General features: G+C 38.7%; 1 protein-coding gene across 6 annotated transcripts; it reads right to left on the bottom strand.

Moving 5' to 3' along the window:
- Positions 1 to 36,673: 36,673 nt before the first annotated feature.
- Positions 36,674 to 142,355, bottom strand: DRC8 (dynein regulatory complex subunit 8). 6 transcript variants are annotated; one of them, XM_078156273.1, is made up of 9 exons: positions 142,266 to 142,355; positions 130,828 to 130,952; positions 102,032 to 102,116; positions 72,915 to 72,987; positions 66,859 to 66,888; positions 49,300 to 49,379; positions 40,297 to 40,339; positions 40,132 to 40,198; positions 36,674 to 37,453 (listed from the first exon to the last, which is right to left on the bottom strand). In XM_078156273.1, the coding sequence occupies exons 3-9, from the start codon at positions 102,112 to 102,114 to the stop codon at positions 37,338 to 37,340; spliced, it is 492 nt and encodes a 163-aa protein (XP_078012399.1). In that variant the 5' UTR covers positions 102,115 to 102,116; positions 130,828 to 130,952; positions 142,266 to 142,355; the 3' UTR covers positions 36,674 to 37,337. The 6 variants fall into 6 exon arrangements, with proteins under 6 accessions (XP_078012399.1, XP_020837763.1, XP_078012400.1 ...); XM_020982104.2 differs by lacking the exon at positions 130,828 to 130,952 and having other exon boundaries at positions 36,674 to 36,811; positions 37,335 to 37,453; positions 142,266 to 142,348; XM_078156274.1 differs by lacking the exon at positions 142,266 to 142,355 and adding an exon at positions 141,088 to 141,195.
- Between the last annotated feature and the right edge of the window lie 1,824 nt (positions 142,356 to 144,179).

Raw genomic sequence — 144,179 nt, 5'->3', positions numbered from 1 at the left:
CCTAGAATGTTCCCTTCCCCCCTTGCTTATGAGTCTACCCACTGTCATCTGGGAGAGATGCCTCCATGATTCACTTCCCCCAATCCCTTTGGAGGAACTGGCCCAGTAACAGTCCTCCTTCTCCCACTCAGTATTTAAATGATAATTTCAATAATTTTTATCAATAGCATCACTTTTAATGTAGTTTTGAAACTACAACAAATCCCTTCTCTATTTCATTCAAGAAACAGGAAACCTGCTCAAGAGTGACTCAATTTATGCTCAAATTATCCACCAACTTAACAACAAGGAATGGAGGAAAACAGACTGTTGGAAAAAGATCAATGGCAAACTAGTCAGTTTTCATTATGGTTCATACATGGAATTTCTACATGAAGGCATCTGGGAATAGTCTTTCGAGATTTTTTCAGCAGGAGAACATTATCATGCATACCAATGAATGCTTGTTAAGAGAGATCAAGGAAGGAAGTTGTGAAGCTCTTACACCCCCTTGTTTGATGTCCTCTTAATGTATCTCTCCCTTTTCACTGTCACACTGAAGAAACTGAAAGTTAAACAGAGCAAAATCAACTTTGTCCTTATATTTCCAGTCTAAACATACTGAGTCATGCTAAAATGTATACATGATTGGTACTAATGAGATTGACCTCATGGCTTTCATGTATTTCTAGTGTTCAGACCCATCGTGCTTGTATACGGAAGAGAAGTTGTGTATTTGGAGTTATTTGATTGGGGTTGGGGTACAGAGGTGGGGAAAGAAGGATGGTGAGAATATTTGAACATTTTGGCCTCCGTTCTCTTCTGTAGAGTGGAAACTTCCATTCCATCTCTCCCAGGGACCAGATGCTACACCAACACTTCTCATGAGCACTAAATATTCTGCATTTGTATCTTCATCTCTGCCATCTACCTAAGTGCTTAATACAGTGCTGGGCAAAAAATACACCTAATAAATAAATGTTTAACAAATAGAATTGAATTGAATATTGAAAAATAGGTAGATAAGAAATGAATGCAAGCCATCTTTCCATGTTGATATATCAAGCATTTATGTGTATGTATAACATGTGGAGCTATAAATGTGAAATTTTTGCATGCTAGACAAGTGACACAGAAGCTACCCTCACATGAGAACAGAGGGCCAAGACACTGACTCATGGCAGGGAGATAGATGCCCTAGGACATTGGTGGGGCAGGAGGAGAGAAGCATGGGAGGAATTCACCCACCCATGGCAAGTGACAGTACTATTAGTACCTGCTAATTTAGCGCCCTAGGTCAAAGCTCTAATCACCCCACCATAGTTGCCTCTCTCACAACCTATGACCAATAGGTTGAGTTTACTGGAGATTACTAATAATTGGGAGTAATTTTCTGATGAGTACTCAATAGCTTCTTTCAAATTCCATGTGTGTAGAAGCCTAATGAAATCACAAAAGTAGCATTTAATAGCCTTCTGTTCTACTTTCCCTACTGACCCATGATGACTATAACTTTTAAGGGAAAAAGTAATCTTCTCACCTTAAGTAATAGTATTAGAGAAAGAAGGAAGAATAAATGAGCATATATTTTATTTAAGGAATGGGGAATTGAGCCATGCTTGTTTAGTTTCTGAGTAATCTGAAAGGGTAACTTTATAAGGAATCTATTACATTAATCCTGATGATTCACATAAAAAAGCAACAGTTCCTCCATCTTCTGAACTAGTTGAAGTTGAAAGAAAGCTGTAGGTGATTTAAAGTTGAGTGTATTTGCAAGACTGCTGAAAAGCCCTTTGAATCTCTAAGAAAAGGAGTTGGCTTTCTCCCAAATATCAAAGTCTACGAGGGCACTAATACTTTATCTGGATAACTGCTCACCAGCTCCTAGAGCCTATACAGAGATCATATCCCTCAAGCCCTGAGGTTGCATCTCCAGCAGTGGGTTAGAGTTACCACTAGAATTAATACAGGACCTCTTAGTATCAGAAGAGAAAGAAAGAGTCAGTATCCTAGGAGGTAAAAGGAAAAGAGGATAGATAAAGGAGCAGTCAGCACTGCTGAGAAAGAGTCAAATTATGGAGCTATTGTGAAAGTAAAGAGAGTGGCTAAAAATCCCAATCTAAACGTAGTTCAGTGATAAAAGGGGACCATCTCTGAAATTTAATGCGACATCAAAAAGTGACATCAGCAGAAAGCCTGGGAATGAAAATCATGGTGATGAGACACCACTCCCAAACCTACCAAATTCCATGACTCATTCTCTGAAGCCAGGTCAGCACTGTGCTCCTGATCCTCTCAATGATTCCTCTTCCTACAAACCTTTGGGAACAGGTCCACCTGCTCTTTGGATTCTCCATTCTCCCCTCCTCAGCACTCATGCACACCATTTCTTCATGTGCTTGGAAACCTAATGGTATCATAAAAGTAGCATTTCAATGGCACTCCATCCTTCTGTCTATTGCTTAAAGACACCATTACTTTTCATGCAGTTCCCATCATGCAATTAATTTCTGCAGCAGCAGGACAGCCTGCATGTACTTGCAAACAATCAATTTTTTGCTTCATCTACTTTATAGATGGTTCGCAAAAAAAGGAAGAGGATCTCTTTTTAAAGGACTTGTAAACTTTCTTTGTGTAATGGAAAACTTTGATCTTTACAATATTTCTGGGGTAGGTAGGCAGAAAGGCAAAGAGGCTCTGGGTGTGGGGCTGTCTTCTGTGGTTCACATTTGGTTCATGGCACAAGACATGCCAAAGTGAACTTGGTGGTCTCAGCTCAGTGCACATGAGTACTTGACAAACACCAGAGAATGCAGGGAAAGAAAGAAGGGGGAGAAGGCTGTCCCCCTGCTGCCCTTTTTATTGTCCCTGCTACTATTTTTCATTATTCTCTATTGCCAAAAAGTAAATTATCAAGTTAATTTTTAGCAGCAAAGAATGTATTTTTTAAAGTCTGTTGCCCTCCTAGGATACATTTATTAGAAGATTTAGAGTTCTGATTATGGGACCAGTTGTTTATAAGCTAGCAGACGCATTTCATTTTTGTAAGAGAGGAAAAAGGAAATGGAAATGGAAAGAAAAGGAAAAACCAAATGTATCTACTTTTCCATTCATTTTGTGGGTTTGGCAGAGCTAACTCCCCACTAATAAGAAGGGAAACTAAAGAAAAAACTGACATTTACATAACGCTTTAAAGATTGCAAAATCCCTTTACTACTGTTGTCTCATGTTCAGTCCTTCCCTAGAAATAAAGCAAACAACTTTGGCTTTCCTAGTCTAGCACCAGCAGGACCAAAGCCGGCAGGTTCTCCAAGAGTGAATGATTCACCATGAGTCTACATTATTCAGCGTTCTTGTGGCTAGCTGGCAGGTACCCCTGCATATGATGGCTGGGACAAAAGTGCACCGAATTGTAAGTATTCTGAAAAGCCACAGTCTTGGAAAATAATGTATGTATCTTTTGGAGCAGTTTTTAAAGGTGTTTTCCATGAGAGGATAGACAGGGGAGAAGCAGTAGATGCTGAAGACACTGAAGTCATGCTTTTGATTCTGTCTTATTGAATAGACACTTTTTAGGTCTCCATTATTACTGGTTGGGGGCTCCACAGGTTATAGATCATACTGCAATCACGCTAATAATTCAGTGCCAGACTTGGAGAAGTAGTAGGCGAGTCATTCCATTTCCCAGGGCCTCCATTTCCTCATTTGTTGGACTTTGAAGTTCCTCCCAGCTCTAGATTGATGATCCTACAATAATTATGACCTTATATACAGAATAATGCTTTATATAAGTCAAGTCTGAGCCTAGTCATATTTTCATTCATGTGTATATACATATATGTATGTATATGTGCACATACTTGTGTATATATGTATAGTATGAAAGTACATGTTTACCTATAACATAGAAGTATACATATTGTATGTAAGCACATATATACACATAGTATAAAAGCTAAAGTCTAAACTGTGGTCTATTTCAATATTAACTGTTGATCTCAATGTTGGTACCACACAAAGATGTCCAATACGAATTAGACCAGTGAACAACGGGAGCTTTATTTCCTTATGGTTATAATTGGTCCAGTTCCCTCTTCAGTTCCTGATAAATGACTGTTGTAATTCCTTTTCTCTTTACTCTATCCTCCAATCAGTAGGCAAGTCTCTAGCTACAGCTTGACCTTCTGCTACATCCCAGCATGACCCCCATCTCTTCTCTGGAATCAGAGGATTGAGAGTAAGTTCAGCTGGTACAAGTCAAAGAGACAGCTTTAGCCCAGAATTAGATCAGGAGTACAGCTACAGCATCATCCAGGCTCATTCCCTCATTCTGATGGATGCTGTGTCTATAGCCTGCAGTAGCCCAGGAAGCCCCAGCCAGTATCAAATAACTCCCCAGAATGGATGTCAATGGATGACCATTGCACATGCCTGGTTAACCTGTTTTATGTCCCTTGTCACCATTAATCTCTTTGGCATTAGGCTGCCTACTCCGTCACATTGTTGCCTCCTTGTATCTTTGAATCTTAAGACACCTCGACACTTAACAACAGCTTTGTTAGAATTATAATCATAATGGAGGACCCAAAAGGCACCTTAAGAGATCACCTGATCCAACTCCCTCATTTCTATAGAGGAGGAGTTTTAATTCCAGGGAAGTGATATGACTTGCCCAAAGTCATATGGTGAATCAGTAACATAACCATGATTGGAGCTCAGAATAACATCTTGCATGTGCTTAAGAATACAGCATTTTCATTGTGTCCAGGTTATGGTTGGCTTTGCCTCATTCCAAGGTAATTTCAAGATCAACCAGCTAGTATTAACAAGATCCAGTTTTGAATTTTGGGCCATATTTACCATAGTATTTAGCACAGAGATACAAATACAGGGTTCATTACATATTGTCGGTTGCCTAAATTCAAAATGTAATTTTTTTCAAGCTGAGACATAACAGAAAAAAAACCTGTTAATTTGAATTGTTCTTGTGCACTTTATCACATTTGTATTTTATTGACTAAAGTGCTTAGTTCAGGGGAGACTAATGACTTCAAAATAAGACTAACATTACTATTAATTATCTTTTTGGTCTCACGTATTTTAAAACAATCATCTTTATCCTTTTCTATCCTGCAGTGTTTAAAACATGTGTTTTAAGTGTGTGACAGCTTGGCTAAATCAAGTCAAGTCCAAACTCTTCCCTGACACCACATGTAAGAAAGGTGGATTAGCTGTGGCAAAAATAGCAATGAAACCACTAATACAAACACTGTAAATCATCAGAAAATAAAAAGGCTTTGAAAAATACACAAAGCACCGATTAGTAATAGCTTTGCAAAGTGAATTTCAAAATGACTTGAGAATGTTTGCATTTAGAAGATAAAGCTGCCTCCCTTCCCAGCACAAAACCCATCCCCTTGGCTAGCCTCCCCAGCAGTATGCCTTATTATACATCCTTATTATGTCCAGTCTTCCAAATAAAAATCTTTAAAGACAATTCATCATTGTTATTTGCACCAGCTAGCAAGCCTATTGACAAACATACTGGTTTTTCCTTCATAGCATCCTCTTGAATCCCCCTCTTCCTGCCCATCTGTGATTTGTGTAGATGCTGGTCATATTTGTCTTCTGGATGTTCACAATACCCTCCCTACCAGAGAGGTAGCTTGGTGTTCTTGAAATCAGGAAGACCTGGATTTGAGTCCTGCCTTGGACACATATTAGCTAAATGACCATCTGCAGGTAATTTAGCTTCTTAATTTTATAAACAAGTCTCTAAATAGGAAAGAAAGTATCAATAAATGAACTTATGGGTTCAGTTTTTATCTTAAGTAGCAGCTTATTAAAATTAATTTAACACAACAGTGGGTTAAGAGTTCCACATTAAATCCCTTCTCTGAGGATGTCCATCAATTGAAGAATGGCTGAACAAGCTGTGGTATGTGATTGTGATGGAATACTATTGTGCAATCAGGAATGATGAGCAGGATGGTTTCAGAAAAACCTGGGAAGACTTAAATGAACTGATGCGAAATGAAGTGAGCAGAATAAGGACAACATTGTACACAGTAACAGCAATATTGTCTAATGATTAACTGTGAATGACTTATCTATTCTCAGCAATACAATGATCCAAGACAATTCCGAAAAACTTAAGAAAAGTACTACCCACCTCCAGAGAAAAAACTGATGGAGTCTGAACATAGATCAAAGCATACGTTTAAAAATTTCTTTATTTTTCTTGTTTGTTTGTTTTGTATTTTCTTTTGCAACGTGGTTAATATGGAAATATGTTTTGTATGATTTTACACATATAATCTATACTAAATTGCTTGCTTCTTCAAGTGGGGGTAATAAGGGTAGAGGAAGGGAGGGAGAGGGAGGATTTGGAACTCAAATTTTTAAAAAGTGAATGTTTAAAAAATTTACACATAATTGAGGAAAAAAATTTAATAATAATTTTTAATTCCCCCCTCTGTTCATCAGTATTTCCTTCTGTGATTTCATCTCTCAAACATGCCAAGCCAAACCATACTTATCCAACTGATATTTCCTACTACCCCCCAACATTAACCAATGTGACCTGCGATGGTCTCCTCATTGTCCTATCACACCATGTTCATTCTTACAAGGGTACCTATACTTATGGCATTTTCCCTATATATAATACTTTGCACCTTCTCTTTACCTGTCTAAACTTGTCAGTCAGTCATTAACATTTATTAAGCACCTACTTTGGGCCAGACACTGTGCTGAGTGCTGGGGATACAAATATGAAATAGAAGGACAGTTCCTGCCCTCAAGGAGCTTACAGTCTAACAGGGGAAGACAACACACAAAGGAAGACAAAAAACTTGCTCATGGAGAGGTCCAAAGGAATACAGTCAAGTGGGAAAAGAAGAGGTGGCTGACTGGGTCCCCTCCTTGAATGGAGGAATACTATTCATCCTTGAAAAGCCTTTTAAGATGGTGGGCTGTTGTTGTTCAGTCACTTTCAATCATGTCCAACTCTTCATAACCCCATTTGAGATTTTCTTGGCAAAGATACTGGAGTGGTTTGCCATTTCCTTCTCCAGCTCATTTTACAGATTAGGAAACTGAGGCAAACAGGGTTAAGTGGCTTGTTTAGGGTCACACAGCTAGATGGTGGACTAACCTTTTTTAAGTAAGACCCAAGTTAGATAGACAAGTCAAATCAAGTGAAGGAAATCAAAAGGCAATGTTGAAAAGTGGCTGAAAATTGCATTTCTTCAGAAGCCATAGACATGGGTACAGTTATTTACTGTAGTAGGTCATGGCAGGAATCTGCTCATTCCAATCAATGCACACGGACAACTAGGGAGGAAAAACAGGAAAAGCTGAGAACAAGGTAGGAAAGCCCTCTATAAAAAACCAAGCAGTTTGCTACCAGAGTTCACATCAAAACCCATGGAGAATATATCAGATGCAGCAAATAAGATAGGCAAAAGGAGTAGTTCAGGAACATACAGAAATTACCCTATTTTCATTAATCTTCCATCTCCAGGTAACAACTAAATTATGTATAAAATACAAGTTCCTCTCCTTGCTAAGTGAGATAAGAAAAACTCAGGAATCCCTCTCTACTCTCCAGTTTATGGATAATTATGTCCCTTGAAAGAATGAAAGAAGTACAGCAATGACAGTCTGTCAATTAAGCATTTATTAAACATCTACCATGTGTCAGGGATTGTGCTAAACCCTGCAAATACAAAGAAAGGCAAAAAACAGTCCCTCCTCTCAAGGAGATCACTGTCGAGAGGGAGGACAACATGCCAAAAACTATACACAAACAAGATATATACAGAATAAAATGGTGGGGAAGGTGCGATAGCCTCAGACAGAAGGATCTAAGATTAAGGAGGATTTTAAAAAGCTTCTTGTAGAAGGTGGGTCTTTAGCTGAGACTTGAAGGAATGCAGGGAAGCCAGAAGATGGAGACAGACATGATGAAGGAAAGCATTCCAAGCATGGGAGACAGCCAGGGAAAATGCCCAGAGTCAGAAGAATGAGGGTTGTGTGTGAGGAAGAGAAGGAAGACAGTGTGACTAGATCACAGGGTATATAAAAGGGAGTAAAGCATAAGAAAACTGGAAAGGTAGGGGAAGACCAGATTATGAAGGGCTTTAAAAGCCAAAGCGGATTTTATGCTTGATCCTTAGAGGAAAATTGCCCTTCCACCCATACAGGTTAAGTTAATTTTCCTTAAAAAAAAAGCTGTCATTCCTCAAGACTTGGTTGGCTCAGACTGTTGATGTCATTTCTTCATCTCCTGAAACAAAGCAGCCACGAAGATCTAGGGTATAGGAAGGGGTTTTGGAAGTTGTTTTCCCAGCTGAATCATCCCAAGGTACCCTTGTTGAATATTCTTCTACTGATGTGACTCCCGCTCTTGTTAACTTTTGAATGACTTATGAGTGTCTCATTTTGTTCCAGTATCAAAGCCAAACTAATGGCGTACTGGCTTCAGTTAGGCCATGCCCAGAACAGGGTGACTTTGCTCGGTTGGATTCATTGCCAAGCTTTATCTAGACTGAACGGACCCCCACTACTTTCTGCTTTGTGAGATGATAATGACATAAGTTTGTAATTATCGATCATACTTCTACATAAAATTTTATAGATAAGTTTATATTTTAATACATTGTTGAAGGAAGGAGGGAAGAAGAAAAGGAAGAAAGGAGAGGGGGAAGGAAAGGAGAGTAGGGAAGGAGGGAAGGAAGGAAAAAGGGAGGGGAAGAGAGTAAGGAAGGAGGGAGAGAGGGAAGGAAAGAGGGAAGGAGGGAAGAAGAAAAGGATGGAGGGAGGGAAAGAAGAAAGGAAAGAAGGAAGGAAACAAGAATTTTTTAGATGTCTGCTATGTGCCAGGCACTGTGCCAAGTGCTTTACAATTATTATTTCTTTTGATCCTCACAAGAACCGTGAGGTAGGCACTATTTATTATTATCCTATTGTTACAGTAAAGGAAACGGAGGCAAACAGAGTTTAATTGACTTGCCCAAGGGTTAAGTGACAGCTAGTAAATGTCTGAGGTCATATCTGAACTCAGGTGTTCTTGACTACAAGCCCAGTGCTCTGTGCACTATGGCACCACCCAGTCGTCTAGATTGCCTCGCCACTTCTCTGGTCTATCAAGTTAGTCAAATGTTTCTGATTAAGAAACTTATTGTGGGCTCTTTCAATCTCCTTACTTTTAGCGATTAATTTACATTACTTTAACTTCTTGAAATCGTTATAGTTGGTGCCAGTGTCATTTCTGTTCCCCATTTCACATTTTCCATATGCCATGGCTTTTCCTCATTATTCTTCTTTCTTCTTGAGCATCTTATGATCAGTATATGAATACTGATCTTAGCTAACAAGTAGAGATAGTCAGGACAGCTAGGTAGCACAGTGAATAGAGCACTGGCCCTGGAGTCAGGAGGACCTGAGTTCAAATCCGGCCTCAGACACATAACACACACTAGCTGTGTGACCCTGGGCAAGACACTTACCCCCATTGCCTAGCCAAAAAAAAAAAACCAAAAAAAACCCCAAAACAAGTTGATAGTCTAGCTGTACACAAAGAGCAGAGCTAGGGGCAGAGCCAAGATGGCGGAGTGAAAGCAGTGACTTGTTTGAGCTCTCCCCTAAACCCCTCCAAATGCTCATAAAAAATGGCTCTAAACAAATTCTGAAGCAGCAGAACCCACAAAAAGACAGAGTGAAACAAATTTCCAGCCCAAGACAACCCGGATGATTGATCAGAAAGGTGTATCGCGCCGGGCTGGGAGCACAGCGCAACGAGGGCATGCAGGCCACAGCAAACCTGAAGCAGGCCTCAGAGGACTGAATAGCGGGCAGCTGTGGGGCTTTCCAGACTCCTCAATCCATGAATGCCAAAGACAACTTAGAAAGTCAGTGGGAAAAGTCTGTTTCGGTTGGTGCTGAGACAGGAAGGTGGGGTTTGAGCTCCATTCCCTAAGAGCGTGCCCTGGGGGGGGGCAGCTGCTTCTTGAGCTTCCGGCCCACAGACTGAGGGGGAATCCAGTGGCTGATCAGAAAAGGATTGCAGGGATCTCTTTGCCAGTGCTGAGGCAGGAATCTATTGTTTTGCCCATATTTGGATCTGGGTCACTGCTCTGGGCGGCAGTGCTGGGTGAGGTGAGGAGGAGCGCTGGCATGGTGGAGCTTGTAGTGGCTGTGGAGAGGAACCCCTCCTCACAGTTCAGCGAAGAAAGGAATACTTGTGGTCACAGGCCAGGAAAGGAGTAAACACCTCGCCCCTTACCATACCACCTTGGAAGAACTAAAAATTTACAGGTCCCTACAAGTATCTCTGAAAACAGCTACACAAACCCCTGAAGCTTGGGACAGTACACTCTCCACATTGGAAGCAGACTCTTACCTTAACAAAGAGTTTAAAACTCAAGTAATTGGCTGGGATCATGAGCAAGCAGCGCAAAAAGAGTCAGACTATATTATCTTACTTTGGTGAAAAGAAGATCAAAATATACAACCAGAAGAAGACAACAAAGTCAAAGCTCCTACATCCAAAGCCTCCAAGAAAAATATGAATCAGTCCCAGGCCTTGGAAGAGCTCAAAAGGGATTTTGAGAAGCAAGTAAGGGAAGTAGAGGAAAAACTGGGAAGAGAAATGAGAGTGATGCAAGAAAATCATGAAAAACAAGTCAACAGCTTGCTAAAGGAGACCCAAAAAATACTGAAGAAAATAACACCTTAAAAAACAGCCTAACCCAAATGGCAAAAGAGGTCCAAAAAGCCAATGAGGAGAAAAATGCCCTAAAAAGAAAAATTGGCCAAATGGAAAAGGAAGTCCAAAAGATTACTGAAGAAAATACTTCCTTAAAAATTAGAATAGAGCAATTGGAAGACAGTGACTTTATGAGAAATCAAGACACTGTAAAACAAATCCAAAAGAATGAAAAATTAGAAAACAATGTGAAATATCTCATTGGAAAAACAACTGACCTGGAAAATAGATCCAGGAGAGAGAATTTAAAAATTATTGGACTATCTGAAAGCCATGATCAAAAAAAGAGCCTAGACATCATCTTTCAAGAAATTATCAAGGAAAACTGCCCTGAATATTAGAACCAGAGGGCAAAAGAAATTGAAAGAATCCACAGATCTCCTCCTGAAAGAGATCCCCAAAGGAAAACTCCTAGGAATATTGTAGCCAAATTCCAGAGTTCCCAGGTCAAGGAGAAAATATTACAAGCTGCCAGAAGGAAACAATTCAAGTACTGTGGAAACACAATCAGGATAACACAAGATTTAGCAGCTTCTACATTAAAGGACTGCAGGGCATGGAATATAATATTCCAGAGGGCAAAGGAGATAGGATTACAACCAAGAATCACCTACCCAGCAAAACTGAGTATAATCCTTCAGGGGAAAAAATGGTCATTCAGTGAAATAGAGGACTTTCAAGCATTCCTGATGAAAAGACCAGAGCTAAACAGAAAATTTGACTTTCAAATACAGGACTCAGTGGAACATGAAGAGGTAAACAGGAAAGAGAAATCATAAGAGACTTATTAAGATTGAACTGTTTACATTCCTGCATGGAAAGATGATATTTGTAACTCATGAGAACTTTGTCAGTATTAGGGTAGTTGAAGGAAAAAAATTGTATGTATGTATATATAGATAGATAGAGGGCACAGGGTGAGTTGAAGATTAAGGGGTCATATCTGGAGAATAAAATTAAGGGATGAGAGAGGATGATACTCGGAGAAGAAAGGAGAGGTAGAATGGGGTAAATTATCTCACAAAAAAAAACAGAAAAGAAAAGTCTCTCACAGTGGAGGGGAAACAGGGGAAGGTGAGAGGGAATGAGGAATCTTATTCTCATAGGATTTGGCTTAAGGAGAGAACAACATACACACTCAATTGGGTATGGAAATCTGTCTTACCCTACAGGAAAATAGGGGGAGAAGGGGACAAGAGAGCAGGGGGGTGATAGAGAGGAGGGCAGATTGGGAAAGAGGGTAATCAGAAGCAAATACTTCTGAGGAGGGACAGGGTCAAAAGAAAGAATAGAATAAATGGGAGGGCAGGATAGGATTAAGGGAAATAGAGTTAGTTTTTCACAACATGTCTACTAAGGAAGTGTTTTGCATAACTGCACATGTACAACCTATATTGAGTTGCTTGCCTTTTCAATGAGGGTGGGTGGGGAGGGAGGAAGGGAGAAAATTTGGAACTCAAAGTTTTAAAAACACATGTTTTAAAAAAAATGTTTTCACATGCAACTGGGAAATAAGAAATACAGGAAATGGGGTACAGAAGTCTATCCTGCTCTACAAGAAAATGGAAGGGGATAAGAGAAGGGAGGAGGGAGAGATAGAAGAGAAGGCAGACCAGGGGAAGGTATTCAGAATGCATGCCATCTTGGGGTGGGGGGAGGGGTGAGAAATTTGGAACTCAAAAACTCGTGGAAGTGAATATTGAAAACTAAAAATAAATAAATTTATATTAAAAAAACAAACAAACAAAAAAGAGCGGAGCTAGTGATAACTCTCACGACCATAAAAAGCTGAGTTTTTCCTGTCTACTAAAATGCAATCAATTTCATTATTAATGATATTACTTGTTTCTTGCCATGTTCAGCATCAACCAATTTTTTTAAGAAAAAATATATTTGTGATATAGAAGGTTGAGGCTTCTGTGTAATCAACAAGTCTTGGCCTCTCATTTCTTTTTCTCGAACCATACTTTTCCATACATTTCTTTATATCCTATCTTTTCCCATTTTTAAATGATGTCACCAAGTATCAGAGTATACCTTATTTGATATGGAAAGTCTTAACAAGTTATCACATTTCTCCACCACTTCATTCTCAGCAACAGGTGGTGGTATATAAACTGCAATTATTTTCATGATAGTCTTTTTGCAAATATTTATCACTGGTATGGCCAAACGTCATACGAAATCATATTTTTTGTAGCTTTCGAGCATATGATAAAACCCACTCTACCAACTTCTTTCTTTGCCTTTCTGGGTAGGTACTTGTGATTCATCTTTCCCTTTAGCTGCAAATTCCTTCTTTCTTCTGCTTTTATTTATGGCAAGAATATAAAGATTGATATGATTTAGCTCCTTTAGCAATGTTTCCATTCATTGGTACTCTATACATGAGATCCTTGTCCACTGACCCAAAGGTCAATGGAAAGAAAAATAATGGGTGCAAGTAGGTCTCCTCCTCTCCTCTGACATAGTACAGACGTTCATTGCCTCACTCTTGGACTGGTACAGTAGACTACTGGTAGGTCACCCAGCTATTGGTCTCCCTACACAAATCTCTCCTCATTCCACTTTATCCTCCACTCAGTTGTCAAATTGATCCTCCTAAAGCATAGGTCTGACTGTATTCTCCCCTTATGCAACAGACTTTAGGGTTTCCCTATCACCTTTAGGATCAAAAATAAAATCCTTTGTTTGCATTGAAAACCATTCATAACCTGGCTCCTCCTACCTTCCAAGCTTCTTTTACCTTACTCCCCCTCAAGTACTCAGTACACTGGCCTCTTCACTGTTTCTAACACAAGATACTCCAACTCCCAACTTGAGACCTTTTCACTGGCTGTCCCCCAAGCCTGGAATTCTCTCCCTCTTCATCTCTGCCTCCTGGTTCCCCTGGCTTTCTTCAGGTCCCAGCTAAAATCCCATCTTCTGCATGAAGCTTTCCTGATCCTCCTTAATTCTAATGCTTTTCCTCTACTGATTATCTCTAACTTACCCTCTGTATTTCTTGTTTGTACCTGGCTGTTTGCATGTCGTCTCTCCATTCAACTGTGAGCTGAGAGCAGCTTTTGTTTCATTTTGGGGCTGTTTGTTTGCTTTTCTTTGTATCTCTAGCACTTTGCACCTTGCCTGGTGCTTAATAAATGCTTGTAGACTGACTGAAGCAGCAGCATTTTTGTGATAATCAATGTGCAAGAAATAGTATAAGAAAAATCATTCAGGAAATGTGTTACCAGAATGATAGGAGAGAATCCAGTCATGTAGGGAGAATGAAATAGATGGGCAGTTCAAATGCTACACTAATATTCACAAAATGTGAAAAGACCTAGGAGCAAGTCACCCAGCTCAGTGGATATACCTTCTAAGAACATCTATGGGAGAACATGGCTGAGGACAGAATGAGAAGCTATATAAGGGTTGCAATATGTACTGACAGAGAGAATTCTTCTCTCCCTCCACACCATCACTGAGCTCATAGACCCACTGAAGAATGGTCGAAGTGCTGCTTAGTTATTTAACAAACATGCCTTATCAACAGTGAGTCAACAAAAGCATAGTCAAGTTGCTGTGGGTTAAGATCCTGGGGAGAGATAGGTTAACCCCCCTCCAGCCCCACCACATTAGCTGGGGCTATACTTGTTAATCATCTTCCCTTTTAGCTGCAAATTCCTTCTTTCTTCTGTTAGCTGCTGTGAGCAAAGAAGACATGGAACAGACCTGGGGCATCTTGGATTAACTTTGCTCCAAGGTGGGTTGATCTGGGACCCAGCTGTAGGCCATTTTGGGCAAGGAGGATAGAAAGTCATGGATATACAGTTGATAGATGGATAGATGGTACATATTATATTTTTAGATATTTAATGTATTATATATAACATTATATATCTACATACGTCAAGTTATAAATAAAGATATAAAGTTAGCTCTAAGACTGGCGACAGGCTATCAAGACCCCCAGAGAACCTCCTTGCTCATTGCTTTTCATCTCTTTTCCAGTGGCTTTTTCTTCCTTTTTTCTTTTAACCACCTTGGGAGTGATTTTAGCTGGGAACATATGAACATGTTCTTATTATGTGGATTGTTTATTTGAACTCTTAGGCTCTGAGTAATCCATTATACCAGGTGAGGAACTGTGCTCCAGGACACACCTAACAGAATTTGAAATGCTGAGTGCTAAAACTATGATTCCACAGCCAATCATTCAAAAGTCAAGTGGATCCACAGGAGAAAGAAAAAAGTCAGAGCATAATTAGAAGTATGAAAATACAAAGGATGAGAATCCCAATAAGGTAGAAGGAGAGAGAAGGAGAGATGTGTAGTTTTGGGATGCTTATGGATAAAATGCAAAATAACGTCAGGAGCAAGCCCCAGAGCCTTGCTTTCACCCTTATGGTGTTAAACTAGCTTGGCAGACATATGACAATTAGTTATACGATGTATTGTGAGAGAGTGGAAAGGAGAAGGCACCACATGGCTACAGGGGTCCCTGATGCTCCGAACATCTTGTGCTGGCTCCTAGAAGCAAGGCAGACACATGGAAAGCCAGGCAGAAATCAAGACCACATCATGTTGTTGCTGTTGCTATTGGTGTTTAGTTGTGCCCAACTCTTCATGACCCCATTTGGTGTTTTCTTGGCAAAGCTACTGGAAAGGTTTGCCATTTTCTTCTCTAGCTCATTTTACAGATGAGGAACTGAGGTAAACAGGGTTAAGTGACTTGACCAGGTCACAGAGCTAGTAAGCATCTGAGCCTGAGGCCAGGTTTCAAGTCATGAAGGTAAGTATTTCTGATTCCAGGCCTGGTACCCTATACACTGTGCCACCTAGCTGCCCAAGACTCCTCTAAAAAGTAGCAGAGGAAATCTTCCCCAATAATCCATACTTCTGGTTGTCTAACTTGAGTTTAGGTTAGCACATTATTAGATGGTCATCCTTGGCTTTGTGGCCTCTCTAGTACTAACAGCCATTAAAAAGCAGACAGTCAGAAAATGATACATCCCTCTGAAATCCACATATTATGAAGCTTCCAATTTTTTGAACTTTTTTATTGGCAATTCCAAATATCTTAGTAAAAATTCCCTATGCCACAGTTTTTGGTAACTCAGTTTTCCAAGAGACACAGAAGGAAGCAACACCTTTGTTTTTTCTGGAACTGCAATTGCAGAGTCTCCTTTGCTCTCACAAAAACATTGATGAAATCCTATCCTCTAAGTATCAGGTGGCAATGAGGAGGAGGAGGAGGAGGAGGAGGAGGAAGACTTCACATTGATTGACTAACATTATCAACTTGTTTTACTCTCATTAAAAAATGCCAGTGAAATCCCATCCTGTAAGCATCAGGTGGGAATGGTGAGGAGGATGGAAGTCTTCAAGGATAATTGAGAGGAAAGTTAGGAAAGTGCTGGGGGGTGAGGGAGCAGGGCCTTTAAGGCCCTTTTAAACTGTGAGGTGACTTTTGACAGAGGTCAATCAAAGATATTGCCAAACCTGAAAAGTCTGCGAGCAGAACAGAAGGAAGGCAAGTCAGAACAGGCAAAAAAGGACATCTTTGAAAGTTACATGTTCAATGTGTTACATACCTAAAAGGATAAGCAAGCTGTGCTCAATGGAGACTAACAATTTCAAGTATAATCCTTTTTTGTCTCTTCTGCTGTATTCAGAAATGCTCATTTTATTTGGTTTTTTTTTGTTTAGATTTTTTTCAACTTAATTTTTTTAAAGTCTAGGAATAATCAATCAATCAAAAACCTTTTCTTAATTGCCTACTATGTGCCAGGCATTGCGCTAAGTGCTGGGTAATTTAAGGGAGAAAAAAAAATGAGGACTACAATCTGAGGAATCTGACAGCTTAGAGCTAATAATGTGCATTATATGAGAAAAAATTATTTATGTGAATTTTTTTTAAATATAAAAAGACCAGGAACTCTTTTCATCATAGGACTTCACCAGCAGTGGTGGTAGGATGTCAGTAAAATTCTCAGGTTATCTCAGGTTGGAGCCCCTACATTGTGATCCCAGCCCACCCCAAAGCTGTGAGCACAAAAGACGTCTTGTATTATTTCCCTTTCTGAGTTGTGTTTATTAGAAAACATGTTCAGTGCCTAAGAAATCCATTGGAAAGCAGATGGCCATTTGGCCCATCAACCCAACTTTGGTTGTTACCCTTATTTGCATGTTGACTTCCCCAGTTCCTATTTCCCTGCTTAGATACTTGTGGTATTTTCCTCTAAAATGCACTCTGCTACAGTGGTTCATTCTTGCTAATAACTCCCTTCGAATGATGATTGCTAAGAATTAACATCTTTCTCTTAAATTCAATCCTGACCCATTAGGACCATGCCTCTGTTGGCTTTGTTCCAATGCAGTGGAAAGGGACAGAACCAATGATCTGTGAGGTTCAGATCTACTTCCCCTAGAGCTCAGAGCATAGCAGCCCCTTCCTAACATGCCATTCCACAAACCAGATTTTCCCAATACTGAGAGTTAGTAGTTTGCTTTCCGCTTCTCCTCCAGAAAGTTGTGGTATCATTTCCCCTTGAGTGTTTGGGTTTGCATGAGGGAAAACCTGAGTCTCCATAGTTTTTAATTCCCCCCACAAAATACCCCACATTTTCAGGGGTTTTTAAAAAAATATACCAATCCATGGCACATAATCTCATTTTTCTTTATTTCTTTTAATTCACAAATATTCTTGTTGATGCTTTATGGTTGTGAATCTTGGAAGAAGGATGAGGACAGGTCAAGGGGAAGGGAATAAGCAATTATATAGTGCCTACTACGTGCCAGGCACTGTGCTAAGTGCTTTACAAATGTTACCTCATTTGCTCACATTGATGACCATGATATGGGAAGAATCAAAGTTGTGAATGACCCTAAAGGCAATGGAGAGATACAAGGTGGACCTAAATAGACTGCAGCATATTTCAAATGATGACCTATGAACATAAATGGCATAAAGAAGATTATAAAAGAAAAAAATGATTGGAAAAGGAAATGGAGGTCACATATAGAGGGATGACAGATAGGAAGGTCAAGCATCGCACTTGTACTCAAGAAAAGTGAAAAAAATCTAAAAGAGAGCCTCCAGCTCATTGGCTGAATCCTCTTTGAAAGAATCTCTGATAGAACATAGATAAGAATTACCAAAAAAAAAAAAGAGAGAGAGAGAGAGAGAGAGAAAGTCTGGATGGGTTGAAATTTGCATCAATGGAAGAAACACCCACAGTGCAATCATAGACTCAGTGACGTTATCAAAAAGAATTGGAAATCGTCTACATCTGTTCTCTCCTCAAGACAACTTTTCTACAAGGGACATGTGGAAATTCACTGAAGTTCTTTGGTGAATTGTTCTTCGGGGCTTCACAAGTTATTTCCTTTTCTCTTGGAATCAAAAGATTCCAAGTGAACTCAACATTAACTTCAAATATTGTGTTTTCATTGCTAATTTGTTCTTAGTATTGGTTGGTGGCAGAGATCATATCTGTACTTCTTTGTCTTCTTCAAGAGCAGCTAAGTGATGCAGTGGATAGAGCACCAGGCCTGAAGTCAGTAAGACTCATCTTCCTGAGTTCAAATCTGGCCTCAGACACTTAGTAGTCATGTGACCCCGGGCAAGTCACTTAACCCTGTTTACCTCAGTTACCTCATTTGCAAAAATTAGCTAGAGAAGGAAATGGCAATCCACTCTAGGATCTTTGCCAAGAAAACCCCAAAGAGTTGGACATGACTGAAAAATGACTGAACAAAAGCCCAGGAGACTGTAACCTTTTTTGAGTCATGGACTCCTTTGACAGTGTCTGAGGAAACCCTTGGACCCCTCAGAAATGTTTTTATATGCATAGAATAAAATGCATAGGATTACAAAGGAAAGCAATTATTTTGAAATACAGTTACCAAATTAAAAGAAAAAAAAGACATGGTCACAAATCTCATGTTAAGAATCTAGCCTAGGGGCAGCTAGATGATGCAGTGGATAGAGCACCAGCCCTGGAGTCAGGAGGACCTGAATTCAAATCCAGCCTCAGACACATAACACTTACTAGCTGTGTGACCCTGGGCAAGTCACTTAGCCCCACTGCCTAGCCAAAAAAAAGAAAAAAAAAAGAATCTAAGTTAACCTTCTCTTTTTACACATGAGGAAACTTACAGAGAGGTGAGGCGATCTGCCCAAGTCACATGAATAGCAGAGCTAGAATTTGGACCTAAGTCCCGTAGCACCGGATTCAGGGCTCTTTTCACCATACTATATGTGATTCTAACATAACAACAGCTTAAATCTACCTAGGGTTCTTATTCTGGGAAAGACTACATGGTATAAAGCTCCACAAGTTTCAACTTTATCCCTCTTGTAGAAAATGGGGTTGTGGGTGGATCACATCAGAAGCCTCTTGAGCTAAAGGAGCTCCCAGTTCAGTGCATGGTCCTTGACCCCTGGAGGGGAGCTACAAGGTTAAAAAGAAGTCCTTCTAAAGGAACCTTCACTTTTTCAGGGAAGATCACAAGGGCTCCATGATACGTCAGGGAAGTGGGGTCCCCAGAATCACACTTAAGTTTCCTCTAGACCCCTGCAGGTCCCAGGGACTCTACTTTTGGAGTGTAGAGGATTCCTAAGCCTCCATTCATTGTTGTTGTTCATCCTTTGTTTTTAAAGAGGACCAATGACATCATGATGTTGGGCCTGGGTACAGTGTGTTTGGCTGTGGCTGAACAGTCCAATACGAGTTTGGAAGGCTCTGCCACAGGTCAGGCACGAGTAGTCTATTAGAACATCTGAGATGGAGATGTCTCTGGATTCTCATAGCTCATGTTTCCTGTGATTCTACTTTGCTATAGAGTACAGCACCTTTTTTGATGCGGCATGCCATGCTGGGCAATCCTGTGCCAGCATCTCCCATGTCTCACAATCAATACTAAAGTTCTTCAGAGAGACCTTGAGAGTGTCCTTGTACTGCTTCTTCTGACCATCATGCGCACACTTACCTTGCGCAAGTATGCATACGGCATTCAGATGACTTGGCCAACCCATCGGAGTTGTGCTTTCTGCAGGAGAGTTTGAATGTAGCACCAAGGTCAGCTACCGCACTGACAGTAAACTATTTAACTTGAAAAGGCTACAGGCCAACCCCAAAAGAGAGAAAGAGTTGGTGTGCGACTTTCTGTCTGCAGATGACTGTGAACTCAAGGCGCCTCTGAGGCTGAGATGCAACACAGCATGGAGCAATTCTCCACCACATGTGTTAATTTTGGCCTAACAATCAATACCAAGAAAACAGCAGTGCTCCTCTAGCCAGCACTGCACCATCCATACATGGAACCACTGGTCACAGTAAATAGAGAAATTTTGGATCCTGTGGATAAGTTCACTTACCTTGGCAGGATGCTTTCCAGAGATAACCACATAGATGGTAAGGTTGATGCACACATTGCCAGAGCTAGCTTGGCTTTTGGGAGACTCCAAAAGAAAGTGTGGGAGAGAAGAGGTATTAGGTTGCCTACTAAACAGAGCCATTGTGCTGACTTCACTGCTGTATGCCTGTGAAACCTGGACAGTCTATCAGGACCATGCCAGAAAACTGAACCACTTCCATTTGAATCATCTTGGGAAAATTCTGAAGATCACCCGGCAAGATAAGATACTGGACACTGAGGTCTACTCTTGAGCTGAACTACCAAACTCTATCCACTAACATAGCATGAAAGGCCATTATACAACTGAGATCATACCTATGGATTATAGACAGGTATAACAAGGGAAATGTCTCCATGTTCCCACTCCAACCCTGCTCTTGAATTAGACAACTTGACACATTTCTATTGAGAAACTTATTCTGAATACTAAATTTAATGAGTTCTATAAATCCTACCATTACCTTCAGAATACATTAACTAGGTCCCAACCTCTAAACCCTTGCTCACTATCACTAGCATATATATAGTTCTAGTGCTCTATGAATTATATACAATATTATTTGTTCACTCCCTCCTCTTCTTAAAAGGATAGCGCTTGTTTCAAATCTCCATCTTAGAGATTTTTATAAAAAACATTTTCCTCAAGAGACTCTGAGTTCTCTCTTTATATGGTGAGCTGAATATTTCACATTGTTGCAGAGGTCAAAAATGTCTGAGAGCAACTATACTCCTGGAATATGGAATGAGGAAGTGGCGAGGGGGAGGGGGGGAGTTGATAATTAACAGCACCATCACCTGCTCAATCTTCTGGGCTCCTTCCAGCATCCCAAAGCCTAGTCTGACTCTTCTGTGACCTCCCATATGCCTTGATCTCCTATTCCTAGGCAGAAGAGCAATCTCTTTGCCAGACTGCTCTATCAAAGGAGACTGGGAAGACCAAATGAAAGTAGCTTCCTGAAAACCTAGAGAGAAGAGAGTATTAAGGAGAAGAGAGTGATCAACAATATCAAAGGCTGTAGAGAGGTCAGGAAGGATGAGGGTTGAGAAAAGGTGATTAGACTTGCAATTAAAAGATTGTTAGTAACACTGGAGAGAGTGGTGTTGGTCAAATAATGAGATCCAAAGCCAGACTGTTAAAGAAGAGATCAGAAGGAAAGGAAATGTAGGCACCTGTTGTGGACACATCAGAGATGAGACAATAACTAGCATGGATGGATGGATCAAATGAGTAATTTTTGAGAATGAGGAGCCATGGGTATGTTTGTAAGGGAAACAGCCAGTAGACAGGGAGTGATTGAAGATGAGTGAGAGTAGAGATGATAGAGGGAGCGATCTGCTGGAGAACACGGGATGGAATGAAATCACTTGTACATGTAGAGTGGTTCGCCTTGGCAAAGAGAAGGGCCATCTCATCATATGAGACAGGGTGAAGAAGGAGATAAGTACAGAAGGCACACGGGTGATGTGAGATAAGGAGGATGATGGGAAAAGAAGGCACTCTTGGTAAACGGCCTCAATTTTTTTCAGTAAAATTGTCAGTTGAGAAGGTGGATGGGTGGCATAGAAGATTTAAGGAGGGATGAAAAGGTTTGAAAGAGCCACTGTGGTGAGTGGAATAGTGAATTAATTAAAGAGGTATGAAAGGGTTGCCTTGGAGCAGTGAGGGCCCAGCTGAGGTTACGCAATATGAATCTGTAGTGGAAGCCTTCATTGTTAGAATACATGTGGAGAATGGGCCCATGACCCCTAACTCCTGCCAAGACCACTTAAATGCCAACCCAATTGCCACTAATGGGCTAGGCAAACCAGTGTAAATGAAGCAGCAAGGCATTCTATGGGACAGAAAGGAGGTGGCATGTGCCAAGTGGGTCAAATCACTAAAATCACCTCAACTACACCACCACCACCACCACCACCACACCACACCACCACCACCCAAGACCTCAATGGAGATAGCCTAGGACCCAGAATCCAAGAGCCCCGGGAATGGCAGCACACATACACCTTAGACCTTGTGCATTGCTTCCAAACCAGCCACCCAAAGTCATCACCAAAGACAGCACTACCCCTTTGAAAAAGTGGCCCTCTAGATTTCAGAAAAAACTGGAAAGACTTTATATGAACTGATGCAAAGTTAAGTGAGCAGAATCAGGACAGCATTGTACAGAGTTAACAGTAATACTGTATAATGACCAACTGTGAATGACTTAACTATTCTCAGCAATACAATGAGCCAAGACAATTCTAAAAGACTTATGATGAAAAAATGCTATCCACTTCTACAGAAAGAACTGATGGAGTCTGAAACCAGATCAAAGCATACCATCTTTCACTTTCTGTATTTTTTTTTATTTGTTTCTTTTTTCCTTTGGGTCTGTGTCTTCTTTCACAACGTGACTAATATGGTAACATGTTTCACACGATTGAACATGTATAACCTATATCAAATTGCCTATTATCTCAGAGATGGGGGGAGGTGAGTAAGAGAGAAAATTTGGAGCTCATTTTTTAAATGAATGTTAAAAAGTGTCTTTACATGTAACTGGGGGAAAATTTAAATATTTTTAAAGGAAAAAAAGTGGCCCTCCAACCCACCAACACTAGCCACTGACCACCTGCCACTGATAGGCAGAAAAGCCCAAGAGCCTCAGGAAGAGCATTACCCCCTAAACCACCAGGCCTAATTTCACCTTAGGCCCTGCTGCTATTATCCAGAAAAGCATCCCTTGTGGAGATAGGAACTGGCATCGCAGCCCCCATCTCCTCAACAACCACAGCTAGAAATGAAAGTTCTCAACACCAAAGTCCTTGGCACTGTCAAATGGTATGCATGTGTATGTATATATAATATATAATAAGTATATATGTGTATATGTATATATGGAGGTATAATTTACATGTGAACTATTTTATGTGTTTTATATATACATACGTGTGTATGTGTGTGTGTATAATATGCAGCTAATGGCACAATGGACACTGGGGCCTGCAGTCAAATCCAAATACTTTGCTAGCTGTGTGACATTGTACAAGTCACTTAACCTCTGTTTGCCTCAATTTCTTCTTTGGGAAGATGGGATAATAATAGCACCTGCCATCCAGTGAGGATCAAATAAGATAATATTTATAAATTGCTCAGCACAGTGCCCAGCACATAGTAGATGCTGTATAAATGCTAGTTATTATTATTATTAGATATGGTTTTGTCAATAGAAAAATATGCATTAGAAGCTACTTTGCTGCTACAACCTAAAGACCCCTGGGCCTTTTCATCCCACTGGCAGATGATACCACCTATGTATGTTGTCTCTCCCTATTAGAATGTAAGCTCCCTGAGGACAGAAACTGTCTTTGCTTTTCTATTTGTATTCCCAGAGCTTAGCACATAGCAGCGAAGCACATATGTCCTTCCCACATAATAAGTGCTTAAAAAATGATTTTTCACATGCATATTTGACACTTGATACCAGCATTGAGCACTGTCTTCATACTGCCCTCTAGACAGCAAGGGAATGACAGGTATAGTTCTATCCTATTTTACAGGGGTTGGCACACTTTGAGCTTAAGGGCTTGCCCACAATCACCCAGAGTGGGACAGAGGCAAAGCCAGCATCAGAACTCAAGATATGATTCCCAGGTCTATTTCTGGGACACTGAGTCATGTTTCCCTAGTCCAAAAGGTTAATAACTGAGAATGGACTGGATTTATTTACCAAGTGGCACAGGAGAGCTGCTGTGTCTGGCATGTTCACTTAGTATGGTGTCCTTAGCTAAAGGATAAGATGTCTTTGTGTAAATAGGGCTTAACACACTGCCAGAAAGGACAGAACCACTGTAATCTGAATTGAGGACAAAACAGGTCAGTGCAAGAAGTAAATAAAATATGTAAGTGAAATCACATTCAAATATTTTTAAAGTGTTACACAGACATGGAGATTGCCTACAACAGAGAGGAAAAGAGAAATTTTTTGTCTCAATTTAGAATCACATTTTTCTGTAGCTTTAGAAATGATAGAGGTGCCCGTTTGGCCAAATGAGAGTGAAAATCAGCAATTTGAGGTTCTCGTGAGACAGTACACTGAGTGCAAGATCTGAAGTCAGAGAACCTGGGTTCCAATACTGGTTCTGTTACTGACCATCAGTAGGACTTTGGGCAAGTCACTTTATCTCTCTTTGCCTCAGTTTCCTCAGGCATAATAAGATGACCTCTAAGGCCCATTACAAGTCAAAATCTATTACACCTTGGGATGAACTCACCCATAAAATGGAATTGGATAGCAGAATGGATTAAAAAACAGAATCCTATAATATGTTGTTTACAAGAAACACATTTGAAGCAGAGACATACACACAGGGTTAAAGGTAAAGGGCTAGAGCAGAATCTATTATGCTTCACTTGAAGCAAAGACAGCAGGGGTAGCAATCATGATCTCAGACAAAGCAAAAGCAAAAAATAGATCTAATTAAAAGAGATAAAGAAGGAAACTATATCTTGCTGAAAGGTACCATAGACAATGAAGTCATATCAACACTAAACACATATGTACTAAATTGTATAGCATCTAAATTCTTGATGAACAGGTTGAATGAGTTACAGGAGGAAATAGATAATAAAACTTTACTAGTGGGGGACCTCAACATTCTCCTCCAGAGTTAGATAAATCTAACCAAAAAACAAACAAGAAAGAAGGTAAGGAGGTGAATAAAATTCTGGAAAAGTTAAATATGGTAGATCTCTGGAGAAAACTGAATGGAAATAGAAAGAAAATACCTTTTTCTCAGCAGCACCTACACAAACCCGGACCATGTATTAGGACATAAACACCTCACAACCAAATGCAGAAAAGCAGAAACAGTAAATGCATCCTTTTCAGATCATAATTCAATAAAAATTACATTCAATAATGGACAATGGAAAGGAAGATTAAAAATTAATTGAAAATTAAATAATCTAATCCTAAAAAACAAGTGGGTCAAAGAACAAATCAGAGAAACAATCAATAATTTCATTAAAGAAAATGACGAGACAACATACCAAAACTTACATGATATAGCAAAGTGGTACTTAAGGGAAAATTTATATCTCTAATTGCTTATAGCAATAAAACAGAGAAAAAGCAGATCGATGAATTGGGCAACTAAAAAAAAATAGAAAAAGAACAAATTAAAAATCCCCAATTAAACACCAAATTGGAAATTCTAAAAATCAAAAGAGAGATTAATAAAATTGAGAGAAAATCATTGAACTAATAAAACTAGACACTGGTTTTATGAAGAAACCAATAAAATAGATAAATCACTGATTGATTTTATTTAAAAAATGAAAGAAAAAAACCAAATTAATAGTGTCAAGGACCAAATGGATTCACAAGTGAATTCTACCAAACATTTAAAGAACAATTAATCCCAATACTATATAAACTATTTGAGAAAATAGGCAAATCAAGAGTCATACCAAATTCCTTTTACTACACAAATATGGTGCTGATAACCAAAACAGGAAGAGCCAAAACAGAGAAAGAAAATTATAGATCAATTTCTCTAATGAATATTGATGGGAAAATGTTAAATAAAATACTAGCAAAGAGATTACAGTAACATATCACAAGCACCATATACTATGACCAGATGGGATTTACACCAGGAATGCAGGACTGGTTCAATATTAGGAAAACTATCAGCACAACTGTCCATAACAAAATATAAGAAAACCAAGAGAAATCATGTGATTATCTCAATAGATGCAGAAAAAGCCTTTGACAAAATACAGCACCCATTCCTATTAAAAACACTAAAGAATATAGGAATAAATGGAGCTTACCTTAAAATGATAAGTAACATTTATCTAAAACCATTAGTAAGCTCTCTTTAATGTGGAGAAGCTAGAAGCATTCCCAATACAATCAGAGATTAAGCCCCTATTCTTTAATATTGTACTAAAAATATTAGTTATCACAATAAGAGAAAAAAAGAAATTAAAGGAATTAGAATAGGCAATGAGAAAACAGAACTATCACTCTTTGCAGATGATATGGTGTTATACTTAGAAAATCCTATAGAATCAACCAAAAAAAACTATTTGAAATTATTAACAATTTTAGCAAAGTTGCAGGATACAAAATAAGCCCACATAAGTCATCAGCATCCCATATATTACCACCAAAATCCAACAGCAAGAGATAGAAAAAGAAATTCCATTTAAAATAACTTTAACAATATGAAATACTTGGGAGTCCACCTGCCAAGACAAACCCAGGAACTACATGAACACAACTATAAAATACTTTACACAAATAAAGTCAGATCTAAACAACCGGAGAAATGTTAATTGCTCATGGGCTGGCCAACCCAGTATAATAAAATTGGCAATTCTACCTAAAATAATCTATTTATTCAGTGCCATACCAATCAAGCTATCAAAAATTATTTTTTAGAGCTAGAAAAAATAGTACCAAATTCATCTAGGAGAAAAAAAGCTCAAGGATATCAAAGGAATCGATGAAAAAAAAATGCGAAAGAAGGTGATCTAGCCATACCAGATCTCAAAGTATTATAAAACAGTAGTTATCAAAACAATCTGGTACTGGCTAAGCTTAGAGTGGTGGATCAGTGGAATAGATTAGATACATTATAGTAAATGACCATACTATATGATAAACCCAAAGATCCAAGCTTTTGGAACAAAAACTCATTATTTGACAAAAACTGCTGGGAAAACTACAAAACAGTATAAAAGAAACTAGGTATAGACCAACATCTCACACCATATGCTAAGATAAGTCAAAATGAGTACATGATTTACACATAAAGGGTGATACTATAAGCAAATTAAGAGACCATGGAATACTTTATCTGTTAGATTTATGGATAAGGACAACAAAAAAGATATAGAGAGCATTATAGAATGTAAAATAGATAATTTTGATTGCATAAAGTTAAAAAGGTTTAGTACAAACAAAACCAATGCCACCAAAATTATAAGGAAAGCAGAAAACTGAGGGAGGGGAGTTTACAACAAGTATCTCTAACAAAGGCCTTATTTCTCAATATAGAGAACTGAATAAAATTGATAAAAATTCAAGTCATTCTCCAATGATAAATGGTCAAAGGATATAAACATGTAGTTTTCAGACAAAGAAAACAAAGCTATCTCTAATCATATGAAAAAAATGCTCTAAATCACTATTGATCAGAGAAATGCAAATTAAAACAACTGTGAGGTATCACCTCACACTTATAAGAGTGGCGAATGTGACAAAAGAGGAAAACGTTGGATGTTGGAGGGCAGGAGGGAAAACTGGGACACTAATGCACTACTGGTGGAGTTGTGAACTGATCCAACCATTCTATTTTTTTATTTTTTATTATTATTATTATTTTTTAGGCAATTGGGGTTAAGTGACTTGCCCAGCGTCACACAGTTAGTAAGTGTCAAGTGTTTGGTCTGAGGCCGGATTTGAACTCAGGTGCTCCTGGCTTCAGGGCCAGTGCTCTGTACACTGCGCCACCTAGCTGCCCCTGATCCAACCATTCTAGAGAGCAATTTGGAACTATGCCCAAAGGGCTATAAAACTGTGCATACCCTTTGGTCCAGAAATACCACTGCTAGGTCTGCGTCCCAAAGACATCCACAAAAAGGGAAAGGGACGTATTGGTACAAAAATATTTATAGCAGCTCTTTTTGTGGTGGCTAGAAAGTGGAAATCAAAGGGATGCCCTTCAATTAGGGAAAGCTAAACAAGCTGTCATACATGATTATAAAAGAATATCATTGTGCTATAAGAAATAACAAGCATGATTTCAAAAAAATGACAAGAATAATTTCAGAGAAAACAGGAAAGACTTACATGCACTAATGCATAGTGACGGAGAACCAGGAGAACATTGTATACAGTAATAGCAATATTATTTGATAAGAAACTGTGAGGGGCAGCTAGGTGGCGCAGTGGATAGAGCACCGGCCCTGAAGTCAGGAGGATCTGAGGTCAAATCCGGCCTCAGACCAAACACTTGACACTTCCTAGCTGTGTGACCCTGGGCAAGTCACTTAACCCCAACTGCCTAAAAAAAAAGGCAAAAAAAAAAAAAAGAAACTGTGAATGACTTAGCTATTCTCAGCAATACAATGATCCAAGACAGTCCCAAAGATAATGAAGCATGCTGTCTGCTTCCAGAAAAAGAACTGATATTGACTGAACACAGATTGAAGCATGCTATTTTTCACTTTTCTTCCTTTTTTCTTTCAAGTCTTCTTGTACAAAATAACCAACATGGAAATGTTACATAATTGTACACGTATAACTTTTATCTGATTGCTTACCATCTAAGAAAGGAAGAAAGAGAGAGAGGGATAGAATTTGGAACTCAAAACATTAAATAAAAATGTTTTTAAAAATGTAAATCTATTACACTTATTCCATAACTAACCTCAAGAGCCAGTATTTCCTTGAGACGAAGTTTAGTGGTGTCACTTGGGTGGGGACCTTCAAAGATAATCTAGAAGCTAGGACTTGTGGGTATCCAATCATCCCAGGAGTGTTTCTGCTAACAGTTCTTTCTGAGAACATCTGATGCTGTCCCTGGAGAAGTTATGAGAAGGTGTTGGGTGGTTCACTTTTCTATTGGTATGTGACCTCATGGTTGCCAAAAGCTTGGGGTTAATTCACCAGACCTAAATTCTTTGGCACATACCAGGGTTATGGGCTTATAGGAAATCATTTGGGTTTTTGTCTGTGTCTTCCAAACAAGTCTGTACCTGAGTTTATGCATTAATATACACATTAGCACTTTGCTGAGTGATATGCCCTACAGCGTACTTCTACCTTAAAGTGTATTTCATGCCTGCTACCCATCTTCCCTCAGTGATCTTGGAGACCACGGCAGCCTGTCTGTTAGTGCTCTGAGGGCCACCACACCCCCCTGTCTTACACCTCTCCACCTTGGCCTGAAGGCATGTGGCTCACTACAAATTAATCTCTGGGTGGTGATCAAAGCCATGCATGGTTAAACCAGCAGCTCATCATCTCTTCCACTGGGATTTTACCCTTGCATAGCTGTGTGCTATGGCACAACTAGGGAGATCAGCAGAGAGAGAAATGCATAGATATATGTATACACACACACACACACATATACACATATACATATACATATACACACGTGTATATGTATACACATACATGCACACATACATACAAATGTGTATGTGTATATACATGCATGTATATACACATATATACACACACATACATTTCTGTGCTTATTGTATATTGCTCCTTCTATGTATGTAAATATCTTACCATCATTTTTAGTCATTCTCAGAGTCATCCAATTAATTAGAGTAGAATGAGTTCCTCCAATGACTGGATGTATGTGTATATGCGAATATACATTGTTGTCACTGTTCTTGTTGCTTGGTCATTTGGTTGTGTCTGACTCTTCATGACCCCACAGATGATAGCATGCCAATATACTGTCCATGGCGCTTCCTTGGCAAAGGTACCAGAGTGGGTTGCCATTTCTTTCTCTAGTACAAATATATATACGTACATATATGCGTTAAATAAAACACATTTATTTATTTATATGTAGCATATTTACTGTGTGCCAAACACTGTGCTGAATGCTTTATAACCATTATCTCATTTGATCTTCACGACAGCCCTGGGAGGTAGGTGCTATTATGATCCCCATTTTGCAGATGAGGAAACTGAGGCAAACAAAAGTTAAGTGACTTGCCCAGGATTAGACAGCTAGTAAGTGTTCTGAGGCTGGATTTGAGCTCAGATCTTCCACATTCTATCTGATGAAACACCTAGCTAGCTGCTCTGAAGGAATCCTAGTGGATGATCTGAAGGAGAGAAAAGAAAAGAATAAAGTGTTTGAATGAAGTCAATGAAGTAAAAATTCAAAGGATGTAGCATTGTTGTGAAATGATGACAGGTATTCAGTAATTAGTGAAATTTGGGGCTGACTGAGGGTCTCTGAGGGTCTAAGGGAGCAGAGTCACAAATACTGTCAGGTTCTGCAAATAGCCACTGTAGACATAAGCCTACAGATGGGCTTTATAAGTACAAACAAGCAAATAATTATCAGTAGAATAACTTTCAAATATGAAGAGTTCCTCCTCCTCAACTTCTATGTAGCTTTTGACATTGTGAAGCAACCACTCATTACACATACTCTTTCCTTTCTTGGCTTCAAAGACACTGCTCTCTCTCCTCATTCTCTTCTCAGCTATCTGACCACTCCTTGGTCTCTCTTGGCATCATGGTACAGTGGGCATTTGTGGGAAGAGTAGGCACAGAGTACAATGATAGTAAGGAACACACGTGCTGAACATTCACACCTCTGTGCAAGGAAGTCCTTTCTCTTCTATGGAGTCCTCATAAAGTATGAAGCATTTTTGCTTGGCAGATTGCTCAGCCAAGCTCCTCACATCTGTTCCACACGACCCTTAATGGACAGAACTATCTCTCTCTTTAGTTCATACCAGCTCTCTTTTCTGCTGCCAGAAGTCCTCCTTGAAGATGTTTCTGGCCTCGAGTGATTGTTTCTCTTATCCACGATTCTCAGGAGTATATTTGGAGTGTATGTCTCTGTTCCCTCAACTATACCTTAAACACTACTGAAATGACACTCCAAGACCTGGATGAGATGTCTCTTTATAGGTGAGTAGCTCCACCCTTAGACATGGCAGATGATAGAGGAGGAGAGTGGAACGATGATATTCTGCGCTCCTGGTTCCTGCCTCCCTTGCTTCTAACTGACTAAACTGTGTTTTTTAAAGATCACCTGGGGGCAGGCTCAATCATCATTCATTCATACCTCATAAAAAGACTACCTTATATGACTTAAATTTTTTTCAGTGAAACTTCTTTAGTCCCTTTTCTGTGATTAGGTCCTGGACTTTCAAAGACCAACTCCTCTACAACCAGATTATTCCCAAATCTATATATTTAGCCTTAATCTCTCTCCTAAATTCCAGCCCCACATCAACTACATGGCAGACATGTCCTAGGTATTGCATAGGCATCTTAAATTTAACGTGTCCAAAACACAACTGCTTATCTTTGCCCTACATCCTGCAAAAAAACAAATCCAAACCAAACCACAACCCTTCCTCCAAATTTCCCCATTTTCACTGACAGAAACGCCATCCTCCTCGGCACCCAGGTTTGCAACTTTAGAGCATCATCCCTTTTTCTTCCCCTTAATATAAGATCAGTTGCCTCGTATTGTTGCAGCTTCCACAACATCACCAACATACAATCCTTTCTCTCCACTGGTACAGTCCACATGTTAATTCAACTACTAATCAGTCTTGTCTGGATTATTATCACAGACTACTAATTACTCTCCCTGCTTTTACCATTTCCCCCCTTGGATCCATCCTTCACAGAGCTGCCAAAATAATCTTCCTAAGGCACAGGTTTGAGCTTATTTTTCTTCTACTGACAGTATTATTGTACTGGTGGATCAGGAGAATGCTATAGATGTCATTTACCCATATTTTAGCAAAGCAGCTGACAAAGTCTTTCATGCTAGTTATCCTTTAAAATTAAAAATAAAGACGGAGAGATGTGGGCTAGGCAATAATTCAGTTATTTGGATTCAGATTGATTGGCCAGATGCAAAAAGGAGTCATTAATGGCTCAATGTCAACTTGAAAAGAGGTGCGTAGGGGAGTGTCCCAAAGACCAGGCTTGGCCCTAAGCCATTTTGCATTTTCATCAATGTCTCAGAAAAAAGCAGAGATGTCATGCTTAGCTAATCTGCAAATGACACAAAGCTAGGAAGAATCACTAATATGTCAAGAGCCAAAATGTTCAAGCTGAAACGTCAGGAGTCACTATCCCAAAAGATCTTGACAGTCTAAGGTATGGAGTAGAATCAAGTAAGATGAAATTGAGCAAAAGCAAAGCATTATGCTTGGGTTTAAACAAAATCAGCTTCACAAGTACATGATATGGGAGGCTTGACTTTACTCATCTGAACAAAAACTTGGGGGTTTTCATGGACGGAGAAAGCTCAATACGAGTCAACAACGGTAATGTGGTGAGGCAGCCAGGTGGCATAATGAATAGAGCACTGGTCCTGGAGTCAGGAGGACCTGAGTTCAAATATAACCTCAGACATTTGACACTTACTAGCTGTGTGACCCTAGGCAAGTCACTTAACCCCACTGCCTAGCTGAAACAAAAACAAACAAACAAAAAATGTAATATGATAGCCAAAAGAACTAATATACTCTTAGGCTACAATAAGGGGGGAGGGAGGAAAAGTCAAACTTTTATTAAGCACCTACTATGTGCTAGGCAGCTAAGTGGCCAAGCGGATAAGAGTACTGGGCTCGCAGTCAGAAAGACTCATCTTCCTGAGTTCTAATCTGGCCTTAGATATTCACTTAGTTGCACAACCTTGGGCAAGTCACTTCACCCTGTTTGCCTCAGTTTCCTCAACTGCAAAATAAGCTGGAGAAGGAAATGGCAAACCACTGCAGTATCTTTGCCAAGAAAACCCCAAATGCAATGATGAAGACACTGACACAACTGAACAACAACAAACAACAACAAAAATGTGGTAGGTACTCTGCCAAGAACTTCATAAACACTGATCTTCGCAACAGTTGAGACACAATACACACACAAATGAGCTTAATACAAAGAAATTCGAGGAGGAAACCCTACCTGGCCAAGGTGAGGGAATCAGAGAACGTCAAAGAGGCAGCTCCACCTCATTTGATCCTCACAACCACCCTGGGAGGTAGATCTCCATTTTGTAGTTGAGAAAACTGAGTCAGGCAGAGATTCAGTGACTTGCCTGGGGTCCCACAACCAGTAAGTGTCTGAGGTTGGATTCGAACTCAGGTCTTCCTGACTCCTGGGCCAGTGCTCTATCCACCGCACTACAACAGTGTCTAGGAGTGAGGCAATTGTCATCCTACTGTCCTCTGTCCTCAGTCAGGCTGTATGTAGAACACTATGTTTGGGTTTGGACGCTGAAATTTAATTGGGACATTAAGAAGCAGGACAGAGTCCAGAGAAGGATAAGCAAAATGATTAAATGCCTCAAAGTCAAGCCATATGAGAATGAGTCAAAAGAACTAGAGATGTTTAGAGTGAAGACGAGAAGGCTGAAAGAACATGTTGTTTAGGGAGAACTTGGTAGTCGTCTCCAGGTATTTAAATGGCAAACCATGTGGAAAGGGGCATTAGACTATGAGCTCCTTCAGAGCAGGGACTCTCTTTCGCATACATTTCCCTAGTGTTTAGTACACTGCCTGGCACATAGTAGGGGCTTAATAATGACTGACTTCATAAGATCATTTATTTAGAGGAACAAGGGGGTCTTAGAGATCACTGGGTACAATCAGCTCATTTTATAGATAAGGACACTGAAACCCCCCAAAATTGTAATTTGCCTAAAGCCGTATAGATAGTAAGTGGCACGGTGAGATCTGAAGCCACATTCTTTGAACACAAAATCAGTGCTGTTTCCAATACACCAAGCTGCCCCTGGGATTTGTTCTTCTAGGTCCCACAAGGTAGCAGCTATAATGAGTGCAAGCTTCAGAGAAGCAGATCTGGCCCATCTGGGAAAACCTCCTAACAATTAGAGCCACCCCAAAGTGGAAGAGGCTGCCTTCAGAAATAACTTCCCTCTCACCAAACATCTTCAAGCAAAGATTTCACCACTTATTTTCAAGTACATTATAGAGGGGATTGTTATTCAGGTACGAGTCTGACTGGAAAGCCTAACGCCCCTTCCAACTCTGGGAGCCTCTGTTTTAATGACCATATTGCTTCCTTGATCAAAGACAAATGTGAAGTTCTCAGCCTGCCATTTAAAGCCCTCTACAATCTGGCTCCAACCCACCTTTCCTAGCTTACTTCACACTAATTCCCCTCACAAACTCCCAGTCCCAGATAAAATGGACCAGGGTGGGGAACCTGAGGCCTCCAAGCCACATGTGGCCCTTTAGGTCCTCAAGTGCAACCCTTTAACTGAATCCAAACTTGGATTCAGGACCTAGAGTTTGGATTCAGTCAAAAGGCCTAAGCTGAGGACCTAGAGGGTCACATGTGGCCTCGAGGTAGCAGATTCCCCACCCCTGAACTGGACTATCTGAACCTGACAGTCTCTCTCCTGCTCCAATACATTCCCTTGGGCCAGTCCTCATAGCTATAATGTTCTTCCTGTCTCAAGATCTTGGTTCAGCTCAGGTATAGCCTCCTCCTTGAAACCTTCCCTGATTCTCTCCCTCATATTTCTTTGTATTGAGTTCATTTATGTGTACATGGTAGCTCAACTAGCAGAACATAAACTCCTAGAAGACAGAGGCTTTTCTTTGAGTCTTTCTATTCCTAGTACCTAATACACAGTAGAGGCAGAAGAAGGAATGGGGTTGATCCGAGGATGTTCCTCGAACAATCTGATGAACTTACCAGGAAGGGAGATTTGCCCCAACAGACATCCGGTGGACAGGGCTGAGCATCCAAGTTCCCCAGTCAACTTCTCATCCTTTAAGATGCAGCTTGAATGCCATCTTCTGCATGAAGTCTTTCCTGATCCCTCCAGCTGCTAGTGTCCTCCCTCCTGAACTACCTTGTATTTAACTACTTTGTGTGTGATACAAACATGCATAATATATTTATTTATTCACTTAGCATTTATGCTGCATATCTTTTATATGTACTAGTTAGGATGCAAGTTCCTTGTGAGTAGTGACTGTTTCCTTCTTGGTACTTGTATCTCCAGCACCTTAGCACGGTGCCTGGGACACAACAAGGAGGTTAATCAATACTTGATTGAATGAACTTGGGCTTTTAGGGTGGTGAACCTCTGTTCAAGAATTTTAAAACTATTTTTCTTATAGACAATGGACATGCCCATTTGGTATTCAATTGAGAGGAAAAAATACATCTCCCTATTTAGGTTCAGTGACAGGGGCTGACTCCAAGATGAACTGGTGGTTTGGAGCTACACCTTTGTACCTCCCGGAAGATGGGTTTCACTGATGTGGGCTGATAGGATGTGTTTGGTTTAGACTCTGGAGGACAGGCTTGTCAGAAGAACCACCCTTTTTTGCTGGTGTGAAAAAGGAATCATCTTCACATCACCGTATTCTTTTTCATCCATTTCCTTCTGTCTTTCTTCCCAAGATCCCAGCATGGGTATGTTAAGGGGGTGACTCTCTACCCCTGCCCAGGAGCCTCTGATGACTACATTTCAACAGAAACAACAGGCAAGCTGTATGTGCTTGCCCCATGTGGTCTGTGGAGAGTTTCCATTCAATGCTAGTCTTGGGTCACAGTTAACCCCAAATTCAAGCATCTTTTAATCTGGTTTTGTAGCCCTAGAAGGGGGATTTCCTCCTAAGTAGCATGATACTGGAACCTAGCTTTCTGGACAGGGAAGAAAAATTTCTTGCACAGCATAAGCCCTCAGGGTTGTCCTGAGAGAAACCCCTAAGTTGAAGACTCCTGGAACCCAGTCTTCTTAACAAGAAAATGGGAATTTCCTGATCAACATGCATATTGAAAAGAGATGAGGACTGACCAAGTAAGTGGTCCCCTTCAGGAAGAGTAACAAGGGACTGAAGTTGTGTTCTGGAAAAAGACCTGGACTTCAATCTCCACTATTACCACGAGTTATTGAAATGTTCAGGTCTGCTGAGAAAGGATTGCCTGTGAAGCAGCCCCACAGAGTGTGTCTAGGGAAATGCAGTCCCTTAAAGGCAGGAAGGAAACAAGCTAAGTGCTTTACACATATATTATCTCATTTGGTCCTCACAATAACCTTGTGAGGTAGGTACTATTATTATCCTCATTTTACAGAAGAGGAAACTGAGGCAGAGAGCAGTTAAATGACTTGCCCAGAGTCACATAGTTGTTAAGTGTCTGAGGCCAGGTCTTCCTGACTTCAGGCTCAGCGCTCTATCCACTGCACCACCTCACTGTCTCTACAAAGGATCTCTGTCAGGTGGCATTAGTGCCCCCAAAAAACCCACAATGAATCCCATAACATCTGGTTTTTAGCTCCTATCCCCCTTTTTTATAATGCATCTAAGGATGGATTTATGACTTGGGATTGATTCCTCTGTGAATGTAAAAAAAACTGATAATGCTTTCTAAGGAATGTATCCATGCATGTACACATGTATAAGTAAGTTATGGTAAACTGAAGCCTTTTCTCTCCGATGTTAAGACCTTGATATTCTAGCTGTCCTAGAATCTAGGCTAGTTTTCATATACAGCCTCTCAAGGGAAAGCTATGATTCCCTAAAACAAATAACCTCTTCAAAAGAAAATGACTCAAGGGCATTCTACTTGGCAGTGGCCAAAGTTATTTAAAGATAACAGAGTACCTTTGGGGATTCTCTCTTAGGAGTGCAATCTGTTGCTATGCAATTTCCCTATTTTGCATCACACCCCTAAACTGAGGCATAAGGAAGATCTAGGAAGCTTTTTCCCTATGTCCAAAATTATAATAATAATCATCCCAGTGCAGATGAAAGAGTTTTGGTTTTGTTTTTTAATGGTAGCACACTAGATCTTACAGATAATATTCCAAATCTTAAGAGGAAATAAGAAAGATGACCGTTCTGATCCTACTTCTACCATCTTATCTAGCCAATCATGGCCCTAAAATTACCTGGAAACAAGAAAACATTGAAACATTACTGATGTGTGTCAGAGATGGAAATTTTTCTTTATGAAAAAGGAAACATGGTAAGTAAGCCCTCTTTGGTGTTTGCACCTCATTGGGAGTGCTGTCACTTCCCCCACCCACCATGATCTCTTTGGAAATTGTCATCCCATACTAACTGATAGGAGATCATAGGCTTCTGTGCCACTCATAGAGCTGGTAGAATAGCTTGGCTTGTGCCAAGTCAGTTATTCTCTACTGTCTTTGCATAATTAATTCAATGATATTTTAATGGTGGTCTGTACTTTCATAGAGAAGAAACAAATCCTTCTCAGGTAACACACTAAAATTTTATAGCAAAAGTCCATAGAACATTAGTGTTTCTTTAAAAATTTCTAAGAGTTGTCTATATCTACAAATGCTTTAAGTTATAAATATAACATTTTCCCAGTTTTTTCTAAACTAATATCCATTAATCAGAAGTAGGAAATTGAAGTTAAAAATCTGAAAATAGTTAAATGTATGAAACCTTTTAATTTTCATCTATCACCATCATTGCTAAATAGTCTCTGTACTGAATTGTATTTGTTTCTGGATCAAGTGCAGCAGACAACATTTCTTCCATTTCCTCCTGGGTAAAAGGCTCACCTGGGAATAGATAGGAAAGGAAAAAAATAATTTTAGTTCACAGAATCATAGCGAGAGATATATGATCTAATCTCCAATTCTTTGGTTTCCTTCATTCCTCTGTCTGCCAACGCCAAGCTTAACTGCCTATAGAACCCCATACAATTCTACCTCATTTGTTCTCATGTGTCGAGAGTTTTTCGACAGGGCACTGTGGCATAAAGCGTTCCCTGGCGTGTCACCTATGCCTGGCTCTATCCTGCCCTTTTCTCCTTGTTAGAATCTGGATCTGTCTTCTTTACCTGCTAATAGAGTCTAAGGAAATTGCAGAGCTTCTAATTTCACCTGAAACAACAAGCAAGATATCAAGATATCACTGCCAGAGAAGCTTACGTTAAACAAGGCCGCTAAAATGCCAAAAGATCAAACTGCAACTCCTGTCTGGAAAGGGGATTCAAGAAGTCAGGTTTCAGAAGGCTGTGAATAGAAGGCCACATGGCTTCTGTGCAAATCTGGTTGATGGGGCCGTATCTGAAACTTTTGGATGTGAACATTCTGGCTCTGAAGGTGCCTTAATAAGAACCTGCCATCTTAGACATATGAGGTAATACCAGTGAGAGATGCCACATGACAACCATTTCAAAATGCCTCTCTTTGTCTCAGCTTGGCTCGGTGGATTGTTGCACAATTAAACCAAAAAAGCTGAATGGAGAATCTGTAGGTTTTAGTTGGCTTCAGATAATAGATGTGAGCCATCTGGAAACTGGTTTCACCAAGATGGAAAGTGGCCCTGGGAAGAATTCTGGCAAGACCAGGAACTAATTAAAGTGGTATTCCATACTAATACCAGAGACAAGAATACAGGGATGTGTCCACAGCAGCCCCTGAACACTAGTGGATTGGGTGAAATGGGTCTGAGTTCATTTGCCCTGAGCTGAAGTCACTGCCAATACAAACAGTGTCTTCCAGATTTGACTTGAGTTCACGGTTCTAGAATGATTCAAAGGGGTTTCTGTAAGTCTGCTGGAACAATGTTTTTATTCCCCCCCCCCAAGAATTCAGAGACAATTTAAGCTACATTAAAACTCTTAAAACCTAGATGGAGGTCAATGTCCTCCTTGATGTATTTACATTTATTTAAACTTACCTATTCTTGTAGAAAATAGACAAAGATATACAAAAATATCTGTTACTCATATCAGAACTCCTACAACTGCCTTACTTCTGACTGAGAAAGACTAGACCTACTGCCATGTAAATCTAAGTGGATGTGACCTGAGTCCTAAGGAACTTAGAATAGTAGTCAAATAATTATATGGTCATACCTGACAAGTTGTCATCCAGCCTTTGCTTAAAGACCTCAGGGGAGGGGGAACCCATTACATCATAAGGCATCCCATTCAACTTTGGGAAACTCTTAATTTTTGGTGACTTTCTACCTGACAACAAGCTAAATTTACATCTTTCCGTGTGCATGCCTTTGAGCTAAGCATGGAGACCAAGCTTTTACTTTGTATGGAAAATGACTAGGTTGACAGTTACCTCAGGACAATGTCTATCAGGCTATTTAAACTTGGAGAGTACTAACTAATTTTAATATTAGCCTTGGGAGATACAATTAACAAGGTAAATGAGTTCTCTCTCTCTCTCTCTCTCTCTCTCTCTCTCTCTCTCTCTTTCCATACACACACACACACACACACACACACACACACACACACACGATGACTTCTGTGACACCCTGGAGAAAGAAATAGCTACGGATATGAATATATGTGTATGTCTCTCTGTTTCTATGTGTCGATATCCATTTAGATAAAACCATATAGATTAGAGACAGAGAGAGATGTATCTATATCCATATAGTGATACAGAAGGAGAGAGACAGATGGGGACAGAGAGAAGGAGGGGAGAGGAAGGGAGGGAAGTATCTTCTTGCTCAAAAGGCACATCATAACATAGTGGACAGAAAATTGGCCTGAGTTTAAGCCTCACTTCTGACATATACTTGTTATGACAATGGACAAATTTCTTAACTCTCTCCGTGTTCTAAACAACTATCTAAAACAGGCCTGCACAACGCAGGTTGTGCAGGCCTGATCTAAAACTATAGATTGCAGAGAAGGTACCAACTTGCATTGGTAGGAGAGTTCTCTCTATAAATGACATCACAATTCAGTGACATCACAGGTCCAGTCCCTAACCAACTTCTTGCCCAAAGCAATTATGAGCAACAGGATTTTTTATCTTTGTCTATTTTCTACAAAAAGAGAGATGTTTAAGTAAATGTAAACACATAAAAAACTTATCTGTTACTTTATCAACTGTCAGATTATAGAAATTAGACACTTCTAATGTCCTCTAACAGTTATTTGCTGGCAGTTATTGCTCCTAATATTTTGAGAAAACCACAGTTCTCTGTCTCACAGGTTGTTTAAATAAACAATGATGTGCAAAATCATTGTGTAGATGTACATAAATCATTGTTCCTTCTTTCTTATGTAGGTTCTGGGAGAACAAATAAGAGAAGCAATGAGGAAGTTCACTTTGGAGAAACATGAATTACTTAATACTAATTTTTCTATCAACTGTCACCAACTGCTACCAAATGACAAATAAAGCTTTTGTTGTATTTAATTATTACTGGCATTATTAATATTTGTATAAATTGATTTTTACAAGTAGTAAATCATTTTTACCTTCTTCAGTCATATACTTGACCAACTCTTCTTTAGTAAGAAATCCCTCTTTAGCTGAATCTAACACCTACAGGGAAATAAGAGAAAAGTATGACCTTTTCAGGTTTAGAAGTCAATTTCAAGTTGACTAATGACTTGAATTTTAAAACTCTAGTGATTAGATACCTCAAATGCTTGAAGAAGAAGATCTTCTGGAATTGGTCTGTATCTGTAATGATATAATCAGACATAAGTGCCATGATTTGGAGGTGGCTGTGCTTACCTTAGCTAAGGGACCCCTTGTAAATCAAATTTCTCTCTCCCTCCCTCCTCTCTCTCTCTCTCTCTCTCTCTCTCTCTCTCTCTCTCTCTCTCTCACGCACACACACAGAATCAAGGAAAGGAACTAACAATACCCTTTCTGAAACCAAGTTTCAGATTATGAAAAGAAAAAGACTATTTGCTCTCTTTTCTCGAAAGAAATAATTTTCCAATTTAAAATTACTAACGTCGTGTGATATAATGCATTGTTTATTTTCATTGACTTGACACTGAACAAAATCTTTGCCGTGATCTAGACAATCACAAAATACTAATGTTGGAAAAGAACCTTAGAAATCAGCTAGTTGTTATTCAGTCATTTCAGTTGTGTCTGACTCTCCATGACACCATTTGGGGATTTCTTGGCAAAGATACTAGAGTGGTTTGCCATTTCCTTCTCCAGCTCATTTTACAGATGAGAAAACTGAGGCCGACAGGGTTAATTGTCTTGCTCAGGTTCACACAGCTAGTAAGTGTCTGAGGCCATACTTGAACTCAGAAGATGAGTTTTCATGACTCCAGGCCCAGCATTCATATCCACTGCGCCACTTAGCTGCCCCCTAGCGATCAGCTAGGCCAACATTTTATTCCATGAGTGAACTCCTCTAGGTTTCCCAATGCAGCACTTCTTAAACTGTGAGTCACAACCTCATATGGGGTTGTGAAAAATTTTTAAAAGTAAAAGTTTTCTGAATGTGCAATGACCAAAAATTAATTAAAAATCAAATGTTTAATGAATCCAAGGTGTTTCTGGCCGCTCTTGCCTGTGTTTTTTTGTTTCTGTTTGACTGATTCTTGCTCTCTCATACAGTCATTAGCTTCCACTTGCCCCATTCTAATTTTTAAGGAATTGTTTTCTTCTATTACATTTTGTACCTCCTTTTCCATTTGGCCCATTTTACTTTTTAAGGAGTTCTTCTCTTCAATGAGTTTTTGCGCTTCCTTTTCCATATAGCCAATTCTACCTTTTCAGGACTTGTTTTCTACAGTTAATTTTTGTCCTTCCTTTTCCAAGCTACTGACTCTCTCTTGCATACCTCTCATTTCTTTTCCCAATTTTTCTTCTACCTCTCTTATTTGACTTTTAAAATCCTTCTTGAACTCTTCCAAGAAGGCTTTTTGGGCTTGAAGCCAGTTCATATTCCCTTTGAGGTTTCAGATGTGAGTATATTGACAATGTTATCCTCCTCTTCTGAATTTGTGCCTTGATCTTCCCTTTCCGCATAATAAAAATCTATGGTCATTGCACATTTCTGCTTTCTACGCATGGTGTTTGCCTATTTCCTGGCTTAAAAAAAAAAAAAGTTGAGCTCTCCTGCTGGAGCAAGGGGGCACTTACCCAAGCTTCTTTTCCTGATCACCTGGGCCTTGCACTTGAATGTCTGGCCCCTGCTCAATGGGGCCTTGCACAGGGGATGTTTTGCTGCTGGCGGATGTCTGTCAGTCTGGAATTTTGCCTCCTGGAGTTGTGCTTCCCAGAGTTGTGTTGAGGCACTGGGTGATTTGGCTGCTGAAGAATGCCATCACTTACAGTGGTTTTCAGAGCTGGTGTCTCCCAGTTCCCCTGCCTGTATTGAGGCTCTTGCATCCTAGTGTTGGCACTTGCCTGCTCCACCGACCTAGGTCTCAAGATCTCCCCCTGGTATGCTGAGGTGGGGCTTGCTGCTGGCTTACTGGGACTCCTTCCTTCCTATATTGCTTCCACTCCCCCAGAGCAAGAGGGGCCTTTCCCATCAAACCCCCAAGCTTTCTGGGCTATAAGACTGCTGTGCTTTGTCTTTTTGCTGGCTCGGGGCTTTTCCTGGGGCAATATTTTCTGGGCTTTCAGAGGTCAATAAGGGAGGGTGAGAGCGACTTACTCCTTACTCCACCATCCTGACGCCCAGAAGCAGAACCACTACTGTAACAGACCTTGCTTGTGTTGTACATGCAACTTCACTGCAGCCTCGGTTGTGAACACAAAGCATGTGCACTTTGACTGTACATGCCCTCGGGCCATGCGAATGCCGAAATTAAAGGGTCATGAGCGGGAAAAGTTTAAAAAACCCTGTCCTAATGGGTAGCTATCCTACCTCTTTTTAAACACAGTGACAAGTGGCAGAGAACTCACTTCCTCACAAGAGAGTCCAGTGAGGTTGCATTTTTCTCCTTACGTAAAAATTATGTAAAATTTCAAGTTCATTTTATTACCTATGTCCTACAATATACCTATTATCCACTGGTATTTAATCAACTGGGACCACGGTTAATGTTTGTGAACCTCTTTACAATTAATTTTCTCCCATGAATTACTGGGTATCTCCCTCAGTATTACTCTTCAGGTAATGCCATATCTATGTATTACTTATTGTGATATAGTCCTCATATTTCAACATATCTAGTTTTACAGTTTTATCTAGAAATTGTTCTTCTGAAGCCTCCATTTTTAGGTTAAAAACCCCTTGATCACATTCACAAGTCTTTGGCCAACACATTCATCCCATTACTTGTGAGATACATTTGGTCCCTAGAAAGGAATCTATCATTCCAAGATTTTAAGGCATAGCTCAGATAACTAAACCACGTTCTTTGATATCTTCTATTCAATCAGATCTTCTCATTCATATTTTTACTTCCCCTATGTTCCTTTTTTCCCGAAATCTACATCTTCTATTATTGGGAGGCAAATTGGCCTAGTGGATAGTGAGTTAGATACAGATTTAGGAGACAAGTTTGAATCCTACCCCAGACACTTCCTAACTGCATGAACCTGCATTTAACCTCTCTCAACCTAAGTTTCCTGAGCTGTAAAATGAGGATAATGATGGCACCTACCTTCCAGGCTTGCTGTGAAAATCAAATGAGGCACAATATGTGAAGTACTTAGTAAACCTTAAAGCTCAATATGAATGTTAGAGGAAAAAATGAAAACTACATCCATGCCCCTCGGATCCTTCAGTATCTTGCCTAATTCTATTTAATTCAGCACATGAGCAGGGTACTATGTTAGATGCCCAGGACACAAAGCAAAAGAATCTCTGCCTTCATGTAGTTTACATTTTACAGAGGGGTGGGGCACATGTAATATGCAAGCAAGTAAGCAATATAAAATAAATACAAGGTAATAAGTAATTTCTTTTTTTAATTTTTTAACAAATTCATTGTTTATTTATTTTTAACATTCTTTCTTTTTGAAGTTTTGAGTTCCAAATTCCCTTTCCCTTCTACCCTCCCCCACTCACTGAGAAGACAAGCAATATATTAATTATACATGTGAAATTATGCAAAACATAAGCTATATTGTGAGAAAGAAAGAAGGAGAGAGAGAGAAAAAAAATTATACTTCAATTTGTACTCAGACTTCATCAGTTTTCATCATGGGTCCTTTGGAACCGTCTTGGATTATATGTCGATCATCATGAAAACATCGCTATTACTGAGCAAAGTGATCTCTAGGTTCTTCTCACTTGTCTTTACATCAGTCCATACAGGTTTTGTCATATTTTTTCTGAAATCATCTCCCATAGCCATTTCTTATGGCACAATAGTACTCCATCATAATCATATGGCACAACTTACTCAACCATTCCCCAACTGATAAGTACCCCTTCAATTTCCAATTCCTTGCCACCACAAAAAGAGCTGCTATAAATATTTTTGCAAATACCAGTCCTTTTCCTTTTTCTCTGATCTCTTTGGGGAATAGAGCTAGTAGTGGTATTGCTGGGTCAAAGGGTATGCTCAGTTTTATAGCCTTTCGGGCATAGTTCCAAATTATTTTCCAGAATAACTGGACCAGTTCATAACTCCACCCACAGTTTATTAATCTACTAGTATTTGTCATTTCTGATAGGTGTGAGGTGGTATCTCAGAGTTGTTTTAATTTGCATTTCACTTATCAATAGTGATTTAGATCATTTTTCAATATGATTATAGATTTCTTCTTCTAAAAACTGCCTGTTTATATCCTTTGACATTTATCAACTGGGAAATGGCTCTTATTTTTATATATTTAACTCAGTTCCCTATATATTTGGAGAAATAAGGCCTTTATAAAAAATTTACTGTAAAAAGTTTTGATATTTCTTTATTGTCTATGGTGCCTTTTAGCAAAATGTAGTTTTCCCTAATTATCTCTTTTAATTAGGTCTATTTTTGCTTTTGTTTTGTCTGTGATCATGACTGTTACCCCTGCCTTTTTTACTTCAGCTGAAGCATAATACATTCTGCTCCAGTCCTTTATTTTAACTCTGTATGTATCCTTCTGTTTCAAGTGTGTTGTAAATAACACATTGTTGGATTCTGGTTTCTAATCCATTATGCTATTTATGGGTGAGCTTATCTTGTTCACATTCAGAGTTATGATTACTAACTGTGTATTTCTCTCCATCCTATTTTCTTCTGTTTATCCTTCTCTTTCTTTTTATCCCATCCCTCCTCAAAAGTTTATTTTGCTTCTAACCACTGTCTCCCTTGATCTGCCCTCCTTTTTATTCCCCCCCACCATATATCTTATCCCCTTCCCCTCCTATTTCCCTGTTGAGTAAGATAGGTTTCTATACCCAGCTGAGTATTGAGAAGATAAAAATTGATTCTGTATCATTTTTTATTGATCCTACTCACAATTAATTAATTTTGTCTTATAAGCACTTAAGTCATGGTTTTCTGTTTCTGAACTTAGTTCAGAATTCAGCTGGCCTATAATGGTTAAGTCATGTAATCCAGTTCTCTTGCTAATCACTGTTTCAGTCTTGCCTCAAGGAATTCTGCTATCCTTGGGGGATCCAGGTGGGCACAAGGGAGTCAGGTCTTGTACCTTTACACCACCAAGCTATCCTTTAAGGATATCTGGTTTACCATCCAAAGGAGTCTGACCTTGTAGGCTGACTTGAACAATGAATGTTTCTTAGCCACAGGAGGGAAGCAGAGGGTTTACTGCTAGTCCTTCATTCCCTGCTTCCTACCAATCATATGTTCCCCACGCCTCCAGCTATGGAAATGATCATGGGGCCCTCAACCCCATGATGTCACCTATCCTGTTCTTTTCTTTGTTCTGTGCTCCCCAAAAACCTATAGAAGGGGAGCTGTCCTTTTGCTTTAGGTCTTTGATTAGAAACTGAGGCAGCCATTGACTCATCCTTATGCTCAGGTCCATGCTCTGTGAATCAAACATTATTGCGCTCAGAGAGAAAAAATCTCAGTCTACCTTTCTGCTGAATTTCACTCACAACAGTATGTGTAGATATTCTTCCCTCTTTGAACCAATTCTGATGAAAGCGAGACTCAACCTCTTTAATATAGACACCTCTTTGATATGAGAACATTTTCCCTATTCTACCTCTCCCTTCTCCCCAATGCATCCCTCTTTCTCACCTTTTCATTTTTTTTGGTGATCATCCCAACATAAACGACTTACTTTCATGCCCTCTGTCTACGTAGACTCCTTCAAACTGCCCTAATAATGATAAAGTTCTTAGGAGTTGCACATGTCATCTTCCCATGTAGGGATGTAAGCAATTTAACTTTATTGAGCTCCTTATGATTATTCTTTCATGTTTACCTTTTTATGCTTCTCTTGAGTCTTATTTTTGAATGTCAAATTTTCTATTCAGCTCTGGTCTTTTCATCAGGAATGCTTGAAAGTCCTCTATTTCATTAAATATCCATTTTTCCTCGGAAGGATTATACTCAATTTTGCTGGGTAGATTATTTTTGGTTATAATCCTAGCTCCCCCCTTGCCTTCTGGAATATTATATTCCAAGCCCTCCATTCTTTTAACATGGAAACTGCTAGGTCTTGTGTGATCTTGACTGTGACTCTGCGATATATGAATTGTTTGTTTCCAGATGCTTGCCAATATTTTCTCCTTGACCTTAGAACTTTGGAAATTGACAATAATATTCCTGGGTGTTTTAATTTGGGGATTTCTTTCAGGAGATTATCGGTAGATTCTTTCCATTTCTATTTTATCCTCTGTATCTAAGATACTGGGGCAGTTTTCATTTATAATTGCTGAAATATTATGTCTGGGTTCTTTTTTTCATCATAGCTTAAAGGTGGTCCAACAATTCTTAAATTATCTCTCCATTTTCCAGGTCAGTTGTTTTTCTGAGGAGATATTTTACATTTTCCTCTATTTTTTCATTCTTTTGACTTTGTTTTGTTTGTCGTTGCTTTTTTGGTTTTTTTTTTTTAGTGAGACAATTGGGGTTAAGTGACTTGCCCAAGGTCACACAGCTAGTAAGCGTCAAGTGTTTGGTCTGAGGCTGGATTTGAACTCAGGTCCTCCTGACTTAGGCTGGTGCTCTATCCACTGCACCACCTAGCTGCCCTTGACTTTGTTTTGTTGTTTCTTGATGCCTCATGGAGTCATTAGCTTCCACTTGCCCAATACTAATTTTTAAGGAATTACTTTCTTCAGTGAAGTTTTGTACCTCTTTTTCCATTTGCCCAATTCCAGTTTTTAAGGAGTTCTTTTCTTCAGTGAATTTTTGTGCTTCTTTTACCAAAAGATCAATTCTGTTCTTTAAGGTGCTATTTTCTTCAACATTTTTTGTGCCTCTTTAGCCAAGCTGTTAATTCTCCTTTTCTCATATCATTCTCCTTTCTTTTCCTAATTTTTCCTTTGCCACTCTTATCTCTTTCTGTAACTCTCCAATGAATTCTTGTTGACGTTGGGTCCAATTAACATTTTTCTTTGAGGCTTTAATTGTAGCTGTTTTCACACTGCTGTCTTCTGAGCTCATATCTTGGTTTTCCCTGCCACCATAGTAGCTTTTTATGGTCAAGTTCTTTTTTTATTGTTTGCTCATTTTTCCACATTATTTCTTGACTTTGAACTTTATGTTAAAGTTGGGCTCTGCTCACCTTGGAGTGAAGAGGCACAGTGCTAAGCCTCAGGCTTTTTTGTGCTGCTGTTTTTACATCCTAGTTCCGGGTTTCTGCACATTTTTGGTGCTTCCCAGGGGGTGTGATCCAGGAAGATGTGTGATCACTGCTCTCCTGGTCTGTATTCTTGTCTTTACACAGGAAAGGGTCCTGCTCCCCCACAGCCACAAGCACTAGTGCTCTTGTCTGCCTTAGAATTGTGACCAGGGCCTTTGCTTCCTTGTGACCGACCAGTAGCACTCCTCTCTACCCTGGAACTGCAACCCAGAACTGTCAATGGGCAATAGAGGTGCTACTCATCACTAGCTGTACCCATTGCCAAGAATAAGTTGGGGATGGCTTGAGGCAGAAAGACATTATAGGCAAAAAGACCAACTATTTATTGCAATAGTTCAGGTGAGAAAAAATAGAATAGAGGCTGAGTAAGTACAGAAAAGGGGAAAGCTACAAGAAAAACTGGGGAAGTGGGATGAATAAGCCATGGTAATTGACTGAATATGGGGCTTGAGAGAAAAGAAAGAGAAACCGAAGATAATTCCAGGTTTACAAACCTGGGTAGCCATGAGGAGGGTAGTACCAGAAACAAAAGTGTTGACGTTTGGAGAAGGGATGGGTTTGGTGAAAAATGCAGTGAGTCCCATTTGGGATATGTTGATTGTTGGGGAGGTGATTAGCAAGTGATATGGGATTGGAGAACTTCAAAGTACAAAAGATAAATCTAGTTTTCTTCCAGTATGAGCATTCATTCCCAATAACGACAGACAGAAGTGGTTTAATTTTGACAGATTCTCCACCATGTTTCATATACATGCTATTGAAAAATGGCATCTGTCCCTTTTGGCCATGTTTGGCCTTTCTAGGCCCCTCTCTGTACCCCTCAGCACAGAGTCTCCAAGAACCATGATACACATCTTCATAGGGCCACTACCAGCATCCCCCATAGTAGCTATAGATCCTCCTTATCATGTTTTCTTTCTCCAGGATGCCTGGATTAATCTATGGATGGGAAAGGCCTCATATCTGCTATAGATTACTAGTGATTCAAAATTTCTTTTCCTCTCTCTCTTCCCTTTGTGCCATATTTTCCACTTTCCAACCTCCTGACACCAATTCCAATTTTTCCCCAACTGCTCAGAAGATTTTTCTTCTAGGCTTCCTTCATATCATACTTTTCTACCCTATCTAAAAATTCTCTTTCTCTTTTTAATAGTTTGAAGGATAGAGGGGCATTCCTCCAACACGTTCACATCTTACACATAAAGATTTCATAGGTTTAGAGCAGGAAAGGCCCTTAGAGGCCGTCAAGCCCAACCCGGCATTTTATACATTTTGCTTTTATCTTAGCTTATATGGAACATAAATAGAGTTGGTAAGCATCTCTGGCAAGAAGATAAGTATAGCAGGAAGCCTTCTGGAAGAAAGAATAGGCCCACAATCACTGGAACAATTATTTTAGTTTCTATCTTTGATGGATTTAAAATCAAACTACACACAGTCCTTTGTGAATTACCCTGAAATATTTACCTGCTGACTGCCACGGCAAATTTCCTTTTTCCTGTGATCACCCTATCACAGCCTAACTAGGCTCCTAGTTATCTAGCTAAAATAATTTAAACTTTGCAAGTTAATTCTTGATTAAATGTGTTCGTGGAAGAGAGTATCATTATGAAGAAACCCAACAGCCAATAAAAAGCATTTATATTTAACTCTAAAATAATGATGATTTTGGCAGCCCATTCATCTCTCCAGTGGTGCTCTGCTTAGGCAGATACACAAATAAGTTTGCATGCCTAAGCACATACCAAATGATAGTGGAGCAAGGTTAATGCAGAAGTATGGAGAGAGGCTCGAGAAAACGAGTCCAGGGCTAAATATTTGCTGTGGGCAGTTTATAAAATGGAAAAACAACTTAGAGCTAACTTTATATATCAAGTGTCTTCATCTGAAATCAACAGAATCCCAATCATATCTGGTCTGAACAATTCTATTAGTCCATTTACCTTCTTTCCAAGAGCACTTTAACCATCATCGGAAGAAATTTTTCTAAGCGAATGTATCCAGTGGGTTCTTCTTCTTCTACCTGAAGGTCCAATGGAGAAACACCAATCAGAATTTCAATCTAATTCGTATTTATTAAATGCCCAAAGGGTACATGGAACTATGTAACCCCACAAAACAAGAAGCAGACAATAGCCAAGAAGCATGACCTTTGGTACCTGATGATATTGGATGAAGATGTGATTGCTGCCTATGGGCTCTATTGTGACAGTGAGTCTGAAATCACTGCTGGGTTTTTGAGGGTTTATAGCTGACAGGTGTATAGCTAGGCCTCTATCGATCTTAACTTGTATGTCAGGCTATTTATGAGGCATTGTAAATTTTCCACTCCCTCTCAAAAATCCTATTAAAAGGCTCGTAGGTCCTAATTCAGTAGATGAGCTTATAACAGATTTATTCTTTGAGTAAAAATAAGAGGCCTAGAGACTGCTGCTAATCGGGGCATACTGTCATCCAAATGACAGCTATTTTTAATGTGTTTATACTGGCCTTACCCCATTACAATCTCACAGCCTTCAGACTACTCTGCCACCAGAAAATTTAATCCATCTGACGACAGAATGATGTGTTATCAGAATTTCTGATCCCTTTAAAACACGAACCATTGTCTTCAGCTGCTCTATTGTTCAGCTGAGTGGGCTGCATTTTAATACTCATATGGTTCTGATGTGCATGAGTAGACCTCTGGAGCTGCCACCCCCCTGGGATCCTCATAAAAACAAAGCTCTGCCCGGTGAGACTGTCTAGGGGACAATCATTCTAAAATAAATAAAACACAGTTTGTTCCTATTCTGCTTATTCCAGAAACTTTCTCTAGAGGCCAGGGAGAGTACAGTACTGACCTAATGCCTATCATTGTGTCCCTCTCAACCTTTTCAAGATAAAAGGACCACTTTTTCAAGAACAGCCTTGTTGGCCTAGAACTTTAAGGAGGAATAGCAGAGAATAGATTTTTGGTCATCACAAAGACAGTTTAACCCTAAGGTCACGCTAGAACATCATGCTAGACATATCAGTCTCTTCATTTGTAAAATTAAGGGGCTGGACTTTGATTGGTCTTTATGTTTCCTTCCCATTCGAAGATCTATGATTCTTCAATGACTCATTTGTAACATCAGGATGATAACAACACCTCCCTCCCAGGGTTGCTGTGAGGTTCAAATGAAATCATCATTGTAAAGCGCTCAGCTCAGTGCCTAGCACATAATAAACACTACATGTTGTTGTTCAGTTGTTTCCAACTCTTTGCGGGCCTATTTTGGAGTTTTCTTGGCAAAGATACTGGAGTGATTTGCCATTTCCTTCTCCAGCTCATTTTACAGATGAGGAAACTAAGGCAAACAGGGTTCAGTGATTTGCCCAATAGCTAGTAAGTGTCTGAGCCCAGATAGATAGCTAGTAAGTGTCTGAGGCCATATTTGAACTCAAGAAGATGAGTCTTTAATATTGATAGACTTAGCCCTTCTCAGCAATTCAAGGACCTAAGACATCTCCAAAGGCCTCATGATGGAAAATGCTATCCACATCCCAAGAAAGAACTATGGAGTTTGAATGCAGATTGAAACATATTATTTGCTATTTTTTTTCTGTTGTGTTTCATTTCCTCTTTCTGGTGGTTCCTCCTATTGGTTCTAATTCATCCTTACAACATCACTAATGTGAAAATATGTTTAATAGGAATGTATAGGTATAGCCTATATCAGACTGCGCACTGTCTTGAGGTGAGGAAGGAGAGGGAGAAAAATTTAAAACCCCAAATCTTATGGAAGTGATTGCTGATAATTCAAAATAAATTAATTTTTTTAAAAAATTAGTCTTTCCTGATTCCAAGCCCAGTGCTCTATCCACTGTGCCACCTAGCTGCCCAAACACTATAAAAACGTTAGCTATTATCATCGTCATTATTAATGACATTGTCATATGTGTCAGTGTCTCTGTCTCCCACACCATTTACTCTGACTCCAAAGACTGTGACCACCAAGTTGGGAAATACATAATGTCGTTATTTCCTAACAAAACTCAACAGATATAAAATAAAATTTTCTTTAAAAAAAATTTAGGAAAAGATGTCAGGATAGTAAAGGAGGTTTTTAGATGCTCTGTTAACATTTTTATAAAAGTAAAGGAGAGAGAGAAGGAACAAGGAAGAAACAGAGTAGAAGGGATAAGGTAGCTCTTTTGATTTTAAAATTAATAGAAAATAATTAAGATGTTTAGCATGCCTTTAAATAAGCCAGCCACAACACAAATGTTTCATTAATAAATATTGCCCTCTAGTGGCCAAAGTTAAATTGATCTTCACGGCATGGCTACCAGGCTCAGAATTTGTAAAGAATGGTACAATCAAGTACAAGCATTTATTAAGCACCTACTAGAGCTGAAGCGCTGGGGATACAAAGAAAGGCACCAACAATCTTTGCTTTCAAGGAGCTTACAATTTAATGGAGTTAAAATGAAGATTTACAGGGCTGAATGGAAATTTCCACTCTCTTTTTCCAATTAGAAAGAGATCAAACCATAACAGAGCCTTGACGAGCCAGATCCATACATGCTCAAGGGCTATCCTTTCACTGAAACTATACAGCATACACACAAACACATATAAACACATGCATTTACACAACCATATTAACCTTCAAAAATAATTCACCAGAGTCCCACTCTGATGCCTCATTGTGGGATGAAGGTGACCCTGGGCTCTCAAAGAATATGGTGGTAAAGAATGAAGTCTATTAGAAAGGCTCTGAGGGTGAACTGTATGCTTATCATCCAGGACCAGTCCTGCTTAGCTCAGAGAGACTCAGCACTGGGTGGGCCAAAGGGTGATGAATTTGGCAGCCACAGTTAACTCTCAAAAACAATTCCCTAAGTCATAGAGAGGTGGTGAGCTATATTAACGAAGGAAGAACCAATCTCAGCAAAATCACAGATCACAAAATCAATCTCAAAGTCTGCATGTGATCAGCAGGAACCTATTACATTCCTTCAGGTACTAAAAGGTTGTACTGGAATAGTGGCTGTATTGTTCAGGTAAAATAAAATCAAGTTTTGTTTCCTCATAGTAGAATATTATATATTCTTTTTTAGGCTACATGGTTAAACATGAGGTTAAACATGAAGCCTTATCCCAAAGAAATGAATCTCTAATTGGTGAAATTTCAGGCACTATGTCAAGATAGTGAGATGGATTTTTTGAGTGATGGCTAGTATTTATTAATAGTTAGCATTTAAATAGGATATCCCAGAAGTTTGCAAAGCTCTTGTACCCAGTGCTGGGTGCACAGTGCTTAACAAATGCTTTTTCATTCATTTGTTCATTCATTTTTGCTTGCTTTCTCTCCCCTGACCTGGATGAAGGTACGTTAATTGACAGTAATGTCTAATATTTCTAATTTCCACAGTATTCTGGACTAAAAATGAGGGGAAACCGATCTTTTAGCAGCAACAAATCTCTCATTCTGTGGTTTGTAAATTTTTTCATCATATGGCCCCTCCACTAAACAAAAGCAAAAAAATCGGAGTAATAAGAAAATATGTAGAATTGATAAAATTCAGAAATTAATAAAAAGCTTTTCTTTCATTTGAAGGAAAATAGCTTGGAGGTCAATGGGAGGCAGCTTATTAAAAAAAAAAAGGGTACTTGATCTTAAAATACCTATAACATCCTTCCAAATTGTTTTGCTTAGGAGATAAAGGTTAGTGGGGAGGAATGAAGGTAATAACAAAAGGCTATTACCAATGGAGGTACCTATAGAGAAGAATGTATTTATGAAACTAAATAATGATAACGGTAATAATATTTTCTTTTATGACATCAGCCATCTAAGAATCTCAATGCACTAGGCAAATACTATTTCTGACTCCACTCTAGTAAAAACAGGTCAATGTTCTTGCAGATGAGAAAATGTTGGCAGAGAAAGGTTAAGTGCTTTAGCCAAAGCCATAGAGGAAGTCAGGGGTTCTGATTCTATTACAACCTAGAGTTCCTGACTCCCTCTCCTCTAGTCAAATCATTAAGCTATATCTTCTCCCATTACCACATTATTTATTTTAATGCTGAATCCACCGAAAAGATACAATAAAACACACACAGAGAAAATTCATTTCTCTCTAGTGACACAACAATCAGTCAATAAACTGAACTATTTCATGCTTCACAAAAACCAAGATAATATCTGTAGTTAAGATGTTTTATGAAGCACTTACATTTCAACTAGTTCCAGGTCACCAACAAAAGATACACACAAGATTTGTTTTTAACTATTCATAGTGAAAAATTACAAAGACCAGGAGAAAGACATTTTTGTGCTCAGGAGTTAAAATAAGAAGTTTAGGTTGCAAGTATAAAGATATTAGGGCAAAAAAAAAACTTAAAAAAGATAACAATGCAGCATGTCCCAAAAGTCTTAGTGCAGCTCTAAGTTTCAAGCTTAAATGAATGATGTAAATTAATGTATTTAAGATTTTTAAGCTTGAAGCTTAATACTTCACCAGGACTTTTAGGGCAGTCTGTATTCATTAGAATGTTTTTTATCCTGAAGAGAGGAAAAAAATTCAACCAAAAAAATGATATTTATATTAAGGAGTAATTGTATAAATCGAATTACCATATGATCTAAGAATATTTTTGCTCTCAGGATTTAGAAAAGTGTTAGAAGATCTATTTTGACATATTTACAGTTTGCACAACCTTTGGTATTTGTAAAATTCTAAATTAAACTACCGAATCCTTATGGGACACAGGCCTTCTTACTATTGGGAAACAAAATTGAAAAGGGGTGTCATGTTGGAAAAGGGAACCTACTGAGAATGGAGCCAGCAAGACCTAAATCTGAGACCCAGTTCTGCAAGTTACTATCTGTGTGACCTTAGGTTAAGTCACAATGTCTCTGCTTGCTTCTTCGTCTATAAAACGTAGATAATAATATTTTCATTTATTCCATTTGAAAAAAAAATACCATCTACCCTCAGGGAGCTGTTGCAGGTATTAAATGAGTTGATATGTGTTAAAAGATATTTAAACAGCAAAACACTATATAAATATTATACCTATATAGATTGTAAGCTCCTTGAGGATATGGGCTGTCTTTTGCCTCTAAGTACCACTGTTTAGCATAACACCTGGCACAGAGGTACTTAATAGATGCTTATTGAGCATGTATCACGAATTTTTTTTTCATTTCCACACAAAGTGTATCTGTGAGACTGTGGGCAAGTCATTTAATCTCTCAGTGGTACCTGTCTGCACCTCCCCCCCCACAATGCTCTGTGTCTATAAATTACTAAATAGTTGCAGATCTGCTATCAAAATAGCTTATGTTATTCCAGCTGACTCAAACTCACTCAGCTCCGCTCCGCTAGATATTAACTCAACTTTCACTCCCCACAACCAACCCTACTTACCACCAGCACCACCACCACCACCACCACCTTGTGGTGCCTGGGCGGTCTCTATTCTCTTGATGGATACTCAGAGCCAACAAAGCTGTCTTCTGGAAAATAACAGTCAACAATCATTCTATGGGGGCAAATTCGCTTATGAATAAAGGGAGCAAATGAATTTATTTAAATTTTCAAAAAGGCTTTAATGAGGTTAGCTATTTTATTGAAATAAATATAAAAGGGAACAAAACCATGCTGTGTTGGATTGAAAAGTAGTTTAAAGACAGGGAAAATAAGGAGGAAGGAAACAAGCAAATGCTTGTTTATTAAGCATCTACTCTGTGCCAGACATTGCTAATCACTTTACATAAAAATTCCAACAACTCTGATCCTCACAACAGCCCTGGGAAGTGGGTGCAATGAGGATGACAAACAGATAACTTCTCTAGATGAAGAAATATTAACAATGAGACTTTGGGGAGGTATTAGTGCTAGTACTAGTCTCATAATTCATAAACACTTTAATGAATTATCTGGAAGGGAAGATGCACGATGAAATTTCTGAATATTCGTGGTATCCCAAGTACGAAGATGACACTAAGGAAAGATGATGGGAAAAAGTACAGGAGCACCTCACAAAATTGTATAAATGGAAAGAGAAGTAGTAGATACAATTTAATGTATTTATCTTTTCATTTAGGTGCAAGTGTGTGTGTGTGTGTGTGTGTGTGTGTGTGTGTGTTGTAGTAGGGTTTGAATTGGAATGTATCCTATAGAACATGTACTGGACTCTTCTAGCAACCTCTAGGGAAACATGTAGCTTAACACTGTAGGACTTGGTGTTTTTGGAAAAAAACAGAAGACTCTGGATGGCCTCTTGTATCATTCCCTACCCCCTATAACTACAGGAGGCAGTCTAGGTCAAAGCTTTTTCAGAGACGATTGGCCATTGAACAAGGAAAATCAGGCTATTCAGTGGGTTTCAAAAGGAGTGACTACACTCTTTTGTTACTCTGTCTTTCCTTCTCTCCTGCTTCTAGAATGTGCAGTTCTTCCCCTAGTAAGGAGTGGGGGTAAGGTGCTTGTTTAAGTTTTTGTTAATTTCATGCTATGAGTCTTTAATGTTTAACATTTCCTTTTGTGTAGAGGAAATAAATAACTGTCCTATACCTCATTTACATTGTACACTGAATACCTTTCTACCCCCCTTTTTGAGGAGACCCTAGACATAAGCCAAATCTAAATTTTAAGTAACTTTTCCCAGGGCTCCATAGTAGGGTTAAAAAAAAAGCCATAGAGGGAGCAAGAAGAGCCTGAACTCTCTCTTAGGACGTCAAGTTCCCCAGGATTGAACCTGATCTGCATCTGTGGGTCCAGAGCTAGGGCCTCTTAGTGGGAAAGGGTGAAGGTGACCACCTTAGACACCTTGAGCCTAGCAGTTATAGTGGTAATTATATATGATGATTAGTTTTGAATTATCAATTTCAACTTCGAAAAATAATCTAGAAATCACTGTAGACTATTTTCCTATGCAAGTCACATAACCTCCTTGGACCTCAGCCTTCTTATCTATAAAATGGCGAAGCTGGACTTTAGAAGACTTCTAAGGTCCCTTCCACCTCAAATTCTTTTGTGTATGAAACATCAGCCCAAATGGGCTGCCACAGCTAAGAAAAAACAAAACAAAACACTACTAATAAAATGAGGACCATGCAACTTCAGGAAGGGCACTGGAAACTGAAAATGTTATCATTTAAACTGCATGCTGCAACCACACCCAAAATACCATGTTTACTTACAAAAGGGGTAGAAAAAGATGCAGACAGTTAACTGACCACAGGAAAGGAAGTGTTTCCATAATGATAGATTGGGAAAAAGGACAGAATTCAAACGGCAGAGATTAAGTCAAAGTTTATAAAATCCTGGATATAAAGTGAATATAGACTTGTTCTCAAGCTCCTGAAACAGCAAAACTAGAGATCCCTCATTAGAATTTAAAAGAGGATGTTTTGGGTTGTATAGATGCTGGTCTACTTTAAACAGCAGCTAGCAAACCCATGGAATGTATTACTCTCAATCAACCAAGAAGTACTTGTTGAGAAACCTTTCCTCCGCTCAAACCCTTCCACTCTGCCTCATGGTGAGACAGAGGCCACCCTAGCTTCTTGAAGGCTATTCCAGGGGAGCACAAATTCTAGCAGGACCCTCTGAGCTGGAAAGGCCCCAGAGACAGACACCAGCTATCACAGCGTGATGAACAACAACAACGCTCTAAAAGACAACCCACTAAATTGTAAAGGAGCAACAAAATCACAGGTGCTGGAAAGCAACGTGGTGCAATGGATAGAGTAAAGGACTTGGAGTCAGAAAGACCTGTGTTCTAATCCTGACTGAGATACTGACTGGCTGTGTGACCTCAGGCAAGGCCATTAATCTCTCTGTTTCAGTTTCCTCAAGAAATGTTTAAAATTACATGGAGAATGGTGAAAGGAGTTTAAAAAAAAGATATATGCAATGTAAATAAAATTAACATGAGGAGGTAACAAAACTGTAGTCAAATGTAATGATTAAATATTAGTAGCAGGCTGCCAAAGTTAATAGGCAGCTACCTGGTACAGTGGATAGAGCCCTGGACCTAGAGTCAAGAAGACCTGAGTTCAAATTTAGCCTTATACACTTTCTAGCTGTGTGATCCTGGGCAAGTCACTTACCCCTGTTTGTCTCAGTTCCTCATCTGTAAAATGAGCTGAAGAAGGAAATGGCAAAACCACTCCAGTATCTTTGCCAAGAGAACCCCAAAGGGGTCACAAAGAATCAGACAGGATTGTAAAATGACTAAACAACAAAAAGCCAAAGTTAAAGGACACGCCCATCTTTTCAGAATTCACAATATAACTTTTTTCTTTCTGGGAAATGTGGTTTATAAAGGATTTTGTCTGGATGTCTGTCAGGAAGCATCCGTTCTGTCAAAACAAAATGTCAATATTTTTAAGTCGTGAATAATGACTGTACATAATGACTGAATATATTAATAATACACCAGGAGAATATGAAGCGAAAATGAAGGGCAACCATTCTCTCTAACATGTTCCTTCTTGAAACTGTCAGGAGGAATACTGACTATTCTATGGAATGGAAGCTCAGTCTCCCCTTTCTGCTGACATCCTTAGCACCTAGTCCACAGCAGGTCCTTAGTGAACACTTGTTAATCTTTCATTGTCTGCTGGAAAGATTGTGGGAATGACTCTCACACCTACTCCCTTCTCTCCCCTGACACTTGCCATCACCCTGGTGAAGGCCTTCCTCACCTCAGACTAGAATAAACAATGGCGTTCTGGTTAGTTTTCCTGCCTTGAGTTTCTCCCCTGCCCCCTGCCAATTCATGTCTCACTAAGCTACCAAAGTGGTCTATGTCAAGTGCAAGTATGGCCATGTCACACCACTATTCAATAACAACTAGAGGCTCCCTGTTCCCTCCAAGATCAAATATAAAATTTTTGGTTTGGCTTTTCCTCAATAGCTGGCTCCTGCCTGGCCTCCCTCAGAACTGGTGAGGTCAGCTTTTTAAAGGAAAATTAAGGGCATGACCAATCACTTCCCAGCCAATGGAACTGCCTCTTCTGATTCAATCAAGGAAACTGGTTCACTTCAGTAAAAGGATACGGGGCTTAGAGAATGAGATACACATTTTCAGACACAGCTAATATGTGGATTTGTTTCCAGGGATGTGCTGGATACAGCCAGCTCAAATTGACTTGGAAGAGATGATTACATTTTTTCAATGTGAGCAACAGTTATATCTTGGAAATAAACCAACATTACACACACACAGTTAGTGTCTGAGGCTGAATTTGAACTCAGGTATGTCTGACTCCAGGCACAGCACTCTATCCACTGCGCCATGTAGCTGGTTAGACTGTAGGCCATATTCCCTGAAATGAAATGCATTTAAAAGGGGAAAATACACTGAAAATAATTACACATGCAATTATTATTATATTTTAAAAATACATTGGTTCCATATGTCACACAGATTTCTAGGATATATCATTAAAATAAGATCACTTTAAAAAGAAAAAAATACACAAAATTGTCAGATAAAATAAATTTATCATGAAAGGTCTTTTTTTTAACTTTTTTCAGCTCAAAGATCTTTTATTCATTTTTATCATCACGACTCACTTCATCATTGTCACTTTTGCTGCTCTTCTCTTCTCCCTGATCTTCCCACCCACACCACAGACTACATTCATGTTTTATACTAACCAGATTTAGGAGGAAAGTCTGTGTCTGAGTCACCACAGAGCCATAAATATGAATATGTTACCTACCTACCTACCTAGATATGACAGTACAACCATTGTATGTGTTATTCATACATTCCAAGAAGAAACCCATTCCTTTTTCTGTTTAATCCCCAAGTTGATGCTTTGTTCTGATGCATTTCTACTTCAGACACCCTCTGAAGCTGTAACCTAAGGCAAGATTAGCTGAGAGTGAAAGACATAGGAATGATGTTTCCTTTCATTTCCTCCCTAGTAACTCCTTCCTTATATGGTGCCGGCTCGGGTGTGACTACCTTAAACCCCAGTTCACATCAGCAGGATGGGTCCTCGGAACAAGGCTAGCAACCTCTTCCTCTCAAGGTTCTAGGGGTAACCCTGAAGGATTGAGGAGATATTCTAGTACTGCAGCTCAGGGGTTCCCACTGGTGTGCTTCCCCCCCCCCACTGTTTATCTATTGATATTGATTAGCCAGTCAGAATTAATGATTTTTATAAACAGATTTTTACTAAGATGATCTAGTTGGGGCAGTTGGTACAAAATATCACCCCCAAATCGGAGGCATGCTCTCCCACAAGTATATGAAGAACCCAAGGGAAAGGGGGCTCAAGACTAGAACATATGATGCGGCAAAGGGAGTAAAGTAACTCTTGCACGTCCTGATCTCCCCTTCGTGAGCCTCCCACAAAACTGCCCCTAGGTATGGTGTAGTTTCTCTAGTGTATGGTTTGTCCTTGGCTCCTAAAGAAGACAGCCATCAGCTGTTCTAAAGGGTGCTCTTGAGAATTCCAAGTTTTTCAGACTTTCCAAGTTCACAGGGTTTTTCTCTGGGCAAGAGCTAGAGAAGGAAGGAAAGGAAAGGCAGAGGCTTTCCTCCTGTCCCACTGCCCACTCCCAAATAACCATCCTCTCAGGGGCTTGGCTGGAACTGTTTCTACCACTGATAATTGCCAAGATAATTGCATTCTGGGTTTTGAATTGCCTTGATCTTTTATTCAAAACTTACAGGCCACAGCTCAGTCTCTTCAACCTATCCTTACACATTTCCTGTATGACATAATTTCATTTCATGGCTGGAAATATTCTACTCATTCCCTACTCGATTAATCAGGTTGCATTTGATTGATTTATTGATTCAATAACGATATTCTCCCCTGAGAAAGGTATCAGGGAAAGAGCCTTTTTCTACATAAGTAGGTGGAGTGATGGATTGATTGATTAAATTGATCCTTACCTAAGAGAACTGGAAAACAACTGTTTTGCCAAGTAAGACAACTAAAGGTGCTTAGTTGAGAATAAAATGCAGGGAGAAGTTCTGGACACATTAAAGGAGACAGGGCTCCTTGGAAGCCAAATAGGTTAAAAGAGGAAAAGGACTAAAAAAAAAATTCAGAACATGAGGAAAGATGTCCATGTATGTTAGGAATCCTTTCAAAAGTCAGCTTTATAATACCTCTAAAAATTTAATTATTGTTTAAAACTTTAATATAAACTATTTTAATAATTATGTTAATATAAAAAGTTATTAAAATTCATTGTTTAAATCTGCTTGAGCAGAAAGTCACCATGTAACATTATAGGAAGGATACAGCTTCAAGCTGAGAAGCTTAATTATGGCACATTGCTGCCACCTGGTGGCAGTGCGCCCAAACTACAGTCAGGGATGTAACTAAGGAGCAAAAAAGCCAGCCTCCCAAGAATTGAAACTTCAAATAAGTCAGGAACTAAAGGTAAAACCATCGTTCCACTGATGAAATACATCAAAGAATATGTCTTTCTTTAGCTTTAGGTTCTTTTTAATTTAAAAAATAGGGAGTCTTTTGTTCTGACTCTTCTTTCACAACATGACTAACATGGAAATATGTTTAACATGATTGTACGTGGATAACCTATATCAGACTGTTTGCTGTCTGGGGGAGAGGGAAGGGAAGGAGAAAAATATGGAACTCAAAATTTTACCAAAATGAATGTTGAGGGGGCAGCTAGGTGGCACAGTGGATAGAGCTCCTCCTTGGAGTCAGGAGGACCTGAGTTCAAACCCAGTTTCAGACATCCGATACTCACTAGCTGTGTGACCCTGGGCAAGTCACTTAACCCCAACTGCCTCACCAAAAAGAAAAAAAAGAAAAAGAAAGAAAAAAGAATATTGAAAACTTTCTTTACATGTAATTGGAAAAAAATAAAATACTATTAAGGGGAAAAAATAGGGAGGCATACCAGAAATTCAATTTAACTCAATTCAACAAACGTTAATCCCTTTCCATGGCCAAGAAGGTGCTGTGTTCTAGGAATATGTGAGAAGAAAGAAAAATACTTGTAGCTAGAAGAATGGCAAGGATGTGGTGAATGAGCTCAGCATCGATAAATAATTATTAACTAGGTTAGTAGTAATTACTGCATTATAAATATTAACACTATTATTAATGTGCTAATAACTCTTAGTGACCAGTATTACTAAAGATAAAGAATATAAAAGAAGGAGATGTAGAGGGAATGCCCACTTGGCACAAGAGCAGAAGTGGGAGGTGGCACACTGACCCCTGGGAAATGCTAATTAATAGTCCAATTTGCCTCATCATGGAATGTATGTAGTCAGACAAGCCTAGAAATGCAGGCTGGAGACAGATTGTGTGGGCTTTAAATGGTAGGGTTAGGAGTTTGTGCTTGGCCTAGAAGCAAAGGAGACCCACTGAAGACAACAGCCTGGGAGTCTGGAGACTAGGGTTCTAATCCTATTTATGCCACTGACTAGATACTTCATCTCTCATTGGTAAAATGAGCAGGGTAGACTGGCTCTAAGTTCCCTTCCAAAGTTCAAGTGTCTATGCTTCTATGGTTTTGGTTTGTTTGTTGTATTTTGTTTTGGTTTTTTTTGGGGTTTTTTTTGTGAGGCAATTAGGGTTAAGTGACTTGCCCAGGGCCATGTAGCTAGTGAGTATCATGTGTCTGAGGCCAAATTTGAACTCAGGTCCTCCTGACTCCAGGGCTGTTGCTCTATCCACTGTGCCACCTAGCTTCTATGGTTTTTGAAAGGTTTCTAAAAAATAAAGGATACAGAGCTCCCTGAAATTGTGAAAATCCCAAGTTTTGGAGTCTTTATGGCAGAACATGTAGAGTGTCTTAAAGTATGTATATGTTTAAAATTACATTGGTGGAAAAAAATCATTTTTTCTTATACTAGGTTTAAGATCATCCCCGGGCAAAACTGTAAAATAGGCAAGTTGCCTTTGGTTTCTTCCTGTGTACTCCTTTAAGTGACCTCATTCTATGTTCTAACTCCCTACGACTCAGGCTTGATCTCCCAATGTAATTTCCTCTGGTGTGATCTCCTGCACCACTTTTTCTACAATCAAAACCTACTCAGTGGTCATCTGAAAGTATCTGATGTTTCAGCCCTCCCAGGACCTTTACATGACACAAAGTATATTTCATTTTAACAAATACTTATCAAGATTTTACTATGGGTAGAGTATGGTGCTGGGGGAGATAGAAAGAGGCAAAGAAAATACCTGTAGTAAAAGATGAATAAGACATGGTTCCTATCATCCTACCCTTGGTAAGAGAAAAAGGACACATACACAAATGTCTCCTTGGAGGCAGCCAGGTGGTGCAGTGGATAGAGCTCTGGCCTTGGGGTCAGGAAGACCTGAGTTCAAATCCATCCTCAGACACTTGACACTTACTAGCTGTGTGAACCTGGGCAAGTCACCTAAACCTGACTGCCTGAGCAAAAAAAAAAAGTCTCCTTCTCTCCAATTATACAATCACAACCACATTTCAAGCCCTTATCACCTCTCCCCTGGACTACTACAATAACTTCATCTCTGGTCTCCCAGTCTCAAATCTCTTCCCACTCTAATCCTATTCTCTGCCTGGTTGACAAGCTGATTTTTCTAAAGCATAGGTCTAACCATTTCTCTCTCTCTCTCTCTCTCTCTCTCTCTCTCTCTCTCTCTCTCACACACACACACACACACACACACACACACACCACACACACGCCTCACAATCTCTTTTATGTTTGGCATTTCTAATCTTGCCCCTTCTTACCGTTTCAGCCTTCTCAGACTTTAACTTCCCTCATGTATTCTATGATTCAGCTACACGGGCCCATTTGCAGTTCCTCAAGGAGGACACTTCATCTATCCCCACGCCTTTGTATTGGCTGTCCCCCAGCCCTAGAATGCTTGTACCCCTCACCTCCAATTCTTAGCTTCCCTGGCTTCCTTCAAGACTCATCTTAAATCCCATCTTTTCTGGTCCCACCAGCTACAAATGCCTTCCCCTTTCAGATTACCTTCACATACTTTGCACGTATCTTGTATATACACAAATATTCACATCTCTTCTTCCCTGTTAGATTGTGAGGTCCTTGAGGACAGCAAGTGTTTTTGCCTTTCCTTGTATTTCTTGTGCACGGCACAGTGCCTGGCACACAGTAAACCCTCAGTAATAGCTTATTAACTGATTGACTGACAAATAGCTAAGAGAAAAGAGAACAAGATACAGAGAGTTAAAGGAATTAAGAAAAGATCATTTTACATTATTAGAAATGAGAGTTTCATTGCATTTGACCTGAGTCATGAAGGATAGGCAGGTTTTTAACAAGCAAAGATGAGGAGGGGAAGGGAGTAAAAGGGGAATTCTGGGCATTTGGAGAACACTATAAGCAAAGGCAGGGAGGCAAGGAAACAGAGGACGGTGAGTGGTCCAGTTTGTCTGAAACATAGAGCAATAGGGAGATAAGGCTGGGTGGGTGAGGTGTCATGAGATTAGGCAGGTCCTTGAATGCATTTCTTCATAGCATTAAAAAATTAAAGGACAAGAGGAAATGGTATCTTTCACAACGATGGCTAGAGGGAGAGGAGTGATCATAAAACACAAAAAGGTCAATTTGGATCATAGAAAATTGGAAAGCTTTTGCACAACTTTCACAAAAGCACAGAGATGGAGTTTTGTGGGAAGAGTAGCAAAAAGGCCGGATCAGCTGAACCCTACGGTCTAGCCAATGGTATGCTGGGGAGTGATGTATATTAGGCCTGGAGCCAGGCTGTGAAGCGTTTTAAATGCCAAACATTTGATACTGGAGGTACTGGGGAACCCCTGGAGTTCGCTGAGCAGGGGAGTGACCTGGTCAGACCTGTGGTTGGGGAATATTACTTTTGCAACTGTGTGGAAGATGGATCGGAAAAAAGGGAAAAGAAAGATTCGGGAGGGGAAGACCAATTAAAAGACCATTGTGATACTCCAGGTGAAAGGCGATGTTTTAGATGCAGAAAAAAAAAACCCTAAATCTAAACATAATAGAGGTAAGAGGAGCGGCAGCAGCAAGCTGTAGGTCCTTCAGGGGAAATAGCATGAGGGCCCTGTTGTAATCTAACCCAGGAAAGCTACAAGGAGATTAGTGACCAAGGCTGAAGCAGCCAGAGCACTGGGTAGTAAATACTTCAGGTGCCCTAACAAGAAAAACAGGAAGCAGCAACAAAGAGGCATCGGTGAACCGGAGAGCATGAATTTAAGTATGAGGAATGCTCCTATTCTCTAAATATCCAATTTATCATTTGTTAAAATGCACATATTTTTTACTTTCAGGCAACTAGGTGGTACAGCAGATAGAAAGTTGAACCTGAAGTCAGGAAGATCTGAGTTGAAATCCAGCCTCAGACACTAACTGTGTGATCCTGGGCAAGTCACTTAACCATGGCCTGCCTCAGATTCCTTGTCCGTCAAATGAGGATCAGAATAGCACCCATGTCCTAGGGTGTCTGGGAGAATAAAATAAGATAATATTTGTAAAGCGCCTTTGTAGTTATTTTTATTAAAACAGAAGGGGGGAAAATAACACTTCAAAGCTGAAGAACGTGGTTTGCCTCAACCTGCATTTCAGGCACTGCCAAATACTTTGTCTGCATTTTGCTATATTCACTGTCAACTCTCAATAGGCACATACATGGACTAGCTTAGCAATATTAATTGTGAATCAGTTACTAAAAAAGGAATAGAGAGAATATAGATCTTCTGACTTGAGATTCATTGACTTACATTCTCTTTTCTTTTTTTTTGGTGGGGCAGAGGCAATCAAGGTTAAGTGACTTGCTCAGGGTCATTCAGCTAGTGTCTAAGGCTGGATTTGAACTCAGGTCCTCCTGACTCCAGGCCTGGTGCTCTATCCACTGTACCACCTACCTGCCCCTGCTTTATATTCGCTCTAAAGTGGTCACCACAGAGGGGCAGCTAGGTGGTGCAGTGGATAGAGTACTGACCCTGAAATCAGGAGGACCTGAGTTCAAATGCGACCTCAGACATTTGACATTTACTAGTTATGTGACCCTGGGCAAGTCACTTAACCCCAACTGCCTCACAAGAGAGAAAAAAAAAAGTGAAGGATAAATAACAACTGTTCCCAGACACTGTGTTAAGTGCTTTATGTTATCTCATTTGATCCTTACAACAACCCTTGGATGGAGGGAGGTGTTATTATTATTATTATTATTCCCATTTTACAGATGAGGAAATTGAGGCAAATGGGGTTAAGAGACTTGCCTGGATTCATGCAGCCTAGTGGGCCTGAACAGGAGTAATCAATCAATCAATCCATAAGTATTTATTAAGCTATTACTAGGCACCATTCCATATGTCAGCCCAACAATTCTCAAGACAAATGCCATATGCTCAATAAGGCAACAAATATTTAATATAATCATAATTAATTTTATATAGCACTAGTGCCTTTGCACAGCCCTCCCTCCCTCAAATCCAATTCAATTGCAAGTCATGTCATCGTTTCCTTGATGTCATGGTCCTCTTCAAGAATAAAGGACAAACCATACAACCACAACCACAAGGGTCTGAGGCTGGATTTGAACTCATGTCTTCCCCAATCCAGGCCTCTACCTACTGCACAACCAACCTGCCTCAAGTGCTTGATAATCACATCTTGATGGATTTCCACCAACTCCTTCTGATCATTTCTTTACTCTGTCCCTCAGTACTCACCTAACTGTATAATCTCAATTCTCAAATTATTTCTCACACGTATTCTTTGTCTTCATAACTAGATGAAGTACATCTCTCAGGATTATAAGCAGTGATAGCCTAGAAGGCGCAAGCAAGTGTACCATCAAAAGTTATACTACTTAGCTCCCTTTGTGGTGGCAAAGAATTAGAAAGTCCCATCAACTTGAGAAGAGCTGAACAAGCTGTGGGATGTGATTGTGACTGAATGCTATCGTACTATAAGAAATGATGAGCAAGATGCTTTCAGAAAACCTGTAAAGACTTACATGAACTGACGCAAAGTGAAGTGAACAGAACCAGGAGACCATTGTACACAGTAAGCAATATTGTACAATGATCAACTGTGCATAACTTAGCTATTCTCAGCAATACAATGATCTAAGACAATTCTGAAGGACTTATGATGAAAAATGCTATCCACCTCCAGAGAAAAAACTGATAGTGTCTGAATGCAGATTGAAGCAGACTGTTTTTTAATTTTATTTTTCTTGAGTTTTTTTTATCACAACATGACTAATATGGAAATGTTTTGCAAGACTGCACGTGTATAACTGATATCAAATTGCTTGTCTTCTCGATGAGGGAGGATAGAAGGGAGGTAGGGAGAGAATCTGGAACTCAAAATTTAAAAAAACAAATGTTAAAAATTGTTTTTACATGGAATTGGAAAAAACTATTTAAAAAAAAAAAAAGCTATGCCACTGCAGTCACCAAAATAATGCAGCTCTATCTCCCCAGAATCTTTCAGAATAAAAACTGATGAGAATATTTAATATCAACACCTAACACAAAAACATGAGTGCAACTTTCTCACCTACCATCCTTGAAGAAACTTGGGACAGCAAATCCTAAAAGATAGAACAATTCAGAACAAAAATTTATCTCTCTTTTTAAAAAAAATATTCTTAGAAAATTACTTTTTCATTTCCCAATGATGTGGATTTCATAAGATCTCATTTCATTGACTAAAATGTTCCTATAGTTTTTAGTTAAGAGAAAATTAAGCCATTTAAACAATTTTAAAAAGCTATTATTTAATTGTAATCTAGTGACCTTTTGTTCTTTGCTATTTTTATTATGTAAGGGAACTTGTGATAACATCCAAGATTTAAAAAAGGTTTAACATGGTTCATAAATGCCAGGGAACAACTCTAAGAGGTTTATTTCTATTGTGTGGCAATTGCATTTGACAATCATGATGTTTCCTCGACACCATTAATTAATAACAGTGCCCATGAGGTACAGAGAACTCGAGGAGGTACTTCACATAGATGTAAGCTATAATTCCTTTCCTTATTTGAATGGTTGGGGATAACTTCAGTCCCAAAGGTTTAAAATTCATAGATATTTCAAATTGTTAGGTTCATTAAATGTTAAAACATTTAATACCGAGTTTTTCTTAGAACTGTTTTACTAAGTCTGCCCAGAGGCTGAGTGTTTAATAATTGAGAAGTCTGAATTTCAGGGTTTATGAAGGTTAAAAACTGATAATATTCAGAGTCAGACATATTTCAAGCACCACACTCACAGAGCACTTAAAATGTTTCTCAGTCCTGACCTGCAGCACTTGCTGCTATTCTAGTACTAGGTCTCTTAAAAAGTAGGAGTTGGTCATCATGCCAAATGATGTGGGGTATGTGAGTCAAGAAGGAAAGTGTAAAAATTATGATGAAAACCAGAGCCTAACTCAGGCATATAATACAACCACTCTGAACCCAGAAACATAAAAAGAAATGAAAAAAACAAGAGGAAGAAAGAATGTTTTATTTTAACACATTTAAAGGTTGATATTAGCCAGCTTATTTTTTAATTGAAAAAAAGGAAAATATTAAATAGACCCAGGACCTAGGATAGATAGATCCCTAGGGCTTCCCATAAGAGATCTCAAAGTTGACATCAACCCAGCCATGGCTGTGCCTTTAGTCAATCATCCCTGAATCCAGCTTAACTATGCTAACAGCAGATCCTTCCATTTTGTCCATAAGTATGGTATTTAATTGGACAAACATGCGTTAAATTACAGTCTTGTTAAGTGCTGGGAATATAAAGACAAATACAAAATTGTCCAGCCCTCAACTACCTTTCCTTCCACTGAGGAGATACAATATATACACAGACAAGTAAATACAAAGTAATTTCAGAAAGGAGAGTATTAACAACTAGGCTATCAATCAATCAATCAATCAACATCTATTATGTGCTAGGCACTATGCTAAGCCCTGGAAATACAAAAAGAAGGGAAAGACAGATCCTGCCCCCAAGGGAAAAGGCCTGTGTGGGAGGTGGAATCTGAAACCTTTAAGAAAGATAGGAATTCTAAAAGGTAGAGAGGAGCACTGAGTGCAATCCTGGTGTGAAGGATGGAGACCAGATATGAAATGTTGAGTTTGGGGAATAGCAAACAGGCCAGTTGGGCTGAAATATGGAGTATATGAAGGGAGTAACTTAGAATAAGTCCAAAAAGGTGGATGAGAAACAGATTGTAAAGGGCTCCAAATGTCACAGTTGGGGATTTTGTATTTTATTAAAACATATTAAGGAAGCAGCAGGTAGGCAGTGCAGTGGATAGAGCACCAGCCCTGGAGTGAAGAGGACCTCAGACATTTATTAGCTGTATGATCCTAGACAAGTCACTTAACCCCAGCTGCCTTCCTTCCCCCCAAAAAATAATAATAATTTTTAAAAGAGGCAATAGGGAGCCACTAAAGATTTTTTGAGTAGGGAAATGACAGGTAAGCCCTGTGTTTGGAAATTTGGCAATTGTGGAAGAAGGATTGGAAAGTGGAGAGATAGATAAAGTGCCCATTAGGATAGATAAAACATTTATTAAGTACTTACTATATACCAGTCCCCATGCTAAGCACTGGGGATACAAATATTAGCAAAAGTTAACCAAAAAAAAAAGGCCCCCACCCTCAAGGAGCTGACATGTTAATGTCGGACGACAACACATAAAAGGGATTGGGAAAGGGAAGAGCTAGATGGGGAAGGAAGGATAATGTGGCAACGCTACTGGTGAGGAGACAGAAAAGTCCATCAAGTGGGGAGTGACTCTGGAAGTCAAGTAGCATCACCTGGGCACGTGGGTACGAAATAATGGGCCACAGACTCACTGATCAGAAGAGATGACCACAGGACAGAAATATCCCCAAGGCAAGAAGGCACTCGGCAAAAGCAGAGAAACCAGAAGGAGGGAGACCAGGTAGGCAGCACAGTGGTTAGAGCACCAGGCCTGAATCTGGTCTCCCACACTTAATAGCTGTGTGATCCTGGACAAGTGACTTAACCACTGTCTGTCTCAGTTTCCCTATCTGTAAAATGGGGGAAATAATAGCAACTACCTCTCAAGGTTGTTGTAAGGGTAAAAATGAGATAATTTAAAGTGCTTAGTACAGTGCCTGGCTCTTAGTAAGCAGTACATAAATGTTTGCTATTATTCGATTAGTCAGATTATAAATAGTACAGTTAAGAAATGATAGAGGAAATACACCAAAATTTTATTTTTAAGGAAGGAGGAGAGTCTGAACTAGGGCAATGGCCATTTGTGGAGAGAAGGGAATGGACATGGAAGACGCAGTGACAGAACTGATGTGTTGGCAATTGACTGAAGATGGAAGGCAGTGAGCAGCAGAGAAAGGACGTAGATCTCTCCAAGTTTACACACCTGAGTAACTAGAAGGATGGTAGTGCCCTCGACAGAAAAACAGGGAGATTTTGGAAGATGGATGGGTTTAATGGGCAAAATGGAATGAGTTCTATTTGGGACATGTGGAGTTAGAGATACCTATGGGATATTCAGGAGGAAGTTGAAAATGTAAGTTGGAGTTCAAGAGGGAGACTAAGACTGGATGTGATATATCTACTTTGGAATCACATACGTAAAAATAATGCTTGAACACATGGAAGTTGATGGTATCATGGAGAGAGTCTAGAGAGGCAAGACAAAGGGGCTCATAACAGAGCTGTAAGGGACACCCACACTTAGTGGGAAGGAAAAAAATAATGTGCCATCAAGGATACTAAAGCAGAGTGGTCAGATAAGCACGAGGAAAATTAAGAGAGTGAACAGTGTTACTGAAGTCATGGAAGGGGATGGTCAACAGTCTTAAAAGCCTTAAAAGCCAACAAAAGTCTTAAAAGAGAAGTCGAACAGAATGAGGACTGAAAATAGGTCATTGGTTTGCCTAGCACATAGTAAATATTTATTGATTGACTGGTGGTGTACTTGAAAAATCTTAGGAGATCAGCAAACATACTAATTGAGACAATAACTTTAGCAAAGTTGCAGGCCACAAAATACACCCTCAAAAGTCAACTGCATTTCTATATAACAATAATAAAATCCAAGAAGCAATCAGAGAAAGGGAAACCTAATTCCAGATAACCACAAAATGCATAAAATATCTGGGGATCAATCTCCAAAAGCACACAAAAGACTTGTATAGATTTAATTACAAAGTGTTCGTTAAAGAAACAAAGAACAATACCGAAATAGCTAGAGGAATATTCAGAGCTCATAGCCAGGCCACAGCCAATAGAATTAGAATGACAATACTATACAAAGTTAGTTTATACTATTAATGCTATTCCCATCAAATTACCAAGGGAGTACTTTATAAAACTTGATAAAAATAATAACAAAATCCATTTTGAAAAACAAAATATCTAGAATATCAAGGGAAATGATGAAAAGAGGTAGCACTTTCAGACCTCAAAATATATTATAGAGCAGCAATCATCAATAATCTCAATAATCCAAGGTTTGGTAAAGTGGAAAACATAAATTATCTGGGGGGGGAGAAAACCTTTATTTGATAAAAACTGCTGTAAAATAGGCTTAGATCAACACCTTACATCATATTCCACAACACATTTTCAATAGATAGATGTCCTTAATATTAAAGATCATACTATAAAAAAATTAGAAAAGAAATAGGTCATATACTTCTCACAGCAATGGTTAATAGATGTATTCTTAACCAAAAAGGGGATAGAGGCAATTACAAAAGATCAAGTAGATAGCTTTGATTACATGCAACCGAAAAGCTTCTGCACAGACAAAATTAATGCACCTTGGATATGAAGGAAGTGGTCAAGTGGGAAAAACTCTTTTGAATTAAACTTCTCTAATAACAGATGCAAGGAGGTCAACTAGCAGGCTATTGCAATTGTCTGCAGGCATACAAGGATGAGGAGATCTGCACCAGGGTGGCAGTGATGTCAAAGGAGTAAAAAGGGCATAACCAAAGGATGTTCTGAAGGCAGAGACCACAGGACTTCACAACTGCTTGGATATGTGGGAGGAGAGAGTAAGGAGTTTAGGATGACACTTCGGTTGAGAGCCTGTGGTAACTGGATTGCAATCTGGGACTTGATTGTGTGGAAACTCCCTCCATTGGCACAGATGGAAATATTTTTAACTAGAACTCAGTGTAAAAAGGTCTGTGAGCCATACTGTGGCTGAAAAATTCATCAGCCTTGTGACCAAGATGGTGTTGAGTCACAAAGGATAGAATGCCAGGTCTGAAGTCAGGAACTCATCTTCATGAGTTCAAATCTAGCCTTAGAGACTTACTAGCTGCATGACCTTGGGCAAGTCATTTAATCCCATATGCCTGAGTTTCCTCATCTGTAAAATGAGCTGGAGAAGGAAATGACAAACCACTCCAGTATCTTGGCTATGAAAATTCCAAAATGGGGTCATGAAGAGTCAGTCATGACTGAACAACAAAACTCACACATTAGAATGTGAGCACCTTGAGGGCAGGGGCTGATTTTGTCTTTCTCTGCATCCCTAGTATTTGGCACTATGCCTAACACATAAATGATTGTTGACTAACTAAAATATATAGTCCCTAAGAGTTATCTAAAACCATTTTCAGAAGTTAAGTGACTTGCCCAAGGTCACACAGCCACTATGTCAGAAGTGAAACTTGAATTCCAATCTTCTGGCTCTGAAACCAGGCCGATTTGGAACAATCATTCATATGGTTATTATACTTTTTAACCAGTAGATCCAAGAGTTTTAGTGAATACTGTTATGTGTGTGTATATACATACATATGCATATACACACATATACATAGATATAATTTTAAAACAAATTAAAATACAAAGCTTTTTTAACTTCTACAGAAATTAGTCCGCATCACATAATTTAGTTCTTAATTATATCCTACCATATTATTTGCTTGTTATTTCACGTGTACTTTACTCTTACCTCCCAAAATGTACTGTAATCTCTTCCAAGACAAGAAGTGCCTTAACATCCAAATAGCACTTAGTGTGGTACTCAGTACATGATAAAGGCTTAACAAATACTGATTTGTTGATTTTAAAGTTTTGCTGCTGGTCTCTCTAAATTTGGCTCCCCTTACTAAAAGGAAGGAAGTGTGTTATTAGAAAATATATATTTATTTACAGGACAACAGTAGCTTACATTTGTATAATGTTATATAGTTTACAAAGTTTTTCCATTTATTATCTCAGATGATCTGCATGACAGTTCTTTAAGGGAGAAAAACAAACTGAGGGTCAGGTAGACCAAGTCACTTGCACAAGGTCACATAGCTTATAACCGGCTGAGCTGGAACTCGAATCCAGGTCTTCTGACTCCAAATCCAGGATCTTCCCCTGCCTCTTACATTTTTTTTTTAAAAATATGACAAGTATTTTCGAGGACTTAAAAAAAATTCTCTGGGGGCAGCTAGGTGGCATAGTGGATAGAGCACCAGCCCTGAAGTCAGGAGGACCTGAGTTCAAATCCAGCCTCAGACCAACCACTTGTCACTAACTGTGTGACCCTAGGCAACTCACTTTACCCCAATTGCCTAAAAAAAAAATCCTGAGGCAAAATCTTGTTCATTCTACTTACCTCTGCAATCAAATCATGCAGTTCTCCTTCACTCGGGCAGCAGCCTAATGATCTGATAATAGTACCGATTTCTCTGAAAAATAAAATGAAAAAAGTTGGTCACTTCAAAAAAAAACCTTTGAGGGAGCAAGTTGTCTGCCTTTCCAAATAAATATCTTGAATTTGACTAAGTTACAGGCAGATTTGAAATTTGCATTGGTTGAAAAAATACCTACATTGATTTATGGATCCTTAAAATTGTGAAGCTAATATGTATATATGTGCACATGCATACGTGTATATTTGTGTATGTATATGTATATATTAAAATTTATATAATATATAAATAAATTAAATTAGTTATACATAAAATATTACGTGTATTAGTTAAGTATATAAATATTATATGAATTAGTTAAATATTAATATATTTATTATAAATTATATGTATATACATGTCTAAGTTGGTTAAATATTTGGGAGTCCTTAAATGAAAACTCTATGAACAACTGTAACAATATAAAGGAAAATAACTCTGAATGACTTATGAACTCTGATCAATGCAATAACCAAATATGATTTTATCACACCACTTTTTTTTTTACTTTTTTGAGGCAATCAGGGTTAAATGACTTGCCCAGGGTCATAGAGCTAATAAGTGTCCAAGGCCAGATTTGAACTTAGGTTCTCCTGACTCCAGAGCTAGTACTCTAATCACTGAGTCACCTAGCTGCCTGTACCAAACATGATTTCAGAAGAACAATGATGAAGCATGTTTCCCACCTCCTTTCAGAAAGGTGATGGACTAGAGGTACAGAAGGAGCCATGCATCTTCATATATGGTCGATGTGTGAATTTATTTTGCTTGGTTATACTTATTACTTACAAGGGAAAGCCTCTATGTGTGTGTGTGGGGGTGCACAGGGAATAGTTGATGGGTAGTGAAAATGATGCCAAAAAAAGTGTCACTGAAACATTTTTGTGAAATACATAGAAGAGAACAGAAGAAAGTTCAGAAGGGAGCATAGAAAAGCAAGGCAGTTTTTTTATTATTGTATGTGTGTGTATGTGTATTTAAAATTAACTTATGTAATAGAAGTTTGCAGTTTCATATACAATCCTCTTTTTATTTTGAAATGTTCATATTTATGAATAGAGCTCTGGCCTTGGAATCAGAAGGACCTGAGTTCAAATCCAGCCTCAGACACTTAACACTTACTAGCTGTGTGACCTTGGGCAAGTCACTTAACCCCATTGCCTCACCAAAAAAGCAAAAAAAAAAAAAAAGAAATGTTCATATTTATTGTGTGACATAGGGACAGCTAGGTGGCACACTGGGTAGGGTCAGGAAGACCTGAGTTCAAATCCATCCTCATATACTTATTAGCTGTGTGACCTTGGGCAAGTCATTTAATATCTGTCTGACTCAATTTCCTCAATGGTAAGATGGGGACAACAATAGCTGTTGTGAGGATCAAATGAGATAATATTTGTAAAGGGCTTAGCACAGTGCCTGGCACATAGTTTAAGCACTATATAAATGATTATTCTTTTTTCTTATCAAGTTTACAATAAAAAACATTTTTTTTAAAAATTCTATGAATAGGTCAATCAATGTGAAATATCCTTTATTTCTCCATCTCTGTGCCTCTGCTCATACTGTTCCCTAGGCCTGTAAGGCCCAATCTCTTTTTACCTGCTCAGATCTTACCCATGGTATACAGTTCAATTCGAATGCCACCAGAAATTTTTCCTGAACCACCCTCTCCCCTGCTGGGAAGATCATTCCCCTTAGGAATTCACATAGTCATGTCATGGGTCAGACTGCCCACTGATACACTCTTTGTTTATCTCCTAAGGAACAGTTTCCCATTGCCAATACAGCAGAAATGACAATACTGCCCGAATTACTCTAAAGATTTGGTGCCATACCACTCAAATATTCAGGAGATATTTTATAAACTTAAATGGTGACAAAACATTTTGGATAAATAAAAAGTAGACAACATGGGGCTGAAGTGCTGAGTTCAAGGAACAAGGAGGCCAGTGTAATTAAAACAAAGAGTATGTGCATAAAATGGAGTGATATGTAATCAGCCCGGAAAGGCAGTCTGGTACCATATTCTATTTATTTATTTATTAAAGAGCATTTTATTTTTTCCAATTACATGTAAAGTTCATTTTTTAAAAAAAATGTGAATTCCAAATTTTCTCCCTCCCTCCCCCTCCAAAAAAAAAAGGTATAATTTGATATAGGTTATATATGTGGCACCACATTTTTAAGTGTTATAATCACTCAGCTAAGGATTTTGCATTTATTCTAATGGTAATAGGGACCCATTGAAGATTCTTGAGGAATGGCACATTTATGTTTTGGAAAAATTATTTGTCAGATTATGGAAGATGCACTGGAAACAAGGAAGCCATTTAGGAGGCTAATGCAAAAGTCAAGGTAAGAGTTGACCAAGACCTGAACTAGGGTAGTATCTGTGTAAGTGTAGATGTAGATGAGTGTAAAAGATATTGTCCAGGTAGAATTTACAATCCTTTACAGGCTTTACAGTTAATTGGGTGTAGGAGATGAGGAAGAGAGAAGATGGAAGAGCAAATGACTCCAGGGCAAACCTTGGTGACTAAAAGGAAAATGGTGTCCTTAACAGAAATAGGAAAAGATGGGGGGGGGAGGGGAGAAGAAGATAATAAATTCTGTTTTGGACATGTTGAGTTTAGGTACCCAGTTTGAAATGTTCACTAGTTAGCTGGTGATGCAGGACTGGTGCCCAGGAGAAAGAGAGACTATGGTTAGATGGATATGGAGCACAGATATAATAAAACTGGGAGTTAATGATATCACCAGAAGACAGAGCATAGGGATTGAAAAGAAGAGGGCCCAGAACAGAGCCCTAGGGACAGCCATGGTGATAGAACAGGACATGGCAGCAAAGGAGACTGAGATGGAATGGTCACACAGGTAGAAGGAGAACAAGAGAGAGTAATATAACAAAGGTACTTCCCAGAGTATCCAGAAGGAAGGGCTGGTGAATAATGTCAAACTCTACAGAGATGTCAAGTATGGCTCTGTATACATGTACCTTATTCCCAAGATTTTATTTACAAGATTAAAAAACGGTAGCCTGGGGAAGGATATTAAGTATATTAAGAAAGTTGTGGTATATGAATGTAATGGAATACTATTTTGCTATAAGAAATGATGAGCAGGCAGACTTCAGAAAAACCTGGGAAGACGTGTATGATCTGATGCTGACTGAAGTGAGCAGAACCAGGAGAATGTTGTACACAGTAACAGCCATGTTGTGCGATGATTAATATTGATAGACTTAACCCTTCTCAGCAATGCAAGGAAGTAAGACATTGCCAAATGTCTCAAGATGAAAAATGGTATCCACATCCAAAGAAAGAATTCTGGAGTCTGAATGCAGATCAAAGCACACTATTTGCTATTTTTTTTCTTCTGTTGTGTTTTGTTTCCATTTTCTGGTGGTTCCTCCTATTGGTTCTAATTCTTCCTTACAACATCACTAATGTGAAAATATGTTTAATAGGAATGTATATGTATAGCCTGTATCAGATTGCTCACCATCTTGGGAAGGGAGGAGGGAGGGAGAGGGAGAAAAATTTAAAACTCAAAAGCTTATGGAAGTGATTGCTGATAAATCAAAATAAATTAATAAAAAAAATAAATATGAGGAAACTGAGATCTAGAAAGATGAATGAACTTGCCCAAGGTCATATAAGTAATAAACAGAATAGATGGGATCTGAGATACTTTTTACTTTACCAAACTATTTTTATGTCTTATCTCCATACTAAATTATAAGACAGAAGGGATTATGTCTTGTTTGAATAGTGTTCCTTCCTCTACCCTCAAGCACCTGCACCACCATCTTCTTTTTGCACACAGTAGGTGCTTACTAAACATTAGTTGAAAATTTAAAAAAGTAAGAAAATCCAGGAACCAGAGCAAAGTGAATATGAAGAACATCTGGGAAAAGATCATGGAGGGGAAAAACAAAAATAACTCCATCATCACAAATTACTAAAGGACACCTGGAAAAGAGGAAATAGACGAGAAGTTTGGGAAAGCCTGGGAGAGAGGTGGTGGACATCTGCTGGCAATTTCTTTCTCTGCTGAAAGCAGAGCTGCTAATAACTTCTTGGCTTCCCTTTATGATATTTTCATCCTTCAAAAAGTGGAGAAACCAACAAGGGGAAGATTCTAATCTGGATCATATTCTCGCCATTAAGAAGGAAATGGCTGGAGGGTGGAAATTAAGGGATTTTGGGAGGTGGGAGTGAAGTGGCCAATCCTTTCGAGAACTGTGATACAGGAGAGAACATCTGTATGTGACCTGACGTGCACTCTGGATTTAGTGACGGGATGAGAAACTCTCAAAAATGAAGTTTTGAAGACAAAAAGTGAAAAAATACCTATAAGGAGAAAGGACAAGAGTTGTCCCAAGACTTAAAAAAAAACTACACAAAGAAGATAGTAAAACATCAGGTACCAGAGGATGAATACAAAAGCCTGGCATGACACAATAAGAACATAGTCAGGAGATCTAAATTTTAGGATGCGCTAAAGTTGCTGAAGTGAGGTAAGGACAACAACAACAAAAAAAAAGATTTGGGTTTGAGGCTTTTTTTAGCTGTTTTACAGGGAAGAGGAGGATCAAAGAATGGCCAGGACCCCTGCTAACGGTGGATGATATGTTTATAAATGACAGCAGAGAGAAGGCACAGCTACTCAATTCTTAATTTTGCTCTGTCCTCTTAGTCAAGAAGAATAACCTTTGGGATAGAAAAGGACAGAATAAAAAAGGCTCCTAGGGTACCAATTCTAGTACCTTAGATCAGAAGTGTGCTGGTAAATATTTAACAACTGACTCTCAGAGGGAAGGGGGGGAATTGTAGCAGGACATACTTTTAAGTTTAATCTGCATTATTAATATTTTTCCCATTTCTTTCTTAAGTCTAGACAATCAAGAAAAAAATAAATAAAACCCTGATTTGTAGTGTTTACTAATTTCCTAAAGGAAAAAGCTCATACTGAAAATATAACAGGAAAGAGCTGGCTCCAGCACACCCCTGCCCTAGATAAATAAGGAGATAGTAATAGGGTGCCTAGCTTCGTGAATCCAAGTCTCCCAGATCAACTAGAGAACTCTGCATATTCAAAAAGTTATGGATATTTGAAAGATCATAAAGAAGAGAAGAAATACAATTGGAATTGAAAAAGACCAAATGCTCTGCAGACTTTCAGAAAAGAGAAGAGTGTTTACTGAGTTCAAATCTGGCCTCAGACGAAACACTTGACACTAGCTGTGTGACCCTGGGTAAGTCACTTAACTCCAATTGCCTTTTTTTAAAAAAGTCAAAAAAAAAAGAAGAGAGTATTTAAAACTGTAAGCCAAGGAGTTTCATGCCTACGGTGAAATTCTAGAAAGTTATTATTCTAGAAGTTCTCTTCTTCTAGAAAGTTATTATTAAAGACATAGTTAATGAGTTTCTACAGACAGAAACCGTGATCACAACAGCCAGGGTAGTTTTGTCAAGAACAGATCCTTTCAGACAAGTTTTATTTCCTTTTTTGGTTAAGATTACTGTCCTGGTAGACTGGGGAATGCTACAGATAAAGTTTATCTACATTTTTTTGCAAAGGATTAATCAATCTGGTACCCTTACATTGGGTAGAAAGGGTGGAATGGAGATCTGTATGTGAGAAGGCAGTACAATTTGATCGATTCAGAGCTGGCTGGATAACCAGAGAAATCAGCAGAAGATTAAAACAAAGGGAACTGGGATGGTCCAGAGCTTGAACTCCATACCCTATGAGGGTCAGTTGAAAGAACTAGGAATATTTAGCCCAGAAAAGGGTTGGGGCATCACAATTCTCTTCAACTGTTTGAAGGGGTGTCATGTGAAAAAGGCTTTGGACATGTACTCTTTGACCCAAGAGGGCAGAACCAAGAGCAATAGGTAGAAGCTTCAAAGAAGCAAATTTAGGCTTGTCAGGAAAAAAAAAGTCTTTAACAAATTGAGCTGTCCATAAGTACAGATCCTCAGTCAGAGACTGGAGGGTTGTTTGCCAGGAATGTTGTAGGGATAACTTCTAAGGTCCCTTCCAACTGTGAAATCATATGATTATGTGAAACAGAATGAGGCCATTGGATTGAGCGATTTATCGATTGCTGGCAAACTTAGGGAGAACTGGTGAGTGACTGCGTTGGAGGGGGTTGAAAAGCCTGTGGGAGGTTAGGAATTAGAGGCAATGAGGAGAGCTGACCCTTTCTAGGAGTTTGGCTGTGAAAGGGAGAAGTTACATAGGATGACTGCTTGAAAGGATGATGGTAGGATCAAGGTAAGGTTTTTTTTAAGGATTTATGTTGTTTAGTTGTTTTTCAGTCATATCTGACTCTTCATGACCCCATTTGGGGTTTTCTTGGCAAAGATACTGGACTGGTTTGCCATTTTCTTCTCCAGCTCATTTTACAGATGAGGAAACTGAACTAAATCGGGTTAAGTGACTTGTCCAGGGTCACCCAGCTAGTAAGTGTCTAAGGCTGAATGTGAACTCAGGAAGATGATCATTTTGCCTCCTAACCACCCTTTTTAAAGATAGGGAAGATTTAGGAATGTTAGCAGGAAAAAGGGAATAAGCCAGTGAATAAAGAGACTGGAGACTGAGAAAGGGAGCAAGTTCCCAAAGAAAACAGGAGGGGATGGATCAAGGGCAAAAGTAGAGTTCTTGGCCAGGACAAGGAGAAGGGCCTCCTCTTTCTCTGAGCCTGGAACAAAAGAGGATAGGTTACAGGATGATTCTGAGGGCATTTAAAGTGTAGGATTGAGAAGAGAGAGCTCACGATAATCTCTCTTTACATACACAAATCTTCAAGTTGTCAGGTTATTAAATCAGCTTATTTTATCACTGTAATAACAGTAAATCGTTATTAAACACCTGTGCTAAGTGCTATATAGAAGACAGACAGGCACAGCTGCTATTTTATTGTATATCTAGTCTCAACAGATTATTTGAACTCTTATTTAAAACTTTTGTTGTTGTTGTTCAGTTGTTTCTGACCCCATTGGGGTTTTCTTGGCAAAGATACTGGAGTAGTTTGCCATTTCCTTCTCCAGCTTATTTTATAGATGAGGAAACTGAGGCAAACAGGGTTAAGTGACTTGCCCAGGGTCGCACAGCTAGTAAATGTCTCAGGCCAGATTTGAACTCACGAAGATGAGTCTTCCTCCTAACTCCAGGCAGCAGCCCCCAACTCTATCCACTGCATCACTCAGCTGTTCCACTTCAGCTGGCAATTTAGGAAGAAGATTAAAAGACTGGGCTTCAGAGGACTGGTGATAAGGACAATGGGTCACTGACAACTCTCTTTTGAAGAACTCAGGGGCAGCGAGGTGGCACAGTGGATAGAGCACCGGCCACCAAATACTTGACACTTACTTAACCCCAACTGCCTAAAAATATTTTTTTAAATTGTTTAAAAAATGAGTTTGAATTTTATAAAATTGTTAGACCTTTTTGCTTATCACTCTAAGTGTAATGAACACTAGAAGACACTACCAAGAAAGGGAGTAGGATCTCCTTGAAAATCTTTGAAACTAGCAGAGGCAACAATCTGCTTCATATGGCTTGTTGTTATGATTATTAAAAATGATACTAGCTAGCATTTCTGTAGCACCTAGTACATGCCAGGCATTGTGCTAATTTCTTTACAAATATTATCTCAATTGATCCACATAATAATCCTTGAAGTTAGGTGTTATTATCATCCCCATTTTCTAGGTGAGGAAACTGAAGCAGAGATTAAGTGACTTGCCCAGGATCCCACAGCTAGTGTCTGAGGTCAAATTTGACCTCATATCTACCAGGACTCCAGGCTCAGCTCTCTATCCACTACACCACCCAGCTGCCCCTAGGCTGCATGCTAAAGACAGAGAGAGTTGAACCAGATAAGATCCTGGAGGCTGACCCAGCTATATGATGATACAATAGAGATCGACTTAGGATTTCTTTGCAGCCAGGTATCTCCAGATGAGGTACTCCCTCTACCTATGCAGGTGGTATGTTGGCACTTTGCGACATATCCTAAGGCAATGAAAGGTTAGATGATGTGCAGTCCAAGGTCACACAGCCAGTATGTGTCAGAGACAGAATTTAAACCCAGGGCTTCCTAGCTCCAAGATCAGCTGTCTATTCACTCGCAGCAGTTGCCCTTTAGTGATTCACAAGTCCTTTCAGGTCGACAACAATGGTCCAGGCTGCAGGGGTGGGGAACGGAACCGTAGCCTCGAGGCCACACGTGGCCTTCTAGGTCCTCAGGTGCAGCCTTTTGACTGAGTCCAAGTTTTACAGAACAAATCCTTTTATTAAGGGGATTTCTTCTGTGAAGTTTGGATTCAGTCAAAGGGCCGCACCTGAGGATCTAGAGGGCCACATGTGGCCTCGGGGCCACAGGTTCCCCACCCCTGGGGTCCAGGGGATTCATGATAGATTTCTTAATGACACTGTTAGCAGTAAATAATTGCAGAATATTATATTACTCCAGGGATTCATAATCCTTTTTGGTTCTTGAGGGGTCTGCCGACCAAAAAATGTTGGGAATGTTACATCTTAGGATTACATGATAATGTTTAAAATAAAAGAAAAAAACATGCTTCACATCTTAGCAATCAAAACCAAATAGCAACAATGTAAAAGAAGAGTCTCTCTGACATTATAACAAAGTATATTATATTTATATTAACAGGATCTTTATTTCTATAATAATCATTGCCTCTGTTGTACATTATTTTCATCAATTTCATTCAAAATAAAATTACCTAGCTATGGCTTAGTCCTGGATTTTACATTGTAAATATTGGTGACATGGTAGCGTGGCCTCTCAATTTGCTTCAAATATAAGAATTGGGGTCCAAGTAAATTAGAAGTAAAAACTAAAAACTGGCCAACACTGGATGTCACCTTTCAGAACTTGCTGCCACACTTAGAGGAGAATCTGAATGAAAGGTAACATTAGTAGGCCTCTTCTGCAAGCAGAAAGGATAACATGAGGGCCATTCCTTCCTTTTTCCTCCAAACAACAGTGAGGAAAATTCTGTGAGCAGCTTCATTCTGTAGAAGCTTGGTAAATACTGATTCTGTGACTGACTCATGCTCAGGACTGTGCCCAAGCTGTTGAGAAAGAGCAGTGACCAACTGTCTAGAGCTGAGCTCTATTAAGCTGCCAATCTGGCCTCTGACCAAAAAAGGTGAGAGCTCATTTAGGTAGGTATTATCCAGTTTCAGTTAGGTGAGCATACAGATCAATAAAATAGCTATGTAAAGGGTGGCTATCAAAGAAAAAAAAGGTAAGGGAAAATGAGGAAGAATGTTTAGCTTACTAAGTTCCAAGAGATTCTCGGGATTTCCTTTTTTTTTTTTTAAGGACTAATGGAGTGGGATGAGTTTGTTTTAAGATGTCCCCATTCTCTTGAATTCTAACCCTGAGACAGGTAGGAATGATGGGATTTAGAGCAATCATAAAAATGTCCCATGGATCCTCTTATTCATTCTCCCTTCTGGGATTCAAGGGCAAAGAAGAGTAAAGAGTCAACAATACTATGATCTCTGCTCCCACCATAATCTTACTGCCAGGAGCATGGGGACGCAGCAGAAGGGTGCCAGGTGGGTCCTGAAGAACTCCAGATGGTAACTGAAGGGAGCTGGGAGCCCAGCCAGTCCAGAAGAAATCTTAACTGCTCACTGTTTAGCCCCAAGAATAAGACAGTGCAGGGGGTGGGGGAGGGGGAAGGTAGAAGAGGGAGAGGGAGGAAAGAGAGAGGAAGAGAGAACACAGGGGACAACAGAAACCAGAAGAATATTAAAGAACTTGTTTGAGGGAGACATCCAGAAACCTAGAATGGAAAAGAGACAAGAAAGAGTAGGAAGTTCAGGGGGGAAAGATGGTGAAGACAACAGAAAGGCAAGGGGGTAAAATACAGAAGACATTAAAGCAGAGAGAAAAATAAAGAGAAAGAAATTAAAGATATGAATTACACATTTATTATACATTAAAAGATGACACAAAAAGAAAAAACAAAATTTTTAAAAATCAAGAAATTCATACACTATATTACAATGAATAAGCCTATTTTATTCCACAAACTGGGGTTTTTAAAGGTGAATTAATGTTGAAAATTAGAAACAAATCAATTTTTATTTTATAGAAAACAGAAACTTATTAGAGACCAAATATGTTAAAAGTTGGAGACAAATTCACTTTTTAAAATTCTAATAAACAGAGTCAGGTATGAGACAAGAGAGCTGACCTTGGAGCCAGGAAGATCCTGCTTCTGCCACTTGCTGCTTCTTGGTAACCCTGGGCAAGTCACTTGATCTATTTTCTCAGTGACTTCAGGAACCTCCCTAAAACTAAATATTGCAGAAGAGGTACTGAACTGCCTTAATAGACAAAGTACCTTACCTGAGATCCATACTTTGGCATACACATACACATACATATGACACATACATGTATCAGTTGTGTGTATATATGTGTGTAAAACATAGGATGACTGAGCTGGAAAAGACATTAGAGACCACTCAATCTAATCTTGGGCCCAGAGAGTTTATGACTTGCTCAGTCATAGAGCTAATAAATATCTATGATAGGATTTGAACTCAGGTTCTCCTGCCTCCAGATCCAATGTCCCTTGGTCCTAGCCATTTTGGAAGAGAGCAGAAAGGAAGGGCAGAAAGGCAGCAGGCAGTAAACCAATTACTACCTATATAGTCTGTGGTTTCTGATTCCCCCACTCCTACCTTCTTTCTATACAGGCTATTTTCTTGATCAGCTATTTCAAGTTCGTCAGTATTTATGTCAGACATTCAGTTCTCTCTCTGCTTCTTAAATGGGGATCATATGGTCTTTTGCAACACTTGTGAAAAAAGAAAAATTATTTTCTTTTCAAATGCAGACATCCAGTGGTCCAAGGGAAAGCACACTGGGCCCAGAGTCATGAAGACATGAGTACAAATCTGCCCTCAGACACACTTTTTAGCTGTGTGACCCTGAGCTGTTTGCCTCAGTTTCCTCAACTGTAAAATGAGTATAACAACAGCACCTAACTTGCAAAGTTGTTGTGAGGATCAAATGAAATAATATTTGTAAAGTGCTTGGAAATTTGTTCTATCTTATTCAACACAAGCTATTACTTTTAAGGGTCCTTGGGAATAATCAAGGGTACTTTTCCCTCTGGTTATCTTCTTATCCTAACTTGTTGTAAGGGGTCTTCTCTTATGCATACAAATATACACAACTGTAAAATGAAAATCACAGCACCTACCTCGAAGGGTTGTGGTGATGACCAATACTTGTAAAGCACATAGTAGCGTAGTGCCTGGAACTAATTCCCTCCCTCCCCTCATATTTAGCATGAAATAGCTTTTTACTATTAAGCATTTCAGTTTTGGAAAAATTTTTAGGCTAAATGATAAGTAATTATTCATTTAAGGAATTTAGGGCATCCGTTTTAGACCTGGGGTCCAAGAACTTGGGCATTTTTTATATTTTGGTTATTGGATTTCAGTATAATTGACTTTTTAAAATATTTCAATAAATGGATTTCAAAATCACTGGTTTCCATTTTAATTCCACATATTTTATCTTGTGCATTTGAAGACACTGTTCTGAGAAGTCCATAGGCTTCACCAGACTGCCAGAGGGGTCCGCGACACACACACACACACACACAAACCAAAACAGATTAAGAACCGCTGGCCTCGGGGCGTCAGGATCCGCAGTTTCATTTTATTGTCTTGCTGCATAGTTCTATGACATTATGCTAAGTGGAAACAGTAACTAAAGAAGGATCCCCTGTTGCACCAGCACCATATCTCCTGCAGTCCCTGAGACATGGAGTTAAGTTCAAGTCAGAACAAATGAGTCACAATCAGGTTGCTTCAAACAATGGCATCATCTTTTAATTTAGAACAGCATTTGGTTCAGGGTAAAATTTCCGCCCTGATAACTGGTTCCTGGAGAACTTCCAAGGCATTGCATGTAGGATCAGCATTCTAACACTAGGTGGAGACAACACCGCTTGGATGCTCGGGGAGGCTCCGGTGATGCAAGAGGGCACATTCAACAAACGGCCTGAGGCCACAAACAACCTCTTCGGGCTAAGGCGCTGGATTCTGCGCCTGGTGCTGAGAACCTTTTTTGGGATATGCAGTGCTAGGGCAAGCTTGAGGGCCATTCTAAAGCATTCATTAGTTGTCTAGGAAGGAGGCCAAAGCCCAAATGGAAACGGGGTTTGAGGTTTTTGCTTTTTTGAGATTAGACTCAATTTGGCGAAGACATGAAATGAAGACAAAGTGATGGCTAAATTTCCTTAGTTAATTCACTCCAACGAACATTAATTAAGCACCTGCAATATATTAGGAGATCTATACTGTCTATCTTGTTCAACACAAGCTATTACTTTTAAGAGTCCTTGAGAACAATTTAAGAGCTCCCTTTTCTCCTACATCAAGCCTCCCTGATACTTTCTTTGTTCTAACTTACCTTAAGAGGATTTTTCTTGTGCATAAACATATACAGCATATCCCTACCCTCCTGGAGAAGTATATCACTCGTCTGTAGCACAGAAACACTGGTACCCACCCTGGGATGAAAACGAACCATTGTTCTCAGCACCACAGAGGTAAAAGTAAGGGGTGGGGAAGCTGTGTAGTAGAAATCTGAATATTAGAAACAAATTTGAAGGTGAACCAGCTCTACTGGAAATAACACTTCAGTGCTTTGCAAAGTCTATGCTATTTTTCCACACATTCAGTGAAAAATAATTACTGCCAAATGGCTATAGAAAAAATTGTTGAGTGCCCTATTGGTAATATTAAAATATGTGTGTATGTATATATTTAATATTCATTTTTTTAAGTACAGCTTAAAAAGCTTTTGTTATCTTTAAATGTTCAGGAAATGGAGTATTCTGGTAAATAAGTTATGATTAGTTATGCTGAGGGGCCGCATTTAATCATGAGATTGTCTCTACAAGCCAGGATGAAAACCAATCTCATTTTATAGATACACCATAAATACGTGTGTGTATATGTACAATTATCTATCTATATAGATACCTATATTTTTATATACGCATGTTATATATGTTTTTGTTCACTCATTTCAGTTGTGTCGGACTCTCCATAACCCCTTTTGGGGTTTTCTTGGCAAAGATTCTTTAGTGGTTTGTCATTTCCTTCTCCAGCTCATTTTACAGATGAGGAAACTGAGGCAAACAGGGTTAAAATGATTTGCCCAGGGTCACATAGCTAGTAAATATCTGAGGCCAGATTAACTTGGGAAGATGAGTCTTTCTGACTTCAGGTTTGGTGCATTATCTACTGTGCTTCCTACATCTGTGTGTGTGCGTATAGGTATAAATATTTATGTATGTATGCATATGTGGGTATGTCAGGGATTAATAACCAATAGACTATGTTATATGGCTTCTCAAGGTTCCCACCCTTAATTTATACAATATATTATACAGAGAATAAGAATGTAGTAATAAAACAATAATGGTAATAATATTTATATAGTGTTTACTATGTGTCAGGCACTATGCTTAAATGCTTTAAAAATATTTTCTCATTTTATCTTCACAACAACCCTGAGAGGGGTAGGTGCTACTATTATCCCCATTTTATAGTTAAGGAAACTGAGGCAAAGGAAGGTTAAGTAACATGCCCAGCATTCTATCCACTGCACCACCTAGCTGCCCAAAGTCATCTTTTGATAATTCAGAAGGTACTCTAGGAAAGAGTGGGTGGAAACCCCCCCCCCACTAAATTTAGAGCCTCAAGACCCAAGTTCAGTTATCTCTTATTAGCTAATATATGTGATCCTGAGCAAGTTACAACCCCTGAATTTCAGTTTCCTCATCAGAAGATGGGGATATTAACATACTATTTATCTTAAAGGATTATGACCACTAAGTGAAATAATATATCCAAAGCACTTTGTACATTGTAAAGTGCTATTTAAATGACAGCTATTTTATAAGATGCAAAATCATCACTGTATTAGATACGGAAATAAAGTTAATGAGGAAGTCTAGTTGACAGATTAACAAATGAACTAGGTCTTATTTTCTATTAAAATACCTGTATATATAAATATGCATATATATATATATATATATATATATATATATATATACACACACACACACACTCTATTTTCCTTTTTTCTATCCACTCCCAGTTCTACCCTCTACCTCTTCCATTCTTTGTTATCATCAAGACTTACATAAAATCTTGAAATAAAGATACAAAGGCCATAACTGACCCTTAAAATGAAAGGTATTTTCTAAAAGACTGTTTTAAAAGTGTGCTTATGGCTCTTATTACTAAGAGGTAGATGCTTTCCTCAAGAGCTTTAGAGGCAGTTTACATAGGACTACAAGAAAAGTTTAGGGTCAGCCAGATTTATACTTCTACAACAGCATTTATGACATGTTGATTTATACAAATCTCCTGTTAAGACCACCTTGCATGCAACTTCTGTCAGTATGCTATGGACATACTTTTCACTATCCTTGTTCCCAGCAAAGTTTTTAACCAAGACAAACTATGAATGCTCACCATCACCAGATGGATCATTATACTAGCAAAAAGGAGGTTAACATTTTCATAACTGATGGAATTTTAGAATCTTTCAGCAAGATCTTAAGTTAATAAATCTTCTCTGGGTAATGGCTTTAGAATTATACCTGATTTTTTTTAAACCAAAAATAGTATTGTGCTGCTGGATTACCTCCTTATTCATCAGATTTGGCTACAAATGACTTTTGACTGTTTCCAAAAGTTAAATCCAATATCAAAGGAAAATTTGGCATAATTGAGGATTTTGTTAAGTATTTTAAAAGAACATGCCATCGATTCTAAAGTAATTCCAAAAACAATTTATATTTATGCAAGAAATATCACTAAATTGTTCATATCCTTTGACCCAAAGATGCCACTATTAAGTATATACCCCACAGAGGACAAAGAATGAAAGGTCCCATGTAAAACAAAATAATCATAACTGTAATCTTTGTGGCAGCAAAAATTACAAGGAAAATGAGTGCCTACTGACTGAAGAATGGCTGAACAAATTTTGGTATGTAAACATAATGGAATATAATTATGCCATAAAAATGACAAATTAAGATTTTATTTTTTATTTTTGAATTTAACAAATACCATAATGTGTGTGTAGACAGACTAGAACAGAAAAAAAAAGATTATACAGAAAAATGCAAATTCCATGATGTACAGCTTGGTTTGCTTTTAAAATACATAATAAATTCAACATGTGACTTTTCTTAACCTTTTTAAAATTAATTTTTTTCAATTATCAAGCACTTTTTCCCTCCTTCCCACCTTCCCCTCCCCACATTGAAAAAAAAAATCAACAAATACTTTGACAACAAACAAATGTCCATACTGGCCATGCCCTTGAATTTCTCATTGTGAATATCTGTCCATGACCTCTCTATCAGGAGGTAGGTAATATTCATCAGTGGTCATCTGAAATCATAACTGATCTCTGCATTGCTCAGAGTTCTTAAGTCCTCTAATACTGTCTATTTTTACAATTCAACATGTAGCTTTTGAAGTTTTCCTGCTTGTCTGTGATTCTTTCTGGCTTTCTTTGTTTTCTGTAAATTTTTTAAATGCTCCCATTCCTCTATTTTTCATTGTTTTTTCTTTTTTGCGAAGGGAGAGAGGGGAAGCTAACATGTGCCAAACACTGTGCTAAAGGGGATATAAACAATACAGTCCTGCTTCTGAAGGAGCTCATACTCTAACTGGGGTCAATAACACATACCAAAGAGTTCAACGTCAAGGAAAATGTCCAGGGCCAAGAGGGAGGAGAATGAGACACATATATTTTCATATGCAGTCATTGAGGGAAATTGTTTTGATTAACGAGGCATATTTGTAAGAAGAAATTTCTTTTTATTTTTCTTTTCAATGGGGTGGATGTGGGAGGGAAAGAAAAGGTTTCTGTTAATTTTAAAAAAACAGGTGGGGTGGGAATGTTACTGATGTGAAATGTTTCGTGCACTTTCAGATGAAGTCACTATTATTAGTTTTACATAACTGTTTTATTCTCTTACAAGAGACCTCTCACAAAGTGGGAGTAATCTATAACTGTTTAAATGTAAAAAGAAAACATATCAATAAAACTTTTTTTAGAGTATGATTGAAAGACTTCAGAGAGGTTATGGACTAGAGGCACAGAATGATACATTTTCAGTGATGGCCAAAGTCTTAATTTGTTGTGCTTAACTATATTCTTTGGAATAAAGGAAGGCTACTATTTGGTAGGAAGAGTATGAACTAACATAAAGTGATACAGCGCAAAAAGAGAAAAAATAACATCAATAAAGAGAAAAAATAACATCAATAAGATATTTAAAATACACAGAAGAAAACAAAAGAGATGTTCATAAAGGGATACAAACAGGAACTTTAGTTATTACCTTGCTAAATTTCACCTATGCTTTTCAGAAAACAAACTACATAACAAATTTACTGTTTCTTGCACAACCCTCTATTTTTTGTTTTTTGTATTTTGAAATGTTAGTATTTGTTGATGACTGAACAAAAAAAAAAGAAAAACTAGAATTTTTTAAAAAAGAAATTTAACACAACCATGGCCAACAGGTGGTCAAAGTCCTATACGTGTGTGATTCACCTCTGCTGTCCCTCTGGACTGCTCTCCTTCATCTACTGCCTAGTGGCTTTTATTCTTCAATTTGCCAACCCATTTGGCTTTGTTAATTTGGCACTTAATGATTCCTTAATTCCTGACTTACCTTATCTCTATCATTACCTGCTTTATGGTCTGACCTAGTGCTTCAGGCACCTGGCTCACCTCCTTGGCTTAATCCAGGTACATGCCTGCTATTTATGAACTATAGTCTTTCTTACCTTCCTCAACTTCAAATACTTGGTGACAGAGCCAAGATTTACAAAGATCTTGATGGCCTAGAACATTGGGTCAAATCTAACAAGGTGAATGTAACAGAGAGGAAATATAAAGTATTACCCTGCGGTTCAATATGTCAACTTCACAACTACAACACAGGGAAGCTATGACTAGCCAACAGTTTGTCTGAAAAAGATCTGGGGCCACGCCAATCAAATTACAAAAAAAAAGTTTTATAGAGCTAGAAAAAATAATAAAAATATTCATCTGGAATAAAAAAAGGTCCAGAATATCAAGGGAATTAATGAAAAGAAATGCAAAGGAAGGTGGCCTAGCCATACCAGATCTTAAACTGTATTACAGCAGCAATCATCAAAACTACTTGGTACTGGCTAAGAAATAGTGTGATGGATCAGTAGAGTAGGTTAGGTACACAACACACAGAAGTCAATGACTATAGTAATCTACTGTTTGATAAACTCAAAGACTCCAAAGACCCCAAATTCCAAAGACTCTGGAATAAGAACTCACTATTTAACAAAAACTGCGGGGAAAACTGGAAAACAGTATGGCAGAAACTAGGCATAAACCAACATCTTACACCATATGCCAAAATAAAGTCAAAATGGTTACATGATTTAAATATAAAGGCTGATATACTATAAGCAAACTAGGAGAGCAAGGAATAGTTTACCTATCGGATTTATGGCAAATGGAAGAAATTATGACCAAACAAGAGATAGAGAACATTAGGAAATGCAAAATGGATAGTTCTGATTACATTAAAATGAAAAATTACTGCACAAACAAAGCCAAGGCAACCAAGATCAGGAGGGAAGCAGAAAACTGGGAATGAATTTTTACAACCAGTGTCTCTGATAAAGGCTTCATTTCTAAAATAAATAGAGAACTGAGTCAAATTAACAAGAATATAAGTCATTCCCCAATTGATAAATGGTCAAAGGATATGAACAGGCAGTTTTCAGATGAGGAAATTAAAACTATTTATAGCCATATGAAAAAATGCTCTAAATCATTATTGATTAGAGAAATGCAAATCAAAACAACTCTGAGGTGCCATCTCATACCACCTCAGATTGGCTAACATAACAAAACAGGAAAATGATAAGTGTTGGAGAAGCTGTGGGAAAATTGGAACACTAATGCATTTGGTGGAGCTTTGAACTGATCCAACCATTCTGGAGAACAATTTGGAACTATGCCCAAAGGGTTATAAAACTGTGCATACCCTTTGACTCAGCAATAGCACTTCTAGGGCTGTGTCCCGGAGAGATCATACAAATGGGAAAAGGTCCCACATGTACAAAAATATTTATAGCAGCTCTTTTTGTGGTGATAAAGAATTGGAAATTGAGAGGAAGTCCATCAATTGGGGAATGGCTGAACAAGTTGTGGTATATGAATGTAATGGAATACTATTGTGCTATATGAAATGATGAACAGGCTGACTTCAGAAAAACCTGGAAAGACTTGTATGGACTGATGCCGAGTGAAGCGAGCAGAACCAGGAGAACACTGTACACAGTAATAGCCACACTGTGTGATGATTAACTTTGATAGAGTCATTTCTTCTCAGCAATGCAAGGATCTAAGACATCTCCAAAAGTCTCATGATGGAAAATGCTATCCACAGCCAGAAAAAGAATTACAGAGTCTGGAGGCAGATCGAAGCATATTATTTACTCTATTTTTTTTTGTTTCTTTTTTCTCGTGGTTTCTCCCATTGGTTCTAATTCTTCTTTACAACATGACTAATGTGAAAATAGATTTAATATGAATGCATATGTTGAGCCTATATCAACTTACATGCCATCTTGGGTTGGGGGGAGGAGAGAGATGGGGAGAAAATTTGAAACTCAAAATCTTATGGAAGTGAATGTTGAAAACTAAAATTAAATAAATAAATTTATTATTTAAAAAAAAAAAGAAAGAAAAAGACCTGGGCATTCTGGTGGACTGCAAACTCAGTGTTTGCATAGGGCACAGGACAGCTAAAAACAGAAATGTGATCATCTTAGATTGCTCTCAGAGTGTAAGATTTGGTATATAGGACTGGGGGTGGACAGAGTAACAGTCCCACTATCCTCTGCCTGGATTAGAGGTCAGCTGGATGACAATTTCGTACTGAGTACTACACTTCAGTAAAGACATTGAGAAGCTGCAACGTGACCCACAAGGTGATGGGCCTCGACATCATGCCATCTGTGGATCAACTTAAGAAATGCAACTGAGGATACTTACCCAGGACAAGGGAGGACTTGGGAACAATGTGATGGCCTCTTTAAATATCTGAAGTTATTCTGTAGATGGGGGATAAGATAAGTATGATCTTTATTATTGTTGTTGATTTTGAAATTATTATTACTAACACTTGAATTTCCTACTTAGGGTTGTTAAGAGGATCAAGCAAGAGAATGTCCAAATGAAAGATTCTATAGCTGTTAGAAGATCTGTATTCGAGTCCTGACTCTTGACACTTACTGCTGTGTGACCGTCAGTTTCTCTTTGCCTATGAAATGAGAATAAACAACACAGACACAGTACCTGTCACAAGGCTGTCGCGATGAAAGTACACCGTAATCTTTTAGATACTACATAAATGTGAGCTCTTATTAACACTGATTATTTTAACAATAGTATTTATTAGGATAATCACAGAATTTTAGAGCTGGAGGAGACTTCAGTGCTGTATCTAATACAACTCATAGCTATGAAAGAATCTCTCTTACCACATAGCAAGCAAGTGGCCATCCAGGCTGCTAGAAGACCTCCAGGGAAACACTTCTCCCTGAAACAGTCAAGGTCACTCATGACTATCTCTAATTATGAGAAAACTTCTCCTTATATCAAGCCTAAATTTTCCTCTTTGAAACTTCCACCAACATTGCTCCTGGTTCTGCCCTCTGGAATCGAACAGAACAAGCCTAAAAACTGTTTCAAAAGATATTCTTTCAAATAGTGGACTACAGCTGTCATGTACCCCCTGAATATTCTCTTTTCCAGGCTAAACACCCCTGGTTCCTTCAAATAGTCATAGGTGTCATCCCTCCAAGTCTCAATGACGCCTATAAGGTCAAAGTAATCCACATATGGAATGGACTTAAGGACCTGTGCCATCTCTGCTGACCTTCTCTGGACATTCTTCAGCTTATCAATATCCTTCCTAACCCACGTGGTGTCCAGACGTGAACACAATACTCTCCATGTTCTCTGATGAAGGCAAAGTATGTACAGTCTACTGCTTGTTCCTAGAAGGTAGGACTGTCTTAATTCAGCCTAAATTCACATTTGCTTTTTTGGCTGCCATATCACAGGTTTGACTCAACCAGTCTTCTTATATTATAGCTTCTCTCTAACCATCTTGGTGTATATATATTAGCAGTTTTCTCCCTTCCTCACCTTTTTCAGTTTAAAGCTATTTTGATTAGATATGCATGAAACTAACAAATACATTCTTGCCAATCTGTTTTCATTGTAAAATTATTTTATTTAATTGAGTTGCAAAAGGACAGACAAACACCATATTTAGACCCCAAAAAAATAAAACCCACAACCCTGAAAATCAAGCACTACAAAAGCAAATGCACCCCATCCCCGGCCAAGAGCCTGTTGTTTCCATATTTTAAGCTATGGAAAAGAAATCCAAATCCTATTCCCAGACACCATCTTCTTAATCAGCCTTGCATCTCTCCAATCAGCTTTTCCTTTTGTTTTTAATTCCTTACTTTCAATAGGCAGCTGTGATGGGAACAACATTTATGCACCCGGGGTCTCCTTCTTGCACAAGTCTCTGAAATCTTTGTCAGTGCTTTCTAGGTTCATTCTGGCAGCATCATTTAGATCCACATGAATCATCCCGAAGTAAGTCATCATTGGGGGCAGCTAGGTAGTGCAGTGGATAGAGCACCTGCCCTGGATCCTGCCTTAGACACTTGACATTTACTAGCTCTGTGACCCTGAGCAAGTCATTTAACCCCATTGCCTCGCCAGAAAGGAAGGAAGGAAGGAAGGGAGGAAGGGAGGGAAGGAGGGAGGGAGGGAGGGAGGGAGAGAGAGAGAGAGAGAGAGAGAGAGAGAGAGAGAGAGAGAGAGAGAGAAGAGAGAGAAAGAAAGAAAGAAAGAAAGAAAGAAAGAAAGAAAGAAAGAAAGAAAGGAAGGAAGAAAGGAAGAAAGAAAGAAAGAGAAAGAAAGAAGTCATAATCATCTGGCTTGACAAGTCTTGGGAAGTTTTCTGACATGTCTTAAGTCCATGTCCCAGGATGACAATGGACCTTTCTATTACTGTCATCATCAACAAAGACTCAGTTCCCCAGTGAGTCCAGTTCCCTCCTTTTGTGGACAATCTTCATATTTGTTTCTTAAGTCAATCTAAGAGTAGTCCTCCCACTCAGTAAAGTACTGACATAGGTCAAGCTTCCCCACTGACTTTTAAAATCACTTTTTTTTTTCCAGGTTGAAGTCCCTCTTAACATTTTCTAAAGGAACTCTCCATTTTCCTTGGTAACCTGAAGGGATTACAGGGAGAAGGTGAAAGTTAGTTAAGTGTTTTACCCAAAATCACTCTGCCAGTTTTCACTGTTCATGCTATTCCTTCCACCTACAATGCCCTTCCCACATCTTTAGCTACTGAAATCTGACTCAGCTTAAATACTTTCTCCTCCTTAAAACCTTCCTTGATTCACCCTGAAAGCCCTCTGAATGCCCATAACATTTTACTCACACTTGTCATATTGTATTTATCTCGTCTTGGACTTGTTATTAGAGAAACTCAGATTCAAATTCTGAATCTACTACACAATACCTGTGCGGCCTTACCCAAGGCATGTACTCCCCTGTCTTTAGTTTCTTCATTTAAACAAAATGAAGAGGTTAGACTCTGAGGACTCTCTCAACTCTGAATCTATGATCTTAGCACAGGGGTGGGGAACCGCAGCCTGGAGGCACGTGTGGCCTTTCACGTCCTTGGATGAAGCCTTCTGACTGAGTCCAAGCTTCACAGAACAAATCCTTTTGTTAAGGGGATTTGTTCTGTGAAGTTTGGATACCCTCAAAGGGCTGCACTTGAGGACATATAAGACCACATGTGACCTCGAAGCCGCAGGTTCCCCACTCCTGCCCTAGCCAATGCCTGGCACGTAGTAGGTGTTTAACGAATGCTAAAGTGTTTGTATATTTACCCAGTTTCTTCCTACTTTCCCTCACAAGAACACCAGCACCACAGAGTGGATAGAGAGCAAACATCGCACGTCAGGTATTTCCTAGCTGTGTAACCCTGAAAGTCCCTAAAACTTTGCTTCCTCAATAGCAAAACAAGTATAAAATAACTGCAGCACTTACCTCATGGCACTGTTGTGAGGCTCAGATGAGGCAATGTGCATAAAAAGCTCTGCCGACCTTAAAGCACTATCGAACTAACAGTCAGGGGTAGGAGAATCCTCAACTTGCCTTGCACATAGTAGGTACCAAATAAACATATGCTGAGCTGAAGAATTTAAGGAAGTCCAAAAACAAAACACAAGTTTCTAATGTATCCTACAAATTATCTGTATTTAGAATTGGTGAGGATTTTATGGGGAGGCATGATGGAAAGAGTACTGATTGTGGAGCCAGTGGCCCTGGGTTTAAGTCCTGCCAATCTGACCTTACCCATTTAACCTCCCTATACTCCAGTCTCCTCATCTGTAAAATGAGAAAGTTGAACGAGATGGATTCTGAAGCTCATTTCAGTTCTAGAACTATAGTCCTGAGATCCCATGGTATTTTCCAGGGTTTGCAAAATTTACCACAGAAACACATTAGCACATTGCCTTTCCTCTGGATGAATGACTGAGGTGGTTTAACCCTAGAAGGATATCCTCAAGATTCCCTCCTCATTTAGAATGAGTTGGAACAGTCCTCCATCCATGATAAGTGGAACAAGAATAATCCTCCATCCAGGGTAGGAAGAGAACCAGATACACTGGAGTGTTAAATTTGAAATTAGAAGACTTAGGTTGGAGTCCTGTCTCTACCACTTACTATCAGGGTGACCTTGGCAAGTCATTGAGCCTCTTGGAATCTCAGTTTCCTCATCTGTACAATGAATGATTTCTATCTCTGCAGTCCAATCCATTATCACTACAGTTCTATGTATCATCACAGCACATGGAATAGAACTGGCACTTACTAATAAGAAGTAATTATTCAATGCAGAAGGCCATACTACATACTCATTAGTTGCAGCTTCACACCCCAACAGGTGTCAGTGGATAGAACACTGTGCCTGGAGTCAAGAAAACCTAAGTTCAAATACAACCTCAGATACTTCCCAGCTGTGTGACCCTGGGCAAGTCATTTAACCTCTGTCTGCCTCAGTTTCTTCAGCTAAAAAATGGAGATAATAATCAAAGCATCCGCCTCACAGAGTTGTTGTATCAATATTGATAAAGTGCTTACTTAGCATAGTGCTTAGTACATAGTAGATGTTTAATAAATACCTGCTTCTTTTTCTCTTTTATTTCTCAACAAAGAATTGACTACTACCCCCCAATAGCATCCTTATTCCTAAAAAAACATCCTTCCTCCCTTCACCTATTGAATTTCTACTTATCACTGAAATCTCAGTCCAGTGCTGTATCCTACATGGCCCTCCCATTGTTAATCATCTCCCTCAGACCTCACAAAGCGCTACACTTATTTAATATTTAACATTAAGTCTCCATTGTGTACAAAGCACTATGCTGTGGGTTAAGGGAGACATAAAAGTTAGATGACAGAACCATTACCCACAAGAAGCTTATAGATCAATACGACACCAGCACAAGGAGCTGTTGTTCAGTCATTTCAGTTGTGTCTGACTCTTCATGATCCCATTTGGGGTTTTCTTGGCAAAGATTCTGGAATGGTTTGCCATTTCCTTCTACAGCTCATTTTACAGATAAGGAAACTGAGGCAAACAAGTTTAAGTGATTTGCTCAGGATCACACAGCTACTAAGTGTCTGAAACTGTATTTGAACTCAGAAAGATGAGACTCAGAACTCTCTCCACAGCCCCACCTAGTTTTGTAAGGTCTGAGGGAGATGGTTAACAATGGGAGGGGTCAACTATGCCCAAAGGGCTATAAAACTGTGCATGCCCTTTAATCTCACAATACTACTTCTAGGGCTGTATCCCAAAGAGATCCTAAAAATGGGAAAAAGTGGGGCAGCTAGGTGGCGCAGTGGATAGAACACCAGCCCTCGATTCAGGAGGACCTGAGTTCAAAACCGGACTCAGAGACATGACACTCACTATCTGTGTGACTCTGGGCAAGTCACTTAACCCCAACTGCCTCAAAAAAAAAATGGGTAAAGTACCCACATGTATAAAAATATTTGTAGCAGTGCTTCTGGTGGTGGCAAAGAATTGGAAATTGAGGGGATGTTCATCAACTAGGAAATGGTTGAACAAGTTGTGGTACATGAATGTAATGGAATACTATTGTTCCATAAGAAATGATGAGCAGGCAGACTTTAGAAAAACCTGGAAAGACTTATATGAACTGATACTTACTGAAGTGAGCAGAACCAGGAAAACATTGTACATAGTAACAGCCACATTGTGCAATGATCAACTTTGATAGACTTAGCTCTTTTCAGCAATGCAATGATCTAAGACAATTCCAAAAGACTAAAGATGGAAAATGTATCCACATCCAGAGAAAGAACTATAGAGTCTGAATGAAGTTCAAGGCATACTATTTTCTCTCTTTTTTGTTTGTTTTTTCTTTCTTGTGGTTTTTCCCCTTGGTTCTGATTTTTCTTTATAACATGACTAATGTGGAAATAAGTTTAATATGATTGTACATGCACAGCCTATACCAGATTACATGCTGTCTTGGGGAGAGAGGGGGGTGGAATTTAGAACTCAAAATCTTATAAAAGTGAATGTTGAAAACTAAGAATAAATAAATAAACAATGGAAGGGTTCAGGAAAGGTTTTATGGAGGATACATCAGGAAGAATACAAGCAAAAGCATGAAAACCTTTACTCAGGAGGCAATAAAGAACTACTAAATATTTTTAGGTGAAGGAGTAACATGACCAGATAGATATATGCACAAGAAAGATGGTTTCGGCAGTAGAATAAAGGATGGATTTGAGAGGGGAAAAAAGGGGAGGCAGTAATACCTGTAAGAAAGGTACTGTATTAATCCATCTGTATGATAATGATGGACCTGCATTATAGCTGTGATGGTGAGAAAAGAGAGGACACAGATCTGAGAGCTGCTATGGAGGTAGAACTGACAGGCTCTGGTAATTGCTGGGATATTAAAGATGAGGGAGAAGGAAAAGCCAAAGATAATCTTAAGGTTACAAACATGGAAGAAAATAGATCAATAGTGGTGGCCACAAATATATGGTGAAATGAGGAGAGATAGGTTTAGAAGGGGATGGATAAGGAGCTCATTTTGGGATATTTCAGTTTAAGGTACTAATAGTACATCCAGATGGAGATGTAGCTAGTTGGAAAAGTGGATCTGAAGCCTACAAAAGGTAAAGACTAGAGAATATATTTGGGAGATATTTGCAAAGAGTTGATGGCTGGCTCCATGGAATTAAATTCAACTATAAAAGATTAATAAAACAGACAAGACAAGGGAGAATCAGAAATAACAGAACTCAATAAATAACCCAATGTTTGATAAAGTGGAAAACATAAGTTATCTAGGAAAAAAACTCCTTATTTGATTTGTTTTGTTTTTTGGCTAGGCAATGGGGTTAAGTGACTTGCCCAGAGTCACACAGCTAATGAGTGTTATATGTCTGAGGCTGGATTTGAACTCAGGTCCTCCTGACTCCAGGGCTGGTGCTTTATCCACTGTGCCATCTAGCTGCCCCAAACTCCTTATATGATGAAAACTGCTGGGAAAACTGGAAAGCAATCTGCCAGAAATTAGGCTTAGACCAAGACCTTATACCATATTCTAAAATATATTCTGAATAGATACATAACCTTAATATTAAAGCTCATACTATCAAAAAGTTAAAAGATCATGTATCTGTCACAGCTATGGATAAGAGATGTATCCTTAACCAAACAAAGGATAGAGGCAATTATAAAAGATAACTCTGATTTAGTGAAACTGAAAAGCTTCTGCACAGACAAAATTAACGCACCTAGGATAAGAAAGGAAGTGTCAAATGGGGGAAAATCTTTGTATTAAATTTCTCTGGTAAGGGTTTGGTATCCAAGATATATAAACAATTAATAAATACATATGACTAACAGCCCTTCCCCAATGGATAAATGGTCAAAAGCCATGAACAAACAATTCTGAAAAGAACTGCAAAGTATTCACAACCATATAAAAGAATGTTCCAGATCACTAATAATAAGAGAAATACAAATCAAAACAATCCCTAAGTTTTACCTTACACCCTCCAAATTGGTGAAGAGAATAAAAATGGTAATAGTCAACATTGGAGGAGTTGTGGAAGGATAGGCACACTAATACATTGTTGATGAAGCTGTGAAATGGTACAACCATTTTGAAAACCAATTTGTAATTATGCAAATAAAGTGACTAAAATGTCCATACTCTTTGAACCAGAGACTCCCTTACTGGGTTTATATCCCAAGGAAGCCAAGAAGAAGAAAGTACCCATATAAAACAAAATATTTATAGCAGCACTTTTTACAATAGCAAAGAATTGGAAACAAAGGCCATTAATTGGGCAATGGATAAACAAACTGTGGTACTTAGATGTAATGGAATACTACTGTGCTATAAGAAATGATGTAAGCAATGAATACAGAGAATCAGGGAAAGATCTATATGAATTGATGCAGAGTGAAGTAAACAGAGTCAAGAAAACAATATACATAGTGATTACAACAATGTAAATGGAAAGAACTACCCATCAAAAAATAAAAAATGAATGTAAACAAAATTGCAAAGATCAAGCAGGTCAAGATGAAGAGATATGAGAAGACACTCCCAACTCACCCTTTTGTGGATGTAAGAGTTCTACAGTTGTTACACATTACACAGGTTTTCAGACTTTTTCAATGTACTGATCAACTATGCTGATTTTCTTTCCTCTCTTAAAAAAACAAACAACTATTTTTATATGGGATGGTTTTCTGGGAAGGAGTGGGGGAGAAATATTTAGGAAAACTATGATGAAGTAAAAAACAGAAGTTATCAATAAAAACTAATTAAAAAACACCAACTATCACTTATTAAGCTTCTACTATGTGCAAGGGAATGTGGCTACATGGATATTTTTTTAAATTCCCTGCCTTCAAGAAACTTACAGTCTACTAAGACGAAAGAGAAAAGAAGAGGCTGCTTTTGCTCATATTTGTATCACCAGTGCTTAGCACAACGCCTGATAGAGCATAAGTGTTTAAAATACCTGTTGACTTGGGCAACCCTTGGGCAACACTCTCATTAAAGGCTCAGGAAAGGATGAGGAACCAGCAAAGAAGACAGAAAAGGAGGCTAAGAGGAGAATCAGAAAAGCATCTGGAGACAAAAAAAAAAGGATTATCCTATAAAGTGAATGATTTAAGAAGACATATGAAGAAACATGTTACCTACTTACTGAAACAAAGGAAATGGATTCAAGATGCCAGTTAAGACATACTTTTTCTTGGACAAGGCCAATACATGAATCTGTTTTCCGTGATAATACATATTTGTTATAAGGAATTTGTTTTTCTTTTCTTTTCTTTTTCCATTGGGGGGGAAGGAAAGAAAATAAATGTTAATTTTTTTCCTTTATTTTTATGCTTGTTAATTGGAAAATTTTCTTTTAAAGCAGGAAGTGCTTTTAATAGTGTCAAAAACTCAGAAAAGACATGAAGTGCAAAACCTAAAAAATAGCTATTTGAAGAAGAAGTTTCCACTGAGCAATTGGAAAAGGTGCCCATTTGCAAGAGAGGTGAGGAAGTGGAGGCATTGGATATAAGGGCATCTTTTCAAGAAGTTTAACAATGAACAAAGATGGGACTGGAAGGATCAACAGAAGACTCTTTTTCTGTTTGAGGAGATCTGAGCATACTTAGAAACAAATGAGGTGGAGCTATGGAGGAGAGATTGAAGATGACTAAGAAAAAGGAGATGACGGCTAAAGCCAAGTCCTAGAGAAGGCAAAAGGAAATGGGACTGAAGTCACATGTGATAGTCTATCCTCTCTACACCACCCCTCCATTTGGTTAGGGTAGTTCTTAGCCCAAGGAGCTAAGGTTCAAGCCACCTAACTATGAACTGAATCATCCTAGAGGCCTATATTTATTTAGTTCCCTCATTAGCTAAAGGCATAAAAAGTCTTACCCATGTGGAGCTGACAGATGTCCCAAGGCTTCCTTAGTCACCACATCCTGCCTTGTTGACCAGAAAAGTACTATATCCTCTCTATACTGTGGCTAAGCAGACATCCTTTTGTTAACTGCTAAATGACCTATGAGTAACTCACTTTGTTCCAATATTTTACTTGAACTATCAGGGATCAGCCTCAGTCAGGCTCAGCTCATCTAAAGGTTGAGAAAACAGCCTTAGTGAGGGGAAAGGGGAGCATTTCTTTTTCTGTATCTGGAGGAAGATAAAGCAGATAATGATGCCGAGAAGTTCCAGGGAATAGAGGAAGGGGAGCTAAGGGAGTCTAGGTCAGGTCATATGGCCTTAGTCTTCTCAGGGATGCAGGTGGCAAGGTCATCTTCTATATGTGTGGGATGCTTGGGATGCGGTTGGTGGTGAACAGAGAACAAAAGACGTGCAAGTCTCGGTGAAAAATGAGATAAGGAGTTAACAAGGTTTGAGTAGAAAGACTATCTACTAACAGTGAGGACCCTGCTGAGGATATACAGTACAAATAATGGTAGTGGGTGAATGTTTATACTTCACCTCCCTCAGGTCCTTTTCATGGCTAAAATTCTATGGTTCTATGCATAAAAAATAGCACTAAGCAAGTATTCAATTTCTACCTTTTAATAAAGCCAACAGTGAAAAATTACTGCTATGGCATAACAAACCTTATATATTCTATGAATAAGGAAAAGGTTTCCTTATATTTTACTTGTTACTTAAAGTAATTTAGTGCTTAAACAGCATTCTATCTAATATAATTTTATGTAAGAAAAAATTTCCAAACCTAACATCCACGGTGTCATTGGATTCATGGTCAAACACCTCAAAAGCATCTTTTATTTTTTTCTGAATTTCTTGTAATCTCATTTCTGTAAAAGATAAAAACAACAAAAATAAATCTACATTAGCTATTTAATTCAAAATAGAATTTTCAATAGTCTATGAGAACTAAATAAATAAACACTGGCAAACTCAAAATACCCCTTCCTGATTTTCCCTAGTTTTTTTTTAAGGAGCGGTTTCAGGTACCATCTCCTATCAGAAGCCTTTCCCAATACCCCCCAAGTTGTATGTGTGTGTGTGTGTGTGTGTGTATGTGTGTGTGTATATGTGTGTATATATGTATATATACACGTGTGTATTCATATATGTATAAATCTACATATATGTGTATATGTATATGTATGTAGTGCTTAATAAATGTTTAGCGATTATCTCCAGTGCCTAGCATAGTCCCTTGAATGTGACAGGCACTTAATAAATTGAATTGAATCCCCAAGTTTCTCCCCTAAGTGCAATGCAAGGAGCACTCAATTTGGAGTCCAAGCTCTTCAACTTACTATTAAAATAAGTTACTTCATCTTTCTAGCAGAACAGGTCATTGGAAGTCATTGCCTACCAGCTGCTTGGAAATTCTCCAGGACTACTCTACTGAGTCTGCTGACAGGAAGGGACTAAACATTTATTAACTGCCTCCTAGAGCTTAGCAACCCTGTGAAGAAGGTAGAGAACTGAGCTCCTCCTATTTCTAAGGGGGGAGTAAGATGAGGATGAGAACTAGGAAGAGGAGCCACTCAAGAGGTAGGAGAACCAGAGATCAGGAGTAAGCAGGGAATCACTGTTCTGTTGTACCCTGGGCCCTGGGCCCTCCCTGGGTGGCTGCCTCACTAGAGACTGCAAGCAGAAGAGTGAGAGACCAGGACAGCAGAAACCATGGAAAGAAGTCCCCATGGAAACAGGAGCAGAACTTTAGCAATGATGTCATCATGATGCCCCAGAATGGAGCCAAGCTGTGTGTCTAGACAGACTTTAGTTTTGCTGAACTTACTCAGAAGGGCAGATCCAAGATGGTGATTCCCTTCCCAACTCTCCCTTATACCTTCCTGAGAGAGCATATGCGTTCCAAAGCTTATCTCTGGATTTTTTTTTAATTTTTATAGGAATGAAAATAGTCTTTCAAGACAGTATTAAGATAAAGATGTGGTTAACCACTGCATTACTGATATGTATGTGTTTTGTTGCTAAAAGATAAGTGAGAGTGAGGCAATGGGTGGTGGGGTATACAGGGAGAGAGATAAATAGATTTTTATTACTGCTGGGACCTTTCTTGGCACAATGGGAGCTCAGAGACGAACAGAAGAGAAATTATTGATTTCTGTTTTTATAGCTTTCCCAAAGCAGAGAACAGCATGGATATGGAAGATCCTGGGCCCAAAATGAACCTAGCAGTTTGGGGAGAAGGGGAGGGAGAAAGTTGTGAGTGAGCTGTGAGCTGGTATTGGTAAGACGGCCACCTTAAGCTCTTCCTCTGCCAATTTTCTCTTTCCAATATTGGGGTTGAAACAAAAACTAAATTACTCCAAGGGGAGGATCTGAGATAGTTGACAATAAGAAGGAAGAAACTACCCACAAAAGAGTTGAGGAGGACAAGGAGGAGTAGGGGGAGGCATGCAAGAATGAATTGTTAATTCCCTTCTCACCAACACAATACCCTCTACCACATAAATATCACTGCTAGACAAAGCTCTGACCTTGTCGTCTTTCCCCCATTTCTTTTTTTTAATGAACAAGTGAAAAAAAGTATTTATTAAACACTCACTATATGCCAAGCGTTGTGCTCAGAGCTAGAATGACAAATTGAAAAAGATAGCTTCTGCTTTCAAGCTCACACTCTATGAGGAGGAAATAACTGAGAAAGTTCATCTTCAGGGCCAATTAAATACTTAGAAGCCTTAAGAGATCAGTGGAAGGGTAAGTGGCAAGTTCAGGGTGAGAAGATCTGGTAGATCTTCCTTTTCACAAGAAGGAAGAATCATAGATTTCCATTCATCCAAGCCATGTGAATGGTAAAGCAGCACAGCTGGTTTCTCAGGGTCCAAGACAGGAATTATGGCAAATAAAATTTAACTGAACTTTACAGAAGTAGAAAAGGTAATATCTACCTTTCTCTGATTAGCAAATGTGAACAATGTGTATGGTTGTTAAAAGTCTGCATTTCTTACTTACGCTCTTTTTTTTTCTTTTCTCAAAAAAACAAAATTTTTAACATTTGTCTTTAAAAAATTTTGAGTTCCAAATTCTCTCCCTCCCCTCCCTGTTCAGAAGGCAAGCAATTTGATATAGATTATATACACAGAGTCCTGCAAAACATTTCCATATTAAGCCATATTACAAAAGAATTTACTTATATTCTTTTAAGAGGAATTTAAAACATCAACATATAGAAAAGCCTAGAAAGTTTGCAAACAAAATGAGAAGGGGGAAAAAGGCCATAGATAGCCATGATATATAGCTTCAAATGAAGGGGGGGGAGGAAGGGAAAGAATAGTGTAGAGATTTCAAGGCAGGGTTAAATGGAATACTACCTCAAGCCAAATTCAACATCTGCAACCATTAATTAAGTCATCTCACTTTCTAGTTTCTTGTCTAGCTCTTCTCTCAACTCCTGTATTGCCTTTGGCTTTTGAAAAAGCAGAAAAATCTTCCACTCGATATCAATGTCCAGAGTCATGTTACCCAGTAAAGTTATTCTCTCTATGAACAAAATCCCTACTTTACAGCCATTTTCTTTCCAGTCTGCAATTCATTCATTCACTCATTCCTACCTTAGGGTGACAATCTGTATCATACTGTGCACACAAGTTTATCATTGGTTCAGTCCTTTGCTTGTCTAATCCCTTTGACACCAGCTTTTAATGCTGCTATTTTGTTTTCTGTCATCCAGAATGTGTACCACTTAATTCAGAGCATGTTCCCAACAGAAGGCCATGCCTCCTCTTACCCTTTCTCTTCCATTATCTCTGCAGAAGCCCTTTTATATACACAGTGTTGGGGTCTGATCCCTCATGGCTTTGTTGGGCCCACCTCCCAGAGTCATACATCTTGCTGGTTATTGGAAAGCCCTTGAAGTTCTACTTATAGTGTCTCCAACTCATCTCCAATCTTTCCAAGGGTTTGGAGGGAGAGTGACTCTGTCCTGGGTGTGTAACTCCTTGCCCTCCCCCAACCCAGGTTTTCTTATGTGTAAAACAAAGGATTTGGTCTAGATGATTTGCAAAGTCTCTTCCAGTTCTAAGACTAATTATAGTTCTGTCTCAATTAGTTTAGGAGTAATTCTGCTCCGAGCCAGAGGGTATTAAATTCTGTAAATATTTTCTGAGCACCTTCAGTGTGCCTAAGACTATTAGGCAATGTGGAAGATATCAATCTATGATATGATCCCTCCCCTCAATGAACTTAAAGCTTTATTGAGAGAAATAAGGCACTTATATATACAAGATGCCCCAAAAGTCCTAGAGCAGTTTTAAGCTTTAATAGCTTAATAGTATAAATATGTATAGATGTGTGTATGTATACACACACACATGAAAATGTGTACATATATCAGAGAATGAAAGAATATAATCAGATTCTAGGATGAGGACAGACAGTAAATGTAATGGGATTGGAAAAGAGAAGTTTCATATGAGCCTAGGTGAATTCTTTTACGTCTTATAGTTGCACAATTTCATAACTTAAATGTTGGTATTTCCTCATCATTTGTGTGGACGGGAAAGTTAGAAAATGGACAGTCAAGATACAGGACTTCAGGGTTAAATCGGGAGGAAATTGGATTAGAGTCCTCTAGCAAAAGAAGATTACAAAGAAGAACCTTTAAAGGTGCCAGGGTGGATGCTCTGTGGGTGGCTGATGGGAAGGCATGAACCAGAACCACTTGGGATAAGAGTCGATGGATCTGAAATCCACATTATTGGAGTCAATAGCCCCATCAGTGAGATCAAAGATCCATTTGTCAAAGTTTAGAGGTATTCACTACTAGGTCTGTATCCCAAAGAGATCATAAAAAGGGAAAGGAACCTACATGTACAAAAATATCTATAGCAGGGCACCTAGGTGGCGCAGTAGATAGAGCTCCAGCCTTGGAGTCAGGAGGACCTGAGTTTAAATCTGACCTGACACTTGACACTTAACTAGCTGTGTGACCCTACGCAAGTCACTTAACCCTGATTGCCTCACCAAAAAAGAAAATAAAATCACACTTTTGGGGCAACTAGGTGGTGCAGTGGATACAGCACTAACCCTAGAGTCAGGAGGACCTGAGTTCCAATTCGGCCTCAGACACATAATACTTCCTAGCTGTGTGACTCTGGGCAAATCACTTAACCCCAATTGCCTCACTTTAAAAACAACAACAACAACAACAACAACAAAATATAGCAGCTATTTTTGTGGTGGCAAAAAAACTGGAAATTGAGGGGATGCCCATCAATTAGGGAACAGCTGAACAAGTTGTGATCTGTGCATGAAATAGAATACTACTGTGCTATAAGAAATAAGTAGGCAGATTTTAGAAAAATCTGGACTTACATGAACTGATGCAAAGTGAAAAGAGTAGAACCAGAAGAATGTTGTACACAGTAATAGCAACATTGTGCAATAATGAATTATGAATGACTCAGCTCTTCTCAGCAACACAATGATCCAAGATAATTCCAAAGGACTCATGATGGAAAATGCTATCCACATCCAGAGAAAGAGCTTATGGAGTCCGAAGGCAGATCGAAGCATGCTCTTTTTTTCATGTTTTTTTTACTTTTGTTCTGTGTCTTCTTTTACAACATGACTAATATGGAAATATGTTTTACATGATTGCACATATATAATCTATATAAAATTGCTTACCCTTTTGGGGGGGGAGGGAAGGAGGGAGACAGAAAAATCTGGAACTCAAAATTTTTTTTAAATGAACATTAAAAATTTGCTTTACATGTAACTGGAAAAAATAAAACACTATTTTTAAAAAACCCATAAAGTTTGATTCAGTATACCTAGACATCTTACAATATTTTAAGCAGGACTTTATTGTTTCTCTTGAAGCAAGTAAAAATTAGTTTTTTGTCATTTTGTCATCGCACGTAGACACAAACTCTGGCACGCTCTATGTTACTGGAAAGACTCTGAGTATGAACCAGGTGAGAAACCTGGTGTCTACTACTAAAGGACCTGCAGAGGTCCTTTTGGCCATTTTCCCCTCTCGGATACTTTCTTTTCTTTGGAAACTCTCTCTTGGCTCTCCTTGTTTAACTGCTTCTTCTCAGTTTCCTTTGATGGGTCTATCTATAAAGTTTCCAACCTGGAGTCCCTTCTCTCTCTCCTCTCTCTCTCTCTCTCTCTCTCTCTCTCTCTCTCTCTCTCTCTCTCTCTCTCTCTCTCTCCTCTCTCTCTCCTCTGTCTCTCTCTTTTATTAGCTCACATGAATTTAATTATCATCTCTATGCTGAAGACTCCTGTGTCTACGTATTCAGTCCTAGTTTTTCTTATTAGCTCCAGTCCTGCAGAACCAGTTGCCCATCAAACATTTCAAACTGGATGTCCCACAGACATCTCAATTTCTGTCTTGTCAGAATTATCAATATGTCCAAAACAGAACTCATCATCTTTTCCCCTCAAACTTCCCCCTTTTCTAAACTTTAGAAAGTTTCTGTCAAAGCCACCACCATCCTTCCAGTTCCCCAGGTTGGCAGTGGTGGAGTCATCCTTGACTCTTCCCTCTTACCCCCAGATAGCCAATCATTTGCCAAATCTTGATTCTAACTTGACAACATCTCTTGCATCATTTCAATGCTTTCCTCTCTCAAAGCCACCAACCTAGTTCAGGATCTTATCACTTCTCATCTGAATTATTACAATACCCTAATTGATCTCCCTGCTCAAATCTCTTCTATCTTCACCTCATCCTATATACAGCAACAAGAATAATTTCCATAAAGTTGCAAGTCTTACCATGTTATTTGCCTACTCAATAAACCCTAATGGTTCCCAATGGTTCTTCTGGCTCAAATATAAACTCCTCTATTTGGCATTTAAAGCCCTTTACAATCTGGTTCCAGTTTACCATTCCAGTCGAATTACATATCATTCCTGTCCACACGCTCTCTGGTCCAGCCAAACTGACTTGGCTATCTCACTATTCCTTGTACCTAGCATCTCTGTGTTTTGGTACTAGCTATGCCCCATGCTAGGAATACACCTCTTTCTGATCCCAAACATTCAGGATCCCAAACATTCAGAATCCCTAATTTCTTTCAAGTCTAAGCTCAAGCATCACAACGCCATTTCTGATGCCCAAAGCTATTAGTGCCTTCTCCCACCCAAATGATCTTGTATGTATTTTGCATATACCTCTCTATATGTATGTACACGTTGTTTTCTCTGGCTAGACTCCTTGAATGTAAGTCTCCTGAACAGACTTTCACTTTTGTCTTTGTCTCCTGGCACACAGTAGGCACCTTTGTCCACCTGTTAATAAATATTATGATAAACTGATACTATAATAAATACTATATGATTATGTATGTTGGTCAATAAACATTTAAGTGCCTACTATGTGTCAGGCACTGTGCTAAGCACTGGGGATACAAAACCTGCCCTCAAGGAGCTCAAAAATAAATGTTTATTTATTGATTGTATCACCAGAAAGTTAGCCATCAAGTAATGTGTGGTTCTGGACCACAGCAATTCATGAAACCATCTAAGATGTAAAAAGATGGCAATATGTACCAGTAGCAAGAGCATCTATCCTAATTTAACCAGGGATCTTTTGAAATATAGACATGTTTTATTAATCCTATTTTTTCCAGTTAGTTATAACACAAAATTAATTCCTTGCTGTTAACTAATCAGTGCACAGCTTTATTTTTTGTTTTTTGAAGGGAAAAGGACAATTGCTAAAAATAAGGTAAAACACTGTCACATTATAAACCCTACACAGTCTTATAATTTGTCAATATAAGTCAATATAAGATGTGCCTTGTCCTTTAATGATGAGATTACAACATATTTCTGAAAGCAATCTACTTTATTATCATTTATTAGTAATAATATCTATATTGGCAAGCATTAAATAAAATGTATCCCTGACAAGGAAACATTTTGTTTGACAATGTCTTAACAATTCAACTGTAACTTTTAAAGGCAAACATTTGTTTCACTGGCAAACATTTCCAACAAAAAAAGTTTGTTTCATGTATAGTAGAAAAATAATATTTGCTTTGAAGTACTGAGGCCAATTGCTTATGCAATTGTTTCTTTAGACTGGATTGCTATGAATCAGCTCTCCAATTTGACCGGCCTGAACTATGATGGGCCAAAAAATTTGAGAGTACTGCAGTAGTTTCACAGGCAAAATGTCTGTGGAGGGAGGATAATTCAAAACATTTTTAAACCAAATTCAGTCTGGCCAAAATGCTTTTCAAAATGTTTTCATGTTCCTGCAATGGTCCAATTGTAACTGTACATACAACAAGGGGAAAAAAATGTACTAGCCTTGCATAATTTATTATAGAACCACACAGGAGAATGTTGCCTTTCCTGTAATTAATTAGTAATTGAAAGAGAAGCAACATTATCAAAAATCTTAAGACATATTCCATTTTCATTCTACTCCCCCTCTCCTAAGCCCTTCTGCCTATGCGTGGTTAATTTTATCTTACAACATTTCAGTATCATGGTACTTACTTTATATAAGTTTTTGTGTTCTTTGTGACTGAAAACATGGATCTAAAAAATAAATCTTCTCAGGTTGCCATATTAAAATCCCTGGTTGACAGTACTAAAATTTACAGGTCTTGGACAACACAGAGTGCTTCTCATCATGAAGTACACTACCCTCCTCAACCGCAGATTCATTCAACCCTCTTAATAAGCGCATACACACATACACACACACACACCCATGCATGTACGCGTGGGTGTGTGGGGGGGTGTGGGTGTGTGGGGGTGTGTGTGTGTGTAAAAAGGAACATTCAGGCTTTAATGCTGGTCCTTCATATTAATCATATACAGCTCCTAAGAATTTGTGAACCCAGCCTTGAACTAGATTTTTTTCATAAAACAACTACAAAATCATAATCGCTGCAACTGTTGAGAATATTTCTGGAAGACAACTTTGATTTATGTAAAACTTTTTAAAAAGAGTCCATAATTTACATGGATTAGAATTAGGCTGTTGTTTTTTAAATGCAATTTACTCTGACAGATAGAGTCATGTCAGTTTCAAAAGCATCTACAGAACTAGGAAACTGCAATTGCCTGGGAAAGAATTGGTTCCAAGAAGACAGACTGCCCTGCAGTATTCCAATAACAGAAAGAACCAATCTAAGGTAGATGTATACTATATACCCTCATGCTCCAAATCTAAAATGTCAATTATAAAAATACATTTTAACCAAATAGTATTAAAGAAGATGAACATTTTGGGCAGGGCAAAGAAATGGATCTGTTCCCAATAACACTGCAGATCACTGCTGCCCAAACGTTCCAGATGGTTAAGCCAGCAAGCAAAGCCAAAAACAAACGGAAGCATCACTTTCCTTTTTGAGCTGGTGATTTTTAAAATAAATGGCCCTGGCTTCTTTGTTTTCCTATATTTTTCATCATTAAAAAAAGAGATAAAAGGAAAATGGATCTACTTCTTGCCCAAATATAAAATTTGGACAAATTCTTCCTCCCTCAACTCACCTTGACTATTCCTACCATTTCACAGATTTCGTAAGACATGAATATTTTCATGTAAGCAAACTGATGATTTTTAGTTAGCTCTGCACAAAAAAGAATTACACTATCCAAACTGAATGAAAGCATAAAAGCAATCTGCCTTAATGGTTGCAAACGTTTGCAAAAAAATATTTATCTATTACATGGCTTCAAAATTAATATTTCTGTCCAACAATTGAAATAAATATTTGAAATCTGAAAACATTTGCTGAAAAAAAACAAATGTTTTCATCTGGAGGGGAGAAAAAGACTTAGGGGCTATTAGAATACAACAAAATAATTTGCTTTTGAAAATAATTATCTTTCAAAGAGATACATTTTTTTCCATGAGAAGTTTAATGGCTCTGGACAGAACATAAAAATGACAACCAAATTATCAAAATTATTCTGATAATCATTATTCTTACTTCTTTGTAAATATCAAAAGAGATAATATATGCAACTTTAAAGTACCATATAAATATTAGCTGTTATTATTATTATAATTATTAATGAATGTATAAGATACCTAGGTGGTATGATAGAGTGTTGGGCTTGAAGTCAGATGACCTGGGTTCAAATCCTGACTCAAACACTTACTTGCTGTGTAACCCTGGGCAAATCACTCAACTTCTCTCAACCTCAGATTCTTCATCTATAAAATGAGGCTCGGGTGGGGCTTAGATTTGAGGACTTGATGGACTCCAAGGTCCTTTCCAGATCTAACTATATGATTCCATGAAAGTTATGATGTTGTATGACACCTAGGTCAACCCCCTCTTTACCTAGAGACCCCAGAAGGTGCAACCCTAAGTTGAAGATACTCTATGGGTCTACATCCACATTTAAAAAAATTGCTTATGAGTCATTACCTACTGATTTACACTTTTTCTCTGGTCAGCCTGAGCATATATTAGTTCAAAGCAAAGGCATTTAATGAAAATATAGTAAGATTTACAATAAATCTAAGATATATTCTCCCACAAATATAAAGTCAGTCAGTCAATAAACATTTATTAAATAACGACTATTTGTCAGGTACTGTGCTAAGTGTTGGGGATACAAAAGGAGGTAAAGATAATCCCTGCCCTCAATCTAATTGGGGAGACACTAATCAAACAAATAAGTACAATCAAGTTACATGCAAGATAAATAGAAAATAATTAAAAGACAGAAGGCATTAGAATTAAGGGAAAGGCTTCCTGCAGAAGATGGGATTTTAATTAAACCATAAAAGAAGTCAAGGAAGCCAATGGGCAGAGAGATGAGGAAGGGAAGTATTCTAGGGATGACGGACAACCAGAGTAAAGGCTCAGAGCCAAGATATGGGAAGTCTTGTTTGAGGAACATCAAGGAGGTTAAGTGCCACTGGACCCAAGAGTCCATGACCAGAGGAGTGAGGTGTAAGCAGGCTGAAAAGACAAGTGGGGCCAAGTTATGAAGGGCTTCGAATGCCAAACAGAGCATTCCATATTTGATCCTGGAGGCAACGGGAAGCCCCACCATCAGTGGGGAGAATGAGCATGAAGAGAAATTATCCTTGAAGGGTCCACATGTGGGGAATATGTATGAAGGAGCAACTCTCAACTGGGATTCTGTAGGATACCCAGCTCCACATGCATGAGTGACATCACTGAAATGCTTAGACACAACAGTGTAATTCTTCATAAATTTTCAATAAGTGTCACCAAATCCTAGAAAAATCTTTAGTTCCTGGAGTTTCTTTACACATGGCCAACTATCTTCTCTGGATCAGTAATCTCTACCTATTGAGATACTAATGTACCTACCTGGAAGAGGTGCTGTCCTATCAGATTGGCCAACATGACAAAACAGGAAAATGATAAATGCTGGAGAAGATGTGGGAAAATTGGAACACTAATGCATTGTTGGTGGAGTTGTGAAATGATCCAACCATTTTGGAGAACAATTTGGAACTATGCCCAAAGGGCTATAAAAATGTGCATACCCTTTGACCCAGCAATAGCACTTCTAGGGCTATATCCCAAAGAGATCATACAAATGGAAAAAGGACCCACATGTACAAAAATATTCATAGCATCTCTTTTTGTGATGGCAAAGAATTGGAAATTGAGGGGATGCCCATCAATTGGGGAATGGCTGAACAAGTTGTGGTATATGAATGTAATGGAATACTATTGTGCTATAAGAAATGATGAACAGGCTGACTTCAGAAAAGCCTGGAAAGACTTGTATGGTCTGAAGCTGAGTGAAGTGAGCAGAACCAAGAGAATGTTGTACACAATAACAGCCATGTTGTACGATGACTAATATTGATAAACTTAATCCTTCTCAGCAATACAAGGATCCAAGACATCTCCAGAGGCCTCGTGATGGAAAATGCTATCCACGTCCAAAGAAAGAACTACGAAAGTTGAATCGCTATTATTTTTTTTCTCTTCTGTTAAGTTTTGTTTCCTCTTTCTGATGGTTCCTCCTATTGGTTTTAATTTTTACTTACAACTTCACTAATGTGAAAATATGTTTAATAGGAAGGCAAATGTATAGCCTATATCAGATTGTGCACTGTCTTGGGGAGGGTGGTGGGGAGGAAGGGGGAGAAAAATTTTAAACTCAAAAGCATATGGAAGTGATTGCTGATAAATCGAAATAAATTAATAAAAATTTTTTTAAAAAGAGGTGCTGTAAGTCTGGTAATTGTCAATTAATGGTTTCAGACTTCTTCAAGGTGATCTGAGTCTATCCTAAAGTCTTTCCAAGGCCTGTCCAAAGGCAATGAGGTCATCTAGGTAACATTTACAGGTAATTCATTTTTCCTACCACCTTCTATATATATTGTTGAAATATGGTCAGTGCCCTAGATATTCCTTGGGAAATGCATTCAAAATAGTAACAATCCTGCAGGGCAGATGAAAGCTATCTTCTCTTTATTTTCCTCTGCCTTGAGGATCTGGGAATATCCATTGTACAAGTCCAACACTGAAAACCACTGGCTACCCAACAAATGATCCAGGGCATCTTGAACTCATGGCATGGTATAGCTGTCTGCCTTAATTCTATTGTTTAGTGCCCAGTAATCTATATACATCTGGATCTTTCCAGCCTTATTTTGTCTCACTACTATGGGTAAAGCATATGAATTGTCATTCAACCCCGAATTATAGGCGGCTAGATTCCCAAGATAATCCATAAAAGTATATTTAAACCATGATATGACTGAAATATAGCACTTCACCAGACATCTACTGGCATTATACTAATTGTATCGAGTCCTAAAGACTGAAAAATACTTCTTTGATAAAATCCAGTATAATTCAAAAGACTGATATAACCATCTACAACGAAAAAACAAAGTGGATGAAAAATTCACATTCCCTACGTTTATAGTTAGGGGGAAGCCCACTAAGTAAGTTAATGGTTTATATACCTTGGACAGACACTAAATATGAACAATTAATTGAGCTTAAATTTGAGTAGGGAGAGATTGGCTGAAATTATACTGTGCTGCATTTTCAATGCTTCCAAGCTGCTTACCACTATAAAGGCTACTTTTTAATACCAGTATTTCCCCAGTGATGTTATACATCTGTAAATCATGGAACAACATGATCCTCAAAGAATCAAAACTATAGATGACCCAAAAGGCACTGAATAGTATGTGTAGGTAGGCTGCAATATATTCTACCAACAATGACTACACTAGAAGCAGCACCTCTCTGGAAAAGGACAAGAAGTGATCACATAGCAAGAGTAGGGGATAAGAGGTGAACAGCCCAAGACCTGAACTGGAACTCACATATATTAAAAGAACCATAGAAAGATCTTCTAGCATTTTGAATGGATCCTCTATAGATGATTTACCACAAAACTTCGGATAAAAATTAAAAAAAAAAAGATGAGAAAGCACAGAAGAGTTGTGATACGGGCTGATGGAAGAAATAAGAATAACATAAGAACAACATCAAGGATCCATTAAAATTTTGTATACTTTGCAGTGGAAAATAGTAGAAAACAATACTATTCAAATACTAATCATTAAGACAGGACAAATGTTTTGCTAAAGAAGGAAGGGCAGTAAGTACATGGAGATTTCTGTAGATTCTGAAAGGGACTTCTAAATACTTCCAAGAGGTGTGGAAGTTTTTGACACTAGCTTTTTACTATATATAATTTTACTTGAGCAAATATTTCTTTCCTTTTCTTCGAAACAGGTATATATCACTAGCTTTATTTTTAGCATTTATCAGTCACAATAGGGGTCACTCTAGGCCTCAATGTTGCCAGGTTCTTTGTGATACATACAGGCACACAAAATGAACATTATCACATCCCCACCCCTGATCTATGCTCATCTAAGTGATGCCTTCGTGGTTACCTTTTGGAGTTTGCTGACAGGTTTTTATCCACATGGAAATATGATCTAGTAAAGAGAATGATGGACCTAAAAGTTAGGAGAACTGGCTTCAGTTCTTGGCTTTGACACTAACTAATTAAATGACCCAGACAGGCCACTTAATTTCCTTATCTGTAAAATTAGGATAATAATACTTTATTACCTAGCTCACTGGGTTGTTATTTGTTAATCTTATAGCTCTACATAAATGTCAGCTATTATAAGAATTCCCAGCTCAGTTTCCTAATTCCTGTTACTATTCCCTACTCAACTTCTGGATCTCTTTTGCCCCAGTACCTAATTCTCCCTTGTTAAGGATTCAACCTAACATTCCTCCCCTCTCCACATATTCCTTTAGAATAGAATTTTCGACATATACTAGGCCTCTCAGAAATCTCTGGAGTCATCTGGATTTTACTTCAGAGGCAGGCTGGAATTGTACCACTACCAGAGACAGTCACAGTAGAGAAGGAGAGAGATTTTCACAATATAAATGAATAAGAGGCAGAAAAGAGAGGGGAAGTAGAAAATAACTAAAAAAAAGGACTTTTGTGTCTGTATAATAACAGACTGCCTCACAGTTAGGAACTTCAAGCAGAAGTAGCTATGACTTTCTTAAGTTTCTGTATGATCCCAAAAGCAGCAACAGTGGCAAAACATAACTATTAACATGGCAAAAATATTCTACATTTACATCCACATGGGAGAGGTAGTAGAAATCTATAAGAGGCTCTTTAAAATGTCTGCCACTATAAAAGTCACCCAGATAGAAGAGAAACAATCTAAGACAGGCTTCTGTATCAATAATTTCTATATTATACCTTCATGAGTCATTTCCATGTAAATGAGATGTGACCATATGCATAAGGAGTAACTCAAGGTTCAGACTCCATAATGAAATTAATTACTAAGTGGGTCTTTTCACAGATAATTTCCACCTCTTTATTTCTTTCAGGCATTGATCTATTCATTGGTTTAATGTAGCCATGGAACCCTACATAGACGAGACTAACACCTGCTCTCCAAATACCACAAAAATGTTGTGACCCTGTCGGTTATGGCAGTGCTAACTCTGTCCTCTAATGGCTGTCTGAGAAGTTGAGTAAGCCAACAGAAGAAGCCTTCTCTGAGTAGCTGAAATGGAAAATTGCTTATCAAGAGAGATCCGCAACAGAACTCATTATCTTTTGTTTCAAACCTACCCCTCTCCCAAATGTCCCTACTTTTGTCAAAAGCACTGCCATTCTTCAGTCGGCATTATCATCAACTCCCCATTCTCCTTCACCCTACACGTCTAAGCCACTGGCAAACTTTTTCATTTCTGCCTCCACATATCTTGCCTCCAAACCCTTCTCTCTATACCCACAGCCACCAACCTTCATTCAGGCCTTCATCATATCTTCCCTGGACCACTGCAATGGTCAGTTAGGAATCAGTCTCCCTGCCTCAAGCTCCTCTCCACTCCGTGATATCCTCTCCACAGCTATCAAAGTGATTTCTCTTAAGCTCTGATCTGACCCTGTTACCCCTCTACTCAACAAACTCCAGTAGCCTCCAGTGTAAAATATAAATGCCTTTGCCCTTAGCAGCCTTTCACAACCTGGTTCCAACCTAAATTTCCAGCATCATTGTATATATCTCCTCCTACAAGGTCCACCTAAACTTGCTTTCTCTTCCTCACCCATAGCACTCCATCTACTATCTTGATGCCTTCTCACTGGCTGTCCCCATGCCTGGAATTCATTATCTACTCACCTCTACCTCAAAGAACCCCTCACTTCCTTCAAGATGCAGCTAGAGTACCACTACTACACAAAGCCTTTCCTCCCTGACTGCCTTATATTCATTTTGTCTTTATTCTACATATTCATTTATATACATGTTGTCCTACCTAGTAGAATGGAAGTTCTTTGAGTGTAGGGATTGTTTCATTTTTTGTATTACTATCCTTAGCAACTAGCAAAGTGCTGGACACATAGTAGGAACTTAAATGCTTGTTGGCTGATTACTTAAGGACAGCTGAGTTAGACATCTTAACCCCACCTCCACCACTACCACGGTTCCAGGACTCTAAAGATTATAGCAACTCATTTGTATTCTATACTTTGCATACTAGGTCACTAAATTATGACATCCTAAACACGCCAGGTAAACCAGAAAGGTATCACTTCCATGGACCTATAAGATTAGCCAACCTAGCTATGAGCAATGAAAGAGAAGAGAAAAGTAGGGTGCACTGTATGTGCACCATTCCTTTGAAGAGGAAGAAAGCATTAAGAAATAATAATTCACATGTATAGAGTGCTTTAAAACTTACACAGTATTCTCCCTGTAATAACCCTACAAGGTAATAGAAGTATTATCTCCATTTTACAGATGAGGAAACTAAGATTCACAGAGATTAAATGATATAAGAAACATTGGGTCAAATAGTTCTTCCTGTTGGCCACCCACAATGGCTTGGTTGTCATCTAGAGTGAACCTGAAACGAGCAAGGAAGGCAATGTGATGCCAGCTGTTTATCTGCATGGAAAATTCATAGCTCTAGTGTTTGTAACTTGGTAAGTGATTATATTATCCAATGTGTACAAGGCAAGAAAGTTAGTTTCATTAAAAATAAATTGTAACCTTTTCAGTTTACAAAGTTTGCTTAAATTTGTACATAGATGGTACCTTATGTATTTCAATATTCAATATTTCTGTTTTATGATTTTTTTATTCTGTACTAAATTTTATACTTTTTGGATATTTTTCATTTCCAACTTTAGGAACATTTTCTTAAAAAATCATTTTCCTAATATTGTATACACAAGGTAGAAACTAATTAATTGCCTGGTGCTACATGAGAGGGCTAATGGTATAGTGGAAAAAGCACTTCAAAGGTGTTTGAAGTCGGGGGTCAAAGTTTCTGCTATTTGAGAGGCAACAATAATTACTAAGCACCTTCTATGAGCCTGACATTGTAGTAAGTACTAAGTAATATAAAGACAAACATGAAACAGCCCTTGTGTTCAAGGATCTTACATTGTATCAGTGAAAACATGTACACATATACATTTATAAAGTATACATAAAATAAATACAAAATAATTGGAGAAAGTAGGCACTAGCATCTGAGATCAGGAAAGGTGTCATGGAGCAGCCCAGTCTGAAGTGAACCTTTGCAGAAAACTAGGGGTTCTCAGAGGATGAGGGGAAGAGGTGATATACTGAGTCAAGTGTGAGGAACCCCAGGGCAGTTTGCCCCCACCAGAGCACGTGTGGAAGGGATTAATGTAAATGTTATGTAAAATAAGGCTACAAAGGTCAATGGGAGCTAGACTATGAAAGGTTTTAAATGCTGAACAGTACAGTGACATTGAACAAGTTGTTTCACTTCTCAGTTTCATCTACAAAATAAGGAAGTTAGACTAGACGACGGGCCCCTTCCAACTCCAAACTGATGAACCTTTAAACAGTGGCACAGAAAGAAATGGAACCAAAAGGATTTAAGTTACCTGCCCGTATCACTCTTGCAGATGATAATGATTATGACATTTATGTAAGGTTTTCAAGTTTGCTAAGTGTTATATAGACATTATCTCATTTGAGCCTAATAATAACTCCAAGGTATAGGTACCACAAGCCTCTGTGGCACAGTGGATAGAGCGATGGGCCTGGAGTCAGGAAGATTCATCTTCCTGAGTTCAAATCTCACCTCAGACACTTACTAGCTATGTGACCCTGGACAAGTCACTTAATCCTCTTTGCCTCAGTTTCCTCATCTGTAAAATGCACTGGAGAAGGAAATGGTAAACATTCCAATATCTTTGTCAAGAAAACTTCAAATGGGGTCACAAAGAGTCAGTGTCATGACTGAACAACAATGTAAATACAATGGTTGTTATTAAACCCGTTGAAGAAACAGAAGCACCCAAGCTTGAGAGGAATCCTATGAGTATGATCTCCTACGAGCCTCACATTGCATTACAGAAAACCATTTAAAAGCCTTGAAGTTTAAAAGCTATGTAATGCTACTGAAGAAGAGAGTATCTCATTTCATTCTATATTTTTCCTGTTTACCCAACCTCAAGGAATTTACCACAGCTGGGGGGGCAGGGGAACTGAAATGTGACTGTGGCATTCTAGAGATTAGGATTAAATCCATTTTCATTCTGTCATACAAGGCATTCATAAGAGTGGCTTAATTGTAGGTACATCACTGAGAAAGATAAAGGATGAAGGATTAAGAAAAGAACACACACACAAAAAGGATACAGTTATAATGGAAAATTTACAGAAAACAAAAGGTTGTTTCTGACTACATAATACAAATATTTAATGACCCAAAACGACTCAAAAACTAAGGTCTCCCAGGCCAGGATGACTAGATGTTATTTAAAAATCAAAAACATTCATCCTGGGTCCCTGGTCATTCCTGTCCACCACCATTGGGTCATTTCTGGCCAGAGTTCTCCAGGTGAAAAGAATGAAAGAAAATCTGGAAGGTAGAACCTGGCCACAAAACTCATCTATGGAACAGCAAGTGTAACAACACTTGTATACAACATGTATACTCCTCTGTTGCTTGGCAGGTACTGAGTAAGCCCTTGATTTCTGAACTCAGGACCTCCCCAATCCTCTCTGCTCTTGACTGTGACCCAGGCTGTGGATTTGCTTTAATGTCAGATGCCCCAGATACTGCCTGCTCTCCAGCTGGCTATATAATCCATATCCTCTGCAGCCTAAATTGGCTTTTACTTCAAATTCCACTACTTTCTCTGACCTGTTTAATTCTAAGAGGCTTCCACTTCAGACTCCAGTAACTGCCTGTGACCTTTTAAATACTAAGACTTGTATCCCTAATCACTCATCTGTGCCCCTACTCTCATCAACCAAGTTTCTGACAGCAAAAATCAAACCTGAAGCCATAGCCAAACACAGACAGGGTGGGGGCGGGGGGCAGACAAGAGGGAGAAGAGGTACTGTGAAAAAGCTAATTTTTCTAACAAAATCATAACAAAGTGCACAAAAACCATAACAAATGTATATGGGCCTCCTGAGCCTTGTCTTCTCCAAGCTATACATGCCCAGTTCCTTCTACTGAAGCTCATGGGGCATAAACTTAAGGACCACATCCTCCTGGTTGCCATCCTCTGGACACTCTCCAGTTTCTTAATCCCTAGTTCCCAGAATTGAGCACAGTATTGCAGATGAGGTTTAGGTATTTTTTTTAAGGGAGTGAATTCTAGTTATGGAAGAATATATAAGCATGTGAATGCCTAGAGGAAGATCACATATCATGTTCAGAGAATAGAGAATGCCAAAAGGGGAATAATGTAAAGGAAAACTGGAAAGACAAGGTGATGCCAGTTTTAAAAGGGCCTTAAATGCCCTTATGGATTATCCCAGGAAGGGAACTGCTCAACGTGTTTGGGCGAAGGAGTGCCATTTGGACCTGTACTCCTAGATTACTTTGGCAGCTATGTGAAAAGTGGTTTGGAAGTAGGAGGGATTTGAGGCAGGAAGACTGATAAAGAAGTTATTGCAGTACTTTACAATAGTTCAGGCAAGTAGTGAGGGTAGTTTAAAGTAGGTTGGTGGTAGGACAAGTGGAGAAAGGTGGGTAGACATGAGAGATAGTATAAATGTAGAGTGAACATGACTGCATGTGGGGATAAGCCTCAGTTTCCTCATCTCTAAAATGAGGGAGCTAGGCTAGATGACTTCTAATGTCCCTTTCTGGTCCCTATGACTCTAAGGACATGAACTGGAATGACTGAGCATGACAGTGCTTCTCATGGACACAGGTAAGTTTGGAGAAGAGGCAGGTTTAACGAAGGAGACAAGTTCAAGTCTTAGACATTCTGAGTTTGAGTTCAATATGACACTGAGGTGCAGATGTCCACCAGGGCAGCTGGAGGTGGAGAACTGGGAGTTTAGGAGAGAAAATGGGGTTGAATACATAAATCTGAAAGAACTCCACATGGGGGAAGGGAGCAGGGTGAAAACTGAGTAGTCAGGGTAATAAAGGAGGAGAGCATAAACTAGAGAGAGAAGGCAAAGGACAGAATCTTGGCTTCAACTATCATCTCTATGCTAAAGACTACAAACCCTACATCTCCTGTCCCAACTAGAGCTTCAGTCCTATATTCCAAAAACTACAGGACATTTCCTCTATCACTTTTAGCTATCATGCCCAAACTTTACATTTCTGTTTGGAGCACTATCATTCTCATGCACTCTAAGGAGTCTTTGATGCCTCCTCTTTCTTTGTTCCTCATATCCAAGTAGTCACCAAGTCCTATTTGTTTGCCCTTAGAAATCTACCTCAAATTTACTTTCCTTTTCATATCCACTGCTACCAGCCTAGCCCAGGCCCTCATCACCTCCCACAAGGATTATGACAATGATATCCTCATTGGTTTTCTGCTTCTAATCTCCTCTCCATATGTTATTCACATCATTATTAAATTAATCCTCCTGAAAAACATTTTTCATACTGTTACTCTCCTACTCAAATATGTACCACTCTCTCAATTCTCTACTAACATAAACCGCTCCATTTAGCAATGACAGTATTCCATAATCTGTCCCCTCTTTACCTATTCACTATTCCCGAAAATAAGCCCTTTGCTTTAACCAATCTGATTTCTTTATTTCCTTAAATATCTATCTTCTCCACCTCCATACTTTTTTGTTTTCTACCTTATAACACTCTTCTCTGCCTACAGCTAGGCAGTGCTTTGGATAGAGCACTGGACCTGGAAGATCTGAATTCAAATCCAATCCCAAACACCTCTTAGCTATGGAACCCTGGGCAAGTCAGTTAACCTCTATTTGCCTTAGTTTTCTCATTTATAAAATAGGGATTAAAAATAGCACCTGCCTCCCAGGGTTGCTGTGAGGATACAAAAAGGATGATATCTGTAAAGTACTTTCCAAACCTTAAAGTGCTTTTATATTGCTAGTATCATCTGTTGTTGTTGGAAATTCCTGAAAAGTCACATGGTTATAGGTGTGCTTTAGGAAGATTAATTTGAGGAGTCCTGCCAAAATGGCTGAAAGGTTGTGACTAAATTTAACTTCCCTTTAGCACCTCGAACTAGCAACAAAAATATATATATATACTTCACTACAGTTACACTCAGAGCCCCCTCTTCCTATGAACAATGTGCATAATTGTGGGAGAGTGTTCCCCATGTTTTTGAGGAATTTTCTGTACCAATTGTCCTTACTATACTACCTTAATAAATGTCTACTAAAAGTTAATTAATCTGCCCACTGATTGTCAACAGGAAGCACACGAGTGGGGATTTGTGAACTCATAATAAGTAGTAGTAGTAGTAGTAGTAGCCACTAGAACCTGAAATAGCTGTCTCCCTTCTTTTTTTGGGTATGATTTGATAGATTAACTCCAAAGATTATATGAGAGGAAGTATGAACAAAGAAAGCTGGAGCTGGATTCAAATTCTGACTCTGCAGAATAATAACTGTGTGACCTTGGACAAGTAACTTAACTTCTCTGGGCCTCACTTTCATGACCAGCAAAACAAGGGAATTGCACTATAAATACTATAGGTCTCTTCCAGCTCTAAATCTAAGGACCTAAGATTTAAATGTAGAAAGGTAAATTGAGGGACAGCTAGGTGGCACAATGGATGGAGTACCCACCCTGAAGTCAGGAGGACTTGAGTTCAAATTTGACCTCAGACCAAATACTTAACACTTACTAGCTGTATGAGCCTGGGCAAGTCACTTAACCCCAACTGCCTAAAAAAAAGAAAAAAAGAAAGGTAAATTGAAATCAGACTGGGAAAAGTTGTGAATGCCAGGTTAAAGGAGTTCTACTTGGTAATCAGTGTGAAACCATTGAAGGTTTTTGAACAAGGCTGTGAAATTCACCAGGTATAGATTTACAAGAAACAAGCCCATGTTCTTAGAAAATGGTAAAGGCAAATTAAGGAAATAAATATTTGGAAAAAATGCAGATAGTTAACATTTTATTAAGGAAATTAAAGTTAACTCTGTTGACAGATATGAAATATTCCATTTAAATATCTTCATCATATCTTAAGGATAAAAAGGAAAGACTGACAAACTAATAGCATTTTTAAACGATTTCATAGTTAGAAAGATTTATGCCTCATTTCCAAATTATGTCTTTATTTTCACCAATGTTTAAACACTGAAGAAAATATTAAGATGCAAGTATATGAAATGTGGGAATAAAGATTAAGTAACTATTATTAAGGCTATGTATACTGAAAAATTAATGCAACTACATTTGGGAATATTATTGTTCTTATAATTGCATTAATTTTTCAGTATACATGGCCTTTATACATAGCTATATGTGTGTGTGTATTCTGGAGTATTATGGTTCTTCTAGGTATATTATTTTTTCAGGATATATATGTACTATATATAGCATGTGTATATACATATGTATAGCTGTCTAGATATTCATTTGCATATATATGCAAAGTACTTTCTTTTCATTCTATATATTCATATATGTTTGCAAAGTATTTTTCTTTTTATATATATCATCAATGCATGAATATATATAATTATATTATGGAGATACAAAGATATATATCATTCATTCTTCTCTCCTCCTGTGTTAATGCTGCCTGGACATTTATAACTTTTTATTTCCAACACCAATTCTTTAGGATATGAACCTTGGACTAACCTCAGAGAGGTCTGGGTACAGAAGAAATATATCAGAGAAAGAAGTAAAAAAGTGTTCTCTATTTTTTTTAAAACTACATATACAACACTTATAGCTGTGGTTGGCTGCTTACATATTACCATTTCCCACCTCAATTTGAGGAATAAGTTGCCCAAATTTAAATTATTTAGCTTTATGTTGATTTATGTGGGTTCTTGACTTGCCACAGGTTGCTAATTTACTGTAGTTTGCTTTTAATGAATATTTAAGAAAGATTTTTCCTTCTCCGAAAAAAACCACCAAGACTAAGAAAACAATTAATGTATAGGTACAGGCATGGGATATAAAAAAAGATGTTTCTCAAGAACATGTTTCAGTGTAGGAAGTAAGCTTATTTGAATGATATTCCCAGGTCCCTGTTATATCTTCCTGTTCAGTGTAATTAACAACACACACACACACACACACACACACACACACACACACACAGAGTTAAAGACTTCCTAAAATCCAACTAGTTTCTGTTTTTGCTACAACTGATTTCTTCTTAATCAGTCTGAGAGCCAAATTTTTAACAGCTTCTGCCATCTCCTGTGCCATGGAAACAAAGAAATCTCTCTTTTTTAAAATACTCAGACCAGATGAAAATGCTTGAAGATATACTCAATGACAATGCCTGGAACTGAGATGCCTATTTATACTATTATTCTGCTACAATCATAAAAGGATTTTAGCCAAATTTAACTTGGGCAAAGCCAGAGTTTGTTTATATTTATTTTGTTCTCTATTTAATAATTAAAAAGACAAAGTAATTTGGAAGATAAGGTCCAGGAGAAAACATCTACTTTAAAATAGACCATTTCAACTTGTTTTTATTGTTGAATTTTTAGAGAAATTGGTTATAACTACTGTATTTCCTAGATACAGTTCTAAACGAAGAACTTCATTGTTCCTCATATTTACTCCTCCAATTTCCTCCTATTTACCTATCGTAAAATAATAAAAAATAATTTGATTTAATGTATAATATTACTACTACTTGTTCTTGTGATATCATAGGCCTCACTGGAACCTATTAAATGATGTGGTTATTCAACATCACATTATAAAAATCCTTTGAATTTGGATTAGAAGAGTTCTTCATGTGGATCAGAAAAATGAATAGGTCATTTTTCTTAGCCAATGTTGTGTAGTGCTGATCTTACACTTCTGTCTTTTTTAAATCCAATATCATTTGCCATTTTTATAATGGCTCCTACTAAGTAACAAGTATACAGTGATTATTTTGTACTATCTTTTAATTGCCAAAATTACAGCTGGAAACAAGTCTAATTTCACATTAGACTCTATCTGCAAGGCTAACAATGTGAAGTGAAGGAGACTGGGAAAACATACAGCTCTGGATCTGGAGTCAAAAGGCACAGGCTCTAATCCCAGTCCTCCCACCTTTTACCCAGGTAACTTTGGACATGTCACTTAACCTTTCTGAGGGGAGTGGAACTGGTGCAGAGTGAAATGAGCAGAAGCAGAACAATTTACACCATCGCTACATCACTGAAAAGAAAAACAGCTGTGAAAGACTTAATATGATCAATGCAATGACCATCCCAACTCAAGAAGACCAATAATAAATCATACTTTCCACCTCTTAGCAAAGAGGTGATGGATTAGAGGTGCAGAAAAAGACCTACATTATGAGATACAGTGTATGTGAGAATTTAATCTTGCTGCATTTATTTGTAACAAGGGAGGGCTTTTTTTTTTGAGGGGAGGTGAAAGAAGTCAAGGCAGGATAGTGATAATACCAAAAGTGAAAAAGAAAAAGAAAACATGGCCAATAAAACACTTTTAAAAGTATACAGGGGTAGCTAGGTGGTGCAGTGGATAGAGCACCCTGGATTCAGGAGGACCTGAGTTCAAATCTGGTCTCAGACACATAACACTTAGTAGCTATGTGACCGTGAGCAAGTCACTTAACCCCATTGGTATACAGAAGAGAACAGAGGGAAGTCTAGAAAGGGACACAAATAATCAGGGTAGTGTTAGAACTTTTAAATTCAATTTAATATATACTTTCAAAAATAATTGTATACAACATAGATTCAGTGTCACATACAATTCTTTTTTTCAATTCTTTGTATAAAACGTTCACGTTTGTTGATGTATGTCAAGTTAATTAAAATTTTTTGAATCAAAAAGATTGTTTTTTAAGAACATATTGAACTAGATGAACTCTAAAGTCTCATAACAGGATCATATTTGTTATTTTTTTGTCATAGAAATATAAAGATGCAAGATAGCACAATGTCTTGGTAGATAGTTGGTAATAGATATAACACTATATTATAGTCAAATGTTGGAAAGGAAAATTGAATAATTTTCCTAGTGTGACCTTAAAAGAAGAGATAAATTACAAAAGTATAAATGTCGAGGATACCATTATCAGAATGAGGGAGACGAATTATCTGAGAATGAAAGCAGGCTTTAACAAAAAGTGACAAACATTCCTATTATTAGACATTAAAACCATCTCACTGTTCTTTAATGCCAAGAAGTCTGTGTACATCTTTAAAGCATTTAACCAAGCACTTAAAACCCCACCTGAAGAAGTAATGATAAAATAATAGGTCTCAAAGGATGACTTACCATGAGAACTGTTGAGAACATATAACAAAAGGCATATAGAAATGCTTTCAAGGTTAACTGATAGTACAAATAATGTTGTTGTACAAAGATATATGCCATGGTATTATTAGATAAAAATTGAAAAGTAATCGTGAACCTGACTGATCTTTACTAAAAATTCTTAAGAATTCTCAGTCAAGTCTTACTGTGAAAACCATCTAACGTAAAAAGTACCAAGGCTACATTTACACAAGACCCAAACCACTGCTTCAAAAGTAAAAAGAGCTCATTTCATTATCTGTCTACATACGACCTTTTTAGACAGAATTTATTGAATCTAGGGGCATTATGCAGACATGGTTCACGTCTTATCAAATAGCCTCAGAATATTTTACTTTTGAATATTAAATTTTGCCTAGAAAATTTACCACGTTTCAGTGAACTAGAATTTTATACATCAGCACTGAGAAGGGAGGTGAACAAGACAACTAGCTGATCACATCATATTCCTGAAGGTCCTAATACAACCTAATTCTTTATGGTGCATTTCTTAGTGCTTTGTACAATGTAATTTTTACGTTGAAAATCATAAGGCTCTCTTAGGAGATTAGTACCTGTCACCATTAAGGCTTTCTGATATTCAAATTTTTATTTTCTTAATTGTAATCTCTGTTCAAATCTAAATATGCTTGCTCATATTTTCACTCCTTAAATATTTATAGACTATCAAGATGTTTCTCTAAGACATTCATACTTGATAACTGTGTAGCTAAATTATGTGCCACTTTTTATTGGCACCTTATTTTTAATCCTTCAAATTCCCTTCATTTTGTTGACAGTTTCCTGGTAGTAAAGTGACAGTAAATGAACATATAATTTTAGGTGTGGTATCAAGAGAACTTAAAAAAAAAAGAGGAATTATGATCTCCATATAAAATCTGATCCAATATAAAAAGGCAATCCAAAATTCACACTAATAAAATGTAATTTTTTCTGTATAATTGTCATCTATAATAGCACAGATTTCTCTGCATTAATGTTTTCCCAAGGAGCATTTTTCTTGGTCCTCCACAACATATTTTTCAGTTTGTCTTCTTTTCTAACTAGCCTTTCACAGAGGCACATTGTTCTTGCATTCTTTTTTTCAGAGTGGCCACAATAAGTTTACAATTTTATTCTTTTTACTTTTAAGAATTTTAAGCACAAGATCCCTTAATTTCCCCAAATTTTCCTTCTTGAAACTTAAAATTACTGGATGGGAACCCATTCATTATAGATGTATCGATTCAAAATCACCCAGAGTCATTTTGTGTATTAATTACCCCAGATAATTAGAAAGGCATTAGATTGGTGGAGAAGAGAGCAGAGAGCTAGACCTGGAGAAGGGATGTTGAGGTACTAATCATGATTTCAAAATCCACTGAAGTTCTTCATAATCACTGGACTAGATTCTAGTTAGGAAATGCACTAGACTTGAAAGTAAAAGATGTGGGTTTGAGTCCTGGTTCTGCCACCAACTACCCATGTGACCACAGGCAAATAATAAAATTTAAGACCTCTACAGGCTTCTTATTCTCCAACTGCAAAATAAGGGTGACAAATCCTTCCTTACAAAATTCTCTTAAAGCAAAGGCCCATCTCTTCAATGCTAACATTTTATAAAAGTGGTATTGCTCTATGGCAAGAGGTATGAAACCCCACTGCTTCCAAAGAAATTCCAACACAGAGGTTAATGGAAAGGCCTATGACAGGTGGGAGCAGGCTGCAACAATATATCCAACATGGAATTCCGAAGAAAAACAGGAGTTAAAGACATCATGAAGATAGGCTGGTCATGTGGTGAAAAGGAAGGATGACGCGTCATCCAGAGCTGAGTGTTCTACTAGTACCTTTGAAATAGGAAGAAATTAAGGACAGCCTCCAGCACACTGAGATTCTCTGTGGATAAGAGCTGTACAGGACAGGGAGGCACAGATGAAAGGAATTCTGCATTATTAGTGGGAAAAGCTGAATTAATATGATCACAGATCCATATGAGAACAAATTCATGAAGTTGGTGAGAATCAAAAGAGATAGTTGATATGAAAACACTTTAAAAACAACTAAGTATACCAACATAAGCTATAATACTACCAGACATGTGAAGTTCTCTTCTAACGTGTTCCTCTGATCCCTCATAGTAGTAGCATGGAGTTAACTCTTTGTTCTTCAACGCTATTAGTTGAGTATAAACTCTGGCATGATCAACCAAACTGGAAATACTTCAAATACAAGCCTGGTGGCTAGACTATTGTCTAAGGAACAGTCTACTTAAGTTCATAGGTACACCCTTTCAGGTTATTGCAGGGTGATGAATTTTTCAGCCAAAACAATTCACAAAGAAAATCTACTAAATATTGTAAGCAATTATATTTACATCAGTGAAGGAAGTATATATACAGACAAATTCATAGATCCTAGGATTAATGACGTTTCTAGTTAACTAAAAGCTACTTCTTATCGTCCCAGGTAGTGTTTCCCTTTTTTCACTACATGTAAAACATCATTATTATGGTACCCAATGCTGTAACACACTCTGACATCCTTTCCCTTCTCCTCCCCCTCCAAAAAATCCCTAGGAATAATAAGCAGTTACTCTCTACTAATGTAACTTTTTCAGTATTCTCAGTATCTCAGACAGTTAGGTGGCACACTGGACAGTGCTTTGCCTGGAGTGAGAAAGACCTTTGTTCAAATCCATCCTAGACACTTACTAGCTTCAGCCAATCATTTAACCTCTCTCTCAATCATTGTCCTCATCTGTAAAATTAGGATAATAATAGCACCTACCTCACAAAGCTCTTAGGAGCATGAAATAAGGCAATGTTTGTAAAGCTCTTTGCAAACCTTCAAGCACTCTAAATGCAAACTATCCCTTTTTGGTCAGCCTCTGCATCAGTTCTAGGGAAAAGATTCAAGTCCTCTATTGGAGGAATATGTAAACTCCTATTTCCAGAACATTCTGATTAATATAACACTGGAGAGTAAGGTTTGAATGGCAGTTAATTTTATTCTTCAGTTTAATAAGTAAAAATGCATGCTTAAGATAAATGATAAATCAGAAGCTGATTATTCACTTTATAGATTTGCCACAAGTTTCTTTAAAATAGATTAATTTCAAAAAATAAAATAAATTCATTTAAAACAGAACTTCATTGTAAAATGCACCTATTTCATGAAGACATTCAGTGGACTAGAAGCAAGAACACCTCGCTCCTCCTAGCAAAAATCCTACCATTAATTTGCTGGGTGATCTTGGGCAAGTCCTTTAGCATCTTCAGTCTTCAATTTCCTCATAAAATTAAGGGTTTAACTAGATTGATACTACCTTGAGTTCTCTTCCAGGTCTAAAATTCAGTGATTCTTTTGTATTAAATTAGATATGCCTTCGGACAGCTAGGTGGCGCAGTGGATAGAGTACCAGCCCTGAAGTCAGGAGGACCTGAGTTCAAATCCAGCCTCAGACCAAACACTTGACACTCACTAGCTGTGTGACCCTGGGAAAGTCATTTAACCCCAACTGCCTAAAAATAAAAACAAAACAAATAAATTAGATATGCCTTTGTTACTAAAATTAAATGTATTTTAAGTTGAATTTGATTAAAACCTAAAGACATATGACAAATATAGGACACATAGGATATGTGACAAATACATACATATATGACAAATACAAGAAACCAAAGCAGCAAAGAAACCTATCTGATAACAAGGAATACTAATTAGTTTAAGGAGAACCTGGTGTTCCAAGTTTTATTGTCTAATATCAAGGGTAATGACAGTAGTAACTAGCACCTAGATGGCAATTCAAGGTTTACAAAGCTTATACTCTCACAACAACCATACACATTTTACAGATAAAGAAACTGAGTTTCTGAACATCAATGTGGCTTATTCATATTCACACAGCTGGTAAGTAGCGGAGGTCTTTCCACAACTTAGATTAGAATCCACAAGGACCACAGGTCCCACAATAAGATCCAAGGATTCAAAGCTGGAAAACACTCTAATAAAATCCCTTAATTTTGCAGATGAAGAAACTGAGTCCCACAAAGGAAAAGTAAAGTTCCTAAAATCACACAGGGATTAAGGACAAGAGGCTGGTCCTCTCTGATTTCCACACAGTGATCTTTCTTTTCATTAAGGCCTCTTAAATCTGTCCTGTTTTGGGGAGTATAATTATGTACTCACTTCACTTCAACAGACACATAGAATACAAATAATATATCTGTTGGATATAAGTCAAATTTTCTGTAAAACAAATCACATTTTCCCATTGATTTATGTCATAATTTCAGTTTTGTGTACCTTTGGTAAAAGATTCAGCTAAAAAATATTATGAAAATCATACTTAAGAATTGATGAAGTCGGGGCAGCTAGGTGGTGCCCTGGATTCAGGAGGACCGGAGTTCAAATCTGCCATCAGACACATAACACTAGCTTCGTGACCCTGGGCAAGTCACTTAACCCCACCGCCTAGTCAAAAAAAAAACAGATGAAGAAATAAAGCTGAAGAGCTGAAAAGGACATTAAATAATCCGGAGAGGTGACACACTCAATGCCCAGAGCCATCCATTTTGGACATGGTTGTTGTGTAGATTCACTTTGCTTGACTATCTTTGTGACAAAGATTTTTTTTTCTCCTGCTTTTTAATAATGGGCAAGAGAAAGGGATTGGCAATAGTGATTTTTAAAAAAAGGAGGGTAAATGAAACTTTTCTAAATACACAGAAGAAAACAGAAGGAAGCATAAGCAAACAGGACAGTTCTGAAAGTTAATGTGGAATTTTTTTTTAAAGCAAACAGTATGAAATAGAGATTTACGGTTTCAAATGTAATCCTTGTTTGTGTTCTGTTGTGTATATGTAACCACTCTTTTTTGTTGGTGGTAGTATTTGAATTCCAAGTTTTAAAAAAAATTAAGTGGAAAAAAAAATAACTCGATGCATCTTCTTGCCTCATGTATGAACATGTTCCATAAACATCCCCAATAGTGATCATAAAGGCTCTGCTTAAACATTCCTAGTGACAATGAACTAACTACCTAATCAAACAGTTCCATCTTCAGAAAGTTCTGATTGAAAGTTCTTACATTAAATCAAAGTCCGTCCCTAAAATTTGTACTCCTTAGTTTTAGCTGTTCCCTCTGGAACTAAACAGAGTAAGCCAAACTCTGAATAGCTGTGTGACCTCAGGCAAATCATTTCACCTGTCTGGGCTTCGGCTTGCTCATTTTTTTTAAATGAGAAACTAGTCCCTTGCAGCTTTATGACTGAAATATCTTTTATGAAGTAACTCTCCAAATATTTAAAGATAGCTATGATGTGCTCTGTAAGCACTATCTTCCTCACATTGAACATCACTTACTCCTTCAACAAATGTTCATGGGACATGATTTCCAGCTCATCACACCAGTCGCCCCCTGACTTTGCTCCAGTTTATCGGTCTCCTTTAAAGCGTGGCACCCAGGTTCTACAAAATATTCCTTCCATCTGGATGCTGAATAGCACAAAATACCACTACCTCCCCCAATAGAAACAAAACACTTCTATTCCTGTAGCTTAAGACTGCATTAGCTTTTTTGACAACCACCTTATGCTTTCAGCTCATAGTAAACCTATAAAAAGCTTCAAATCTCTTTTTTTTTCCTTTACACAAACTACTACCTAGCCATGTCTCTCCTACTCTTTACCTGTGCAGTTTATTTTTTTTTTAACCAAAGAAAGGACAAGACTTTATATTTGGCCCAAATAAATTTCATCTTGTTAGATGGATTGTACAGTGCAAACTTTACTCATCAAATGTTTTTTTCTACTACACCAGAACTGGAATTCTGGCTATTGTATTTATTGTATTACCACAGACATGACATGGGTATTTTCTTGGAGCCTTAGTTTCCATATAAGTAAAACAGAACTAATACTTATACTACCTTTCACAAGGTTGTTATGGAGAAAGATCTCTGGAATAAAGCCCCATATAAATGTGACCTATTAGAATACCCAGCCCTAATTTACCTGTTACTCATTTTAATTGTCCTTTTCTGCTTTTGCAGTCAGCTAGGTGCCACAGTGGATCAAGCACCAGACCCAGTCAAGAAGATCTGAGTTCAAATGTAGCCTCAGACACTTACTACCTCTGTGACCCTGGACAAGTCCCTTAACCTTATCTACCTCAGTTTTCTCATTTGTAAAATGAGCTGGAGAAGGAAATGGCAAACCACTCCAGTATCTTTGCCAAGAAAACCCCAAATGGGGTCACAGCATTCTGCTTTTTCTTAAACACAAAATACCCACAGAATTTCTTTGTCTTATTGAAGCTTACAACCTAGCAGGAAGCACAAATATATAGATGATTTGAGAATTCTTACCAAGCAAGACATCAAGGAGCATAAATTATAAACCGATAATCCTGTAACTCAAATTAAGTCCTAAAGATATAAAAAGAAAGCATTCATTGGATTTGTTGCTAGTTGACCAAATGAGTATAATTACCTTTGTCCAAAACTGAGGGTTGTCAAGAAATAAATATCTTCTCTCTAAACAATGTAGTCAATATCTAAAGGAGATTCCTTCCAAAACTGGCTGCCTACTCTAGCAAAAGCCTAAATTCTCACCAGCCCAAATGATGATCAAAAAATCTAATGTGAAGCTTCAGTAAGTGACTTTTTCCACCCAAGAAACTGCTCTAAAAGTCATCTAGAAGCTCATGGGCACTAAGAAAGGGAGCTTCAGGTAAAGCTAGCTCCAGAGGAGGCATACAAACCTATAGCCTCCCAGCTAGATCCTAAACAAGCCTCGACTCTAGCCTCCTAAGCAGTGTATTTGGAGGATGCAAAAGCACAGGATCCCCTAAGATATGCCACCAGAAGTAGCAGAAACAAGTATAGCATGGCATCGCTCAGACCCGTTAACAGCCCCAGCAGGGAGCTGCTCTGATGTCCTGAGCACTCTGTTCTGAGAAACATCCTGAAGATCCAGGGCTCTGAACCCAAACATTCAGGGGGACCTAAACTTCGAAGACACAGGTCAGCACATGAACCCAGGTGTTTCAAGGCAAGACCAAGAAGAGCCTACAAACCCACACAAATATCAGCAAAGGAGGTACAGGCTGGCCCTGGCACAAAATTCCAGTTCAGAAACTAAACCTAGAAAGATGAGTGAAGCAAAAAAGACATGGACCAGTACAAAAAAATTATTGTAGCTTTAGATCCTGTCTCGAAGGTAAAAGTAACTGCGTAATAACTGCAGGCAAAGACTTATAGGAAAAAACAGGATTTTTTTTTCATTTTTTTCCCCAGTCCCAACTTCCTAAAAAAAAAATGATTTTACACAAGGACTGCATGAATACCTAGGAAAAAAACAAAGAAGAATTTTTTAAATGACATTAAAATTCTGGAAGAAGGAATTAGAAGGAATAACTTAGAAGAGAAAGTGGTAAACCTTGCCCAAGTAATGTACTCCTTGAAAACCAAAATAGAATAGAAATTAATGACTTCATAAGACAGAAAAAAATTAGAATACAAACTGAAAAAATAAGTATGTAATGTATCTGACATCTAAAAAACTGACTTAGAAAACAGGGTCAAAGAGAAATAATTTAACATTCATCAGACTCCTAGGAAATTATGACTTTTTAAAAATCATAAATTACATATATATTATATGTATATTATATATATGTAATGGAGTTTGGTTTTCTTTCTTTCTCAATAGGAGAGGGAGGAGATAAAAGAAGGAAGAGAATTTGTAACTGGGGAAAAAAAGTCTATGAGAAGGGAGAGAATTTGGAACTAAAAAAAAAAAAGTCTATGTGTTTTGAAAAAAATCCAAAAGTTTAAACATCCAAGAAAGCTATAGCCAAAATCCAGTTTCCATATCGAAGAAAAATTACTGGAAGTACCCAGGAAGAAGGGCTTCAAGTACCCAGGAACTATAGTCAGGATCATATGAGACCTGGCAACTTCTAACATCAACTAGAGGAGATCTTGAAATACAATATTCCAAAAGGCAAAACATATAGGCTTACATCCAAGAATAACTTATTCTGCAAAGTGTAACCATAGAGGGGGAAAATGGACCTTTAATAAAGGAGCAGTCTATCAAATATTTCTGATGAAAAGACCAGAACTGCATAATAGCTTTGAAATACACAAGAAAAACCTAGAAAGGTAAAATTATTTTAATGACTGGAAGCAACTGTATGATGATACAATGCTAACATTTGAATATGAGAAAAATAATTGAGTTTTCCTTCAGGATCTTAATGTCTTCAAAAGGTATTGAGGGATTTAATTTAGAAAAACAGAGGAACTGGGGGTGGACTGGTTCTTTTATTCGTGTTTCTAAGAGGGGAAATAGAAAGTTAAAAGAAATATACTACTGAAGAAATGAGGAAGAGGGGGTTGGAATTTGCCATTTTTCCTAATTGGGGTTTGTGGGAAGCATATATAAATATGGAGGATAGAATGGGGAGAACCAGCATCAGATGAACATGAACCTCATCTGAAATGGACAAAGGAGGGTTACACAAATACATACACAAAGAGAGAGATGTAGAAATATATCAATTTCAAAAGGGAAATAAGCAAACAGAAAAGGGAGGTTAAGAAGAAGAGAATAGTCTCAAGCAAAACAAAGTTCCTAGTCCTAAAGAGGAAATTAAAAGAAAAGAAACAATATCCAAAAGTGGTATCCATCAATTGGGAAATAACAAAAAGTAGCATGTGAATGTAACAGAACATTATTATACCATAAAAAATGATTAACGACAATTTCACAGAATCCTGGGTAGTATGGACTGTTACAGAATGAAGTGAGCAGAACCAACAGAACAATTTACACAAAGTTGACAATACTATAAAGAAGAACAAGGATGTAAGACTCAAGAACTTTGATTACTGTAATGACCAACTCTGTCTGGGATGTTAACCACATCCCAGACAGAGATGGTAGAGTAAAGGTGGGGAAAGAGACATAGATTTTTGGATGTGGTCAAAAATGTGTGGATTTGTTTTACATGGCTATGCTTACTTGTTAAAAGGGCATTATTTTATTATTTTTCCTTTTAGTTTTTAATGGGGAGTGTGGGGGAGAGCAGAGTTTAGTAATAATAATACTCCAAAAAGAGAGCCATTGAAACATTTTTTTAAATGAACAGAAGAGAACAGAAGGAAACACAGACCAGAAAAACAGTTCTGTAAATAACATGCCTAGGGGCAGCTAGGTGGCACAGTGAATAGAGTACCAGCCCTGGACTCAGGAGGACCTGAGTTCAAATCCAGCCTCAGACCAAACACTTGACATTAGCCGTGTGACTCTGGGCAAGTCACTTAACCCCAACTGTCCCACCAAAAATAAAATAAAATAACATGTCTAATTTATACACTTTATCCAATATAACATGGATATTCATAATTTTGTAAATGTGGTCAGCTGTATGTATATATGTTCTCTTTTTTGGTGTTTAAGTTCAGAATTTAAAAATAAAAAAAAAGATAGCCCCTCTCTGAATGATATTTTATGAGGCATTGAAACAAGAAAGATTCAAAAGTATAAAGAAATTAATTAATAGGTTCTTGGTTAAAAAAAAGGAAAACTTCTGACTGTGTAAACTTGCTTAAAAACATTAAAGGAAAATGCTAAAACTAGCAAAAATTATCTATCCTACTTCTAACATTCCATTCAGCAAATATAGAGTCCATGTCTACAACCAGCCTGAAGACATATCCCTAAGCAAGTTATGTTTGCTTTGATCTTCTCCTTTAGCCACTTGCATACTGGTAAACAATACCAGTCTTCTGTATTTTTGTTAATTGCCTATATATCTTAGATATCAGGCTTTAATCAAAGACATTTAATGTAAAGATTTTTCTCCATTGATAGTTTCTCTTCTAATCCTAGTTGCATTGATTTTGTTCATACAAAAGCTTTTAAATTTTCTATAATCAAAAGGTGTGTCTTATCTTTTATGATTACCTCTATCCCTTGATTAAGAATTTTCCCTCAGCTAATAACTGTAAAAGGTATCTCCTCCTTCCCATTTCCTACAATATTTTAATATGACCTTTTATATTAAATTCCACTTGAAACTAATTTTAGTATAAGATCTCCATCTAAATTTTTTTTAATCAACTGCTTTCCAATTTTCCCAGCACCTTTGTTTCTTTTTATAAAGAGTCCTCCAACCCCCAAGTAGTTCACATTCTTGGGTTTACACAACACTGGACTAATACAGTCCCAAATTTCTAACGGCCTGTTGGACATCTCAATCTCAATACTTCCAAATTCTGAGGCAGCATGGCAAAGGAGAGAAATCCAAGTTCCTGTCTTGCCTCTGATTTGTCCTAGCTGTGTAATCAAAGTCAAATCTCTTGGGGCAGCTAGGTAGCACAGTGTATAGAGCACAGGCCCTGGATTGAGGAAGACCTGAGTTCAAATCCAGCCTCAGACACATAATACTTACTAGCAGTGTGACCCTGGGCAAGTCACTTAACCCCACTGCCTAGCCAAAACAAAAACAATGCAAATCATTACAAAGTCAAATCTCTTCTAGGAGACTCAAGCCTAATCACAGACAAATTTTGACAGACTATCCTCAGACTCAGCAAAGGCCAGTTATGTTATCAGCCTTCTTTCTCCACCAGTCTCTTTTGCTCCAACTTCCCTACTTGTGGTGCTTAGGTTTAAAATTCGTCAGTTATTACATGCCTGCCTACCACAGGCAAAGCCCTCTGCCAGATACTGAGGATGGAAAGGGAAGGCAAAACTGTTCCTGCCCTTTAAAGAATTTATAATCTGCTGAGGGAGGATGCAAAACAGAATTTTAGACTTGGGTCATCTAAGTGACCATCTAGTGGAACCCATACCTGAAGGAATCCCCACCACTACAAGAAACCTGACAAGCCACCCTGAAGACCTCTAATGGCAGGGAGTTGAGGACCTGCTACCTCTTGAGGAAACCCATTCCATTTAAAAATAGTTCTAATTGTTAAGAAATATGTTCTAACAATAAACCTAATGTCTCTTTACAATTTCCACTGCTTGTGTTCTAAGGCAAAAACTTGAGGAGGGAAAGTACTAGAATCTGTATAGATTAGAAAAGGCTTCACAGAAATAGAATCTTAAAGGAAGATAAGGAGAAAGGACTAATAAGAAAGCTAGGTTCCTAGGAAATATCTGTTGTCTAACTCCTCAATTTTTCTTTTAAAAAGTCATTTTACATTTACGACTAAAATAGTAATTAAGTAGCAGACATGATGTTAGTTCATCTTATATGTTTGTATATGTTTGATGTTTCTGTTGATGATTATTAAGTCTTGGTCAAGTCAGGTTTGGGATTTTTGACAGAGGTTTACTACAGGGTTTGCTGACAGTGTACAAACTGATTTAGTGGCCACTTTCATTCATACAAAAAGGGTACAAAACCCATTGGATCTCTCTACCTCATAACCATCCCTGAATCTCTGCTTTTAATGGTGCAGGGAAAGAGCTGAATCCTTGGGAACCAACATAGTTCTGGCAGCTGACTGGCTCTTGACAGCCCACATCACAAATTTAGAGCTAAGAAGGGACCTAACAGGTCATCTAGTCTGGCCCTCCTCATTTTACAAATAAAGAATCTGAGACCCAGAGAGGTTAAGTGATTTGCCCATGGTCACACAGCTAAGCTGCAGAGCCATTATGTGAGTCCAGGTCTTCCAATTTTTAAATCCAGAACTGTTTGCACTGTACTTGGCGTAAGGCTGTAGAATTTTATAAGGCAGACAAAAGAAGGGGCAATCTTTTTCAAATGCACCAATCTTCAGGTAAGCCAATGAGGAACACAGGAGTTAACAGAATTCCTCTGAATATTTCTTTCTACAAACGCCCGCCCCCAACTCCACCCCTAAACAAGCATTATTAAGCTCCTGTTATGTGCCTGGCATTGTACTAAGTGCTTTACAAATATGACCTTTTATCCTCACAACAACCTTGTGAGGATTATCCCCATTTTACAGTTGAGGAAATTAAGACAGACTGGGGTCACAACATTTGTGGCTGTATCTGAATTCAAGGCTTCGTGACTCTAGGCCCAGTACTACCACCTAGCTGCCTATAGGTCAGCTGCCTCATTTATTTTAAGAGGACAAATTTTATTCATATATATTTATACATAATATATATTTACATATGCTTTCAGTAATTACATCATCTGTGGGTTTTTTGTCTTTTTAATTAAATGGCAGGCCATGTGGCAAAATAGACCACTGGACAAAAATCGGGAGATGTTTGGGTTGGGAAAATCATCTCTTAGAGCTAGAACTGACCTTAGATATCTAGTCCAAACCCCTCCTTTAAGAGATGAGGCTAAAAGAGGTTACATAACTCTCCTAAAGTCTGCTAATTAATGGCTAGGCCTAGAAGCCAAAGCTACTGACTCCCAGTCTGGTCCTTTTTCTACTCTGGAAAAAATCATTTCATATAATAAAATTAGAGCCATCAGATACCTCACCTTGTTCAGCTCAAAACTGAGGACCAGAGAAGTCTACTATCTTACACAAGGTCACACAGTATGCAGTAAGTGACAAAGCTAGGAGATGAATCCAGGTCTTCTGATCACACATTCAGCATCCTTTCTACTTCCTACTGCTCTTTAGAATGAGAGAGGATTAAATGACTTCTCAAGTCCTCTGCTTCAAAGTTAAATGTCTGTTTTTTGGAGTGTTCTCTAACAAAAATAGCTCACAAATATCCATGATTAACCTGTTCAGTTGCTGACAAATCTCTTCCCAGTGTCTTCCAAAGTATCTACTTCTATTAGTGTTGCTAAATAAAGTAACCAAACCAGGTTCTATTTCCTGCTTTACTGCCAGCTAACTGTAAGACCCAGGGAAACTCATTTAACCTTTATAGTCAGATTCCTTATTTATACAGGAAAGGGATTAGACTATTGAAAATAACAGCTCACAATTTTATAGTGTTTTACAGTTTTAAAGTGTTTTCCTCACAACAACAAAGGGAGGTATGAAGTGGTATTATCATTATTCACATTTTACAGATAGTGGAATTAAGATTTAGAAGGGTTAAGGGATTTGTGACATATATGGTGGAGATGACAGTCAAACCCAAGGTTTTGATTCCACAGTCACTGTTCTTTCCACTGAAGCATGCTGACTATAAATCCCCTTCTACTTCTAAAATTCCATATTCCAGTTTCCTGATATAGCTGAAAAATTAATATAAAAATGAGTCACTTCTTAGGATGTATACACTGTAGTATTGTACTTTCTAAACAGCATCACTGAAAGCTAATGACACTTATTTTAGGAAAGGTAGCATAGTAATATTCATAAATTTCATTAAGAATGTAAACTCCTGCTATCCACATCCAGAGATAGAATTATGAAGTCTGAACACACATCAAAGCACACCATTTTCTCCTTTTTTTCTTTCTCATGGTTTTTCCCTTTTGTTCTGATTCTTCTTTCACAATATGACTAATGGGTAAATATGTTTAATATGATTGCACATGTATAGTCTATATCAGATTGCATGCCATCTTGGGGAAGTGGAAGGGCGGGAAGAAGAAAAAATTTGGAATTCAAAATCTTATAAAAGTGAATATTACGTTAAAAACTAAAAATAATTTAAAATTTAAAAAAATCTGTTAAAAAAAAAGAATGTAAACTCCTTGAGGCCAAGGCCTGTTTTAATTCCAAATATTGTCATTGCTATAAACGGCTAAATCATTACAGCAGCTTTACTTGTGTCAACTGACTTTCTGTGGCACAGCAGAAATCCAGAGCTGGAAGAGGCCTTAAAGGCTATATAATCCAATGTCCTTTTACAGATGCAAATATTGAGGCTTGAGGGAGTTAAGTGATTGACTCAGGTTCAGTTTTCCTAGTTTCAGGGCTCTTTCACAGCCCACCTCAGGGTCCACAAATGTCGACGACATGCTTTTACCTTTTAAGATGCTAAGTATTGCTTTGCTGGGATTTTTCAGAGTGGAAATTATTTATCAACTTAAATAGAACTACAGTAATATCTAAAATATAAAATAAGTGGTTTAGTAACCCTAAATACTAGGTTTCAAATAGTCAGCAAGCATTTATTAAACACCTACTATATATGCCAGGTATTCCCTAAGAATTGGGGATACGAAGAAAGACAAAAAAGATTCCCTGAAGAGGTTTACAATCTACAAGGGAAATGGGTAGGAATTATTTATCAATATCAATAGGACTAGTCATATTTAAAATATACAAGGGGAATGGTTTAGTAACCTAATACTACATTTTAAATAATCCACAAGCATTTATTAATCGCCTACTATGTGGCAGGCATTGTGTTTAAAAGCCTCGGGAAAAGACAAAAAAACAGTTCCTGCTCCCAAGCTCAGAGTTTAAACGGTAAGACAATGTGCAAATAATGATGTAAAAAGAAACTACTGACAAACTATTGAAAAACAAACTATTAAGAATAAACTGGAAATAATCAACAGTTAATGCATTAGAATTAAGGGAGGGTTGGGGGGAGGCATGCTGGTGGGATTTTGGCTAAGGGAAGCCAGGGAAGCCTTTTTCCAAGCGTGGCACCCTAAAATGGTTTTTGTTGTTGCGTTAATGTACCGCGATCTGGTGACTGGCCGATTCAGGGTCTCGAACGTGCACTTTCCTGGCCCTGCGGGACACTGTAGTCTCTTGTGGCCGCATCCCCCCCCCCCCGGACATCTGACTGGAGTGAGGGGCCTTCTTTTCACCGCAGCCACGGCTTCTCAGACTAGGGCCTTTCTTTTTATTGTGTCCAGAACCCTCCGGGGGACGAGAAGCAAACATGTCTGCTTCCACGCAGCTGAAGATGGGGGCCGCCCGCAGCGAGAGCAGCACGGGCCAAGACCGGGGATGCGGGAGGTAGGCCTGCTGCGGCCAAAGCGCGCGAGCAGCCTCGGGCCTGCTTGGAAGGAGCGCCCGGGAAGGGCGGCCTGTGCGGCGGGCGGCCCCACCTCCTGGCCAGGCTTCCCGAACGCGCTTCCTCGATCACGATCGTGGGGAGAGGGAGTGTGGCTGTTTTTTCTCCCCCCAAAATAAATAAAAGTCTCCGGCCCGCCTCTTTCTTCCCACAGACAACCCAGGGCAGGGGAGAGGCGCGGCCGAGAAGGCCCTTCATGGCGCAGAAGGGGGAGGAAACCGCCGCAGCCTCCCTTCCTCCCGCCCTCGCCTTCCTCCACGGGAAGCAAAATGGTGCCGCCAAAAGGTCGTCAGGCAGCGAGAGATGAAGGGAGGCCTGGTGCGGCCGCGTGGGGGCGACGGGAGGTGGAACGAGGATCCACGAGGAACCCCGCCGGGCCGAGGCCTGGACCTGGGGCCTAGTGGGCGGACGCAGCGATCTCCATATGCCTTAAGACCACCGGGACACCATCTTTTTGTTCCTGAGCCCCAGGCTATGGGGGCTCGCTACAGCTTCCCGGAAGAGGAGGAGGGGGCGGCTGGAGGCGCCGAGGCGTCGCACTCAGGCACTGCGCCTGGCTTGGGGGAGGGGAAAAGAGAAGGGAGGAGGGAGGATGAGAAAAAGGAGAGGGGTAGGAGAACGGAGGGATCCCTCCCTCTCTTCCTCCCGCGCTGGGCGGGGCCAAGGTCACCCCCCCCATACTCCCCTCCACTCCCATACCCGACGCCCATTCCTCTCAGCGGGTGGCACGTACAAAGGGATATAGGAAGGGGGATCGCTCTGGGATGCTTTCTCCCAGGCCTCAGGCTACGCTCAGCAAGCCTGGTCCGGTCCTTCCCTTCCCTAGGCAGTTTCCTACCTCCGCTGTCTTTATCGTCCGCCATCTTGTGCCGGCCCGGTCGCCCTGGAGATGCCAGGTGGCGCTGGGCGGCGGCGGGAAAGAACCGCCTGGATCAGAAGGGGAAGGGGAAGGATGGGAATGGAGAGAAACACCAGGCCCGGCGCTGCGGCAGGGCCTGGGCCTTCCAGAAGGCTTGTCCTTCTAGCCGCAGGGGAATGGGGGGAAGGGGCAGTCGAAAACAAGGGCAACCCCCACGCAAAAGACCCCTCCATAGAAACTCAGCGCCCCCGCAATAAAAACGTGGGCTCCGCCCTAGATCCCCAGAACCCTGGGGTATTGTTAGATAATTGCCGCCAAAGCCCTCCCTTCCCGCCCTCCACAGGGGGACCTCCCCCGCCCCAACCTCTCCCGCTCGTTTCCTCCCTCCCTCGTGCTCCCCGGCAGGGCTGCGGTTTTATTGCAAGATTTTTTTTTAAAAGGGGGGGGCGGCTGGAAACGTGCAGAAGACGCTGTGGGCCTGCCGAGCCCCGGATCGAGCCTAGGGCCGCCCCTCCCCCTCTTCCTCCCCTCCTTGAGGCGAGCTTCCCATGTGGGGAGCGCACGGGGGCGGCCCCTCCCGCAGTCTCCAGGCGGGGGCAGGGGAGCAGCGGTCGCCAGAAGGCTAAGCAACCAGCCATCTCTTTTTACCCCACTGCTGCAACCATCCATTCCCCACCCTTGCTCTTTCCCCAGGAGGGCGAAGCAAAAAACGGCCCTTGCTGGGTGGCGCGGTGACTTCAAAGGACAACTAGACAGGGAGCGGGAGGAAATCGGCCATTAGGCTAATGTTCCTGAAGCTGAGGAGTGCTAGCTGTAGTCAGATGCCAGGCTCCAGTTAAGACACTGGCAGCGGCGTTGTCTAGGCTGCAACGTCAGATACCAGCCCGGAGGCAAAACATAGGGTTCTCATAGCAACAACTCGCCCAGATTGCAATACACAGAATTACATACGTCGAAACGTTTAAGGTTTTTTTAAAAATTCTCTGTCACGTTCTCTTGCTCAAGTTGCTTCAACTTGAGATGTTTTTTTAAGCAGACATTTGCGACTTAAAATGGATTTAATCATGAAATGTGGTTCTGAAGCTCAATATGCAGTGTTTATTTTTAAGAGGATATTTAAATAATATGTTCAATAAATTTAAATTCTTTTTTACAATCTCAAGTGAAAAACAAAGTCACAATATTCTGATTCTATTGTTAATACTAAATGTGGCCCGTTTATGAATTGCATGATACAAAGGTCGCTCAGTAAACAAGTTGGCTACAGTTTTCCTTACTGAAATAGTAAGTTTTATTTTTCTTGGAAAGATTTCAGCACAATAAATATCTGCAGGCCCAGAGCTCACTGGACCAATTTGTAATTGAACCAGAAACTAATCATCTCTTTTTGGGAGGCAGATAATTTTAAAAAATACTAAAACTCTGCATTGTGTTCTCAAAAACTTAAATTCAAATATTTTTTACTTAAGTGATTAAAGGTGATACAAGTCACTTATATATCAAACTGCACCTGCTTTTTTAAATTAAGTCCAATAATGTATGTTCCTCATCACACACTCCCAATATAGATTCAGAATAGTTGAAAAACTCAGTTTCGTTCCTAGGCTTAAAACTCACTGATAATATTTACATAGGAAGAGGTCTATCCTACAGAGATTCTCCATCGTTATAATCAACCAGATTAAAGACCAAAATCCAATTTAGCACTTGCAAAATGTACCCAAGAAGATATGTTCTTCCCTACCCTAGAGAAACTCTTCCTGTCCTAGATGCCATAGTTTTCCAAATGCACATAAAGAGGAATAAAGTTGTAAAGATTTCACATTGTGCACCACAATTGAGGTTGAATGGAAGATGAATGAAATGCTGCCTAGTTGAACAAATTGTCTGGGG

This window comes from Phascolarctos cinereus, unplaced genomic scaffold, assembly GCF_003287225.1.
Source record: "Phascolarctos cinereus isolate Bilbo 61053 unplaced genomic scaffold, phaCin_HiC Scaffold_5;HRSCAF=322, whole genome shotgun sequence".
Classification (NCBI taxonomy): Eukaryota; Metazoa; Chordata; class Mammalia; order Diprotodontia; family Phascolarctidae; genus Phascolarctos; species Phascolarctos cinereus.
The sequence above is the reverse complement of the archived record's forward strand: the minus strand, read 5'-3'. Positions and strand labels throughout refer to the sequence as shown.

Bases quoted from the DNA above. Each gene is read 5' to 3' on its own strand.
- DRC8 (XM_020982103.2), bottom strand. From the start codon at position 142,290: ATGGCGGACGATAAAGACAGCGGAG. The intron at 72,988-102,031 runs GTTTGGAAATTT...TTTATTTTTCAG, and splicing joins AATGACACCGTGGATGTTAG to AGAAATCGGTACTATTATCA. The intron at 40,340-49,299 runs GTAAATGGACTA...ATATCATTACAG, and splicing joins AAAGTGCTCTTGGAAAGAAG to ATACAGACCAATTCCAGAAG.